General features: G+C 38.6%; 7 protein-coding genes across 8 annotated transcripts in view; 2 read left to right on the forward strand and 5 right to left on the reverse strand.

The window, feature by feature from the left end:
- Positions 1–354: 354 nt before the first annotated feature.
- On the reverse strand, positions 355–15755 carry LOC118211811 (myosin heavy chain, fast skeletal muscle-like). Its single transcript, XM_035389298.1, has 40 exons — positions 15708–15755; positions 15000–15218; positions 14335–14478; positions 14086–14242; positions 13973–14000; positions 13686–13791; positions 13506–13598; positions 13345–13408; positions 13165–13263; positions 12981–13084; positions 12204–12342; positions 11937–12055; positions 11612–11761; positions 11329–11499; positions 10933–11239; positions 10580–10653; positions 9827–9914; positions 9485–9602; positions 9034–9157; positions 8181–8317; positions 7665–7920; positions 7285–7527; positions 7027–7203; positions 6718–6863; positions 6520–6610; positions 6044–6433; positions 5825–5951; positions 5622–5740; positions 5255–5451; positions 4970–5153; positions 4696–4861; positions 4354–4478; positions 3825–4133; positions 3533–3736; positions 3314–3439; positions 2829–2999; positions 2472–2576; positions 2293–2388; positions 583–714; positions 355–483 (listed from the first exon to the last, which is right to left on the reverse strand). The coding sequence occupies exons 2-40, from the start codon at positions 15204–15206 to the stop codon at positions 466–468; spliced, it is 5811 nt and encodes a 1936-aa protein (XP_035245189.1). The 5' UTR covers positions 15207–15218; positions 15708–15755; the 3' UTR covers positions 355–465.
- Positions 15756–23907: 8152 nt separating this feature from the next.
- LOC118211812 (myosin heavy chain, fast skeletal muscle-like) lies at positions 23908–39727 on the reverse strand. Its single transcript, XM_035389299.1, has 41 exons — positions 39667–39727; positions 39252–39299; positions 38543–38761; positions 37878–38021; positions 37629–37785; positions 37516–37543; positions 37229–37334; positions 37049–37141; positions 36888–36951; positions 36708–36806; positions 36524–36627; positions 35738–35876; positions 35471–35589; positions 35146–35295; positions 34863–35033; positions 34467–34773; positions 34114–34187; positions 33362–33449; positions 33035–33152; positions 32584–32707; positions 31715–31851; positions 31197–31452; positions 30817–31059; positions 30544–30720; positions 30235–30380; positions 30038–30128; positions 29563–29952; positions 29348–29474; positions 29149–29267; positions 28797–28993; positions 28512–28695; positions 28227–28392; positions 27869–27993; positions 27238–27546; positions 26949–27152; positions 26730–26855; positions 26255–26425; positions 25912–26016; positions 25734–25829; positions 24138–24269; positions 23908–24028 (listed from the first exon to the last, which is right to left on the reverse strand). Exons 3-41 carry the CDS (start codon positions 38747–38749, stop codon positions 24011–24013), a joined length of 5811 nt encoding a protein of 1936 aa, XP_035245190.1. The 5' UTR covers positions 38750–38761; positions 39252–39299; positions 39667–39727; the 3' UTR covers positions 23908–24010.
- Positions 39728–43714: 3987 nt separating this feature from the next.
- On the reverse strand, positions 43715–46730 carry LOC118211399 (myosin-8; the record flags this gene model as incomplete). Its single annotated transcript, XM_035388577.1, has 3 exons — positions 43715–44798; positions 46379–46474; positions 46566–46730. Coding segments are annotated over 3 exons (423 nt in total), but the record flags the coding sequence as incomplete, so codon positions are not given.
- A 4288-nt stretch (positions 46731–51018) lies between these two features.
- On the reverse strand, positions 51019–69397 carry LOC118211807 (myosin heavy chain, fast skeletal muscle). Its single transcript, XM_035389294.1, has 41 exons — positions 69355–69397; positions 66838–66886; positions 65702–65920; positions 64413–64556; positions 64164–64320; positions 63935–63962; positions 63549–63660; positions 63369–63461; positions 63198–63261; positions 63012–63110; positions 62828–62931; positions 62034–62172; positions 60964–61082; positions 60645–60794; positions 60396–60566; positions 59998–60304; positions 59661–59737; positions 59446–59533; positions 59089–59206; positions 58636–58759; positions 57972–58108; positions 57443–57698; positions 57063–57305; positions 56790–56966; positions 56476–56621; positions 56295–56385; positions 55819–56208; positions 55613–55739; positions 55414–55532; positions 55047–55243; positions 54765–54948; positions 54510–54675; positions 54153–54277; positions 53505–53813; positions 53213–53416; positions 52994–53119; positions 52557–52727; positions 51915–52019; positions 51737–51832; positions 51271–51402; positions 51019–51143 (listed from the first exon to the last, which is right to left on the reverse strand). Exons 3-41 carry the CDS (start codon positions 65906–65908, stop codon positions 51123–51125), a joined length of 5823 nt encoding a protein of 1940 aa, XP_035245185.1. The 5' UTR covers positions 65909–65920; positions 66838–66886; positions 69355–69397; the 3' UTR covers positions 51019–51122.
- Positions 69398–86630: 17233 nt separating this feature from the next.
- On the forward strand, positions 86631–104425 carry LOC118211809 (myosin heavy chain, fast skeletal muscle-like). Its single transcript, XM_035389296.1, has 40 exons — positions 86631–86678; positions 87238–87456; positions 89875–90018; positions 90112–90268; positions 90893–90920; positions 91110–91215; positions 91303–91395; positions 91493–91556; positions 91638–91736; positions 91817–91920; positions 92579–92717; positions 92988–93106; positions 93292–93441; positions 93555–93725; positions 93817–94123; positions 94433–94509; positions 95007–95094; positions 95307–95424; positions 95811–95934; positions 96474–96610; positions 96884–97139; positions 97277–97519; positions 97606–97782; positions 97950–98095; positions 98177–98267; positions 98354–98743; positions 98836–98962; positions 99587–99705; positions 99865–100061; positions 100162–100345; positions 100465–100630; positions 100830–100954; positions 101080–101388; positions 101477–101680; positions 101778–101903; positions 102078–102248; positions 102450–102554; positions 102643–102738; positions 103947–104078; positions 104297–104425. Exons 2-40 carry the CDS (start codon positions 87250–87252, stop codon positions 104315–104317), a joined length of 5817 nt encoding a protein of 1938 aa, XP_035245187.1. The 5' UTR covers positions 86631–86678; positions 87238–87249; the 3' UTR covers positions 104318–104425.
- Positions 104426–111726: 7301 nt separating this feature from the next.
- LOC118211810 (myosin heavy chain, fast skeletal muscle-like) lies at positions 111727–128361 on the forward strand. The gene is made up of 41 exons (XM_035389297.1): positions 111727–111750; positions 111956–111997; positions 112601–112819; positions 113429–113572; positions 113666–113822; positions 114447–114474; positions 114664–114769; positions 114857–114949; positions 115057–115120; positions 115212–115310; positions 115393–115496; positions 115789–115927; positions 116214–116332; positions 116594–116743; positions 116855–117025; positions 117117–117423; positions 117664–117740; positions 118496–118583; positions 118754–118871; positions 119139–119262; positions 119506–119642; positions 119979–120234; positions 120339–120581; positions 120694–120870; positions 121013–121158; positions 121250–121340; positions 121432–121821; positions 122553–122679; positions 122761–122879; positions 123051–123247; positions 123328–123511; positions 123624–123789; positions 123969–124093; positions 124976–125284; positions 125372–125575; positions 126023–126148; positions 126421–126591; positions 126784–126888; positions 126971–127066; positions 127747–127878; positions 128231–128361. Exons 3-41 carry the CDS (start codon positions 112613–112615, stop codon positions 128249–128251), a joined length of 5817 nt encoding a protein of 1938 aa, XP_035245188.1. The 5' UTR covers positions 111727–111750; positions 111956–111997; positions 112601–112612; the 3' UTR covers positions 128252–128361.
- Positions 128362–128896: 535 nt separating this feature from the next.
- Positions 128897–142553, reverse strand: part of LOC118211814 (voltage-dependent calcium channel subunit alpha-2/delta-2-like) — a 36962-nt gene continuing 23305 nt past the window's right edge. Inside the window, exons 24-39 of one of the 2 annotated variants that reach the window (XR_004762091.1) lie at positions 142165–142262; positions 141909–141999; positions 141493–141555; positions 141223–141326; positions 141006–141104; positions 139918–140009; positions 139593–139640; positions 139092–139163; positions 138393–138545; positions 138116–138168; positions 136307–136362; positions 135836–135959; positions 135446–135555; positions 134883–134965; positions 130629–134139; positions 128897–130443 (exon numbers count right to left, since the gene is read on the reverse strand). Coding sequence is in view for 1 of the 2 variants with exons in the window: in XM_035389300.1 (XP_035245191.1) it covers positions 134008–134139; positions 134883–134965; positions 135446–135555; positions 135836–135959; positions 136307–136362; positions 138116–138168; positions 138393–138545; positions 139092–139163; positions 139593–139640; positions 139918–140009; positions 141006–141104; positions 141223–141326; positions 141493–141555; positions 141909–141999; positions 142165–142262 (1378 nt within the window). In the remaining variant the exon portion in view is untranslated. Of the gene's footprint in view, positions 134140–134882; positions 134966–135445; positions 135556–135835; positions 135960–136306; positions 136363–138115; positions 138169–138392; positions 138546–139091; positions 139164–139592; positions 139641–139917; positions 140010–141005; positions 141105–141222; positions 141327–141492; positions 141556–141908; positions 142000–142164; positions 142263–142553 lie in introns of both variants that reach the window. The other variant, XM_035389300.1, reaches the window with a different exon arrangement.

Here is a 142553-nt window from a genome sequence, read left to right on the forward strand (position 1 = left end):
TATTACGATTTGGTGTATCTGCTATTCCTGTAGCGTGATCATTTTCTTCCTTTCTGAGGTTTTTTCTCATATAGTCGAGTTGCAGTATCTTATAATATATAATGCTGTCAAGGTATTTAATCTCTTATTTAAATATTCAATTGATCACCTGACTGATTCAGTTGTTAATATCCCTTTAATATTTGGTTCGCTTATAGGATGAAAGGAGATGTCCCATGTGCCACCTATCATGTAAGCAGTAGAAATAATTTCTGCAATAGAGTCATTGTATGGAAAGTCAGAGCAGAAAAAGGAGTGTTTAAATGAGATCCCTAATACATTTTTGAGAAAAATAAAGAATACTAGAAACATTGAAAATATTTATGCTCAGTGAACTTTATTGACTTACAGTTTACATGAGAACATTTCACAAGAAGTCCATATTGTATGAGTGCTTGCTACTGCGTCTCATCTTGGTTTCATCCCTCATTCTGCTGCTTTCCCCTGAAATCCAGTAACAGTGCATTTAGAACCTCTTAGTAATTATTTTCATTGTGTACATTGACAATGGATTTCATATACAGTAACTCATTTGAAACCTACCTTTCCCATCTCACGGCTCTTGACTCTCAACTTGTTGACCTGGGACTCAGCGATGTCGGCACGCTCCTGAGCTTCCTCCATCTCATGCTGCACCTTCCTGTACCTGGACAGGTGAGTATTGGCTTGTTCCTCCTGTGAGTGAGAAAGACATTTTACCAATCAAAATATTTCACAGTGAATGTTTTCATACAGCAGCAATCATGTCAGCTAAATACTGAAACAGTAAATTTCTCACTGCAGTTTGTCAAGGATAGGAAAGAAAAGCTGTTACACATTTTCATTTAAACTGACTTCCTGAAAGTTTTCCTCAATGCCAAACAGTAGAAGAGAAATTTAATTAAGTCATTTATTTTATCATTCGGTCAACTTTGCTGGTGTCTTTAAATATTGAAGTCTAGTTCCTTTACTTAGCACTGTTCCTATGAATTGAATTGGCAATCAAACTAATATTACCTGTGTTTTATTTTTAAGTGTATTTTTTGAATAGTTGACATTAGCTTTCAGAAAGGAGCAAGGTTTAGACCCAATGAAACTCCCACCTAAACCATTAAAATCCAGTTGGTATTCTACTATGTTGTACCATTCCCAGTTCTTCAATTGGCAATGGAGATTTGTGGACTTTGATATGCTGTTGTGCGACATGGGCTTAGGGGCACAGCTCATGCTAATCACAGAACATGGCAAAAACTTTGTTGAAATGATACACTGGTTTGAGAGGAGAGAAATTACAACATTTGAAACTTACATTAAGATTGAACAACTGAGAATGAATACCAAATACTGGCTCAGCAGATGCACAGAGTAGACAAAACGATAAATAAAAAAATTCCAACAAGCTGTCAAGGAACTGACAACTATTCTAATCCTGATGCACTTAATCAGTGCACAAATTCTTTAAGGCTGTTAATGTTTAGGTCCCAAGCAAAATGTGTTTGCACACTTGAGTTGACCAAACTTCCACTAAGACTCAGTTCCAGAATTTGCCAACAACTTTCTTTCAAACTCTTCAGTAACAAATTATTTGCCCAAGAAAAAAAGCACTGCAGTGGCACTGGGGAACTTCTGGGACAATGGCAAGAAAATGTATCCAAATATTGCACTTATGGCAAAATGATACGTGTCCATTCCATCCAGCTCTCTCAATGCATCAAGTATCAACAAGCAATGACAGTGGATGCTGTAAAAAATTTACCTTGATTAAATTCCATCACAAAGTTAACATCTTACATTTTAAGAATTTAATTTGAGTTTGTTTTACTTTGTCATTTTTATGAACTAACTCATACTACAAATGTCATAATAATGAATAGCTTTTCATTTATTATTTTTTTGTGCAGGTGACATAACTATACTTTTTGCACATGTAGGCTATTTCACACAGAGAAAAAAAATGATATAGCACAACTTTGGAAAAATATGCTACTGCTACATGTCTGTGATTCCAGTAACCACACTAAATACAGCACAGTGACGGAGTGGGAATGGTCCTGTTAATCATCGCTAAACTAACAACAATCGACCTATCAACATGGATGACTGGTTGTAATATGATAGTTGTTCAACATCAGCAGTCAAAGAAGGCTTTACTGACATGATACTGAGGGATCACGAAAGTGCAGTTGAGAAAACTGCTTTAGAAGAACCTGCTTTCATATTTTCAGTATGTTTTTTTCACGTTTGCAGTCATGGAATATGGAGCATTTGACTTACAGATTCCTCGGCTTGTCTCTTGTAAGATTTCACTTTCAGCTGCAGCTTGTCCACCAGGTCCTGTAGTCTGAAGACATTCTTCTTGTCCTCCTCAGTCTGCAGAGAGTAAAGGAGATTCAGAAAAAGTAGCATGTGTGGCTGTTGTCCACTGTTATTGGTAAAGATGTATAAAACCTTACCTGGTAGGTGAGCTCCTTGACTCTCCTCTCATATTTACGGACACCTTTGATGGCATCGGCTGCATGTTTCTGTTCAGTCTCAACTTCAGATTCCAGTTCACGCACCTTGGATGTAAAATTTGCCAGGAGCATTAGACAAAAGATAATATAGTATATTATTACATGGTTAATATACTATGTAGCTGGGATCCTCTTATTTTTATTGATTAACATGCAACCTCACAACATATCTGGAAAATGAATTTGTTTAAAAAAAAAAAATTAAAAAAAAATACCAACTGGAATTAATGAAATCTAATATTTATAATTTCTAGTGGGCACTGATTTGGCTAAATGAAGTTGCTACAGGTGGATTACCCTTGCTTCCAGTTTCTGGAGCTGTTTCTTTCCGCCCTTCATAGCCAGACTCTCAGCCTCATCCAGACGGTGCTGCAGGTCCTTGACTGTAACCTCCAGGTTCTTCTTCATCCTCTCCAGATGAGCGCTGGTGTCCTGCTCCTTCTTCAGCTCTTCTGCCATCATGGCAGCCTGCAATTTTATACAGTTTTATGCAGCGCTTATTTAAATTAAAAATAATTTTTGAGGGCAAGGCTGTTGATATCATTCTATTTGTAAGCCAAAGCTCATAGAAAGGTAAATTTAGCTAATAGCACCGTGAGGTTTTACAGTACAGTCCCCACTGATATCTTGCCCTCATACAAGGGACATATCTCAGTGGTTGAGAGGAAAATCCAGCTGAATGATTCACAGAAGAGGCAAAACTAAGCTTTATAAATTTCTCTGTATAAGGTGGAAAAATGAAATAATGTAATACAAGTAAAATGTATATGAGTATAACTCACATCTGTGATGGCCTTCTTGGCTTTCTCCTCAGCATTTCTTGCTTCCTGGATGGTGTCATCCACTTCACCTTGAATCTGAACAAGGTCAGCTTCCAACTTCTTCTTGGTGTTGATAAGGCTGGTATTCTGAATGAAATTGGATATTTCTAGGTTGGCATGTGGATGTTATATAATTTAACCTTTATATTTGTACCATGTCTGATAAACTCACTGACTCACCTGGGTGTGCAGCAGTCCCACACGCTCGCTTGCATCGATCAGCTCCTGCTCAGCCACTTTGCGGCCTCTCTCTGTCTGCTCCAAGGCAACCCTCAGTTCTTCAATCTCAGCCAGCATCAGGTTGTTCCTGCGCTCCACCATAGCAACCTGTTCTTTCATGTCCTCCTGTCCTCTGATCGCATCATCAAGGTGCAGTTGGGCATCCTGACGCAGAGATTGATTAAATTAGTTATGTATAAAAGCCTGAACATGTTGGAGCTCAGCGCTGTCAACATATGTTCTAGAAATATACCTTGAGCTGTCCTTGGACATTCCTCAGTTGCTTCTGAGCTTCAGCTGCCTGGCGGTTTGAATGGCTCAGCTGAATCTCCATCTCATTCAGGTCTCCCTCCATCTTCTTCTTGACTCTCAGAGCGTCGTTCCTGCTTCTCACCTCAGCATCAAGAGTTGTCTGCATGGACTCAATCACCCTCTGGCTGTTCCTCTTGATCTGCTCCATTTCCTCATCTTTTTCTGCCAGCCTCCTCTCAATTTCACCCTTGACCTGATTGAGCTCAAGCTGGATCCGGAGAATCTTTGATTCTTCGTGCTCCAGTGCTCCCTGCAGAATTAATTTAGACAGTAATATGGCTTTCACTACATTCACTTTGAGATGAGGATTGAATGATTTAATTTTGTGTTAAAATGGACTAATTTCTCTTCAATTCAATTAAACAAACAAAATGTGATCTATGAATCACAAGTAGGTACAAGTAGCTAGCAGGAAATGTACATAATTATTTTTTTGTGTATATTGGGTTTGTATAATATTTGTACCGTACCTCTGCTTCTTCTAGGGCAGCCTGAATTTCTCCTTTCTCAGTTTCCACAGTCTTCTTTGCCTTCTCCAGCTCATGAATGGTCTTTCCAGTCTCACCGATCTGTTCAGTCAGGTCAGAAATCTCCTCTACAAGGACACAAATCGAAATCAGTTTTATTATTGTAGTAAGTATTCATATTGCATCAATTTTCGGTTATCTGTTTGCCTTATCCCACTCCAGGATTATGCATTGAGAGCCAGATCACCAAGGTTTTTGTTGTGTATACGATTTGCAAAGTATAATGTGACCCTGAAGATATCATGATAATTAATGAAGATGTTGTTCTATATCAAGTGTACATACGCTGCAGATTCTTGTTCTCTCTCTTCAGTGTCTCCAGTTGATCCAGAGCTTCTTCATAGGAGTTCTTCATCTTGAAGAGTTCAGTACTGAGTGAACGGGCCTCTTTCAGAGCCCCCTCCAGCTCTGCCTGGCCTTCCTCATACTTCTGCTTCCATTCTGCCAGAACCTGGTTACATGATAAAACTCAGCCATTACTACCACTTCAAGCTGGTTTTCATTTTAACACCTGATAGTGACAACATAGTTGTTAGTGACCCTAGCTTTGGTGATTTACCTTGTCAAAGTTCCTTTGTTTCTTGTCAAGGCTGGCAGCCTGGGCATTTGCCCTCTCCACATCAATCATGAGATCCTCCACTTCACCCTGCAGTCTCTGCTTGGTCTTCTCCAGAGAGGCACACTTGGAGTTCACAGCCTCAATGCACTCCTCTGCCTCCTGCAGACGCTGTGCAAGCTTTTTCCTGTAGGGAGTGGGGATTTCATTTGGTTTGCAATACTCTTTCTGATTGTGTGATAGGTAGTGGTGGTTCTATAGTTAAGTTGTTTGAAACGGTTTAGTTACTTGGCTTCCTCCAGTTCCTCAGTGCGCTGGATGGCATCAGTTTCATATTTGGCTCTCCACTGAGACACTTCACTGTTGGCCTTGGACATTCCACGCTGCAGCTCAGCCTTGGCCTCCTGCTCCTCCTCATACTGCTCCCTCAGCAGGTCACAGTCATGGCGGGCTGATTGTAAACCATGGGCCAGGGCATTCTTGGCCTTAAAGTCAATGTCAGAGGTAGAAAACAAATTAATGAAGGGATGTAATAGAGAATCCTGTTGAATGAATACTATAGTACAGTTAATTTATCAACCTTCCAGGTGCTCTATAATGCTTTGCATTTTTTAATAAAGCTATGAAATAGTGGCATGGTTTCTTAATCTTTTACCTTGACCTCTTCTTCAATGTGCCTTTTGAGCTCCTCAATCTGCTGTGTGAAGGCTTGTTTGCTTCTCGTCAGCTGTGAAACAAGAGCTTCTTTCTCCTCTAACTGGCGACTCAATTCACCTGAGGAAACCAAAGTATTGTGCATCTCCATCATAGTTTTTTGATTATATTATTTAATCAAAAATCTATATTTGATATACATACCATTTTCAGTATGAAGTCTTGCTTTATGTGCGCTAATGTCATTCAGCTGGCGTACATGCTCATCGCTCTTGGTTTTCAGTTCACTCAGTTGATCTTCAAGGGTACGGCACATTTTCTCAAGGTTGCCCTGTTGGAAAAAAGTTTGTTTAGAGCTTGTCATGTTCGGTGATAACAAAAACCATATGCTTTTAAAGTAATGTGAGTAAAACGTCTGTGTACCTTTGATTTGGCAACAGCCTCCATGTTACTGGAGAGGTCATCAATCTCCATTTTGTATTCACTCTTCTCCTTCTCCAGTTTCTGCTTGACGCGCTGAAGGTTGTCGATTTGTTCTCCCAGCTCTGCCACACTGTCGGCCTGCTTCTTGCGGAGAGCAGCAGCAGTGGCTTCATGCTGCAGGGTGGACTCTTCAAGATCACGGCGCATCTTCTGGAACTCAGCTTCACGCTTCTTGTTCATCTCAATCTGAGCAGCAGTTGCTCCACCTGCTTCTTCGAGCCTTTCACTGATTTCCTCAAGTTCCCTGGAGAGATCAGCCCTCTGCTTCTCAACCTTGGCTCGTGCAGCACGCTCAGCCTCGATTTCTTCCTCCAGCTCCTCAATACGAGCCTATGGTACACAACAGTGTTGGTTTAGGACATACATCCCACTTTTATCAGCTGTAGTTTGTGGAATTTTGAGGCTTTGACGTATACCTGGAGTTCTTTAATCTTTTTCTGAAGCTGAACACCCAAAGTTTGTTCATCCTCAATCTTGCTGAGAAGCTGGCTCATCTCAAAGTCCTTCCTGTGGAAAATATACAAAAACATTGAGAAGAACAATTTTTTTGGAGATTTCTTTTGCTTTTTATAATTATACTTGCTATCATTGCATTGATTTGAATAATCTCTTACTTCTTGATCTTTTCATCTGACTGCTGCTTGTCATTCTCCAGGTCCATTATGGTTTCCAGTGCCAGTTTCAGATCACCTTCAAGCTTTCTCTTGGCTCTCTCAAGGTCCATGCGAAGCTTCTTCTCCTGTTCCAGAGTGCCTTCCAACTATTGTAGGGAATAAAGATTACATATTGTTTTGTGAAAAAACTACATGCAACATAAATAAATAAATTCATTTTTGTTGGCACTATAGAACATTTTGGTTCTGGTTTTAGCTTCTTGCCTTGAGGTTTCATCTTTTAGTCAAAATGCGTCATGTTTTACTCACATCATCTACTTGTTGCTCAAGCTTGGTCTTTGCTTTGGTCAGAGTGTTGACTTTGTCCTCCTCTGCTTGGAGATCATCCAGGGTCTGCTGATGTGCCTCTTGGAGGGCTTTCTTCTCCTTGGACAACTTGGCAATGGTCTCGTCCTGAGAGGCCATCTCTTCAGTCAGGTTTTTCACCTAAATAAATTAAATTCCACCATGTTAGGGAGATGTCAGTTCCCTGGGAAAATGTGTATACTCTATTTATGAAATGTAAACCTTGTTTTCTGTGGCATGTTTCTCCTTCTCCACTTTTGCCAAGGTGAGCTCTAAGTCATCAATGTCTTTCTTCAGTTCAGAGCATTCATCCTCCAGTTTCCTCTTCTTGGCAGTGAGCTCACCGTTGACTTCCTCCTCATCCTCTAGTCTCTCATTTGTCTCTTTGAGTTTTGCTTCAAGCTGGATCTTTGCTTTGATGAGGCCCTCACATCTTTCCTCAGCATCAGAGAGGCTTTCAGCTTCCTTGTATGGTTGAATACAAAATTGAATTAAACATTTAATTAGGAAAAGATGAAACTATAATATTGATTTAATATTGTTAAGGCATGTTAAGTAGACTAATTTCTTATTCAATTATTTTGATCTCAAGGCAAACTTACAGATGCTACAGCCAACTGTAGGTCATTCTTTTCCTGCAGCAGAGAAACCATTTTCTCCTCAAGCTCCTTCTTCTTGGCTAACGCCTTTGCCAGATCCTCTTTACACTTGGTAAACTCTTCCTTCATGTTGGCCATTTCCTTCTCAGCTTCAGCACTCTGGAGAAGGGGCTTGATCTTGAAGTAGAGCTTCATCCATGGCCAGTGTTTCACATTCATGAATGAGCGGATGTTGTATTGGATGGAGTAAATGGACTCTCTGTATAAAACATGATCATAGTGAAGTATTTCTGCAAAATATTGTAGAATTACTACTGAGACAAAGTAAGTGGTTGATATTTTATGCATACAACAAATAGCTAATTCAGCGCTGATACTCTTAAATTACTATGTTAACAGAAAGTCATGTAATTTACACACAAACACTAGAACCATGTCTTTACATGATGATCCACTGCTCTTTCTCAGAACAGTATTAATACCTGTGTGTTAACATGTTTTCTGCATAGTAACACATACCTCCTTTCCATCATTTTGACAAACTCTCTTCTCATGAGGAATCCACGACTGAGGGCCTGAGTCATGGTCACCAGTGTTGCCAGTTTGTCATCTCGCATCTCCTCCAGGGTACCCAGCAGACCAGCTTTGAAGAACACCTGGAGGACATATTGCAAATATTCAGTGGATAATAAGACATAAAATCATCTTCATGGATCATACATCATATGATAATGGAACATGGTGCTCACAAATTAATTATGTAAATACATATATGTACATAAAGTTTAAGGCTAAATATTTTGTATTTGACAGTTATGTAAAAATAAAAAATAAAAAAATGAATTTGGCACCTAACACAGGACTGAACATATTGAATTCACTGCCAAATTTGAATGGGCAGTCGCCTGCTACAGCAGCTGAGTAAATGCATGAACCCCAATGCCAATTCAGGAGTATGTAGAGATCCACAGTTCTCCTCTGAAACTTGGAGCCACCAGATGCTTCTTTTCACACTGTAGACTACAGCTAAGTTTACATAGAGTGGAGTTGGATGAAGACCTTTCACATGCGGCTTTGACTGAAATCTATGGGTGCTAGTCTAAGAGTTGCTAAATTGTGCACCCTATCTGACTGAACCCTGCCATTCCCTGGGCGATGCAGTCGCCTGTTGCACACCACTCTATGGGGCTACTGGCCACAATTGTCACTGCCATGGCCGGGATTTCATCTGAGGCCTTGAGGCTCATCCATGCACCGCAATGTGGTGCCTTACCCAAATGAGCCGTCCAGTAGGCCATGTTAAATTACATGTTAAGTTTAAGAACCCATCACCATTTACAGAAATACTATTGGTGCCCGAGAAGTCTCTTACCTTAGTGTGGCCAAACTTGTACTGACTTTGGTCCACATCAATGGATCCCAAGAGCTTCTCAGAAGCTTTCTTGTTGTCAATGAATTGTCCCTCAGGAATGACACTGGCATTCAATACTTTGTATCTAAAATAATAGGCAATTATTTTTAATGGAAAACATTGCTATGAAGTGTCCTTGGCTGATTGCCAGTCATCCATTATTGTGGACAATTTCTGTTATGATCATTTATTTATCTTTCAGTTTTACTCATTGGGCTGATTACAAATGTTCACCTTCAACATTATGAATGTCTGTTATTTTCTGCCCCTTTGCTCCTTGGAATTGTTGAGGTGGCAGACAAAATTAAATGTACAGCAGTGACCCATGACATTAACTTACAATTTAAGCTACTCACAGGGCCAGTGACACTGTAGTTTACGTACCGGTCTATTAAAGAGAGGCATAAATTACCTCTGCTTGAAGTCACCATAAAGGATTCTACTGGGGAAACCCTTTCTGCAAATTCTGATACCTTCCAGCACACCATTACACCTCAGCTGGTGGATAACCAAGAAGTTCTCCATGAGACCTAAAAAATAAAGAAAATATTTTCAATGTTCTTCATATGATGTAGAAGAAACAACATAAATGCAGGATATTGTGTCTTAAAACACTGCAATTTATTTACTGTTACAGGAATTTTAAATATTCAGTTTCTTGAATATTTTTTTGACAAGTTCAGTTCATGTGTTTCATCTGATCCTGTCATTTCTACATTTACTGGACAGGAAAGTCCTTAAATGAAGTCCTTACCTGGTGTCTTTGATTCATTAGGAATCAAGCAACGCACAAAGTGAGGATGAGTGCTCCTCAGGTTGGTCATCAGCTTGCCCAAGTTCTCCTGTGGGATGTGAGGAGGCATTATAATGGAATTTAGAAGAAACTATATGGTGATATCTGTTAATTGTCTGGTATTTGTATTAATATTTAAAGTAGTGTTATGATTGAAAAGAGTGACACGGTTTAATTTAATGACAATAGCAGGGGTTGAGTAGAAAGGTATGTCTGGAAGAGGTAGCAGTAAGAAGGATGATCTCTAGGCAAAACAAACACATTTCACACACTGGAGGATTCCCTTTCAATAACTGATCATTGTGCTTGCAGATAAAATAGGGAATCAACAACCATATTATGTATAAGTTTAGTACTGTGCTAGGTCAGCAATGCTGTATGTTCCAATACTTGTCTTTTTTTAAATGCTTTTCCCTCCTTTTTCTGCTCAATTTAGAATGGCCTATCATATTTTATCATTGGTCTTTGCCACAACCTCTGCTTTTGATTTGGGAAAGCACAGACAAGTACATGCTCTCTTCTATTGTGTCATGTCAGTCACAGCTTCTTACACAAACACAAAAGGCAATTTGCGTAGACATGGGTCAGAGGAAAACAAAGTTGCCACTGGCATGGTCTGGATTCATCACTTAAAAGGATGAGCCACTGAGCAGCAACTGTCAGCGAATCTTGAATAGCAGCACAGTTTCATTTGTATTCGAGTTAATACATTACCCTGAACATAGCAGACACAGTCTGGAAGGAGCCACCCTTCTTCTTGCCTGCCTTTTTGCCACCACCTTTTGCATCTGTTTTTACATGAGAAATTACACACTGGCATCAGAGTCAAAGCAATTCATTTTAAATCTATTTTTAACGAAAAATTCATTTTCAGTTACCTGCTTGAAAACAAATTTTAATTAGGAACTATGAATTCTGTTTTTGCATGGTAATTTCTTTTCAAAACTACAAGTACAATACAAGTGACTTTCCAATCTTCCCAATAGGTCTACAATGATAAACTTCTGTTAAATTGTATCTGGGTACAAAGAAGACTATTACAGTAATATAAATCAGCACCGTCATACCATCTGCAGCACCGTGGGCTGCATACAGGTGGGCCAGCAGCTTCATTGAAGACTTCTGGTACAGCTGCACCACAGAGTCGTTCAGGGGGTCCTTGTTCTTGTCCAGCCAGCCAGCGATGTTGTAGTCGACAGTGCCAGCGTAGTGCACCAGGGCGAAGTGGGCCTCAGCCTTGCCTTTGGCAGGTTTGGGTTTTTGGAAAGCAGCGGTTTTACCCATATGTTGGTCATAGAGCTTGTTTTTGAAGGTTGTGTCTGAAGCCTTGGGGAACATACACTCCTCTTCAAGGATGGAGAAGATGCCCATTGGCTGGTGGAGGCAGAATATTTTCCATGAAAAGACATTAGGAGTAATTGGACATGTTATTGTCTATTGATAATAAAGGGCATCTCACTTACCTTCTCAATAAGCTCAATGCAGGCAGCCAAGTCCATACCGAAATCAATGAACTCCCATTCAATTCCCTCTTTCTTGTACTCCTCTTGTTCCAGCACAAACATGTGGTGGTTGAAAAACTGTTGCAGTTTCTCATTGGTGAAGTTGATACACAGCTGCTCCAAGGTGTTGAACTAAAATTTCAGGAAGATACAAACTGCTATAAAAATCTGATACCCTCACATAGTTAAAATGATCTTTCATGTAATTGGATTTGTGATTATATCACAGGACACCTCCACTCACATCAAAGATTTCAAATCCGGCAATATCCAAGACTCCAATGAAGTAATTTCTTTGTTGCTTTGTGTCCAACATCTCATTGATGCGAACAACCATCCATAAGAACATTTTCTCGTAGACAGATTTGCAGAGAGCCATAACATTGTTATGGACCTATTAATATAAAAAGAAAGGTCTTAACTGCCTTGTCAGAATATTTGTATTTGTTCTGTACATTTAAGCATTCCCTGAATGAAAACACAATTCTGGTTAACTTAATATACAATTAAAAATATAATTATATAGGGTATTATAATATTAGAGTATTACACAAATTTAGATCCCTTACCTGTGGTACAGTTTGTCCCTTGGTCACAAACTCATTTCCGACCTTCACTCTGGGGTAACACAGGGCTTTCAGAAGGTCAGCTGAGTTCAGGCCCATGAGGTAAGAAATTTTATCTGCCACTAAAATGAAGAGAATCAAGTTTTCATCAGATCTTAAAATTCATAGACCTTGATTTTATGCTCTCAAAATACATCAGTCAAACCACTGAAAAATCCTCAGAGCTACTTCTAAGTTGGTGCATAAACACAGTTAATGTGTTACACTTACCCTCGGTGCCATCAGGTTCAGCCTGCTCCTCGCGCTGCTTCTGCTTAAACTTCATGCCCCCATGATGCAAGCAAGCACCAGTCAGCTTGTAGATACCTATCTTCTCATCAGCACTGAAGCCCAAGATATCAATGGCAGTCTAGAATGAAATCAAAAATGTTCATCAGCATTTATTAGGGATTCATTCATTTTATGCATTAAGATAATGTGCACACTCTGTTTTGTAATCATAATTCCCGAGTTCTGAAACTAGATTCAATCAACACTGTTCTTTATGTTTTACTCTTCAATTACTCTTCATTGGCTTTTAAAAAAAATTAACACAGTTGGATTACATTCACAAAAATGTCTGAGAAATACAATATTTTTACATAAAATATTCAGGAAATTATTGTTGAATTAAGACCAATTTCCCTCTTTCTTTGTGCCAAATCTTTATTAGTGATGAGGAAACATTTTTTAGGAATCTTTAGCAGTATACTGCATGATAAATTATGTACACATGTATCCAGTTAGAGGGAAAGAAATCTAAAATCATCAGTTTAAATTCACAGCAACCAGCTTTCGTTACGCTTCCCTGGTATTAATGTTTCTACTCTTAAATTTTCAGTAAAATATGAAACTGGCTTAAGTTTTACTTTTGGCATAAGTTCAAGAAAGGGCAATGGCAAAAATGGCAAGAAGACTATAACCATCTGCTGACTAGTCAGGCTGCTGAGAAGTCAAGATGAATGAGTGATAACTTTTTATGATTGGTTAGTGAAGAAAAACACTTACATCTGTGGCTATGAACTCCTCCACATCATCAATACTTTTGACAGTGATTTCTCCTTGGCTGATCATAGGGTAGTCGTATGGATTGGTGGTAATGAGAAGAGCCTCTGTAAGACACAATAATCAGTTATACACTTTTATATGAATTGCAAATGGTATTCACAGAATGAATCTAGTGATTTCATACCCAGCAGTTCAGGCTTGTGGCCTGTCATAAGCTGGTAGAAGATGTGGTAGCTGCGTTCTGCTGACAGCTGGAATGTTACTCTTGACTTTTCCAGCAAATCTGATGGACAAAAATACATTTTGATCAACAAAGTTTTTAGAATCATTTGATAAACTGAGACAGAGTATCAGGTAGACTTACAGGTTTCAATATCAGCAGAAGCCAGTTTTCCTGTTGTACCAAAGTGGATTCTGATGAACTTTCCCTAAACAATTAACAAAATTAAATGAGATTAAATGTTGCCCTATTTTAGCACCGTTAATGTAGATAAGTTAGAATTTTAAGTAAAACTACAAACTTACAAAACGGGAGGAGTTGTCATTCCTCACAGTCTTGGCATTGCCATAAGCCTCCAGCAGGGGGTTCGCTGCAATGATTTGATCCTCCAGTGATCCCTACAGTAGACATCAGACACTTCAGAAATGTGCTACCGCAGATAAAGTTCCCAAGATATTTGCTGATTTTTAGAGACTCCCTCTGACCTGCATTTTTCCTGGTTCTACTTTCTTTTGTCCAGCCACAGCGATTGTCGCAAAGTACTGAATGACACGCTTTGTGTTCACAGTCTTCCCTGCACCAGATTCTCCACTGTGGATGAACACAGATAACACTTCATTTAATATTTAAAACCCGAATATTTGAAGTGGGGGAATTCAAATATTTGTACTTAAGGAAAAAGAGTTTGAATACTCCAACAATTATATTTTCAGTTGATTTCTTTTTAGTTTTCTATTAACTGTGTTAATGGAAATGTATGGGGGGTACATACGTAATCAGGATGGACTGGTTCTCACGATCTGCAACAGGAATGAGAGGAAATATGATATATTAAACACATTATATTTTAAAGCCCATGTAGAATTTGACTTTTGATGTTCTTACCAGTGAGCATGAACTGATAGGCATTGTCGGAGATGGAGAAGATGTGGGGTGGGGCCTCAATTCTCTTTTTGCCTCTGTATGCTGACACAACAACAGAATCGTACACTGGGAGCCACTTGTAGGGATTCACAGTGACGCAGAACAGCCCAGAGTAGGTCTGAAACAGTGAAGGTAGATACATTACATGCTTGGAGACATTCATTTATTCACATTTTCAAATGAATTGAAGAGATATAGAGGAAAACTCACGTAGATCATCCATGCTGCATAACGCTCTTTGAGGTTATACAGCACACAGGGCTCGTTGAGGTGGGTCATCATGGCCATGTCCTCAATTTTGTCATATTTGGGAGGATTCATTGGGTGGATGTCATCCTCTTTGACTGTTATTTTCTGTGAAACAGAAAATAAAAGTTGTGGGTTGATAGTGTTTTTCGCTGAGGGATGAGAGTTCCATAATTCTGTTATGTGGCTAAAAGCTACTTTTCATGCTAACAGAATGTTAATATTTAGGAAGGACAACTTTGCATAGGACCTGAACATGGAATATAAATCCCACATTTTGAATGATCATGGTCGTCCCACTGTGCATACAGCAAAGGATATTGCTGCTCTCTTAGTCTACCAGTGGTGATTCAAGAACGGAAATTAAATGATGGAATTTAGCTCTGAGGCTGCAAGGTTGATTTTTTCTGCCCTTAAAAATTAGTCATGATAGATCTGAACTACCAGTTGCTTGGCAAAATCTCTATTATTATAGTTCTTTTATTTATGGGGTGCACTGCCACAACATTTATTGTGCCCCAAGCTCAACTTAAATTTTCCATCTGGACATGCACTGGAGGAATTTTTTGCTCGCTCTCACACCATTTACACATCAGCTCCATAGGGCAGGGAGCTTTAGCTGTACTTACTTGCCCCCCTTCCAGAGTTTCAACGGTGGCTTTGCCCCCCTCTCTGCTAACGAGTTTCCCTTTGAGGTACATCTCCTTGGGCTCAGCCACAAAGTAGGCCGTTTTGGCATCAAAGGGTGTGTTCTGGGCCTCGATTCTCTCCCTCTCAGGCTTCCGGAGGTAAATGGCCGCCGGGCCATACACCGCCATCTCCGCATCGGTACTCATGATGGCGCTTTACTGAGGAGAAATAAAGTGAATATCAGTCACCTGAATACAACATTTCATCTCAATGAACTAGAAAGAAAAAAAAACCTTCCAAGAGTTCATTGTAAAAGAGTGCTAAGTTTTTCTCTAGTTTATTTTGTCACTTAGACCGTCAGCAGAAAAGCACCTTCTGTTACAATTGTTGGCATTTTAAATATGTACCTAGGGAATGTTCAAGTCTTTACATCACTGGTATAAAGTGGCTGCTGCATTTTAGAGTTGAAAAATATATAAATTACTCTTTTCATTTTCATTTTCAGATTCATTTTGATGTGAATTGATTGCCCAGATGAGCTCTGAGCTCTGAGGCACACTTTTGTCATTTTTGTTTTTATTTTGGATGAATATGGGAAGGAATGATCAATAATTCTGAAGATTTCTTGAAGATTGAGGGGTTCCTGAAAGGAGCTTGGAAGGCTTTATTCCTTCATGACTGTTGCAGCAAGTTATATTTAGGCATACCTCCTTTGTTGCCAAAAGAGAAAGATGGTAGCTGATGGTCTTTGAATGCTGAAAAAGAGAAGTTTTTAATTAAAAGAATATTAAATGTAAACTAAGCTATTTGCTGAGGTGGGAAATGTAGGGGAAAATGTAAGGCAAGCTTTTCTCAGTTTTTTTTTAACTTCTTGAGATATTCAGTGACAAGTTGATACCCTTAAGTCTTTTTGCTTAATTTTCAGTGTAAATTAGATGAAATAACCACATATTTCATACTTACATGAGTTGTGTTTATGATATTTCTATTTGACAAACATGGAATTCAATTATGTTGCAGCATCTTATTTTAATTTATTTTTGTATTACTATTAACGTAATTAAAATTTACACAAATAAATAATAATTTGGGCTTCAAGCGTTTCAACATTAGAGTAAATCTCACTCACCTTACTGGGTGCCAGGCTGTCCCTGGGGGCATGAGGGTGGCATCTTTTATAGAGAGAGATTTGTCCTCACTCAGCAGAACTGGTCTCTATTTGGTCATGTATTTCTACCATCTTATAAGCTACCAAGCGCCTGTAGCAGTAGCAGTGATATTATTTTTATCTTGTGATAAATCATTGGAATTTTTTAATTAAAATAATTTTATATGGGGCTTTGTAATGAGTTCCTGAGGAACTGGGATGGAAGGAAAACGGGATGCATAAAAAATAATCTGAATATAATTTTGAACTGTACAACATTTGATTCATGGAAATATGTTTATTTCCTCCTGAAGTACATTACTTTGTTCAGAAGTATCACTGTAAGCAAACGGCTCTTTTTTTTGTTTTTATGAGGTTGTATTCATAATGCATTTATTTTATTATAGTCATACAATACTATCATTTTTACGCATTAAAAATATTTTTCACGTGTAGGTTTATGGCATAACTCTGAACCTTTCAGATCGAACTGAATGTGTTTTTAGTGGCCCTGGCATAAATAAAGGGGGAGCCTAGTGTTGCTGCGCAGAGATGAAATGAAACTAAACTGATATAACCATTGCAGGGCTTTTGCAGTGATTACAAGTAATAATACTGGGAGTGACTGGTTATTCCCAGAACATTTACAAATAATGAAACCTCACAGCACTAAAGAGTGGATTTCAGTATCTTACTGAAAACAAATCCGAAAGTATTTACTTTAATAAGACTCATTAACAGTGAATTTATTTATATCTTATAGTAAGGGCACTATGTGTTCAGTAACAGGTTTTAATTCAGCTTTCTTGTGGGGCAATAATAAATATTCAATTATCAAAAAATCTACCTGACCACTTCCACTCAGCACTCATAGCCACTGCTGTTGGTTGTGGGTGCCTGATTGTCTAGTATGGCTGGTTGCAGGTGCAGGATGAGGCTTTGTCATGCCGGCTGACTCAAACCCTTCCATTCCAAGGGCAAGCAAGAGCCAATCGTGCCTTGCTCTGCAAGACTGCCAGCCACTATCTGTACTGGCAGCCTCGTACACCAGTGCTGACCAATTCAATACTGATTTTTAAAAAATCTACAGAGTATATTTTAATCAGTGCTCATCAAAGTCCTTAAGAAATATGGAATCTATACTGCACTGCATCAGGTAAATGCCTCAATTTAGCTTTTGGTGGCGCTGCGTGCATCAATCAATTATTGAAGAAATAATCTTGTTTTCACTTGCAGAAGTAGATGACCTTTCTTTTTTTCCATAAACTAGCAGATCTGCTTATTGCTGGAAATACTATTCTCAACAAAATTTTGTTCCTCATAGGGGTGTGTGTGCATTATTAACCCATTTAGTTTTATTGTTATAGTGCATAAGACTATATGAGCTTAGGAATATCACTTTTAAGTACTACATTATACGTTTAAGCAATCAATATACAATGCACACACTATTATTAAAAGACTTTGCAGATTTTATATCTAGGATTTTTTATCATGTTTGACAACCTCCAGATATTTCCTGACTCTTACATGCTTACAATAGATTCTGGCACTGCGGAAGAACCTAGTTTAGCCGAGGAGAAGCAGTGAAATGTCACTGGTGTACTATTGCAAGACTCTTGCATGTCTTAAATTTTTACCATGAAATTAAACTGATACATGTTCCTTCCAAAAATTTGAAAAGAACCTCACAGCAGTACTGAGATGAGCTGACTTCAGCATTACCTGAAACACAACCAAGATTTAAATCTTTAACCCTTCAAAATCCAACCCTTAAATAACCAAGGAAAAATTTATTATTATTATTTATGTCCTTAAATCCATTAACAAAGTTTTTTTTGGAATGAAACATTTAGCCACTTCCTAAAAATTGCTGAACGTGGTGAACCTCTGTGGTGCCGCTAACTGGAACTTTGTCAAAGTATCCTCGTGAAGGAGCAAATAATCAGGACTAACATTTTCAGCTATGTTACCCAGTTTCAAATCTCAGGCTATCTTTTGCCAGTAGGCTATGGGCATTTTAGGCTATAGGCCACCTAAAAAAATCTGTATTGCATATCGCCCCGCTCTCCCCTATTAACGTAGATGTTGTAAACATACTGACCCTGGTGTTGAAGCCAAGGCACGTACAGTCAAACTGCGCACTCTGGTATCAATTAACCAAAGGTGACACCTCAGATGACATAGGTTAAGATGACATACTTTGATTGACAGCCCCCGCATTATCATATGGACAAAGATATACAGAAATCAATAAGTAAACAAATATATACAAAAATAAATGAATCAAGAAATAACTAAATGGAAATAAATAATTGCGGATTTTATCTATCTATCTATTTATTTATTTATTTATTTCTGTGCACGTTAATTTATTTGTACAGTTTTCTTGCATTAATTAATTAATTAATTTTAAATTTTGACATTTTTGATCCTCCATAGTTGAATACCGATGGATTTGAATTCAACATACTATATGACCTTAATCTGGGGCTGTTTTTTATGGTTTGGACTTTACCGCTTTGTTCCAGTGATCATGGGGTCATGGGGGGTGTTGGAGCCCATGCCAGCATGCATTGGGTGAGAGGCAGGAATACACCCTGGACAGGTTGCCAGTCTATCGCAGGGCACATCTGAAGGCATCTAAATACTTAATTTCAATTTGTCATTATATGGAGGTACTTATATAGTAGAAAAATATTCCAACTTAAATATATTTTAATTTGATATTGCAGAATGAGTAATATGGTGAAAACCATCTGGAGCTTTCATTGAGTAGAAAAACTTTGTCATGAGAAAGATGATGTAGGTCTGCAAAAGTGAATTCATGTGGCAGTCTGACAGGCTCATAAATTCAATAAAAACGTGATACTTGATATCCTGACCTTAATAGTCTTTTAGTGAGAATTAAATACAAAAATAGCTGCTTGCTCGGACCATTGCTGTGCGTCAGTGAGAGCAGTCAGCTTAATTGTGTACCATCTTTTAATTTGCCTTCAGTATTCATCTGCTGGGCACTTCACTCTCATAATCCTTTTGTGTACTTTAGCACTTGAAGGATATCAGATTTTATAATAAGTGACTTTTAATACTGTATTACAATTTTGTAGAATTATCCAACGAAATGAAAAGTACTGGTTGACCTGAAGTCTTGGAGAGGCAAGTATTACATTCAGATTTGTTATCATTTGTCATTTTTTCATTGATAGTGCTTGTGTGATTTTATAATGTCATGTAACAAACGATTGCAATTGGGTGTGTATCTTTAAATTGAAAGATGATATATCTGGGCAGAGTTTAAAAAAAAAGTTGATTTCTTACCATCTTTCCCCACTGATAAGCTATGATAGTTTATCAAAAAATAATACTAAAATATGTAAAAAAAAATTAGTTTGTATTATTTTACTATAACCTGTGCACAGAACTATTCACAGCTAAAATGAGAAAGTGAATTGAAAGGCTTTATAATCCATTGTGATTTATTATCATTAAACATAAACAGGTGCATATAAAAGTCAACCAGGATTGTATGGAATATATTGTTCCCCAATGTTAGAGCAATTGAACATCCTACAGGTGAGAAGTATTACTTGAATGACTGAATTGCATTAGAAAGCCAGATGGATGTCTGTACAGCTGAAATGTAAGTGATGATGTGTAAAACTCACAGGGAATAAGGCTTTGAAACTCATTTAGTCTCTTTCGCGAAACATTTCTTAAATTCTTCTTACTTTTGCTGTTAATAAATGTTCCTTTGAAAAACCAATGTGGGATTCATGAAATATGCATAGACCTTTGATTTTGTGTGTTATATCAGAGGATGAATGCCAATTGTTTGTAAATTTAATTTTAATTTAATTTAGATTGTTTATGTTGATTTGCATGAGGAAACACCGCAGCAATCCCATAAAAAGCATGCCACCTACAGGGCTGTGTGCTAACATCAGCCATTCATTGCTCTCTGCAAATGTGTCTGCACCCCAAAAGATGTGCTCTCTCCCCAAGGCACGATAAGCCAAGTAATCTAAAAGCCTATCTATATGCCATTGCTAAATGTTGCTTTTGACTGTGCCCTTTCGATTCTTTATATACCATTGTCAGTCATCACAATAAATAATATTTATCAGTAAACAAAATTAATTAGATGCCCTCACAACAAGGTTATTATCATAACATTAAAACTATATGGAAATAAAAATTATCATATACTGAAATGAAAATTAAAATGAGTTTTTGATTAAAGGAAAACTAAGCTAAATCCAACAACCTGCTCTTAAAACTAAACTGAAATTTAAATTTGAGTTCATTTAGATAGTCCAGTTAATACAGGTAAATTAATGGCCTTATAATATTTGCATAATAATTGTATTGATAAACATTTTGTTGTTAGTACAAGGTCAGTAACGACTTAAATTACTTTTCATGAATAATAAAACGTTCTGAATAGAAACGTCTTATGCATATGCCTTTACGTGTGTTTCCAAAAGCATGCAGATTTTGATCTTACCAAAGAACAAATGATGATACAAACAAAATGGCAGATGTAAAAATGCTTGTGGTAGTAAAACTGAAAAAGAAAGGTTGCACACTCTTTTCTCCAATGCAGTATTTAATAGCAAATGTATCGACAGCAAGCTGCCTTTGTCAGGGCTTTAACACAACAATTTAACACAACAAAAATGTTTGTGGAAACATTAGTAAGCACAGCTAGCAATAAAATCTGATCGTACACATGTTTTGAGAATGTGGCTGATTCTGTTTAACAGCAGTGTTTGGGTTCTGTAACCATCCATTGATTTTGTTAAAGGCGAATCTAAGTGAACTCAACAGTATGACCCTACACTTTTCAGTCAGTTTTCCCAAGAATGTAGCTTGCAGGGATGCAGTTAATTATTTTTATACTAGATGATATTATTTGGCATCTCTATTCCCTAGGTAAGAAGATATAGCCAAAAATAGATTGGGAACTAACATACCTAAGTGCTTACACAGGTTTAATGAAAATGGTGAACTTGATCTGTCGGATGGGACTACGAAAATGAAATACTGATGCAGCTGCTCACTCAGCAATGCACTCAGAGTACTGCTATTTGTCATGATGTAATGTGACCTTTACTGTGGAGTTGGGTTTTATGTACCTTCAATATTGAACCCACTGATCCTCCGGCTCTTACCATTGCTGCACAGTTCACCTTTATTCTAAAGTAAGTCAATTTTTACTTGAAATTACCCATTTTTCCCCCCTGAGAGTAATTGTGTGGTCTGGTTATGTTTGAGCATGAAATGCAGTAGCTGATTTTAGATTAAAGCATAATTTTTGATCCCTTATGGAAACTGAATGTACTGCAATATATTATTAATGTGAACTTTTTTGGGATGCAAACATTTCACAGCTGTAAATGCATGCCCCTGTGTGTGTGTGTGTGTGTGTATTATAAAACATGATTAGCTCTGCAGTTCTCATGATATACACACACCTGGGGTGCTGTTCCCATGTCCATTTCTTGTAGAATTTATTATTGTGTTTTAACAAATTTGAAAGAGGAGAAATGTTGAACCTTGTTTTAACGGCTATTATGGTTTGGCATATTAAAACGGCCATTCTGTGAAAGTAAGAAGAGTTTTGGTTTCCATGATATAATAATGCTACACACGCACACTTATTATTTAATCACAATTGAGCATTCATTCAAACCATGATACTGTATGTGAGGTGAACAAGAGGGGTCTTCATCACCCTGAAGGGGCTTATTGAAGCAACTGACTCGCTTGCTATACTTGCTTGCTTATACCATGGCTATTTGCCGACAAAATTAATTATCTGCGACAAAAACATGTATGTATTCAAACTAGATATAATTTCCCTATGGAGACCCCAAAGAGCATTTTGGAACCCTTTCTTCTAGGAGTGCAGCAGAACTTGTTAGGAATCTAATTCTATTGAAAAAACATAGTGATTTAATGAAGTGTTAGCGTTTAATGAAGTATTAAATTAGTAGTCAGATTTGCAGAAGTCTGATTTTGAAATTAACAAAAAGTTTAAATAGCTATTCAAAATGTAATTGCTGGGGAGGGAGTGTAGTATAATGGATAAGGAACCGACTTTGTAACCAAGGAAGGTTTGATTCCAGGGTACGACATTGCTGTACTTAACCTACATTGCTTCAGTATATATCTGGCTGTGTAAATAGATGCAGTGTAAATGCTATGTAAAAGGTTGTGCAAGTCACTATAAGATAAGAGTGGATAAGAGTGTCTGCTAATGTAACAATGTTCATTTGGTGCTCTACGTCTGCCTGTCAGTAACTCTTTTATTGTACCATTCACAGTACTAGTGTTAAATAATACAAGCATAACACATATGGAAATAAACTTGCTGTGACATGTGAGCTGTTTAAACAAAGTTCTCCAAAGTATTTAGCTTTTTCCATTGGGTTGTTTGGACCACTGATTTTTTAAATACACTCTACTGTGGTTTTCTGGATTACTATATGATCATAATAAAATTAATGTATTGAATAAATCAATGTAAACATTGAATGCATTGCTCATGTTGAAACTGATTTTGTTTCTGGTTTAATTAATGGAAGCAACAGTATAAAAGAGATCCAAATAATTATGGACTGACAAATCAACCCGAATGGGGTATGATAGGTTGTAGACACAGTTACGCCTTACCAAGCTATCAGTGGTTCAAATAAGTGAGCAAAATTTTTTAATCAACTGACAATAGTCAAAATACACTCAGAATTAACAGGAGTTATGTCTTGGCACTACTGTAAACAGTGCATTGTGGGTAAGCCAGTAGTGTTTGATATAAATGCTGTGTAAGGGATAACTCATAGCATAGCCTAAGGGCTAGAACAAAATCAACAAGTTTGCAAAAGAGGCCAAGGTCCAAATCACTGAAAAGGACTTGTTTGGAGTGCAGACAGAATAAAAAAAGTAACTGTTCTAATTAGATCCCAACAAATTCTTATAAATTTAGGAAAGCCAAAGAATTTTCATGCGAGTGTGGCTTTTTACCAAAAAGCTAATAAATCCCGAACACTTTGACATTATGTAATTCAATTTCATCTGTCTATATGAGTCCATCCTGAGGCCAGTCCTAAAGTATTGGCTGGATTAAGCCATTGAGTGGCACTATAGAGCTCATTGCTAGAAGAATTCTCTATAAATGACATACACTTAAGAGAGTGCTTCAGGCTTGCAAAGCGCATCCTGTCCGACCACAAATGTTCAGATTACTGGACAGCAGAAAAAAAATGCAATTGAACATTAACACTGAATAATTAAACAAATAGCATCTCTGCTTCTTCTTGTCATATCCTCCCAATTAACATATATATTAATTTGAATGATGTAAAAAGATTTTTACATTTTTCGGGGATGCTGATATTACAGTTTGGTGTATCTGCTATTCCTGTAGCGTGATCATTTTCTTTCTTTCTGAAGTTTTTTCTCATATTGTCGAGTTGCAGTATCTTTAGGATAATGCTTTCAAGGTATTTAATGTATTATTTAAATAGTCAATTGATCACCTGACTGATTCAGTTGTTAATATCCCTATAATATTTGGTTCACTTATAGGATGAAAGGAGCTGTCCCATGTGCCACGTATCAGGTAAGCAGTAGAAATAATTTCTGCAATAGAGTCATTGTATGGAAAGTCAGAGCAGAAAAAAGAATGAGTGTTTAAATGAGATCCCTAATATTTTTTTTGAGAAAAATAAAGAGTACTAGAAATGTTGAGAATATAAATGCTCAGTGAACTTTATTGACTTACAGTTTACATGAGAACATTTCACAAGAAGTCCATATTGTATGAGTGCTTGCTACTGCGTCTCATCTTGGTTTCATCCCTCATTCAGCTTCTTTCACCTAAAATTAACAGTGCATTTAGAACATATTACTCATCATTTACACTTTGTAAATTGGCACTGGTTTACAGTAACTCAATTAAATAAACTCTTTTTAAATGGTAACCTACCTTGCCAATATCACGGCTCTTGGCTCTCAGCTTGTTGACCTGGGACTCAGCGATGTCGGCACGCTCCTGAGCTTCCTCCATCTCATGCTGCACCTTCCTGTACCTGGACAGGTGAGTGTTGGCTTGTTCCTCCTGTGAGAGAGAAAGATATTTCACCAATCAAGATATTTCATGGTAAATGCTTTCATACAGCAGCAATGTTTTGTCAGCTAAAGAATTCTGAACAGGAAATAGGTCACTGCTGCTTGTCAGGGAGAGGAAAAAGAAAACAGTAACACATTCCCATTTAACTGACTTCCCGAAAGTTTTCGTCAATGCCAAACAATCGGGCAGAAATTTAATGAGGTCATTCATGTATTTTTAGATTAGGTCAGTTCCTATACTTGTTCCTGTACTATTACCCATAACAGAATGGCCAATCATACTATTCTTTTCCTGTATTCTATTCTCAAGTGTACTTGTAGAATAGATCATGTTAGCTTTCATAAAGGAGCAAGGTTCAGACCTAGCAATAAAACTCCCACCTAAGCCATGTGAAACAAGATGGGGCAGTTACTATTCTATGTCATTACAGATATTTGTAGGGCACTATGCTTAAACAGCTTAGGAAGTTGTACGACCAGGGTTTAGGGGCACAGCTCATGCTAATCACAGAACATGGAAAACGTTTTTTTGAAGTGATTAATTGAGAGGAGATAAATCAGAACATGTGAAATGTACAGTAAGATTGAACAGCTTAAAATGAATACCAAACACTGGCTCAGTGCAGTGAAAACAATAAATAGCCAATGCATCAAAAAATTCAGAGATCACAGTTCAGTTTTGAAGGAACTGACAACATATACTTACCCCAATGTACTCAAAAAGAAACCATGATTCAACCAGTGCACTAATTCTTTAAGACTATAGAACCCAAAAAGCAAGCTTGCGCACTTGATTTGTCAAAATTCCCACTAGATTCAATTTCAGAATGTGACAAGTACTTTTCTTCCAAATTCTTAAATTATAAATTATTTGACAAAGAAATCACTGCCGAAAAGTCTGTCTAAATAAGTATTTTTGTCTTGTAATGAGACTAAAAATATTTGTTAAGATTGACTTAGTTTTTGTTTTTTCAGTGAAAGCACTGCAGTGGTACTGGGGAACTGGGACAGTGGCAAGAAAATATATCCAAATATTGTGCAGAAAGGAAAATATTACTTGTCATAGCAATCTGCTCAGTCAATGCATTGAGCATGATTAAATTCAGTCACAAAGTAAAATCTTACATTTTATTAAATTTCAGTTTGACTGTTTAACTCTACTTCATTTTTGTGTAGCCTTGTTGCAAATCATTTTAATATTTTAAATAGTGCAATCAAACAAAGCTCTATTGATCTCATATTGAGGGATGGCTGAAATACAGGTGAGAGCTGCTTTTAAAAAAATAAAATAATAATGACCTATACATTAATAATTCAAGATAACAATGCAAGAGTAGCATAATTGCTGAATAAATAGTAATAATAATAATAATAATAATAATAATAATAATAATAATAATATGGCTGAATATGGAGCTGATATGGAGCCACTGATATGAAGGATTTGACTTACAGATTCCTCAGACTGCCTCTTGTATGCCTTCACTTTCAGCTGCAACTTGTCCACCAGGTCCTGCAGTCTGAAGACATTCTTCTTGTCCTCCTCAGTCTGCAGAGGGTAAAGGAGATTCATAAAGGTAGCATGTGTGGCTGTTGTCCACTGTTTTTGGTAAAGATGTATAAAACCTTACCTGGTAGGTGAGCTCCTTGACTCTCCTCTCATATTTACGGACACCTTTGATGGCATCGGCTCCACGTTTCTGTTCAGCCTCAACTTCACCTTCCAGCTCACGCACCTTGGATATAAAAATTTCCAAGAACATTAGATACCAGATAATACAGTATATTGTTACATTGGTAGTATACTATATAGCTTGGATCTTCTTATTTCTACTGATTAATATGCTACCTCACAACCTATCTGCAAAATGAATTAGTTTCAAGACATACCAAATGGAATTAATAAATACTAATATTGATAATTTCTTAAGTGGGCACTGATCTGGCTAAATGAAGTTGCCACTGGTGGATTACCCTTGCTTCCAGTTTCTGGAGCTGTTTCTTTCCGCCCTTCATGGCCAGACTCTCAGCCTCATCCAGACGGTGCTGCAGGTCCTTGACTGTAACCTCCAGGTTCTTCTTCATCCTCTCCAGATGAGCGCTGGTGTCCTGCTCCTTCTTCAGCTCTTCTGCCATCATGGCAGCCTGCAATTTTATACAGTTTCTTGCAGCTCTTTATTAAATAAAAATTTTTTTTTTGCGGGCAAGACTGTTGATATCATTCTATTTGTAAGCCAAAGCTCATAGAAAGGCTAGTAGTACCGTGAGGTTTTACAGTACGGTCCCCACTGATATGTTGCCCTCATACAAGGGATATATCTCAGCGATTAAGAGGAAAATCCAGCTGAATGATTCACAGAAGAGGCAAAACTAAACTTTATAAATTTCCCTGTATAAGGTGGAAAAATGAAATAATGTAATACAAGTAAAACGTCTGAGTATTGCTCACATCTGTGATGGCCTTCTTGGCTTTCTCCTCAGCATTTCTTGCTTCCTGGATGGTGTCATCCACTTCACCTTGAATCTGAGCAAGGTCAGTTTCCAGCTTCTTCTTGGTGTTGATAAGGCTGGTATTCTGAACAAAATTGGATATTTCTAGGTTGGCATGTGGATGTTATATAATTTAGCCTTTATATTTGTACCATTTCTGATAAACTCACTGACTCACCTGGGAGTGCAGCAGTCCCACACGCTCGCTTGCATCAACCAGCTCCTGCTCGGCCACTTTGCGGCCTCTCTCTGTCTGCTCCAAGGCAACCCTCAGTTCTTCAATCTCAGCCAGCATCAGGTTGTTCCTGCGCTCCACCATAGCAACCTGTTCCTTCATGTCCTCCTGTCCTCTGATTGCATCATCAAGGTGCAGTTGGGCATCCTGACAAAGAGATTGATTAAATTGTGTATGAAAGCCTGAAAATGTTGGAGCTCAGTGCTGTCACTGCATATATTTTAAAAATTACCTTGAGCTGTCCTTGCACATTCCTCAGTTGCTTCTGAGCTTCAGCTGCCTGGCGGTTTGAATGGCTCAGCTGAATCTCCATCTCATTCAGGTCTCCCTCCATCTTCTTCTTGACTCTCAGAGCGTCGTTCCTGCTTCTCACCTCAGCATCAAGAGTTGTCTGCATGGACTCAATCACCCTCTGGCTGTTCCTCTTGATCTGCTCCATTTCCTCATCTTTCTCTGCCAGCTTCCTGTCAATTTCACCCTTGATCTGATTGAGCTCAAGCTGGATCCGGAGAATCTTTGACTCCTCATGCTCCAGAGTTCCCTGTAAAATGATTAGAAAAATGATAATTTGCATTCCAGCAAAAATGGAAAAAAGTCTTGGATTCTTTGTGAAACTGAAAAAATTGATCATATTCTCTTCTCTTCAAGTCCCAGATAAGTAAATTTACTTTCTTTATTTTATTTACATTTTTAAAAACATTTTCATTGCCCAATATTAAGCGAACAGTGCATTCATTCTTTATTATAAAGGACATAAAAAACTATATTTAAAAATATCTGAATTGTAGCTGACCAGAAAATATAATTTAAAAATGGTAGCTGAATTTTATGATGTGTATGAAATGTGTTTGGGGTGTTAGTACCTCTGCTTCCTCTAGGGCAGCCTGGATTTCTGATTTCTCAGTCTCCACAGTCTTCTTTGCCTTCTCCAGCTCATGAATGGTCTTTCCAGTCTCTCCAATTTGTTCCGTCAGGTCAGAAATCTCCTCTGCAAGGACATACATTGGAAAACAAATTTGTTATTGTTATAACTATGTCTATATATTTGCCATGGTTTTCTGTTCACTTTAGACCTATTCCATCCCCTGGATATTACACTAATATCTGATCACTGGAGAGTTTACCTTGTGGAGTATATGATTTGCAAAGTATAATGTGATTCTCTTAACTGAAGATATCATGATAATAATGAAGATGCTTGTCTGTATTAAGTGCACATACGCTGCAAGTTCTTGTTCTCTCTCTTCAATGTCTCCAATTGGTCCAGAGCTTCTTCATAGGAGTTCTTCATCTTGAAGAGCTCAGTGCTGAGAGAACGGGCCTCTTTCAGAGCCCCCTCCAGCTCAGCCTGGCCTTCCTCATACTTCTGCTTCCATTCTGCCAGAACCTGGATACATCATACAACTCAGCCATTAATACCACTTTCAGCTGGCCTTCATTTTAATATCTGATAGTGACCTAAAACACAGTTCTTTGTGACTCTAGCTTTGGTGATGTCAGATTTACCTTGTCAAAGTTCCTTTGTTTCTTGTCAAGGTTGGCAGCCTGGGCATTTGCCCTCTCCACGTCAATCATGAGATCCTCCACTTCACCTTGCAGTCTCTGCTTGGTCTTCTCCAGAGAGGCACACTTGGAGTTCACAGCCTCAATGGACTCCTCCGCATCCTGCAGACGCTGTGCAAGCTTTTTCCTGTAGGGAGTGGGGATTTCATTTATTTTGCAATACTCTTTCTGATTGTGTGATAGGTAGTGGTGGTTCTATAGTTAAGTTGTTTGAAACGGTTTAGTTACTTGGCTTCCTCCAGTTCCTCAGTGCGCTGGATGGCATCAGTTTCATATTTGGACCTCCACTGAGCTACTTCACTGTTGGCCTTGGACATTCCACGCTGCAGCTCAGCCTTGGCCTCCTGCTCCTCCTCATACTGCTCCCTCAGCAGGTCACAGTCATGGCGGGCTGATTGTAACCCATGGGCCAGGGCATTCTTGGCCTTAAAGTCAATGTCAGAGGTGGAAAACAAATTAATGAAGGGGTGTAATAGAGAATGCTGTTGAATGAATAGTTTAGAACCTTCCAGGTCCTCTATAATGCTTTGCATTTCTTAATAAAGTTATGAAATAGTGATATGCATTCTTAATCTTATACCTTGACTTCCTCTTCAATGTGCCTCTTGAGCTCCTCAATCTGCTGTGTGTAGGCTTGTTTGCCTCTTGTCAGCTGTGAAACAAGAGCTTCTTTCTCCTCTAACTGGCGACTCAATTCACCTGAGGAAACCAAAGTATTGAGTAACTCCATCATATTTTTCAACATGAAATTATTTAATCTGAAATGTCTGGTTATGTACCATTTTCAGTAGAAAGTCTTGCTTTATGTGCGCTAATGTCGTTCAACTGGCGTACATGCTCATCGCTCTTGGTTTTCAGTTCACTCAGTTGATCTTCAAGGGTACGACATATTTTCTCAAGGTTTCCCTGTTAGAAAATAGTTTGTTTAGCGCTTGTTATGTTTGGTTATTATAAAATCATATTCTTCCAAAGTAATGTGAGTAAACCCATATACCTTTGCTTTGGCAACAGCCTCCATGTTGCTGGAAAGGTCATCAATCTCCATTTTGTATTCACTCTTCTCCTTCTCCAGTTTCTGCTTGACGCGCTGAAGGTTGTCGATTTGTTCTCCTAGCTCTGCCACACTGTCGGCCTGCTTCTTGCGGAGAGCAGCAGCAGTGGCTTCATGCTGCAGGGTGGACTCTTCAAGATCACGGCGCAGCTTCTGGAACTCAGCTTCACGCTTCTTGTTCATCTCAATCTGAGCAGCAGTTGCCCCACCTGCTTCTTCGAGCCTTTCACTGATTTCCTCAAGTTCCCTGGAGAGATCAGCTCTCTGCTTCTCAACCTTGGCTCGTGCAGCACGCTCAGCCTCGATTTCTTCCTCCAGCTCCTCAATACGAGCCTGTGATTCACAATAGTGTAGTTTTAGGATATACATGACACTTTATTTATTTTACTCCTTGGAATTTGTAGGTTTTGACAGATACCTGGAGTTCTTTAATCTTTTTCTGAAGCTGAGCACCCAAAGTTTGTTCATCCTCAATCTTGCTGAGAAGCTGGCTCATTTCAAAGTCCTTCCTGTGAAAAATATACAAAAACATTGAGAAGAACAATTTTTTGGAGATTTCGTTTGCTTTTTATAATCATACTTGCTATCAGTGCATTTATCTGAATCATCTCTTACTTCTTGATCTTTTCGTCTGACTGCTGCTTGTCATTCTCCAGGTCCATTATGGATTCCTGTGCCATTTTCAGATCACCTTCAAGCTTTCTCTTGGCTCTCTCAAGGTCCATGCGAAGCTTCTTCTCCTGTTCCAGAGAGCCTTCCAACTATTGTAGAGAATAAAGATTAAATATTGTTTTGTTAAAAAACTACATGCAACATAAATAAATTAATTCATTTTTGTTGGCACTATAGAATGTTTATGTTCTGGTTTTAGCTTCTTGCCTTGAGGTTTCATCTTTTAGTCAAGATGCGTCATGTTTTACTCACATCATCTACTTGTTGCTCAAGCTTGGTCTTTGCTTTGGTCAGAGTGTTGACTTTGTCCTCCTCTGCTTGGAGATCATCCAGGGTCTGCTGGTGTGCCTCTTGGAGGGCTTTCTTCTCCTTGCTCAATTTGGCAATGCTTTCATCCTGAGAGGCCATCTCTTCCGTCAGGTTTTTCACCTAAGAGTATTAATTTCACACCATGTTAGGGAGATGCCATGACCCTGGAAAAACACACACACACACACACACACACTGTATTAATCAAGTGTAAACCTTGTTTTCTGTGGCATGTTTCTCCTTCTCCACTTTTGCCAAGGTGAGCTCTAAGTCATCAATGTCTTTCTTCAGCTCAGAGCATTCGTCTTCCAGTTTCCTCTTCTTGGCAGTGAGCTCACCGTTGATTTCCTCCTCATCCTCTAGTCTCTCATTTGTCTCTTTGAGTTTTGCTTCAAGTTGGATCTTTGCTTTGATGAGGCCCTCACATCTTTCCTCAGCATCAGAGAGGCCTTCAGCTTCCTTGAATGATTGAATACAAAATTGAATTAAACATTTCATTAGGAAGAGATGAAACTATGATATTGATTTTATATTGTTAAGGCATGTTAAGTAGACTAATTTCTTATTCAATTATTTTGATCTCAAGGCAAACTTACAGATGCTACAGCCAACTGTAGGTCATTCTTTTCCTGCAGCAGAGAGACCATTTTCTCCTCAAGCTCCTTCTTCTTGGCTAACGCCTTTGCCAGATCCTCTTTACACTTGGTAAACTCTTCCTTCATGTTGGCCATTTCCTTCTCAGCTTCAGCACTCTTGAGAAGGGGCTTGATCTTGAAGTAGACCTTCATCCATGGCCAGTGTTTCACATTCATGAATGAGCGGATGTTGTATTGGATGGAGTAAATGGACTCTCTGTGTAAAACATGATCATAGTGAAGTATTTCTGCAAAATATTGTAGAATTACTACTGAGACAAAGTAAGTGGTTGATATTTTATGCATACAACTAATAGCTAATTCAGCGCTGATACTCTTATATTTCAATGTTAACAGAAAATAATGTTATTTTACACACAAACACTAGAACCATGTCCTTTACATGTTGAGCCACTGCTCTTTCTCAGAACAGTATTAATACCTCTGTGTTTACATGTTTTCTGCATAGTAATATGTACCTCCTTTCCATCATTTTGACAAACTCTCTTCTCATGAGGTAGCCACGACAGAGGGCCTGAGTCATGGTCACCAGTGTTGCCAGTTTCTCATCTCGCATCTCCTCCAGGGTACCCAGCAGACCAGCTTTGAAGAACACCTGGAGGAAATATTGCAAATATTCAGTGGATAATAAGACATAAAATCATCTTCATGGATCATACATCATATGATAATGGAACATGATGTTCACAAATTAATTATGTGAATACATATATGTACATAAAATGTACAGTTTAAGGCTAAAATATTTTTTATATTACAGTTATGTTAAAATACTTAAAAAAAGAAAATGAATTTGGCACCTAACACAGGACTGAACATATCGAATTCACTGCCCAATTTGGAATGGGCAGTCGCCTGCTACAGCAGCTGAGTAAATGCATGAACCCCAATGCCAATTCAGTGTAAAGGAGTGTGTAAAGATCCACAGTTCTCCTCTGAGCCTTGGTGCCACCTGATGTTTCTTTTCACACTGTAGACTACAGCTAAGTTTACATAGAGCGGAGTTGGATGAAGACCTTTCACATGCAGCTTTGACTGAAATCTATGGGTGCCAACAGGGGTTGCTAAATTGTGCACCCTATCTGACTGAACCCTGCCATTCCCTGGGTGATGCAGTCGCCTGTTGCACACCACTCTATGGGGCTACTGGCCACAATTGTCACTGCCACGGCCGGGATTTCATCTGAGGCCTTGAGGCTGATCCATGCACCGCAATGTGGTGCCTTACCCGAATGAGCCATCCAGCTGGCCATGCTAAATTACATTTTAAGCTTAAGAACCCATCACCATTTACAGAAATACTATTGGTGCCCGAGAAGTCTCTTACCTTGGTGTGGCCAAACTTGTACTGACTTTGGTCCACATCAATGGACCCCAGGAGCTTCTCAGAAGCTTTCTTGTTGTCAATGAACTGTCCCTCAGGAATGACACTGGCATTCAATACTTTGTATCTAAAAGAATAGACAATAATTTTTAATGGAAAACATTGCTATGAAGTGGCCTTGGCTGATTGCCAGTCATCCATTATTGTGGACAATTTCTGTTATGATCATTTATTTATCTTTCAGTTTTACTCATTGGGCTGATTACAAATGTTCACCTTCAACATTATGAATGTCTGTTATTTTCTGCCCCTTTGCTCCTTGGAATTGTTGAGGTGGCAGACAAAATTAAATGTACAGCAGTGACCCATGACATTAACTTACAATTTAAACTACTCACAGGGCCAGTGACACTGTAGTCTACGTACCGGTCTATTAAAGAGAGGCATACATTACCTCTGCTTGAAGTCACCATAAAGGATTCTGCTGGGGAAACCCTTTCTGCAAATTCTGATACCTTCCAGCACACCATTACACCTCAGCTGGTGGATAACCAGGAAGTTCTCCATGAGACCTAAAAAATAAAGAAAATTAATTAGATTAGAAGAAACGACATAAATGCAGGATATTGTGTCTTAAAACACCGCAATTCATTCACTGTTACAGGAATTTTAAATATTCAGTTTCTTGAATATTTTTTTGACAAGTTCAGTTCATGTGCTTCGTCTGATCCTGTCATTTGTACATTTCGTGGACAGGAAAGTCCTTAAATGAAGTCCTTACCTGGTGTTTTTGATTCATTAGGAATTAAGCAACGCACAAAGTGAGGATGAGTGCTCCTCAGGTTGGTCATCAGCTTGCCCAAGTTCTCCTGTGGGATGTGAGGAGGCATAATAATGGAATTTATAATACACAACATGGTGATATCTGTTAATTGTCTGGTAGTTGTATTAATATCTAAAGTAGTGTTATGATTGAAAAGAGTGACATGGTTTAATTTAATGAAATGGCAGGGATTGAGTAGAAAGGTATGTCTGGAAGAGGTAGCAGTAAGAAGGATGATCTCTAGGCAAAACAAACACATTTCACACACTGGAGGATTCCCTTTCAATAATTGATTGTTGTGCTTGCAGATAAAATAGGGAATCAACAACCATATTATGTATAAGTTTAGTACTGTGCTAGGTCAGCAATGCTGTATGTTCCAATACTTGTCTTTTTTAGAATGCCTTTCCCGCCTTTTTCTGCTCAATTTAGAATGGCCTATCATATTTTATCATCGGTCACTGGCACAACCTCTGCTTTTGATTTGGGAGAGCACAGAAAAGTACATGCTCTCTTCTATTGTGTCATGTCAGTCACAGCTTCTTACACAAACACAAAAGGCAATTTGCGTAGACATGGGTCAGAGGAAAACAAAGTTGCCACTGGCATGGTCTGGATTCATCACTTAAAAGGATGAGCCACTGAGCAGCAACTGTCAGCGAATCTTGAATAGCAGCACAGTTTCATTTGTATTCGAGTTAATACATTACCCTGAACATAGCAGACACAGTCTGGAAGGAGCCACCCTTCTTCTTGCCTGCCTTTTTGCCACCACCTTTTGCATCTGTTTTTACATGAGAAATTACACACTGGCATCAGAGTCAAAGCAATTCATTTTAAATCTATTTTTAACGAAAAATTCATTTTCAGTTACCTGCTTGAAAACAAATTTTAATTAGGAACTATGAATTCTGTTTTTGCATGGTAATTTCTTTTCAAAACTACAAGTACAATACAAGTGACTTTCCAATCTTCCCAATAGGTCTATAATGATAAACTTCTGTTAAATTGTATCTGGGTACAAAGAAGACTATTACAGTAATATAAATCAGCACCGTCATACCATCTGCAGCACCGTGGGCTGCATACAGGTGGGCCAGCAGCTTCATTGAAGACTTCTGGTACAGCTGCACCACAGAGTCGTTCAGGGGGTCCTTGTTCTTGTCCAGCCAGCCAGTGATGTTGTAGTCGACAGTGCCAGCGTAGTGCACCAGGGCGAAGTGGGCCTCAGCCTTGCCTTTGGCAGGTTTGGGTTTTTGGAAAGCAGCGGTTTTACCCATATGTTGGTCATAGAGCTTGTTTTTGAAGGTTGTGTCTGAAGCCTTGGGGAACATACACTCCTCTTCAAGGATGGAGAAGATGCCCATTGGCTGGTGGAGGCAGAATATTTTCCATGAAAAGACATTAGGAGTAATTGGACATGTTATTGTCTATTGATAATAAAGGGCATCTCACTTACCTTCTCAATAAGCTCAATGCAGGCAGCCAAGTCCATACCGAAATCAATGAACTCCCATTCAATTCCCTCTTTCTTGTACTCCTCTTGTTCCAGCACAAACATGTGGTGGTTGAAAAACTGTTGCAGTTTCTCATTGGTGAAGTTGATACACAGCTGCTCCAAGGTGTTGAACTAAAATTTCAGGAAGATACAAACTGCTATAAAAATCTGATACCCTCACATAGTTAAAATGATCTTTCATGTAATTGGATTTGTGATTATATCACAGGACACCTCCACTCACATCAAAGATTTCAAATCCGGCAATATCCAAGACTCCAATGAAGTAATTTCTTTGTTGCTTTGTGTCCAACATCTCATTGATTCGGATGACCATCCACAAGAACATTTTCTCGTAGACAGATTTGCAGAGAGCCATAACATTGTTATGGACCTATTAGTATAAAAAGAAAGGTCATAACTGCCTTGTCAGAATATTTGTATTTGTTCTGTACATTTAAGCATTCCCTCAATGAAAACACAAGTCTGGTTAACTTAATATACAATTAAAGATATAATTATATAGGTTATTATAATATTAGAGTATTACACAAATTTAGATCCATTACCTGTGGTACAGTTTGTCCCTTGGTCACAAACTCATTTCCGACCTTCACTCTGGGGTAACACAGGGCTTTCAGAAGGTCAGCTGAGTTCAGGCCCATGAGGTAAGAAATTTTATCTGCCACTAAAATGAAGAGAATCAAGTTTTCATCAGATCTTAAAATTGATAGACCTTGATTTTATGCTCTCAAAATACATCAGTCAAACCACTGAATAATTATCAGAGCTACTTCTAAGCTGGTTCATAAACAGAGCTAATGTGTTACACTTACCCTCAGTGCCATCAGGTTCAGCCTGCTCCTCGCGCTGCTTTTGCTTAAACTTCATGCTCCCATGATGCAGGCAAGCACCAGTCAGCTTGTAGATACCTATCTTCTCATCAGCAGTGAAGCCCAAGATATCAATGGCAGTCTAGAATGAAATCAAAAATGTTCATCAGTATTTATCAGGGATTCATTAATTTTATGTATTAAGATAATGTGCACACTCTGTTTTGTAATCATAATTGCCAAAGAGTCCTGAGACTGGATTCAATCAGCATTGTTCTTTATGTTTTACTCTTCAATTACTCTTCATGGGCTTTTTTTTACTAACACAGCTGGGTTACCATTCACAAATTACTGAGAAATACACTATTTTTACATAAAATATTCAGGAAATTATTGTTGAATTAAGACCAATTTCCCTCTTTCTTTGTGCCAAATCTTTATTAGTGATGAGGAAACATTTTTTAGGAAACTTTAGCAGTACAATGCAGCATAAATTATGTTAATCAATTATGGTACACATGTATCCAGTTAGAGGGAAAGAAATCTAAAATTGTCAGTTTAAATTCACAGCAACCAGCTTTGGCTACGCTTCCCTGGTATTAATGTTTCTACTCTTCAATTTTCTGTAAAATATGAGACTTAAGTTTTACTTTTGGCATAAGTTCAAGAAAGGGCAATGGCAAAAATGGCAAGAAGACTATAACCATCTGCTGACTAGTCAGGCTGCTGAGAAGTCAAGATGAATGAGTGATAACTTTTTATGATTGGTTAGTGAAGAAAAACACTTACATCTGTGGCTATGAACTCCTCCACATCATCAATACTTTTGACAGTGATTTCTCCTTGGCTGATCATAGGGTAGTCGTATGGATTGGTGGTAATGAGAAGAGCCTCTGTAAGACACAATAATCAGTTATACACTTTTCTAAGAATTGCAAATGGTATTCACAGAATGAATCTAGTGATTTCATACCCAGCAGTTCAGGCTTGTGGCCTGTCATAAGCTGGTAGAAGATGTGGTAGCTGCGTTCAGCTGACAGCTGGAATGTTACTCTTGACTTTTCCAGCAAATCTGATGGACAAAAATACATTTTCATCAACAAAGTTTTTTGAATCATTTGATAAACTGAGACAGAGTATCAGGTATACTTACAGGTTTCAATATCAGCAGAAGCCAGTTTTCCTGTTGTACCAAAGTGGATTCTGATGAACTTTCCCTAAACAATTAACAAAATGAAATGAGATTAAATGTTGCCTTATTTTAGCACCGTTAATGTAGATAAGTTAGAATTTTAAGTAAAACTACAAACTTACAAAACGGGAGGAGTTGTCATTCCTCACAGTCTTGGCATTACCATAAGCCTCCAGCAGGGGGTTCGCTGCAATGATTTGATCCTCCAGTGATCCCTACAGTAGACATCAGACACTTCAGAAATGTGCTACCGCAGATAAAGTTCCCAAGATATTTGCTGATTTTTAGAGACTCCCTCTGACCTGCATTTTTCCTGGTTCTACTTTCTTTTGTCCAGCCACAGCGATTGTCGCAAAGTACTGAATGACACGCTTTGTGTTCACAGTCTTCCCTGCACCAGATTCTCCACTGTGGATGAACACAGATAACACTTCATTTAATATTTAAAACCCGAATATTTGAAGTGGGGGAATTCAAATATTTGTACTCAAGGAAAAAGAGTTTGAATACTACAACAATTATATTTTCAGTTGATTTCTTTTTAGTTTACTATTAACTGTGTTAATGGAAATGTATGGGGGGTACATACGTAATCAGGATGGACTGGTTTTCACGATCTGCAACAGGAATGAGAGGAAATATGATGTATTAAACACATTATATTTTAAAGCCCATGTAGAATTTGACTTTTGATGTTCTTACCAGTGAGCATGAACTGATAGGCATTGTCAGAGATGGAGAAGATGTGGGGTGGGGCCTCAATTCTCTTTTTGCCTCTGTATGCTGACACAACAACAGAATCGTACACTGGGAGCCACTTGTAGGGATTCACAGTGACGCAGAACAGCCCAGAGTAGGTCTGAAACAATGAAGGTAGATACATTACATGCTTGGAGACATTCATTTATTCACATTTTCAAATGAATTGAAGAGATATAGAGGAAAACTCACGTAGATCATCCATGCTGCATAACGCTCTTTGAGGTTATACAGCACACAGGGCTCGTTGAGGTGGGTCATCATGGCCATGTCCTCAATTTTGTCATATTTGGGAGGATTCATTGGGTGGATGTCATCCTCTTTGACTGTTATTTTCTGTGAAACAGAAAATAAAAGTTGTGGGTTGATAGTGTTTTTCGCTGAGGGATGAGAGTTCCATAATTCTGTTATGTGGCTAAAAGCTACTTTTCATGCTAACAGAATGTTAATATTTAGGAAGGACAACTTTGCATAGGACCTGAACATGGAATATAAATCCCACATTTTGAATGATCATGGTCGTCCCACTGTGCATACAGCAAAGGATATTGCTGCTCTCTTAGTCTACCAGTGGTGATTTAAGAACGGAAATTAAATGATGGAATTTAGCTCTGAGGCTGCAAGGTTGATTTTTTCTGCCCTTAAAAATGAGTCATGATAGATCTGAACTACCAGTTGCTTGGCAAAATCTCTATTATTATAGTTCTTTTATTTATGGGGTGCACTGCCACAACATTTATTGTGCCCCAAGCTCAACTTAAATTTTCCATCTGGACATGCACTGGAGGAATTTTTTGCTTGCTCTCACACCATTTACACATCAGCTCCATAGGGCAGGGAGCTTTAGCTGTACTTACTTGCTTCCCGTCCAGAGTTTCAACGGTGGCTTTGCCCCCCTCTCTGCTAACGAGTTTCCCTTTGAGGTACATCTCCTTGGGCTCAGCCACAAAGAAGGCCGTTTTGGCATCAAAGGGTGTGTTCTGGGCCTCGATTCTTTCCTTCTCAGGCTTCCGGAGGTAAATGGACGCCGGGCCATACACCGCCATCTCCGCATCGGTACTCATGATGGCGCTTTACTGAGGAGAAATAAAGTGAATATCAGTCACCTGAATACAACATTTCATCTCAATGAACTAGAAAGAAAAAAAAACCTTCCAAGAGTTCATTGTAAAAGAGTGCTAAGTTTTTCTCTAGTTTATTTTGTCACTTAGACCGTCAGCAGAAAAGCACCTTCTGTTACAATTGTTGGCATTTTAAATATGTACCTAGGGAATGCTCAACTCTTTACATCACTGGTATAAAGTGGGCTGATACATTTTAGAGTTGAAAAATATATAAATTACTCTTTTCATTTTCATTTTCAGATTCATTTTGATGTGAATTGATTTCCCAGATGAGCTCTGAGCTCTGAGGCACACTTTTGTCATTTTTGTTTTTATTTTGGATGAATATGGGAAGGAATGATCAATAATCCTGAAGATTTCTTGAAGAGTGAGGGGTTCCTGAAAGGAGCTTGGAAGGCTTTATTCCTTCATGACTGTTGCAGCAAGTTATATTAGGGCATACCTCCTTTGATGCCAAAAGAGAAAGATGGCAGCTAATGGTCTTTGAATGCTGAAAAAGAGAAGTTTTTCATTAAAAGAATATTAAATGTAAACTAAGCTATTTGCTGAAGTGCGAAATGTAGGGGAAAATGTAAGGCAAGCTTTTCTCAGTTTTTTTTTAACTTCTTGAGATATTCAGTGACAAGTTGATACCCTTAAGTCTTTTTGCTTAATTTTCAGTGTAAATTAGATGAAATAACCACATATTTCATACATGAGTTGTGTTTATGATATTTCTATTTGACAAACATGGAATTCAATTATGTTGCAGCATCTTATTTTCATTTATTTTTGTATTACTATTAACGTAATTAAAATTTACACAAATAATCCCTTTGGGCTTCAAGCGTTTCAACATTAGAGTAAATCTCACTCACCTTACTGGGTGCCAGGCTGTCCCTGGGGGCATGAGGGTGGCATCTTTTATAGAGAGAGATTTGACCTCACTCAGCAGAACTGGTCTCTATTTGGTCATGTATTTCTACCCTCTTACAAGCTATCAAGTGCCTGTAGCAGTAGCAGTGATATTATTTTTATCTTGTGATAAATCATTGGAAGTTTTAAATTAAAATATATATATTTTATATGGGCCTGAGGAACTGGGATGGAAGGAAAATGGGATGCATAAAAAATAATCTGAATACAATTTTGAACTGTACAACATTTGATTTATGGAAATATGTTTATTTCCTCCTGAAGTACATTGCTTTGTTCAGAAGTATCTCTGTAAGCAAACGGCTCTTTTGTAATACTTTTGAAATTCATAAACTTTTTTTGTTTTTTGAGGTTGTATTCATAATGCATTTATTTTATTATAGTCATACAATAATATAATTTTTACGCATTAAAAAAATATTTTTCACGTGTAGGTTTATGGCATAACTCTGAACCTTTCAGATCGAACTAATGTGTTTTTAGTGGCCCTGGCATAAATAAAGGGGGAGCCTAGTGTTGCTGCGCAGAGATGAAATGAAACTAAACTGATATAACCATTGCAGGGCTTTTGCAGTGATTACAAGTAATAATACTGGGAGTGACTGGTTATTCCCAGAACATTTACCAATAATGAAACCTCACAGCACAAAAGATTAACCAGATTGTAGTGTGTTACTGAACACACAAATCTAAATGCTTTTACTTTAACATACCTTTTTAACAGTTATTTATAGCTTCATATAAAATATATAAAAATATATTTATATACTGAAGGCACTGTGTTTTCAGCAACAGGATTTCATTCAAACTTCTTGCAGGGCAATAACATATTCAATGGCATATTGAATGGCCGGCTATCAAAATTATATCTGACACCCTCTGATTTTTCTGATAAAAAATGCTTTCCCTCTTTTCCCCAAATTTGGAATGGCCAGTTGTGTTTATCAGCACTCATAGCCACTGCTGTTGGTTGTGGGTGCCTGATTGTCTAGTATGGCTAGTTGCAGGTGCAGGATGAGGCTTTGTCATGCCGGCTGACTCAAACCCTTCCATTCCAAGGACAAGCAAGAGCCAATCGTGCCTTGCTCTGCAAGACTGCCAGTCACGATCTTTACTGGCACGCCAGTGCCGACCAATTCAAAACTGATTTAAAAAAAATAATAATAAAGTGCCATAGCCCGTTACAAAAATGCATTAATTATCTCATTAAAGACATATGGAATCTATGCTGCGCTGCATCAAGTAAATGCAGTTGAATTCTTGCTGGAGCTGTATGCATGAATTTAGTTTTATTGGTATAGTGCAAAAGGCTAAATGAGCTTGGGTATATTGCACAAATCACTATTATACATTATCAATAACAAGCAAATCATCAATATCGACTTATTTTTATAACCCAGAGGATTTCAAATGACAGATGGTAATCTGTGGCAAGTCAGTCCAGACTTTTCCTTATTCTTACATAGGCACAAGTCCATGTGTATGATGGAATCTGGCACTGCTGAGGAGCCTAGTTTAGCCTTGGAGAAGCAGTAAAATGTCACTGGTGTACTGTTGCAGGACTCTTGCATGCCTTAGATTTCTACCATGAAATAAAACTGGGTGCAGGCTCCATCATTGAATTTCAAGAGTGACAACACCTCACTGCAATACAGACTTCAGCATTACCAAAATGTACCTCATTAACCTTTCAAATTCTCAACCTTGAAAAACCAAGATAAAATAGCGGTTATTTTTATGGCTTTGAGCTCACCATCAAATATTTTTTGTCATACCCCAAATTTGAGATTTTTTTCCAATCATACAGTATATGATACATTGGATTTTTGGGGTAATATTAACCAGGACAATCATCTGCTCTGTCCTGCCCTTTTTCATCACCCTCTGAACTAACACCAGCTGTCGCACTTTCACTCACCTACCTCATCCTTGTCTTTGCCTGCCAACCCTAAGAGTCATCAAAATCTATTGGTCCTTATCTATCCAGCATCTATTCATTCATCCATCCATCCAACCAGTAGTATTTTGGTTGGATGGATGGATGAAAATCAAAGAATTGATTTTGTATATATAGTCTATACTGTCATTTTGGCTGTACTGTGCTGTTTAATTAAATTTGATTAATTACACATTGTAGAGAGAAATTCATCAATAATATCGACTTTAAAATGTATAAACATTTCCATTGCTTTTGAAATACTTCTATTGAATTAATTGCTAGAATTATTATGTATGTAAATAAATAATATGCACTGCCCAAAACAAATATCATCAGATTCATACCAGCATTGGCCTCAATATTATATTCTATTTAATAACTATTTAGAATACCGTAGCACAATCATCACTGTATCTCTTCACTCATACAAATTTGAACAAAGCAAGTGGGCACAATGTAAATGTGATTCAGCAGAAGGGTCAAACCAAGAAAACAATATATAATGCAGATTGTGTGGTGGTTGCCCACTATTATTTGCAAGGTGGTGTCACGAATGTTTTCCTACATTTATTATTATACATGTTTCCCTACCTTGGAAATGCATCCATGTTTAGTTTTGGCAATTTTTTTAACATGTTTTTTATAAGATACTTAAAACACTGCAGGTAGGTATCTGTGTCTATAGGATTTTCAGTGGGAAATGTTGGTTCCCTAATAAAACTAATAAAAAAGAAATGTAAAAGTATTTGAATTTAGCAGAAAGTAAACATAGTGATGTTTTACATTAGCATTACATTTTAGCTTTATCATGCAGTGTTTTGATGTAATTGCATTCAAGACAAGAGGATGTGCTACATGCCACTGAGGCTGTACTACTCGATAATAATCAGATCTCCAGAAATCTTTCCTAACACTGTCATGTCTTAAATCACAAACCTAAAAGTGGAAGTGAAATGTCACTGTGATGAAGGCATCATCCTGGAGCTCAATGATATATTTATTGCAAAAAAGAGAAAACCACAATTATGTCTTCCGAGTCAGAAGTATTACTTGGATTACTGCATTGCATTTAATAAGGAAGTCAGATGGATGTCTTCATAGCTGATATTTAAATGATGTGCATGAAACTATCATGGTGAAAGCTGTTGAAACTAATTTAACAGCTCAGCTTCAGTTCCATGACCCTACACTGACTTTGTTAAGGTAAATCTATGTTAAGTCAACAGTATAACCTTACACTTCACAGTTTTACCTAGAATTTAGCCAGCAGACATCTTATGAACTATATTTATACAGGATTTGTGATATTATAGGGGACCTCTGCCAAAGAACATAGCCAAACATGGACTGGGAACTAACATTCAGAAGTGGTTACATGTGTTTAATAAAAATGGTGCACTTGATCCATAGGGTGGGTCTATGAAGATGAAATACTGATGCAGCTGCTCACTCAGCGGTGCACTGAGAGCAATGCTATTTGTCGGGATGTGCTGTGACATTTACTGTAGAGTTGAGTTTAATATGCCTTCAGTATTCAACCCCAGAGCTCTTCTAGCTCTTACCATTGCTGCACTGTTCATTTTAGAAGATTTATTGAAAAGTAAGTGAATTTTAACTTGAAATTACCAAGTTTGTGTGGGTATAATTGTATGATCTTGTATAAATTTATATACTGTAAAATAGGCTAAAGACTGTGTGCGTGTGTGTGTGTGTGTGTGCGTGTGTGTGTTGTAATATTTGAAAGCTGCAATTATGTGTATATTTCTCGCATGTTGTGAACTGTTGCAATATCTTTTATGATCTTCAGATTATATATTTATTTCAATATGTTGGTTGTATATTCCACTTTTGGAAGGGATAATGCTGTGAATATATCCTTCTGTATTTATTTTTGCTGCTTCAAACAAGTGGTACTCAAGCATGAAATCAGATTATCTATTATTTTATAATGCAATTGATCACTTAATTCTTTTGATAATTTCCCTTTAACTCTGTGTTCACTTGTAGGATGAAAGGAGTTGTGCCATTCATCATCAATCAGGTAAGCAACTTGTTTCTTCAATAGAAAGTCAATGAAGAACTTTGAAGCAGAACCTGAGTTTTCTACAGAGCGGTACAACAATTTAGGAATCTGAGTGCACTGAAAAATCGTAGCTATTTGAGTTTTCCAGAAGTTTTTTATTTGAATGTTTGTTTGATTTGCATTATTCTGATTTTGACATTAACAAACAACAAATAACATGTCAATAAACATGGTGTGACATCTGAACTGATTAAAGTCTTCCAAAGTATTTTATTTTTCCCATTAGACTGTTTGGATCGCTGACTTTAATACACTATCCTCTGACTGTCTGGTCTCCTATAGGTCATGATAAAATTTATAACAGTATAACAGAGATTCAGTCCTCATAATTACAGACTGATAAGTCAACTTGAATGGGATTTAAAACCATAGGCAGCATACACAATTGCACCTTAACTTCATTATCATTGATACAAATAGAAGAGAATTAAAAAGAAATGAGTGCATTAATAAAAATAAAAGTATTTTGCACTATTGCAGAATACTAAGAATACAACTTAGGAAAGTGTGATGTAAAGAGCTAGAATAAAGTCAAATAGTTTGCAAAAGATCAAGCCACCTAAAAGGAGATGTACAGTATTGTTTGGAACATTGATATAGGGAAAAAACTGTGAATGTTCTAATAAGATCCCTAACAAATTTGTTGAGAGAAAAATAAGAATACCAGAAATGTTGAGGATCTTCTGAGTTAAGTTTGTGCGCTTACAGCTAACAAAAGAAAATTTCACAAGAAGTTCATATTGTTATTGTTTGAGTGCTTGTTCCTGTCTCTTTTGGGTTTCCTCCACTTTCTGCAGCTTCTTTCCCCTAAATTAACAATACATTTAGAACCTCTTAGTAATCATTTTCATTGTGTAAAATGACAATGGATTTCACATACAGTGACTCATTTAAATGAATCCTTTCGAATGGTAACCTACCTTGCCCATCTCATGGCTCTTGGCTCTCAGCTTGTTGACCTGGGACTCAGCGATGTCGGCACGCTCCTGAGCTTCCTCCATCTCATGCTGCACCTTCCTGTACCTGAACAGGTGAGTGTTGGCTTGTTCCTCCTGTGAGTGAGAAAGACATTTCACCACTCAAAACCACTTATAGTAAATGTTTTCATATAGCAGCATTTAAAAGTTGGAAACATTTTTGTAGATACTGAATTATTCTGATACTGGGTGGCATGGTGGTAGGACTGTTGCCTCACGGCAAGAAGGTTCTGGGTTTGAATCTGGCCTGGACTTTTCAGTGTGGAGTTTGCATGTTCTCCCCTGTGTCTGCATGGGTTTCCTCCAGGTACTCTTCCTCCAACAGTCCAAAGACATGCCTATAGGCTAATTGTAGACTCTGTGCAGTTAAATAAAGCTTTTAATATGCATTTTCAATAATTACAATACACAACAATACATAAACAACCTGGCCAGGGAGTTGTTTGGAGTGATATCTTCACAGGTCCTATGTATTTGTAAAGCTCTGAAGCCTCAACATGAGTCAAACATCAAACTGTGATGAAATTAAATGTTAAACAAACAATGCTGATGTGGCAAAGAAACTCTAGTGGCAGACTACTAATAAGTGGTGTTTCTGCACAATATGGATTTAATGCCATTGTTTCTTAACCATAGTAAAAATGGAAAACATGTAATGTTGGCTCGCGAACTAACAAGTTCATTGCATCTTTTAAATGCTAGTTCTAATTTGCATTTTCACCGTTCAGTAATTCTTTATTCAGTAATATTAGAATAACCATTTACCAAACTGCTAGCTTGCTAGCTTTAAATGTGAGTTTATGAACTCACTAGCTGTAGCGACTTTGACGAAAGTTTGCTGTCATATCTTGGTAAACTTAGCTAGACAATGTATGGGTCTGGTGACAGTAGCACCCATACAGTTGTTCATGCATTTGTAATACAGGGTAACAATGCAAGATTAATACAATGGCAGCGATACTGGAGCCTGAATTTTGGGTAGGCCAAGTCAAGTTATCGGGTTGGTTAGCTTGCCAAGTATTCTGTTATGAGGTAGATAAATAATTAACTTTTGTACGTATGTGGCCTGCATCAGGTCACAAAATCTGCCATTGCCCACAGGCTCACCTTTCATCTAATAGATGTGTTTGTTTACATGCCCGCAGACAAACTCGAAAAACATGCAACTTAAAATCAACTCATTGATCAGCACTGTTGCTGTTATTGTGTGTAGCTGGAGATTCATGCATTTTGCTGTTTAGGCTAGAGATATTATGCATTGTATTTCAGTTAATGTGAGCTGTGAAATATCACTGTATATATTTCCCAGTTGAGTAGCTGAAAATGTTTTTTGTTAGAGCATGATACATTTGGTTTAATACTTTTCTTTTTTTTTTTTGGTTTAATCTTTTAACACCATTTTTTAGTTTTGTCTTTTCATGTATAGTCAATATCCATGGGTAGTAATAGTTGTTGTAATAATAATAATAATAATAATAATAATAATAATAATAATAATAATAATAATAGTTGTTGTTGTTGTTGTTGTTGTTGTTGTTGTTGTTGTTGTTGTTGTTGATTATTATTATCATCATCATTACTATTATTATTATTATTATTATTATATTCTTAGCTGTGCCAGTATTAGCCACTGGAATATGGAGCATTTGACTTACAGCTTCCTCAGCCTGCCTCTTGTAGGATTTCACTTTCAGCTTCAGCTTGTTCACCAGGTCCTGCAGTCTGTGGACATTCTTCTTGTCCTCCTCAGTCTGCAGAGGAGGACAAGAAGTGTAAAGGAGGTTCAGAAGAGGTACAGCATGTATAGTGGTGCTCTTATCCCCTTTTTATGTAAACCCTTACCTGGTAGGTGAGCTCCTTGACTCTCCTGTCATATTTACGGACACCTTTGACTGCATAGGCTCCACGTTTCTGTTCAGCCACAACTTCAATTAACTCAGGCCATGTACATGGTACAGTACCATGAAAATGCAGGTGTTTTAATGGTACCTCCCCTGTGGAATTACATTATAATTTTGAATACCTTTTTATTGGCATGACAACATGTGTGGCTGTTTGGTTAGAAAGGATACGATAAAGTAATGAAATTAAAAACATTACTTTTCATGTTAAGAATAGCAAACATAAGCAAACAACGGAGTTTGCAGATGTTGGTTGAGGTTTTGTCTATGCACAATGAGCTTTTGCCTTTCATTAGAATTGTTTTGTGTGGGAGACGGGTAGCTTACCGGGAGAGTAGTGGGAAGCATTTTGGGGTGTGCCTTCAGCATTTTTTAGAGTATTAACCCCTGTGGGATCTTGATACGTCTTGATATGACCACCACTGCACTCTACTGTATGACAAAATTTATTTTATGTATTCTACTATAAGTCTATGTTTATGTGTTCTTAAATACATGCTGTAATGTAAGTGAAGACCAGAAATGTCATTGAGGCTGCAGTGTTTTCAGTAATCACAAACCACTTGACAAATACTGTATGTGCCAGCACCAATGTATTACCTACATTATTGGATTAAATGTCGTCTAGAGGTAGTTATTCAGAAAAACGTAGTACTTGAAAAAGTGAAATCATGTGAAAGCCTGACAGGCTCATAAATTCAATAAAAATGTGATACTTAATAACCTGTCCGTAAAAGAATATTCTTGTGAGAGATACTTGCGAGTAAACACACATAAAGATGCTTGCTCAGCTTGCAGAACATTCCTGCTCATCTGGCAGTTTAATTGTGGACCAGCTTTTAATCTCAATCTCAATCTCCTTTTGTGTAGTAGTGCTAGAAAAACATCCAGTTTAATAATATGGCTTGTGTTTTGTAGTGCATTTATATTGCAAAGTCAGAATTGATAATCTATTATCTATTGACTATGCTGCAGGCAATTCTCAACTAAGCATACAACATTACCTTCCATCTGGCACCATCCACAAGGCATTTAGCCAACAAGTGATCAAATAAACTATTTTGGTACAAGAGTTATGGTATAATAGGACACTTCTACCCCATGGGAAAGGTGATATATGACCAAAAATGGATTGAGGTAACATGTTCCGTGAAAAAGGTGCATTTGATATCCATAGTGTTTTATTACCAAGATGGAACTAATATAACTGATTGCTAGGTAATGTCATCAGGACATTTGAGCACTGTGATGTGTATTGGGGAGCTGGTTTTAAACTACCTTCAATAATCAACTGCACTGTACTTACCCCTGTTGTTCAGTTTGATTTAGGAAATCATCAGAGTCAATATTAAATGACTTTCCATTATTGGATGGGTGGGGTGAGTCTGTTTTTTAATTGTTTTTGATGCTGGTATGTAAGAATTGATCACTCATGCATATTCCGCAGTATTGGATTTTAGAATCAAATATAATAGGGTATCTTGATATGGCTGTGCTTATTTTTATTTTGAAACATGAATTGTGTAGCCTCTTTTTAAATCAACAATACATGATAAACAAATGTTGATAATGGATTATATGTTATGGGAAATGTTGAGTTCTAACACTTGATATGTGTGTAAATTAATAATATTGAAGTGGTTGGTTTGTTGATTAATTATTGATCATGGAAAATGTTAATAATTATTCTTATTATCATTAACAATTATAAATAGGTTTCCCAAAGTAAAGGCTATTTCAACTGCTTAAAATGGAATTTACCTCTTAAAATATTATGAGTATTCTCAAATAATTAATTGATATTTCTAATATTCAGTGGCAGATTGGAGGCTGCTGTGTTTAATTAATGATTAAGGAGTTAAATACAGTGGTTCCCAGACTTTTTTTTGGTAAGGCTTCCCTTTGGTATTCTAATTTTTTTGAAGCCCCCACACACAAGCTTGGATTCAGTCAACAGTTATTCTTAACTTTGATTTACAAGTAAATGCAAGTGTTATACTTTTTCTTCACATACTCAGGTAAGTTTCAGTATTTGTTGAACTTGCCAAACAGTGTCTTTGAATAAAAAACATAACTAGTTTTTAACTGTTAGTCAAAGCTAGGGACAAATGTTGATTGATTTTAGGACACACACTCCCACATATCCTGTGCTGTGACTTCTTCCTTCAACCCCCTCCTCCCCTTGCAGCCCCCTAGCTAAATTTTACCTGCTAAAATGCTTTAAAGGTCTTGTAGCTTGCATCGTTAATATGACAGCACCTACAGTATGTGACAAAGGTGTTGAAATGAAATGCACAATCAAACACTTTGATATCTTTTTGATATTTGATAATCCTCTGCTATACAGATGCAAATATTGAGCTGGATTTGGCATGCTAAATGTTTCTGACTCAAACACTTCTCCAACTTTTTCTCCTAATTTGTAATGCCCTGCCATGCTTATGCTGCAATGCTCATCACAAACTCTGTTGGCAATTCAGAGTGGAGACATGCCCTTAGATCTTTGTTTTCATTGCAGACGGGTGCTAAATCACTGTAACTAAAACCTTTCTGTAAATTTTTGGATCAGATGTGGAAATCTGTTGCCCACCACAGCTTATATTGGAAACCAGACTTATTTCGTAAATAGTAATAATTTTTAGGGTTTTTTTTGTTGTTTTATTCTTAGGATGAGTAATCCCTATGGTTGGGGTACTGAATATGGTCAGAAATGAGTGCAGAAGGATACCCATGCGCAGTGACTGTGGACTTCTATTTCAAGTTTATTGTCCCTGTTTTTGCCAGGCCCCATGGGCACCAGCCTTGAACAGTCAATGGGCCTCATTCACGAAACATGTGTAGGCTACGACCACATTTGATTAGAAACTGCGTGTAAGAACATTTCAGCATTCACCATTTTTTTCTTGTCTCTTCATTCATGGCTGTTTCCTTATGCAAATCACATGAACAGGATTGCACATAAAATTTACAAATAGCCGGTAAATCAGCTGTAAACGTAACATTCAAATCCACAGCCTATAAATTCATATGTTCTTAAATCTGTTTTTAGCTAGCTAGCTAACATTAGCAACAATACAGGGGGTCCTCAGCATACACTGACCTATTATTTATTGTTTCGCACTTACATGTGGAATTATTTAGAAACATTTTAAGCTTACGCCGAATCAATCCCCGCACTTAGGCCTATGTCATTATTAGTGGTAATAATAATAATTTATGGGCTGTCAAGACAGTGTTTAAAATAATTATGGTTAGTCATTTAATGTGTCATGGTGTGACCATGTAGGTATTTTTTATGTTTAAGAATATAGTAATTATCGTTTAAAGCACCTAGGCAAAACTGTAAAAATACACAGGGACAGAAAGAATTTACAAATAATTATGTACAAATAATTGTTTAATGTGTCAAGGTACAACCATAAAAAGTAAAAGGCGTTTACAAATACAGTAATTGTTGTTTAATGTGTCATGGTAAGACTGAAAATACGTTGAGAAAAGTGTTTAAGAATAATTACGTATTTTCGTTTAATGTACAAAAACCTAGACTAGGCTATGAAAAAGTAATTAAAAGTGTTTGTGATGAAGAATACAGTAAGAAAACATGCAGTGAAACAGCTGTATGTGCTGGTATATGTGTTGGGAATAGTTTATAATGTCATGGCCTTAGGCTAGGCTTGTGTACACTGTTTTGCTTAAAGGACAATACAGAACCTCTCTCTCTTTTTTCCCCATTTTTACGTTTTACAATTTGCCATTTAGGAGACGCTCTTATCCAGAGCAACTTACACAGTTTACATTTCTACACACTATACATTTATACCACTGGGTATTTACTTAAACAGTTCGGGTTAAAGTGATACTTCACTTTGGTATAAAACAAGTAGACCTAATTTTATGGAGCTTACCACATTTTACTTGCATCGCGTGAATACTAGCAACATCATTTGTCCCTGTTGACCGTCAACAGCCGTGCCTTTCCTCCCGGTTTTCCGGTTCCAAATTCAGTCCCACTCATTTTTGCGACCTCGCTGAAATTTATCGCTTTAAAACAAAACCTCCGGAGAATAGTAGGTGGATAAAGGACAGTACTAACGTCAAACCAGCATGCTGTGAGGTGACTTAGCTAACCTTCATATATTTAATTATACTTCAAGTATACTTGCATATACTTTTATGCTAAAGTATGAAATGATCGAGCTGATTATGTTGCCCTGAATTTCCAACCAGGCAATCATCTACAGCTGATTCTTACACTGACTGCTGCATGATGGCAGAAGTTAAAATCATGTCTGTGAAGAAACTGCTTATTCAACATTTCCAAGAGTTAAAAATAATTCATTTTTTCAGATAATTAGTTTAGTAGAAAAGGTGAAAATAAGAACACCACACAAGTATATGCTGAACTAACTTTATTGACTGACGGCTTACATGAGTACATTTCACAAGAAATTCATATTGTATGAGTGCTTGTTACTGCGTCTCATCTAGGTTGCATCCCTCATTCTGCGACTTCTTTCCCCTAAAATGAAATAAAATGCAAAAATATGAAAAACCTACTATCCTCTCATCATTTATACTGTGTAAATTGAGAGTGCTTTTTATATGCACCAACTAATTTAAACGAACCCTTTTGAATGGTAACCTACCTTGCCTGCATCACGGCTCTTGGCTCTTAACTTGTTGACCTGGGACTCAGCGATGTCGGCACGCTCCTGAGCTTCCTCCATCTCATTCTGCACCTTCCTGTACCTGGACAGGTGAGTGTTGGCTTGTTCCTCCTGTGAGGGAGCGAGACAAAATATTTTAGAGTAAATGATTACATAAAGTAGCATTTAAAGGTTTTCTCATCTAAAGTGAATTAATCAATTATTAGACTGCTTATCATAATTACTTATGCAGTTTTCAGAGCTATACTCCTGAGAATTAAGACAACAGAAGTTCTACTATGACTGTTAAAAATTACAGCGCAATTGTCATATTAAAATGAAGTTAGCTGAGAAAAATTTAGTTTTTCTTTCCATTCATGTTATATTTATGATACCTATTAATTATTTAACAGTGCATTATATAGTGTTTTACACATTAGCCTTTGATATGGAGAATTTGACTTACAGATTCCTCAGCCTGCCTCTTGTAGGATTTCACTTTCAGCTGCAGCTTGTCCACCAGGTCCTGCAGTCTGAGGACATTCTTCTTGTCCTCCTCAGTCTGCAGAGAGTAAAAGAGATTCAGAAAGGTAGCATGTGTGGCTGTTGTCCACTGTTTTTGGTAAAGATGTATGAAACCTTACCTGGTAGGTGAGCTCTTTGACTCTCCTCTCATATTTACGGACACCTTTGACCGCATCAGCTCCACGTTTTTGTTCAGCCTCAACTTCACCTTCCAGCTCACGCACCTTGAATAGAAAATTTGTTCAAATTCAAACCTTGGGTTATATATACAGTACCCTGAAAATACTGGTGCTTTTTGTGATAACTGCCTGACCCAATTGCACAGTTATTTTCTGTTATCAGTATTGCAACATGTACTGAACTGAGAATATCATACAGTGTACAATGTTTTAAAGTTGTCGTAGACAGAAAGAACTTCTTATCTTAGTGCTCAAACTTATAGGGCTGACGCTTTAGACATCAGAGTGTATATTATGACATTTGACCATGGCTATTTGGCTTGCTATTAAACTCAGGTTCATTCTGCACAATCCTTTAATTTTTAGACATCAGATAATATTTTATTACATACAAACTACATAGCTTGGGGTCCAATGAGATCCTCTTATTTTTTATGATTAACATGCCATTTCACCAACTATTCGTAAAATAACCCAGTTGCCATTTTTAGCTTTGCAAAATATTATTTTAAACACAAATATTCCAAATTTTACAAATGATCACTTTGATTTGGCTAAATGAATTTGCCACTGGTGGATTACCCTTGCTTCCAGTTTCTGGAGCTGTTTCTTTCCGCCCTTCATGGCCAGACTCTCAGCCTCATCCAGACGGTGCTGCAGGTCCTTGACTGTAACCTCCAGGTTCTTCTTCATCCTCTCCAGATGAGCGCTGGTGTCCTGCTCCTTCTTCAGCTCTTCTGCCATCATGGCAGCCTGCAATTTTATACAGTTTTTTGTCATGCAAATTCTTTTCTATTAAAAATCATTTTCTGAGGGCAGTATTGATGTCTTTACAGTACAGGCCCCACATGGAACACTGTTATTGTCCCCTCATGCAGGGGCTGTGCTTCACCTATTCAGATTGAAATCTAGCTGTATGATTTACAGAAGAGGCAAAACAAAGCTTTCTAAATTTCTCTGTATAAGGTGGAAAAATGAAATAATGTAATACAAGTAAAACGTCTATAAGTATTGCTCACATCTGTGATGGCCTTCTTGGCTTTCTCCTCAGCATTTCTTGCTTCCTGGATGGTGTCATCCACTTCACCTTGAATCTGAGCAAAGTCAGCTTCCAGCTTCTTCTTGGTGTTGATAAGGCTGGTATTCTGAACAAAAGTGGATATTTCTAGGTTGGCATTTGGATGTTATATTATTTAGCCTTTATGTGTGTACCATGTCTGATAAACTCACTGACTCACCTGGGAGTGCAGCAGTCCCACACGCTCGCTTGCATCGACCAGCTCCTGCTCGGCCACTTTGCGGCCTCTCTCTGTCTGCTCCAAGGCAGACCTCAGTTCTTCAATCTCAGCCAGCATCAGGTTGTTCCTGCGCTCCACCATGGCAACCTGTTCCTTCATGTCCTCCTGTCCTCTGATCGCATCATCAAGGTGCAGTTGGGCATCCTGACACAGAGATTGATTAAATTAGTTATGTATAGAAGCCTGAACATGTTGGAGCTCAGCGCTGTCAACATATATTCTAGAAACATACCTTGAGCTGTCCTTGGACATTCCTCAGTTGCTTCTGAGCTTCAGCTGCCTGGCGGTTGGCATGGCTCAGCTGAATCTCCATCTCATTCAGGTCTCCCTCCATCTTCTTCTTGACTCTCAGAGCGTCGTTCCTGCTTCTCACCTCAGCATCAAGAGTTGTCTGCATGGACTCAATCACCCTCTGGCTGTTCCTCTTGATCTGCTCCATTTCCTCATCTTTTTCTGCCAGCTTCCTGTCAACTTCACCCTTGATCTGATTGAGCTCAAGCTGGACCCGGAGAATCTTGGACTCTTCATGCTCCAGAGTTCCCTATAAAATGGTTGGATAAACAGTAACATGTATTGCTGCAAAGATGTAAAAAAGCTTTGGATTCTTGGAGCAATTGAGAAAATTGATCATATTTGTTGGGTTTGGCAACCCACAGATAAGCAAATGACCCCCATTAATTCTTTTTTCAATTTTATAAAACATTTTCTAATATGAAATGAGAAGTGTAATGTAATTATTGTTTATTACATAGGACTTCAAAAATATACATTAATTCAGAAATAAATAACAAAATATTGTGAATTGTACCTGACCAGAAAATATCATTTTAAATTTGAGCCACATTCTATGATGTGAATGAAATATGTTTGGGGTGTGTACCTCTGCTTCCTCTAGGGCAGCCTGGATTTCTGCTTTCTCAGTCTCCACAGTCTTCTTTGCCTTCTCCAGCTCATGAACTGTCTTTCCAGTCTCTCCAATTTGTTCCGTCAGGTCAGAAATTTCCTCTACAAGACCGTACATTGGAAAACAAATTCATTATTGTAATAACTATTCCTATATATTTGCCAAGATTCTGTTCACTTTAGATCTCATCCATTGCCTGGGTATTGCATTGATAGCCAGATCACTGAAGAGTTTACTTCATTGAGTATATGCTTTGCCAAGTATAATGTGACTCTCTTAACTGAAGATATCATGATAATAATGAAGATGCTTGTCTGTATTAAGTGCACATACGCTGCAAGTTCTTGTTCTCTCTCTTCAGTGTCTCCAGGTGGTCCAGAGCTTCTTCATAGGAGTTCTTCATCTTGAAGAGCTCAGTGCTGAGAGAGCGGGCCTCTTTCTGAGCCCCCTCCAGCTCTGCCTGGCCTTCCTCATACTTCTGCTTCCATTCTGCCAGAACCTGGTTACATGATAAAACTCAGCTGGTTTACATTTTAACACCTGATAGTGACAACACAGTTGTTAGTGACCCTAGCTTTGGTGATTTACCTTGTCAAAGTTCCTTTGTTTCTTGTCAAGGTTAGCAGCCTGGGCATTTGCCCTCTCCACATCAATCATGAGATCCTCCACTTCACCCTGCAGTCTCTGCTTGGTCTTCTCCAGAGAGGCACACTTGGAGTTCACAGCCTCAATGGACTCCTCCGCCTCCTGCAGACGCTGTGCAAGCTTTTTCCTGTAGGGAGTGGGGATTTCATTTGGTTTGCAAGACTCTTTCTGATTGTGTGATATGCAGCATTTTTAGAATGAAATAGTACAAAAGTGTTTAGCTACTTGGCTTCCTCCAGCTCCTCAGTGCGCTGGATGGCATCAGTTTCATATTTGGATCTCCACTGAGCCACCTCACTGTTGGCCTTGGACATTCCACGCTGCAGCTCAGCCTTGGCCTCCTGCTCCTCCTCATACTGCTCCCTCAGCAGGTCACAGTCATGGCGGGCTGATTGTAAACCATGGGCCAGGGCATTTTTGGCCTTAAAGTCAATTTTAGAGGTAGAAAACAAATTAATGAACGGATGTAATAGAGAATGCTGTTGAATGAATAGCATAGTGCAGTTAATTTATCAACCTTCCAGGTACCCCATAATGCTTTGCATTGTTTAGTAAAGCTATGAAATAGTGATATGCTTTCTTAATCTTATACCTTGACTTCCTCTTCAATGTGCCTCTTGAGCTCCTCAATCTGCTGTGTGTAGGCTTGTTTGCCTCTTGTCAGCTGTGAAACAAGAGCTTCTTTCTCCTCCAACTGGCGACTCAATTCACCTGAGGAAACCAAAGTATTGAGTAACTCCATCATATTTTTCAACATGAAATTATTTAATCTGAAATGTCTGGTTATGTACCATTTTCAGTAGAAAGTCTTGCTTTATGTGCACTTATGTCGTTCAGCTGGCGTACATGCTCATCGCTCTTGGTTTTCAGTTCACTCAGTTGATCTTCAAGGGTACGACATATTTTCTCAAGGTTTCCCTGTTAGAAAATAGTTTGTTTAGCGCTTGTTATGTTTGGTTATTATAAAATCATCTGCAATGTGAATAAACCCATATACCTTTGCTTTGGCAACAGCCTCCATGTTACTGGATAGGTCATCAATCTCCATTTTGTATTCACTCTTCTCCTTCTCCAGTTTCTGCTTGACGCGCTGAAGGTTGTCGATTTGTTCTCCCAGCTCTGCCACACTGTCGGCCTGCTTCTTGCGGAGAGCAGCAGCAGTGGCTTCATGCTGCAGGGTGGACTCTTCAAGATCACGGCGCAGCTTCTGGAATTCAGCTTCACGCTTCTTGTTCATCTCAATCTGAGCAGCAGTTGCCCCACCTGCTTCTTCTAGCCTCTCGCTGATCTCCTCAAGTTCTCTGGAGAGATCAGCCCTCTGCTTCTCAACCTTGGCTCGAGCAGCACGCTCAGCCTCGATTTCTTCCTCCAGCTCCTCAATACGAGCCTGTGATTCACAATAGTGTAGTTTTAGGGTATACATGACACTTTATTTATCTGTACTCTTTTGAATTTGTAGGCTTTGACAGATACCTGGAGTTCTTTAATCTTTTTCTGAAGCTGAGCACCCAAAGTTTGTTCATCCTCAATCTTGCTGAGAAGCTGGCTCGTCTCAAAGTCCTTCCTATGGAAAGCACACCATAAAATAACTTTTTTTTGTTTCATCATCATAATTACATTTGCGACCATTGTATTTATTTGAATCCTCTCTTACTTCTTGATCTTTTCATCTGCCTGCTGCTTGTCATTCTCCAGGTCCATTATGGATTCCTGTGCCAGTTTCATATCACCTTCAAGCTTTCTCTTGGCTCTCTCAAGGTCCATGCGAAGCTTCTTCTCCTGTTCCAGAGAGCCTTCCAACTATTGTAGGGAATACAAGGTAAATTAGGTTTTGTCAAAAGGGCATGCAACATAAATTACATTAATGGACATTGTTTTTTCCCATTGGTGTTACAGAATATTGTAGTTCTGGTTTTTGATTTTGCTCCATTTGGTTTTATCGTTTGGTCTGGAGGCTTTTTTACTCACATCATCTACTTGCTGCTCAAGCTTGGTCTTTGCTTTGGTCAGAGTGTTGACTTTGTCCTCCTCTGCTTGGAGATCATCAAGGGTCTGCTGATGTGCCTCTTGGAGGGCTTTCTTTTCCTTGGACAACTTGCCAATGCTCTCATCCTGAGAGGCCATCTCTTCAGTCAGGTTTTTCACCTAAAATAATTAATTTCACACCATGTTAGGCAGATGCCATGACCCTGGAGACACACACACACACACACACACACACTGTATTAATCAAGTGTAAACCTTGTTTTCTGTGGCATGTTTCTCCTTCTCCACTTTGGCCAAGGTGAGCTCTAAGTCATCAATGTCTTTCTTCAGCTCAGAGCATTCATCCTCCAGTTTCCTCTTCTTGGCAGTGAGCTCACCGTTGATTTCCTCCTCATCCTCTAGTCTCTCAGATGTCTCTTTGAGTTTTGCTTCAAGCTGGATCTTTGCTTTGATGAGGCCCTCACATCTTTCCTCAGCATCAGAGAGGCCTTCAGCTTCCTTGAATGATTGAATACAAAATTGAATTAAACATTTCATTAGGAAGAGATGAAACTATGATATTGATTTAATATTGTTAAGGCATGTTAAGTAGACTAATTTCTTATTCAATTCTTTTGATCTCAAGGCAAACTTACAGATGCTACAGCCAACTGTAGGTCATTCTTTTCCTGCAGCAGAGAGACCATTTTCTCCTCAAGCTCCTTCTTCTTGGCTAACGCCTTTGCCAGATCCTCTTTACACTTGGTAAACTCTTCCTTCATGTTGGCCATTTCCTTCTCAGCTTCAGCACTCTTGAGAAGTGGCTTGATCTTGAAGTAGACCTTCATCCATGGCCAGTGTTTCACATTCATGAATGAGCGGATGTTGTATTGGATGGAGTAAATGGACTCTCTGTGTAAAACATGATCACAGTGAAGTATTTCTGCAAAATATTGTAGAATTACTATTGAGACAAAGTAATTGGATGGTATTTTATGCATACAACAAATATCTAATTCAGCGCTAATACGCTTATATTTCAATGTTAACAGAAAGTCATGTAATTTTACACACAAACACTAGATCCATGTCCTTACATGATGAGCCACCCTAATATGTGTTGCTCTTTCTAAGAACAGTATTAATACCTCTGTGTTTACATGTTTTCTGCATAGTAATATGTACCTCCTTTCCATCATTTTGACAAACTCTCTTCTCATGAGGTAGCCACGGCAGAGGGCCTGAGTCATGGTCACCAGTGTTGCCAGTTTCTCATCTCGCATCTCCTCCAGGGTACCCAGCAGACCAGCTTTGAAGAACACCTGGAGGAAATATTGTAAATATTCAGGGGATAATAAGGCTGGGTGTTTGTCACAGACAATATTGGCTGAAGTCATGGAGGGAGGAGTGTTGGGCATCACCAGTGTGGACATGAGCTGTCAAACATCTGTTGACAAAAACTGACATGGTCCATCTTGAGCGCATTCTAGAATCTGTATACATGGTTGCACTTTGTTTATCCCAGCATTTGGCAATATTGTTAATGCAATAGGTTTATAAAAATAACACTGCTACAAAGAACATATGTCACAAACATATGTTACAAATACATCTGATAAAGAAAAACTGCTTTTCATTCTCCAGTTACTAATTAAAATGTAGTGGAACAAGAACTTGAGTTATATCAGGAGCTTTGGCATGGCTTGAGAATGTGGTCGGGTATTAAAATTTGCACAATTACTTATGCTCCAAAACAGTGAAAATTTTTCTTTCCACCATGCCAGTTAACTTTCAACCCATCAGAATAAATTACACTGTTTATACATCATCAGAAGCAGCAGACCTTTACCTTGGTGTGGCCAAACTTGTACTGAGTGTGGTCCACATCAATGGACCCCAGGAGCTTCTCAGAAGCTTTCTTGTTATCAATGAACTGTCCCTCAGGAATTACACTGGCATTCAATACTTTGTATCTAAAAGAAAAATGATGATAATGATCAATCAGTGAATTATCTGGGGAATATTTTTATAGTGACTTTAATCAGCCAGTCATGGATTGCCATGAACAGTGATGAAAATGAGCATTGATTCATTTTTTAGATGCAATTATTAATGTGAATGAAAACATTAGCGTTTGATGGTATGGAAGTCCATTCCTACTGCCCCTTTGATTCATGGCATGGTTCAACTGAGCTACATGTTAAAAGTTACAGCAGTGACCTGCCATTGATTTTAACTTAAAACTTCCGCTTCCAATGATGTTGTAATCTATATACAAGTACAGATTATTACTGTGAATTACCTCTGCTTGAAGTCACCATAGAGGATTCTGCTGGGGAAACCCTTTCTGCAGATTCTGATGCCTTCCAGCACACCATTACACCTCAGCTGGTGGATAACCAAGAAGTTCTCCATGAGACCTAGAAAACAAGAAAATATTCATTTATCAGATTTAGAAATCTTTATCAGATATACAAAAACAATGCAATGCAGGATATTGTGCCTGAAAACACTGCAGTTTATTTACTGCTACATACATTTTAACTATTCAGTTTTTTTTAATTCTTTTTTGAGAAGTTGAGTTCATGTGTTTCATTTGATTCAGTTCCTGTCATTTCTACATTTACTGGACAGCAAAGTCCTTAAATGAAGTCCTTACCTGGTGTCTTTGATTCATTAGGAATCAAGCAGCGCACAAAGTGAGGATGAGTGCTCCTCAGGTTGGTCATCAGCTTGCCCAAGTTCTCCTGAGAGAGGGGAAATGGCATTAATAATACCAATTATATAATTTACCTTGACGTCACGCAGACACACAGATATCACTGCTAACAGATCTTGAATAGCAATATAAGTTTACTTGTATTCCTTCCTTACCCTGAACAGAGCAGACACAGTCTGGAAGGAGCCACCCTTCTTCTTGCCTGCCTTTTTGCCACCACCACCTTTTGCATCTGTTTTTACATGAGAAATTACACACTGGCATCACAGTCAGGCTATGTGTTTTTTTTTTAATATCGTCTTAGATGACTGCATATATGAAGTTTGTTGCATGAAAATACAATAGGAATGCAATGAATGCTATGTTTGCTATGTTATTTGCTTTTAAAATGTAATGTGGATTTTATCTTGACAATGTGAACTTCTACCAAAGTGTGCATACATGCAATGAAGATAGAAGTATTGTTTAAGTAATGAATCAGTACAGCCATACCATCTGAACCAGCATGGGAGGCATACAGGAAAGCCAGCAGTTTGACTGAGGACTTCTGGTACAGTTGGACCACAGAGTCGTTCAGGGGGTCCTTGTTCTTGTCCAGCCAGCCATTGATGTTGTAGTCAACAGTGCCAGCGTAGTGCACCAGGGAGAAGTGGGCCTCAGCCTTGCCTTTGGCAGGTTTGGGCTTTTGGAAAGCATTGTTTTTACCCAGATGTTGGTCATAGAGCTTGTTTTTGAAGGTTGTGTCTGAAGCCTTAGGGAACATACACTCCTCTTCAAGGATGGAGAAGATGCCCATTGGCTGGTGAAGGCAGAATGTTTTCCATGAGGAGACATCAGGAGGACAAAAGGACATGTTTGTGTCTGTTGATAATAAAGGGCATCTCACTTACCTTCTCAATAAGCTCAATGCAGGCAGCCAAGTCCATACCGAAATCAATGAACTCCCAATCAATTCCCTCTTTCTTGTACTCCTCTTGTTCCAGCACAAACATGTGGTGGTTGAAAAACTGTTGCAGTTTCTCATTGGTGAAGTTGATACACAACTGCTCCAAGCTGTTGAACTGAAATAAAAATAAAATGTCAACTATTTCATTTTTTAATAATCAGATTCCAGTAAAATATATTTTTTTCCCACTCACATCAAAGATTTCAAATCCTGCAATATCCAGGACACCAATGAAGAACTGTCTTGGCTGCTTTGTGTCCAACATCTCATTGATTCGGATGACCATCCACAAGAACATTTTCTCATAGACAGATTTGCACAGAGCACTAACGGAATTGTTGACCTAAAGACAAACAGAGAAAATATGTATAAAAGAAAAATATTTGAAAAATATAAGTACATTTATATACATTTCTTTTGAACAACTGGAAGGTTCATATTATTGTAGATTAGTCATTGCTATATTAACCATTTACATATGATGAACAGCATTTTAAATTTAGATACATTACCTGTGGTACAGTCTGCCCCTTGGTCACAAACTCATTTCCGACCTTCACTCTGGGGTAACACAGACATTTCAGCAGGTCAGCTGAGTTCAGGCCCATGAGGTAAGAAATTTTGTCTGCAACTGAAATTAAAAGAGAATTTTGCCCACATTCCATTTTTATGCATTTTTTATTCTTGTATTACAAATGCGGCAGTATGTACATTCTATTTAGACGTAATATGACGATTACTGGGAGCAACCAACAATTTCAAGCATCTGGACTTTGCTGCCAGTTGTCTTGTTTGGATTCATGGCATAATGAACTCTACCGAGTACCAGGATATTTTAACCACGAACCTGATTGCCTCTGCCAGAGGCTGAGACTTTGCCATAGTTGGACCTTCCAACAAGACAATGACCCTAAATGTCTCTTAAAAGTACCACAGAAATTATTCTGTGAAAACAAAATAAATATTTTGCCATGTAAATCTTCTTCACTGGACTTAAAACCTGTGGCCTTAATTGAGGAGAGCAGTCCATAAGTGTACTGAAAGGTTCTGCATGGAATAGTGGTACAAGGCTCTTCCAAAAGCGTCCCTTTACCTTATCAAGCATTAAGGCCAGGAGAGGCTGTATCAAGTACTATGCCTATGACAATCTTCTTTGAATTCCGATTGTATTTGTGCTATAAGTTTGTTGGAATGTAGTAATGTAGGACACAAGAAACCATTTGGATTTGTCGATGCATGCAACATGGAGTGCAAACAATGGTTTCATTTTAATGAGAATTGAAACTTTGCTAATTTTGAATTAGCAAAGATATAAATATGATTTATTTTATTTTATGATTAGCCAGCTAATTTAGTTCAGAAAATATCACTACTGGGATAAAAATAGATTGCATCCAAAATGCCTAAAGCTAGCTGATGTGCCACATTATATTAAACTGATGATTGAAGCTAGGAAGCCACACTCATTTTAAATAATAGTTGCCTCTGTGTCATTGAATTATTAAAAAAAAAAAAAAAAAAAACCTTTTATGACTGAAGGCTTATGACATTAAAACATCTGCTATTTCAGACTGAAATTTACCCTCAGTGCCATCAGGCTCAGCCTGCTCCTCACGCTGCTTTTGCTTAAACTTCATGCCCCCATGATGCAAGCAAGCACCAGTCAGCTTGTAGATACCCATCTTCTCATCAGCAGTGAAGCCCAAGATATCAATGGCAGTCTAGAATGAAATCAAAAATGTTCATCAGTATTCATCAGAGATTCATTAATTTTATTTTTTAAAATTGTGCACACACTGTTTTGTAATCATAATTGCCTTCTAATTGAGTTCTGAGATTGGATTCAATCAACATTGTTCTTTATGTTTCACTCTTCAATGCAAGTGTCATGGGGTTTTATTTTACTGACACAGTTTGGTTACATACACAAAAATTGCTGGGTTTATAAAGAAATGTACTGTATCATTTTCATAGATTTTACAGGCACTATTGTGGAAAAATATTTATTGAATTCAGACCAATTCCTCTCTTCCTCTGTGCCAAATCTTCATTAGTGATGAGGAAACATTTTAATTTTTTTGCTGCAGAATGCAGCATCAGTTATGTTAATCAGTGATGTGATGTGACGATCTTTAATCGTCAGTTTAAATTCACAGCAACCTGTTTTCACTACGCTTCCATGGTATTAATGTTTCTACTCATACATTTTTTGTAAAATATGAAACTTAAGTTTTACTTTTGGCATAAGTTAAAAAAAAGGGCAATGGCAAAAATGGCAAGAAGACTATAACCATCTGCTGACTAGTCAGGCTGCTGAGAAGTCAAGATGAATGAGTGATAACTTTTTATGATTGGTTAGTGAAGAAAAACACTTACATCTGTGGCTATGAACTCCTCCACATCATCAATACTTTTGACAGTGATTTCTCCTTGGCTGATCATAGGGTAGTCGTATGGATTGGTGGTAATGAGAAGAGCCTCTGTAAGACACAATAATCAGTTATACACTTTTCTAAGAATTGCAAATGGTATTCACAGAATGAATCTAGTGATTTCATACCCAGCAGTTCAGGCTTGTGGCCTGTCATAAGCTGGTAGAAGATGTGGTAGCTGCGTTCTGCTGACAGCTGGAATGTTACTCTTGACTTTTCCAGCAAATCTGAGGGAAGAAAATTGTACCTTCACAAATATATTTTTCATAATCGCTGGCTGAATTATGAACACTGTACCAGGTGCAGAGACTTACAGGTTTCGATATCAGCAGAAGCCAGTTTTCCTGATGTTCCAAAATGAATTCTGATGAATTTTCCCTAAATATTTAATGTAAGGAAGGAGTTGAAATATTGCTTAATTTGAGAGATGGTCTCTTTAAACTGATAAGTATGTAATTATCAATTTTATATATTTTAAAACTTACAAAACGGGAGGAGTTGTCATTCCTCACAGTCTTGGCATTACCATAAGCCTCCAGCAGGGGGTTCGCTGCAATGATTTGATCCTCCAGTGATCCCTACAGTAGACATCAGACACTTCAGAAATGTGCTACCGCAGATAAAGTTCCCAAGATATTTGCTCATTTTTAGAGACTCTTGCTGACCTGAATTTTTCCAGCTGCTGCTTCTGCTTTCTTTGGTCCAGCCACTGCGACTGTCGCAAAGTACTGAATGACACGCTTTGTGTTCACAGTCTTCCCTGCACCAGATTCTCCACTGTGGGTCAAGACACAATTTAAAATTCATAATAAATAGATTATACACAAAACTTTAAATACATGGAGGCTATACTCTGTGCTGTACATGATATTAGCCTAGTCCAGCAGTAACAGGAAAATTATAATGAAATGGGTTAATCATCTAGAATTTTAATTTTATTTAAAAACTTGCTTTTGAAATGTTGTATTTACATTACAGATTGAGCAATTGAATTAGGTATTTTTCATTTTTTAATCATGTTATTGTGTTGACTGAAAAGTTTGATACATACGTAATCAGGACTGACTGGTTCTCACGATCTGCAAGAAAAATGAAAAGTATCTTTACCTGAGGGCAGGAAAGGAAGGTTGCATACAGATTAAATTTTCACATTTTTTTTATTTTCATAAAAAGTCTGGTGTTAATTTACTGGCCTGAAGCAGATATCTAACTGTATCCTGTTAAATTAATCATTGTATTACCATATGTTGCTCAAACAACCCTCCTACATAAGTACTTGCCAGTGAGCATGAACTGATAGGCATTGTCGGAGATGGAGAAGATGTGGGGTGGGGCCTCAATTCTCTTTTTGCCCCTGTATGCTCCCACAACAACAGAATCGTACACTGGGAGCCACTTGTAGGGATTCACAGTGACGCAGAACAGCCCAGAGTAGGTCTGAAACAGTGAAGGTAGATACATTACATGCTTGGAGACATTCATTTATTAGTATTTTCAAATGAATTGAAGAGATATAGAGGAAAACTCACGTAGATCATCCATGCTGCATAACGCTCTTTGAGGTTATACAGCACACAGGGCTCGTTGAGGTGGGTCATCATGGCCATGTCCTCAATTTTGTCATATTTGGGAGGATTCCTTGGGAAGATCTCATCCTCCTTCACTGTCATTTTCTGTCAAACAAAGCAACCCAATCAATGTTCCGGTTCCTGGTACAAAGTGGCTTCCATCTACTGAAGGATGGGCAGCTCTGTATAAGTGCATGTATTCTTATTCTTAGTAATGCTATTGTAGCAGTACATCAAAATTGCAGACTAATCTGTCAACCAAGTGGCTCTGAATCTAGAAGTAGCATTCAAAAATTACAAAAAAGCCTATTTATTTTCACTGATTCAAATGTTCAGTTAATCAATCAATAAAAACTTGATCACTATCAAGATTTAATCAAAACTAGGCAAAGGAGTATGCCTTCTCACTATTGCTAAATATAGTAAAGTATTGCTAAAATTAGAGTCAACAGTTACATGGGGAGAATGTGCTGCTCAAAATCAGTTTGCTTTCAAAGTTGAAGAAAAAATTCATATTGCGAAATTACTGAGATCTGAGGTTGACCGGAAAATGGATTACTGACCATTAATGTTTTACAGTGGCTATTTCAGTCTCCCAAACTGAAACTTTGATTGAGGGTGTACTACAAAGTACTGAAAACAGGTACCAATCATTTCGAAACTATGAGACTTTCTTTTTGCGAAAGAAAGCGTACAATGTAGATTATCAGCTGTGTTATTTATTTATTGACCTTTTTGGTCACTTTTATGAAGGTGTCAGTAATTCTGGACCTGGCTGCAGATTCAAATCAATTAAGGATTTAGATGCTTGAAAGTGGTGCATCTGCACATTGCTTTGCAGTCACTGAGCAGACACTCTTATCCAGAGTGACTTGCAAAAGGGAAAAGCATCTGTGCTAGTCTCAGGAATACAAAAGTGCAATATCACCAACAGGGCAGAGAAGGTTCATTTATAATCAGTAGGCTATCAATACACAGCTATACATATATCATTACTATCCCAAAAGGGAAAAAAAAGATGATGGATAAAGATGGCCAGAGGAGTGAGTCTCTGCTGTCCAGACTGTTGTAGGCAGTCACTTCCACCACAGGGGGCCAGAGCAGACAGTAGATGTGACCAAGAATAGTAGGCAGACAGGGGAAAAGGGGCCAGATGCCCACTTTCCCACTTTAACTTTTAGGTTTTAAAATGAACAATAATTATTATAATATAACAGATAATAATAATTAGTATTATGAGGTGTGCTTACCTGCCCCCCTTCCAGAGTTTCAATGGTGACTTTGCCCCCCTCTCTGCTAATGAGTTTCCCTTTGAGGTACATCTCCTTGGGCTCAGCCACAAAGAAGGCCGTTTTGGCATCAAAGGGTGTGGTCTGGGCCTCGATTCTCTCCTTTTCAGGCTTCCGGAGGTAAATGGCCGCCGGGCCAAAGACCTCCATCTCCGCATCGGTACTCATGATGGCACTTTACTGAAGAAAGAAAAGGAAAGCAATCATAAAAAAACAAAATTGTTTTTAATGTACATTTGCTGAATGTACTGATTGTTTCTTGCAAGTTCTTGTATCTATTATGGAGTTGAGGTAATATGATCAGCTAAAAATACATTTGTTCCAGGATAAATATGAAAAGGTCAATACCAGTTGACAGTATCAAAAATCAGTGGTGAGCTTTCCGAGTATCGTAATGTGCATCTAACGGTTGATTGGATTGCATGGGTAGAGAATGGCCCTCGGTCATTTTCCCCCCGTTTGTTAAATTTGTATTCTGCTCTGATAACAGTCTCTGCTATATAAATAAAGAAGCAGGGGTGTTATCCCAGATCCGCATCATCCTCCAATCAGTCGTAGCAGTATTTAAGAGCATGCTGCCATCATCATATTGTGGTATATGGTAAATGGACTGCTTTTATATAGCGCTTTTATCCAAAGCGCTTTACAATTGATGCCTCACATTCACCAGAGCAATTAGGGTTTAGGTGTCTTGCTCAGGGACACTTTGACATGCCCAGGGCGGGGGATCGAACCGGCAACCCTCCGACTGCCAGACAACCGCTCTTACCTCCTGAGCTATGTCGCCCCCCATATGTTGCATAATCTTCCTCTGTGAATGTCACTAGTATCGGTTTCAGTTTGTAAGGCAGTTATGCTGACACAGCAAAAAAACCTAAGTGATTGGAAAAGTTGAGGTAAAAGCACTCAGGAAAATTGCAGAGGAAATAGGTGTCAGTAGTGCACAAATGCAATGAAACCTGCCTAGGTGGTCCCTAGGTGGCAGTCACCTGTACACGATGCCCATTTTTCATTTCTCCCATGGGTGGCCGCTTTTGACTGGTTTCATTGTATATAGTTTCTGAAAATGTATTGTATGTGCTGAAATTTGTATTTACCTATTTGATGCCAAGAAAGATGGAGGATTGTTGCCAGTGATCTTCAATGCTGAAAAAGAAAAAGAAGAAATAAATAAATGTGTGTATATACTGATCATTCCAACCTATATGTTTTTGTTGTGTCTAAGTTTTGACTCACATCCTCCACCCTACTCCAAATAAACATGTGCACATGCTAAACCACTGTCTTCATTGTTTGGCTTCTGCTATCCTTTTTGCATTGCACATGATGCTCAAATTGCTGCTCAATTGCAGATTACTAACAGTGCAAAAAACACTAAAGTATGCCTTTCTGGTCTTTTGATGAAACAACTTCAGCCTCAATCCCACATAAGCATCATTTCAGTATATATAGTATAGACAGCTCATTATATGGATGCTTGAAGGTATAGGGAACTCCATAGTATCCCTTCATCAGTTTGCAGATAGGAAGTTCCAGACACCCCAGGTATTACGCCTCACTGACACAGGGACACCCTGACCCTGCTCAAAAGCTTTCTTAAACCTACCCTCCATTTATCTACACACTCCCCTCTTCATTCTCACTGCACCAACACAGACACACACGCTTTTATACGTATGCGTATATGTGCAAATGATTTTTTAAATTATTTATATAATTGTAAGTAGAAGAAGTAGCCATATTAGTATTTAGGCCTTGGTTTTTGGGGAATGATCTTCAATGATATCCAACATAGCCACAGACACAGATAAGCCCCATTATGGCTATTTGTGCACTAACCTATCAAACAGAGAACATGATAAATCTCCCTAAACGGGAGAAATATCAAAACCCCCAAACAGCAGGCCATCCAAGTGCCTAACCCTAAACTATGTGTATAGGAGAGCACCTGCTATTTCTTGAAAGTTTGGGACCACAGTGATATCCCTCTTGACCACACTGGGGTCGGAAAAGAACATGCCACCTTTAAATAGAGGCAGTGCCCAGCTACTACCTGAAATGGGCATGGGAACCTTAGGAGCTGCTGCAGTAGCTGCACGAATCCTGAAGGAGTGGGCAGTTGTAACAGCTATGAGGCAGCCCTTAGCTTTGGCAGAGAAGACGGGGTTTAGCACAGAACCGGGGACTGAACGTGGTGTTGCTGGCATCAAACATGGACAGAAGCTCATGAGGAGCTGCATACTGAAGATGGAACTGAATGCCTGCTATAATGCCATTGATAGAGAAGAGCTGAATTTTACAAGAATGTAAGCAGTCTAGTCTACTAGGTATGAAAGTGCATACTATGGGAGTGCTCCCGAGAGAGGTGAAACAGAAAAGGCGGCACAGAAATGGGAGAAGGACTATGCAGGGTCAAAAGGCATTAATGATGACTTCACTATCCCTGACCTCATGTAGTTAGCTCCCGGAGACAAATAAGTTAACAGAGAAAGTTTTTGACACAGAATAATCTGGCTGAAGGCTGGGAAGTCCAGATCTGTAGGCCTGGCGCCTGTGCACAGAGCATGGATATCCTGAAAGACTTAGTTAGTGAAATGCAAAATCGCATGCAAAGATACAAATTAGCAAAAATAATTTAGCCTGCAATATTTAAATATTTGTGAAATGTAAATATGGCCAGTCAACATTAGTCTGTTTTTAGTGGTACTTTTCCCAAAAGGAATCAGCAGTGCAAATGGTATGTAATACACCCAATTAATGTTCTAAAGCAGAATGCGCATCGATTAAGTTAGGCTTCCTCAGGGATCACATGAACATTAGCAACATTAATAGTGATCTAAAAAACCAAGATTGTCATTGGGTGCTAACAATGTTAGCTAACAACAACTGGTTGGAAAGATTACGAATAAAAACCATTTTATGACAACCAATGACAACCAAGCACTGAGGATAAATAAATGTCTGAGTTACACAGCCAGTTCTTTTATTTTAAATAACCAAGCACATTTTTTTGAGCAGCGATTGTTAGCGCAATACTTCTCTGAGCAGCAATCCCAGGAGCTGCAATGGCGGGGTCAGACTGTCAGTCAAAAAAGGCACTCCATTAGTAATGTGTATATGTGATTGGTTCAGTATTAGAACATGCGGTGATGCATGTGTGAGCAGTTCAATATGAGAACATATGGTCGGCTGCAACAAGAGTTTCCTGACTGATCTCGTGCTGTGCATTTCATGTGCATTGCTCATTTAGAGCCATCTATTGCTCACATTGTTGTTCAGTTGCAAGACAAACCCAAAGAGATTATGGTGACCCTTTGCCACTTTTTTGGATACGGAATTAAATTTTGTCTTTCCAACAACATCGGAACCGTCATTTTGTACAATAGAGAAGTGCATGAGTGATAATATGGAATGGAAATTAAGAAAAAGTCTGACACTAAGCAATTGAGTTTACAGAATTCTCTATTGTAGTAGTTACTAGTTATATGACATTACACATTTAATATTACAAAAGAATGTTGCATTCACATATCTTCAGGGGTTAGTAACTTTATGTGTGATTAAGTAAATCATCCAACAAACACCTCTTTGGCTATACAATAAATGTCACTCACCTGTACTGGGTGGGTGCCAGTCAGTCCCTTGGGGAGTCAGGGCTGCATCTTTTATAGAGAGACTTGTCTTCATTCAGCAGAACTAGGCAACTCAATATGGTCATGCATAGTGCCTCCAGCAGCATCATATGCCTCTAGCATCAGCAATGACATTTTTATAGTTAAGTCACAGGTAATTAGCTCTTTAGTTAAGCTGGAAATGATACGTGCTGTTGATAGGATTGAAAAAACTATTGTATAAATGCTGATGTACCTCATTCCAACCCCCTAATGAAGAACACCTGGTTTTTCTTATGGTGGGAAAATGATGATGGAAAGTTATAGATAAAATATTTATTTATGGGCAGTTGTATGTTCTATGATTTAATGTTCTAATGTTTGGTTGTCTGGAGCAACACATTTTCAGGCAATCTTTTATGGTCCTAAATTTAGATCTGTGTTTTTAATGAGTTCTGATAATGAACATGAGCCTAGCTTAGTTGTGAGAGAGATGCCCAAATGTCACTGGTATACTATTTCAGATCTTCTGCAAGTCTTACATATTTACAAGTCCTTGGAATGACTGAGTGTAATTACATCTCACAAGTGTGCAGCTGAGCTGATTTCAGGATGTTAAACATACACAGCCAAAAGTTATTTTCCACAAACAAATTAATATTTATAGAGCAAATAAAGTTTTATTACTGTTTGTTTAAGGGTGAAATATAGTACACGCACAATTAAATACATGACACACGCTTTTCCTTACCCTTTTTCCTTTGTCTGTTTTATGCATATTACAAAAAAAAATCATTGTCTGAGAATTCTGACTACTTACTGCTTGAGTATATATGGCTGAATAGGATTATTTAATCCTTAACAGAAAAATGATGTAAATAAAACAGATTGAGAACAGATTTTCTTTAGCTTCAGATCTGGATAATATTGGTGTGTAGAATATAAAGGGGAATGAATACTAAAAAAAAAAAAACATTTAAAATTTTAAAATGTTTGGAATACTGGCCATTAGTTGGTCAGCTAGACATAGTAATGGTCTAATTAAGGAACAGAGTCTTTCTAAAAAATGTTTTACTTTTGTCTTAAAAAAGAATGTGTAATTGTTATTACATTTATATTGCAGCCTTCAATTCATAACCTCTTTTTTTATTTTACTTCTGAAGGTAAACTCACCAGTTTTTTTCCCTTTTGTGTTATAAAGTCGCTCTATAAATAAGTAAGACTACGAGCTATGGTACTAGAGTACTACAGTAACTCCATAATTGTTTAAGAATAGCTAAATTCATTAACACCCCAAAGCTCTATCGATATTCATGATATGATACAGGTTTGAACTCCATATTACTTTCATTAAGTGAAGCCATCCATAGACTCAGAAATGTACAAGACTGTTTAAATAGAAAACTTAAACAATGTATATGTGTATTTTCCAGCAAGATGAAGTTAGTTGGTCACAAAGCAATAAGAGTCCCATTTGTGAACTTAGCTAAGATTCACACAGAATCTTGATGATTTAGCCTTCTTTTGTTTTTTTAACGGTTCTTTCCTTTGCACCTATACATGAAATACTGGACAGCCCACTTTAAAGATCTGGACATTGAGCCAAGGAGGTTTAATGAGATGTTAAATGTCTCACTTTTTTATCATGGGTCATTGCTTATAAAGTTTCTGTATATGTAGATGCTTGTAATAGTTTAACTCACAATGATTCACGGTATCTTGATCCGATCATTTGTAACATATTTCTCAAAAAATTATCAACTGGAAGTTAAGAAATTTAGTTAAAAGACCAAACTGTGTTGGTGTGAAAGGTGCTCATTATGTTTGTGTTGTTTTATTGCCCCCATTTCCTTATGAAAAGTTTTATAAATGGCCTCCATTATGCTAACAGAAGCTCTTTTTTATTTTATTGATACAGGTGGCTGAAAGACCACTTGGGATGAATCTGACGTGTTTGAAATTTAGTGTAAGTACTGAAATAGTGTATACTTAAATTTTTTGTATTTGAACTCTATGACATTCTACACTGCTTTGTTGTATTACTAATCATATTAATAACTTCACTTGTGCAATCCATATACATTTATGTAAATGAAACACAAATGTTTTTGCACTTATACCTGCCAAATACACCACAGTCTTACATACAATCATACATTCAACACTAGGTAGATCAGGCTAGTAGAAGCAAGAACAATCGCCATGGGACAACCCAAAAGAGTCAAGTACTGCTTCGGAGCTCCCAGCATTCTGCATTTATGAAGAAATGAGCAGGGCATCCGATTCCCCAGGTTAACATGGGTTGTTCTTTCAGCCAGGTTGCATTTTTAGTTGACTTGTTTAAGTTTGAATTTTAGAGAGGGCACTGGAGACTTCTATGGGTCAAAGGATTAATTGTGACTTCATGTTCCTGTCGACATACTCCAAGTTTACAAAACATTCTTTCTTCATAGCTCCAGTTCTCTGTGCTCTCTGGATGTGCACAAGTACATATACTCAATGAAATTAAAATGCAGCAAATTTTGCTTAAACAAAATAACATTGTTTAATTCTTAGGCACACATTATAAGCCTATTAATGTTCAAAGTAGAATGCCAAGGGAGTCCACACACACTAGAAATGCCCACTGACAGCAATTATTTACTGGCAGTGTTTTAACACACTCTAAGATACATGTGCTGTTACTGTACATTGGCAGTAGTGGATAGGGCATTTAAATTCCGACATGTAAGAATGTGGGCTCATATATTTAGTATATACGACAGTTGATACTATATCCGCAGCAGTTGTTTCAGCAAACACAATTATAGCTTGCTCAGCCACACTCTCAGTACATTGCTATTTATCACTGGGTCTACAGTGTAGTGCATGTATAAAAGCAATATTATGTTAAAATGATATTGAGGCCATTTTTATATTGCTCTGTACTGTTGATGACATTGTGATAATGCATTGTTCAGATTCCATTTACCATAAGCACACATTTGATTCGAAATTCAAATTGAATATCGAAATAAATTGCTACAATTATATAGACTGAGCTCCATAATATTAGGGACAAAGACATATTTTTCATTGATTTGGCTCTGTACTCCATAATTTTATATTTGTAATCAAACAATTCACATGTGGTTAAAGTACAGATTTGTAGCTTTTATTAAAGTGTATTGTTATACAATTAGGTTTTACCATGCAGAAATTACAGCACTTTTTATACATAACCCGCCTCCCCCCCATTTCAGGGTGCCATAATGTTTGGGACAGATGGTTTAATCATTGTTTTTAATTAGTTAGGTGTGTTCAATTGGCATAGAATTAACATTTTAACATTCTTGATTTCTTTTATCTAGATTTAAGGATAGGTTTTTCAAGGAGCAGGGGAATCCTGATATATGTTTACACTTACATGATCAAGCTTGCAAGTGTGGTTTGTATAGGCTAATATCAGTATGGTAATGTGTTTAAATTTCTTTGTTCTTAGCTTCCAAAGCTGTTAGAGAATCATTCATTCTCTGTAGCAAACACACATATTACTGACTACTAAAAGAGTAGGATTAGTACTTTTCATACTGGGTGCTCAAAGCACTTTCCAAATAAGACAAAAGGAAAACAGCTGGGATGTCCCCACCACCAGAATGCATCTGTGCTCTGTGCCCTGTTTACTGCATTCATTCCACCACATTATCTTCCTGCCTGGCTCAAATTACAGTTTTGTGGTCAAGTTGTCCTACCCTTCTGGCTCCAATGACCCAAAGGGTGATTTCTACAGACCTTCAAGGCCCAGATTCAGGATACCAGCAGGAGCAGGGTCAAGTACGTAATTTACGACGGGGACGGGGGGTATAGAGGGGTTACAACCCCTTCAATATTACAAAATAGGCCAAAATAACCCTGCAACAACGTAGCATGATGATTAGAAAAATAAATTCATAGAATAAAGGTGGGTATTTGATGACGTGATTGAGGTATACTGGTAAGGCTGGGTGTTTATCATGGAAATCGCACGTGCCATGGATTCCGTTCCGACACATTTTTTTCACTTCTAGTATTTCCTCTGTTTTTTGTGCTTTCCATGAGTTTGTCACCCTTAACATGGCTTATAGTGTTATTTGTGTAGGCTAGGTCTATGCATTTTAATAATAGCCTTTTGCCAAATGCTGGGAAAACAAATAGCAACAATGTATACAGATTCTGAAATGTGAGATCAAGATTCTCGTCCTTGTCAGTTGTTCCAATCAGATGTTTGGCCTGTAAACAGTGATAATGCCCAGCGCTCCTTCCCCATCATGTTAATATCTGTGACAACAGGCTCTCATCAAAAACCCAAACCTTGCAATGTACAACATATTGTACCAAGAGAACTTTAAAGAAATTAAAACGGACACACAGTAACCTAACCCTATTTTATTAGCAATGTAATTTGAGCATGCTCTATTTCTAACTACGTTCTGTTCATTTAAAGGCAAAAAAACATTCTGTCTGCTGTTGTTGCTGTTGCTACAATTGCACGTTATTCTAGTTGTTTCCCACAGTTGTGCCTGAGATGTGTTAATCAATTTAATAAATGAACATTTTTTAAACTCAGTGATTTCTTCCGTTTTTTTCAGTTTTTTGTGATTTTCAACAACTTTTCCACGACTGCTCTGTGACTTCAGTCAGTATTTTTCGTGACAAAAACCCAGCCTTACTGAACAGTAATCTGGAGCATTTCCCCTATAGAATTGACCAAAAAGAATCATTTCACAGCTGTTCTTTTAAAAAATTTCTTCTGGGGGAGCATGCCCCTGGGCCCCCCTACAGGGTTGCAGCCTTTGCATTTCAACCCCCCAATATTCAAAATAAAGTTATGCTTCTGAGCAGGGTAAATGATGCTATGGCTGTGGGTATTCATTAATATTTGAATGAAATGAACAGCAAGCAAAACAATGACCCCAATGCCCAGCAGATTTTAATAATGATGTGCAGGAATTTTAAAATATCATTTTCACTGAGGATGATAGTCGAATGGAGGAAGGAAAATGTTTTGTGACATCAGACCTACTTAATTTTTAGTGTGAGCATTTTTATAAATATTTAATTCCTATTTTCTACTCATTTGGAATGAAATCCAAGTTGGAAATCACCCCTTTCAATTCAGGAGTGGACAGGTAAGCAAACGCTCCTCCATAACTTCATGTCAACACGTTGCTTTTTTATCCGCATTTTGTCACCTAAGCTCACAATGATAAAGGGCTTCACACTTAATTTTTACTTGACAGCAATTATGTATTGTTTTCCTGTAACATATCTCAAAATGATTGTATTAATAGAAAACATAAAAACATGTGCTTTGAGTTTCGTGGGATAATTGGATTGACTACTCAAATGCCAAAATGGCGCCAGTCAGCTCAACTTCCAGGGCCTGGCATCTGCAGTCTGTGTAGATGCCAGAAGTTTTCCACTCCTTCTGTCTGCCAGCGAAAATAGTTGCAACATGACTGTCAAATTAATTCATGATACTTGCTTTACAGCTGAGATTTGGGAAGTGGAATACTGTATGCTGATTTATATAACAAGTGCTTTAGGTTCTTTTTTAGCACAGCTGAAATGACCCACGCAGAGGAGGGTAACCCAGTGCACAGCTCTCTCCAGCTCTGGTGCCAACAGCCCATGTCTGTAACTTTACAGTTAAGGCAGCATTTGGGCTAACTGTTCCAGAAAATAAATTCAAATTGATTCCATTTTCATCTGTAAGTACTATGATTATATATATATATATATATATATATATATACTGTTCACACATACACACACCACACACACATTATATCTTGAATGCTCTGATTTCACCATGGGAACAGTAATAGGATACTGGTTGAATAGATCGTAAACTGAGAAACTGAGAGCTTGTATATTCAATGAAAATGTCATACTTGAAATTTTATCCAAGTATGTCCCTTACTGTATAAGGAGTAAATACAAATATAGCTTTCCTATTTGGCTCTAAGCACTGAAGCATTCTGTATCATATTAAGGTTTCAAAGTTATTAGCACCAAGTTATCATTAGTATTAAACTTAAATCAGACTATTGCCATATAAGGTTATTTGATAATCGAAAAATTGTTAGTGTGTATTTTATGAATATATGCGGGCAAAATCTATTTTGAATACAGATATTTTCAAAAGATTTACGGGCCTATGTGTTTTGCTTTTGCCAAATGCAGTCATCTGTATGGAATATGTGTACAATATACACTTAAATGAACTCCATACCTTAAAGCTTTAAATAAAAAGCTACAAAAGCATGTACTTTGTCCTGTTTTGTGTTTTTTGTCTGAGTCAAAAAGTCCTGCTGTTGGGACAGCTTCAGTGGCTAAATGTTTCTTTATTAAATCAAAGTACAGTTGATCCCTCATATAAATTCTTCTTTATTAAATCAAAGTACAGTTGATCCCTCATATAAATTCTTCAAGAGCTCAACAGTCTTTTGGGGACTGGGGGGTTTGTGGTGGCAGAGTGTGCCAGACTTTAAAGTGTGTCTTAATTTAACCCTCTCAAATGTGCAGATACTTTTTTTGTATTTCATCAACATAAAACAGGCGATTGCATACAGAGAAGAAACAGCAGACAAGGACATATACATACTGTAGCATGTGGGTAATAAAGATTATTTTTTGATTCACTTGATCTACGAAGTATAAGAAGTGTGTGTGTGTGTTTGGGGGCGGAGGGGTGCTCAAGGTAACTACAGTAATGTTGTCTTAGGCTGGCATGATTAATGATTAATTTTCAAGCATCTGTTCCTACTAAATTGAAATATTTTATGAATAGGTCCCAGGTTTTCATAAATATAGTAAATTGTAGTTTGATTTCGAATGGTTATTTCATAATATATTTTTCATCATACATTAGAGATATCCACTGTGAGAGAATAATTTTGCTTTTTTCTTTCCGGTTTAGTAATATAATTTTCTTTGCTATGATAAGACAGAATGCATTAAATGCAGGCATGTTTGGAGGTTTTGAGCTTGCCATGGTCTCCACTGAGGCATAATGCAAGGTTGAGAGAAACACTCTGGCCAAGTATGACAGATGATATTACTTGTGTCCAGAATTTGGAAACAGGAGGCACTTTCGGAAGGCGTGTACTGTGTGTACGTGATGGTCAGGTCCTTGTGCAGTGCAGTGTAGGCAGGGTTCAGTGTCAAACAGTCCTGTGAGGAATAATCGTCTTAGGGTATAAAGAGTTTTGTGCAATATTTTTGAACTGTACTGAAGTGCTGTTTTGGGGTTTGAAGAGCATTTAAAAGTGTTGAGGCATATTGAGTTTGAAGAGCATTTAAAAGTGTGGAGGCATATTTGAAGAGCATTTAAAGGTGTTGAGGCATATTGAGTTTGAAGAGCATTTAAAAGTGTTGAGGCATATTGAGTTTGAAGAGCATTTAAAAGTGTTGAGGCATATTGAGTTTGAAGAGCATTTAAAAGTGTTGAGGCATATTGAGTTTGAAGAGCATTTAAAAGTGTTGAGGCATATTGAGTTTGAAGAGCATTTAAAAGTGTGGAGGCATATTTGAAGAGCATTTAAAGGTGTTGAGGCATATTGAGTTTGAAGAGCATTTAAAAGTGTTGAGGCATATTGAGTTTGAAGAGCATTTAAAAGTGTTGAGGCATATTGAGTTTGAAGAGCATTTAAAGGTGTTGAGGCATATTGAGTTTGAAGAGCATTTAAAAGTGTTGAGGCATATTGAGTTTGAAGAGCATTTAAAGGTGTTGAGGCATATTGAGTTTGAAGAGCATTTAAAAGTGTTGAGGCATATTGAGTTTGAAGAGCATTTAAAGGTGTTGACGCATATTGAGTTTGAAGAGCATTTAAAAGTGTGGAGGCATATTTGAAGAGCATTTAAAGGTGTTGACGCATATTGAGTTTGAAGAGCATTTAAAAGTGTGGAGGCATATTGAGGTCTTCAGAATTCTGGAGAGGAGCCAGCGGGGATGTGAGCTGCCCAGTTGTCACGCGGGATGCCTGCGGCCGAGTTTGCTGTCGGGAGAGTTCCATGTATTTTTGATCCAAGTTTCTTTTTACCTGTCGAATTCAGCAATGTTTCGAGCAATGAGGTAAATCAAAGGGGGATGGAATTTTAATAGTTTTAATAATGTTAATGGATTAACATAGCTGCATGTTCTGTAATGATTGATTTTAGTAAGATAGTATTCCAAAGCTAGCCAAAAAAATAGGAATAAACTGATTGTTATTAATAATTTGATTAGTTATGTATTGATTTCTCAGGCATTTAGCAGACACTCTTATCCAGAGCGACTTACACAACTTTTTTATTGATCAACATTTATGTTAAAAAGACTCAAACTTTTTGATTGCTGGCTTTGTCCAATGATGCTTTTGTCAATCTTATGTGAAAATATTTAATAGTCTGTTGTGTTCACTGCGTCTGTTGTGTTCATTGTGTGTCTGGGAATGTTTACTAAAATATTATTCTTCTTATAATCCCATTCAATACCATGCTCAATTACCTTTAGTCTGGTGAACAATGGAAACGCATTCATTTACCAAAAGGCAAAAACAAGTTCCTCTTTTAATTATGTGAGAGTTAAATGTAACAATGTAACTTTCTGAGTTATACATTTTTAATTTACTATAATACCCTATTTACATTAACTAAGAACCATATTTACATTCAGTACAGTAAAGTATGGCGGGTATGGCTTATTTTCCACCACACTGTCCTTTTTTTTTGCTAGTTTTCTGTGAATTAAGATGACACTCATAATGACTGCAGTTGTAGAATTATCTGGGTTTACACACTAAACCAAAATTGGTTGAATGCTCAGCAAAAATAGCAATATTTTGATTTTGGATGGTTTCAGGGCCATTGCGTAAACCTCCATCATGAATTTTTGAGAGCTTTCTAACCAAAACACCTGGTGATCACATATTCAAGATTGTATCCATTTGAATGTATATGTCTTCTTCAAGCATCAATTACAGCACCCCCCACCCCCCCACCCCAGCTCTTTCGTAGCACACAGAAATCCTTTGAAATTATGTTGACATGAGAATTATGAGGACATTTAAAAAATAGTTAATTTTACCAAGTTAGATTTATATTCCTTTTTTTAGCATTCTTGATTATTCTTGCTTCTGTATAGCCTTTACTTTAATTTAAACTAAGTACTACAGAACCCCTGAGATACAAACAGGTCACAAATGGAGGTCATTCAGAACTACTATTGACAGTGACATGCATTTTAAGAATCTTATTAAAATCTTATTATTGAATATTAATTTATTTATTGGAATTGTACAGCAATCATCCTTACTTTAAATTAATTAGGACCTCATTAGAACATTAACTTTTTTCTACATTTAAAAGCAAATACTATCAAGGACCTGCTATCTGGCCTCTTATGTGATTTGTTTTAATTTATTCTTAGTTTTCCTTCTTTATATCAAACACTACTGACACTAGAGCTGTCACAATTACAGTATAACTTATAACAGTCATATCAGTGCTAATGAATCCACACAGTTAAATTGACATCACAATGGTGATGGGGTTTTTCTTACATGGTCATACCATTTTTCAATTTTTTAAAATCAAATGGTGCCTCCTAAAATGTAGACACTTAATTCCAAAAATTTTGAAGGGATGCACAGGGACCATTAAAAAAGTTCATGGTGCGATAATTTCTAATGTATACATTGTATCACATAAAATATTTTCCAACAACATCCCATTCCTACAATATCAAACACTTTATTATAAAAGGCAGGCCTCCTAGATCATGGTCTTGCAAGGTTTTTGGAAAAAAAAATTTGTTGGTTTTTAGTAACTTTTTATGTAAAATATTTTTAATAGCTTTAATGACAGGCAGATCTAAACCAAATACATCATGAAAGGCATGCCTCATTGCCTAGGTCATACTACCATCAGTTATGGTAAATTTGTTTTTACAGAAAACATTTACATGATCATCATCATTTTCATGGCTACTGATGCATTTTTAGAAAAGGATTTCTTTGAAGAAATGGCTAATTCTTGTTCAATATGGAGGGCAGCTGACTTGAGAATTAAACATATGTGAGTAGCTCTGTGCAGGCAGGTGCTCAGTCCCAGTCATAGAAACTTGTCAGCTGTAATCCTTTCTGTATCTGCTATGCCCTCTGCTGTCAACTGACTGAATAAAGCAGAAAATACAGAAAGGAGGGCTGACTCACATCTCCTTCACTTAAAGAAAAGTAATATAGATTGCTTTTAAGTAACAATGATTAATGCATATTACAGCAAATCACTTGCATACATTTTTATCACTTTGATCTTTAAAAATGAGTGAATTTTAGGTATGTATGTTTCATTTTTTTAATAGTTGCCTTTATAATTTATCTCCCTTTTCATACACTATCACAAAGTAGGGCTACAGTATACAGTATATGCAACTTGCATATCTGTAGGCACAATGGACTGTGGACATTGAAGTTATGGCAATGTTATTATTCAGTTAATCTCTCAGCACTAGTCCCACCATACTTCAAAAACAATCTAATTAAGTGATTTTATTGTGGTTGTCAAATAACCACAAAAATAATAAATTAATGTAGGACCATAACCGTAGGTATTTCAATCATTTCCCATCGAAACTCATGTCCATCCATTTATTGTCTATACACACTTGTCCAATTCAGGAAGACAGAGAGGCTGGAGCCTATCCCAAAATGCACTGGGCATAGGAACAAACCCTGGAAAGTGTGCCAGTCCATCGCAGGGTGAACATGCACACTCATACTCAAACTCACACACTCACCCCTTCGGCCAATGTAGCCAAACTTCAATCTCCAATCACCTGCATATCTTTGGACTCTGGGGGTAAACCGGAAAACCTGAAGGAAATTAAAAGTATATATTTCACTGTTTTTTTCTGGCGAATAACATTTTTCATAATAAAAGTCTTCAAATGTATTTTAAATGGTTTATTTGAACCTGTTTGTTGAATAAAGATTATTCCTCATTCACATAAATGGAAAGACCACAAATTTAGGATTTGTTAATTTTTCCACTTCTTGAACATACACATTAGATGTATATATACATTGTCTTTATTTTGGTATTTCCACAGTGAAATTGATTTCTCATTATAATTGTATTCAAAAACATTGTCATTCATTTATTTCACCATGATTGTCAAATAATCATAATTTCTCATCCATCTTAATAAAATAACCACAAATTTAGGATTTGTGCATTTTTTCTTTTTTTTTACATTTGTTGGACATGACAGTCTTATGTAATTTTTAATACACATGTGTATACATTATGAATGGTAAATAAAGATTATTTCTCATTCATCTGAATAAAAACAAATCCTGAATTATTTTCATTCTTTGCATGCTTTCAACATATTTGATGTAAGACCACAGTCTTATATATTCTGATGTTTTCTTAGTGAAACTGATTTTTCATTACAATTACCTTCAACACCTATCATACATTTCTTTCATTGTGGTTGTTGAATGAAGATAATTTCTAAACTAATTGAATCTTGGTGCATTCCAATTCCATACAGTGTCCCAGCGGGGGGTGGGGGGGGGGGTTGGGGGGTTAATTTTATTAACTGGCTATCAACCCAACACAGCAGCTATATAATTACAAACAAAAAAATCATAAACACCTGTGTATGAGAATCGACAATATTATTCACGGTCCACATGGAAAGCATATGTGCAGCAGGTTTAATGTCAATTAAAAATGGATTGGAAAGTGTCCAAATAGCAGATGACTGGACACAGCTCCCCTAAAACTCTTGGAAATCAGCCTAGACTAAAAATGACTGAATTAAATTTTTTTAAATGCTATCGACAGATAAAGGGCATAGCCATGGGTAAGAAATTTGAACCAACCTATGCAAAATCTACATGGTGGACTGGGAAGAGACTTCCCTACAAAAATGTCCCAAACACTAGGTAACTGCAAACTGTTCATACACATTCTAAACATGCACTATAGCTATCATAATTAAATACAACACCGTGACTTCTTTGACACTACTACCTACAAAGATCCTATTTTTGCCTAGACACACACTTTTCACACCAAGGCCTTCCTTAAAAGACACAGACATGCATGCACTTCAGAACAGTCCACACCCAAAGCAAGCATTCAGGGGCCTAAGCAAGTATCAGTTGCGCAGTTTCAAAAGGATCTGCATGCAGCAAACAGATTTTGAAGAGGCCATTAAAATCCTCTTTTGGGAACTAAAAACAATCGGGTTTTCCTGACCTTTACTCAGAAAATTCTAAAAAACCTACCTGACTACAGGACAATAGGACACTGAGAATACTCCCGTAAATTTCAACATACTCTAGGTTTTTACACTGGAACTGACTTTTCGTAATAACTTCAAATACATTTCCTTGATTTATTTTCCCATATATCTAAGTCAAAATGATATACTTAAAATTTTTTGGATTATTTCTTTCTTTTTTGCGGGGGCATAATACTCTTTTGTAGTTTGAGGTTGAGGTTTTTCATAATAAACATCTTCAAACACATTTATACTCATATATTAATATAATCATGGCTGATAATAAAATAGTTTTCTAATACATCTTAATATAAAATATCTACAGATGTATGAGTTTTGTATTTTTTAACTTTTTGGACAAAAGACAATTTTAATACATAGTGTTTATTCTGTAGAAAAAATTCCCACAGACATTTCAGCATAATTTTCTTTAAACACATTTTCAAGCATTTATTACACCATGGTTGTTCAATAATTTTTACATGGTGAAACCAAAGTGTACAACAATACCTTTAAATAAAAGCTGAGAATGTGCACCTTGACCACAAGTAATTTGGAATGTAAAGTATTCAAAGTGACCACCACATTGCAATGAGATATAGGCAATATAAAAATTAAATGCGTGACAAACAAATTGGAACAATTTAAATACTTATTGAAGGGTTACATTTTGTAAGTGCCAGAATTTGGGGATAAATATAGCCTATAGCTACTGTAGGATGAACAAATAGTAAGGGGCTGTGCTCATCGCCTGTCTTCATATTACTCTGGTGTTCACTGGTCTTGTGTGGAGAGCTCTGGACATCTTATCCACATATGCCAAGCTATATGGGCAATGAATAAAGTAGATCATGTGTGGTATTACAAGTGATTTCCTTCTTAATAGGGATATTGCATTCTGAATGAGGCTGGTTAATGGGCTTACACCTGTATGTAAAGGCACACTACGAGCAGTTACCACATTTTTTATTTGCCAGATGGGAGGGTAGGGAGGATAATTCATTTTGGGGGCATTTGTCAGATTTAATGTTCTCTGCCAGGGGACTGGTTCACGCTTGTAAATCTAAAAGACGCTTATTTTAATGTGAACATTGTAAAGTGCCATTGGCAGTATCTTCATTTTGCTTTTCTGGGAAAGTGTACAAATTTACCAAGTTCTTATCCGGGCTGTCCCTGGCAACCCTCACCCTTGCAATGGTTGTGCGTGCTGCCATCGCCCCGTTACGGGTGCTACCGTATCTGGACAACTGGCTTGTTTTAGCACCTTCCCGGGAGTTAGCTGTCAAACACACGCAGATGTTGACATCCCACATCAACAGTGTTTTTACCATGAGCCAGTGTGTTAAAACAGACCCAAGCTGAATTCACTGTCAATGACGGTGCGCCTCTCCCCGGGGAGAATTGCTTCCCTGAGAGACTACGGTCGCCGGTTCCTCTCAGGTCTCTATACCAGTGAATGACAATTATGCGCCTGTTGGGACAGCAGCAATTGCTACGCTTGAGACCGGTAACGACCAAACTCTGGCGAATGCAGTTTGACCCCATGAGAGACCGGGTGAAGCTGTTTCGCATTTCACAGGCAATTAGAAGCGCTCCCTCGCACGGGCGAAATGTCCAGATGCTGAGTGCCGATCGGCGGCATCTCATCTCTTCTCATGTTCCTCTGTATACAGACACCTGCTACAAGGGGTTGTGTGTGGTCTGCAGTGTCATGGCGGCGAGCGGGGTGTCTCATATCAACGCACTGGAGATCACAACGGGTGTGGTTTGCGTTACAACGTTTTGCAGCCTATCTTTGGGGTAAACACATAATCAGGCGCAACAGTATAGCAATAGTTGCTAATATAACCGACATGGCGGCACCAAATGTCTACACCGGCGGGCGGTAAGGATCTGGACTTGGGCGTACCTGCGAGTTTGCTCTCTCCCCTGCACTGTACATCCCGAGGTTGCTGAACCACAGGACATATCTTGTTCCGAGGTGGCTCCTGCCCTGTGGATTGGTGTCTTCACCCACTCTTTTTTAAGGTGTGGTCATGCCTTAAAAAACCTGCTGTCGCAGGGGGCAGGGGCAATTAAAATAATTTTTTTTCCCCCACCCAATGAGGTTACGCCTCATGGCCTTCCCCCTGTTAGGTGCTGTCATGAAGAAGGAGTTAAGGGAGGCAGCTATAAACATTATCTAGCATTCTTGCACTACCTTGGTATACGGGTGGTATAAGGGTAGATGGGAGGTGTTCAAAGCTTGGTGTCTAGAATGCTCTAAGGACCCCCAATCTTGTATCTATAGTGATTCATTTTGTGCAGAGCCTACTAGATAAGGGTTTGTGTCTGTCTTCCTTAAGAATATTCATAATCGCTGCATGCTGCTCAGATTCCATTAAATGTCGCTTGTGGTTATATTTTATTTTTGCTTTTCTCCCAGTTAAATAGCTTTTTCATCATAATTGTCTTCAAACACATTTCCATGCATACATTTCACTCTCATTATTGAGTAAGGATCATTTCTCATCCATCTGAATGTAACAATCACAAATTCAGGATTGTTGCTTTTTTTTGTACAATGACTCAGAGGTGCAATCCACATTTCTAAAGATAAATCCTTAATCCAAAAGAGAAATTCTTGTTTTTAAAAACTGAACCTCTTCCACAAAACCTGTCTCAATTTCTGTAAATGGTACAAGAGTCTTTTTTTTTTAAGCCAGGGGTGTCAAACTGAATCCCAAGGGGATGCAGGTTTTTGTGCTTTTCAATTAGTTAAATCAGCTGCCAATTAAGGCCTTCGAGAACAAGGTGTTATTAACTGATAATTATTTAAATATGTTCGTCAGCCAAAATGGGAACAACATTGAAATTCCATTTACAATTCCAACTACAGTTGGGGCCACACATATACTATTTCTAAAGCCTGTTACCTGTCAATTTGATGTCAGTCTAAAGATGATGACTGACACTGTGCATGCACGCACTGAATATTGGTATTTTTGTGACCACAGGCGAGGAGCGCCCAGTTCACAGCACACGGGGCAGGTGGAAAAAGGGCTGGATTATTGTGACCTCACAGCTTCTTTTCATTTAAAAGCCGTGCTCATTGTGCTCCAGCTTACTGCCAATTTCCTGATAACTGCAATAGAAGATGAGAATATACTCATCAGAAGTTTTTCCAAAGGGAAAACTGATGGTTTTGTGTGGAAAGTGCATAGTAGAGCTATCACTTTTTCTGCTTCTTTCTCCATGCTGGCTCTGTATCCTCACTTTGTGTCATAGGAAAGGCACATTTCTGTTTTTTAAAAGAAAATTATTTATATTGCACCTGACAATTCAACAAATCTAATTGATTACTATTTCCTCATTAAAGATAATGATGAAATTCTGGGCATCTTCCTGTTTGTTGTCATTGTGATGGGTCTTGGAGAAAAGTTACCTGATGTCCAACATCTTCCATAGCAAGATAACCCTGTCAACTATTATCCTTATGAGGTCATATTTAAATATGAACTTTCATGTTTGTTTGTTTTTTTAACATATATCAGTTATGCTTGCATGAGATAAAAATGCAATATTTTACTCAAGGGGGCATGTTACCCCACTTTACCCTTATGTGTAGTCTAACTGTGAATCTGATTGTTTTATCAGATATTATCATTATTTTTTTTAAATTCCAGACTTCTTGATTTGGACTTGAACGTGGACTTTCTGTGATTACTAGTGACCTGTACTGTCTTGGACTTGAGGATAAGTGTAGTGGATTTATGTTCATTTATGCACATAAATACATCATGTACATCTTCTGGATGTAAAGATAAAGTTACAAAGCTTTACAAATGCAGTTGAGTGAGTGGAAACAGATGTGAATGTTTGTGAGAGACACTGAAATCAGCTCAGCTGTCCACACTGTTGTGAAATGCTTCTGCTCTTCACACAATGACCTTTCCCATTTATTTTTCTTTTGAAAAATGTAAGACGTGCAAAAGACCTGAAACATTATACCAGTGACATTTAGCTGCTTCCCCACAGCTAAACTTGGCTCTTGCCCAAAGATGGATCAGTTCCAACTTGAGACCTTTACATATTATTTTCAAGTTGAGTGATATCTATAAACAATAGTCATACATAGCTACAACATATCAACACTATCAACTCTATTTAAAAACTATTCAAAAAATGCACACTAGAGCGCTTCATTCTTATCACCATCCCATAAACATTTAATCCAATATTCCAGTGTTTTTTTGATAAAATGTTTTTATTTTTTTTATTTTGTTTTGGTTTTTTCTTTTTGCTAACTTCATTTGTATTACTTATTCTATTATAAATGTAATTTCAATCAAAAAATAATAATTTAGTGGATTGAGGCATTATGGAATCTAAATAGTTTTTAATTGCTTTTTAATTACAATGTTACACAAAGCAAACCCTAAGCTGGCATTCTGACTGATAATAATGCATACATTTTGGGATTCAATCAGTGGACATTTTGGGATTCAATCAGTGGAATGAAATTTGTAAATGGATTTAATGTGTCTGTATGCCCATTATAGAATGCCAAATGTGATTTGAACCAAAGGAAGAAAATAAGATTCTTGTCTTGCTTAAAGTCCAAATTCATGCTGTAAATGTTTATGATTTACTATGGGCTGAAATGTCACTGGTACACATACAAGAGAAACATAACTGGTTAGAGGATACAAACACATGACCAAATAGAGCAGGCAGTTTTTTGCAGAGCGGACACAAATATCTCTATAAAAGGCAGACTCTGACTCCCCTAGGAACTGACTGGTAATAGCAAAGGTAAGTGGCATTTATTGTAATATTACATGCTATTTATCATTCAGATTTACTAGAACAATAAACAACAAACTATAGTTTTATATTTATAAACATCACAAAAATTATTGATATTATGTGAAGTCAATTTTAATGTTAGGCATCACAACTAAAAACTAAAACCAATATTAACTAAATTCTCTTTCTTTTTCAGTTTCAAAAAACCACCGGTGACCACCTCTCTCTGTTGGCATCAAAGGAGGTAAATATAGATACTTGTGTGTACAAGTTATGATGCCAAAAAAGCAGACAGAACATTTTAGGAAATATTTTGTTTTACACATGAAAACTGGAATAATTGCTCTGTATGAATCCCTTTCCCCCCATTTTCACCTGCCTGACACCTTGCATTCTTTATTTTTTTTTAAATAAAGGCTTCAAATGAAAACTCTTAAGAAACATTGCATGAACTTTTTACTTTTTCATATATATGCGCCACTAACAAATGAATTAGCTGTATTTTAATTGGACTCATTCCATAATACTTGTCCAATGAAAATGTCCAGACACATTCCCGGAGTCACAGATTCGAGCTTTGGGTATGTGGCTCTAGTTATTTTTTTTATATGCTCCACTAATGTGATTATTGTGTTGCTGTGCAACTGTAATATAGGGTTCCTTTTATATTTTGCAACCATTGGCATATTTGGCCATTTCTGTCTTCTACATAGATCAACTCTTCTACAGAGGTCTTATGATCAAATTCTGTCATCTATTTATTCTTATTTAATATTACTGCTCGTTCCTTTATTTCTCCTCAGTAAAGCGCCATCATGAGTACCGATGCGGAGATGGAGGTCTTTGGCCCGGCGGCCATTTACCTCCGGAAGCCTGAGAGGGAGAGAATCGAGGCCCAGAACACACCCTTTGATGCCAAAACAGCCTTCTTTGTGGCTGAGCCCAAGGAGATGTACCTCAAAGGGAAACTCATTAGCAGAGAGGGGGGCAAAGCCACCGTTGAAACTCTGGAAGGGGGGCAAGTAAGTACAGCTAAAGCTCCCTGCCCTATGGAGCTGATGTGTAAATGGTGTGAGAGCGAGCAAAAAATTCCTCCAGTGCATGTACAGTTTGAAAATTGAAGTTGAGCTTGGGGCACAATAAATGTTTTGCCAGTGTGCCTCTATAGTAGAGATTTGGAGAGGTTCAGTCCTATTGGCTGGCATGAATCTTATTTTCTCCCTTTGGTTTGGAAAAAATCAACCTTGTTGTCTCTTAGATTGTTTTAGATAGCTTAGCAAGCTAGCTATGAAAAAAATTACATCAAAAGAATTCTTACTGGCAAGTTTTATATACTGGAGGAAAAAGTCAAAACTTTGCATGTTTGACATGGGTATAGTTTGGTTCTTAAAGTGACAATCTCGAAGATTTCAGTTTCGTTCTCTATGGCGGTGCCAATGGCGAGAAGCGGTAATTGCAGGTGTGTTTTTGGACCTCACTTCCCATAGATCCAACCGGATCCAACCAGTGTCGCCTGCGTGACTAACATTAGGCTAACTCAAGATGTCTTTACACTGCCGAGCTGGGTTAAAATGCCGTAGCAAACCTGGGGTAGAATTAGTGATGATCAATTTCTGCAAACGTTCTTTATCCACCTATTGCCCGGTATGAACATCTTTACACTGCAGAGAAGAATATGCGGGATTCGCTGTGGCTCATGCAATTATGTATCTCGTGCACAATAAGCAGTCTTTTTCGTGAATGATTGTTGTGTGGTATTTTTGAAACTGCCTTGCAAAATGTTACCCCTGGTGTTTCTGGTTTTGCTAGCTAAACTGTTCGAGAATAAAGCTGAGCTGGGTGTTAAATTAGCAATCAGAACGAGAAGAATAAAACAAAAACAAAGGAGATTTCATCAAAAAGGGCATAAAGGCTGAAGGAACATATGAGGAAGCATAATAAAATAATAACAATGGTAATCCATACTGCCGTATTCTTTTATTTTGTTTTCTCCTGCATGACGTCTTCAGAAATCAGACTCTGCTCCACATACCCCGGCTTTATTCCGATCATTATAATATATTGATGAACTCGATGGCAATGTAAATAACGGTAACGTTAAGGCCAGTTCAGATCAATGATTCGCAACGAGGCAAAACGGTTTTAGAATGTTGCAGAGAAAATTGCAGCGGTGTGAACTGGCTAGTAGCAGAGCCGTTGCCTGCCCTCAGGTTTTAAAAGACCGTCCTTGTCAAATCGCCAAGTGCAGTTTTAGAACGTTTACAATCAGACGTCTTGGAATTTTGCAAGTTGCAACCAGTCTCATTGCGAATCATTGATCTGAACTGGCCTTAAGTTAGCTACACTGCAACGTTGCAACAAGGTAGCATTGCGTTCGAGAGACGGTTTGCGAGGTCGGCACCGGTCGGTAGTGTTAGCTAGCGTTTTTTTCTAATTGTTAGCCGACATTAGATTGTGTTAATTACATTAGCTAGCTAGCTAACGCAACGTTACCTGATATGAGAGATGGATACTGTGCACAACGTTGTCTAAACTAATGTTGTCTTTCTTGACATGGTCCGGTAGCTAGCGTTAGCTGTGCAAATAGCTATGTAATTTAGTAAAGTTACATTGTCATTAAATGTAATACGAAATCTACATTAACAAATAATATGATCTCTCATGTTACACAAAAACTTTTTAGGGTTCCATAACTCCCCTAACCCCCCCTTTCTCTGTTATTGTAACGCATGCAGACACCGGAAAAAACAGTATGCCGCTCACACACAAGTGAGTTGAAGAGCGAGCCTGTTGCGTTAGTTCCGCCTACCCTCTCTGGCGGACCAACCACCGATGGGTGATGAAAAACGTGTCACTAGCTGTACGCCGCTTGTGATTTTTTCCCGGGAATGTCGCCACAGACACCAAGTTTTTTAATCATGAATTATGATGATAATAATAGAATAAATTAATAGAAAAATAGGCTCAATCACCATTGTGTTACCCAATGTAGTGATAGATAGTGACTTAAAAGACATTTATTTTAATGAAAATCTTATTACTTTAATTTCTTTAGCGCTGCATTGTCAGCATTCATGACTCTGTGTGTTTGCACATGTGTGTGAGTATGTGTGTGTGTGTGTGCTAACAGTAAATCTCTCTGGATAAGAGTTCCAGTGTATGCTTAAAATATAAAAATAATGTCTGCCCCACAATAATTTCCATGCTTAAATCACCACTGGTAGTCTAAGAGAGCAGCAATATCCTTTGTTGTATGCACAGTGGGACGACCATGATCATTCAGAATGTGGGATTTATCTTCCATGTTCAGGTCCTATGAAGTTTTGTCCTTCCTGAATACAAATCTGTTACTGAAAAGCAGCTTTTAGCCACATAACAGAATTATGGAACTCTCATCCCTCAGCGAAAAACACTATCAACACAAAACTTCTGTTTCACAGAAAATAACAGTCAAAGAGGATGACATCCACCCAATGAATCCTCCCAAGTTTGACAAAATTGAGGACATGGCCATGATGACCCACCTCAACGAGCCCTGTGTGCTGTATAACCTCAAAGAGCGTTATGCAGCATGGATGATCTACGTGAGTTTTCCTCTATATCTCTTCAATTCATTTGAAAATGTGAATAAATGAATGTCTCCAAGCACATAACTGTATCTTCCTTCACTGTTTCAGACCTACTCTGGGCTGTTCTGTGTCACTGTGAATCCCTACAAGTGGCTCCCAGTGTACGATTCTGTTGTTGTGGGAGCATACAGGGGCAAAAAGAGAATTGAGGCCCCACCCCACATCTTCTCCATCTCCGACAATGCCTATCAGTTCATGCTCACAGGTGAGAATATCTTCATGTACAAGTTGTTCAAGTCAGTCCAAAATACTGTATGTATGGTTTTAAGGCAGCACAATTACCAAAGCAATAGACTTTGTCAGAATTCTGTTCCAGCAAAGATTTCATGGAGAACAGTCATTCACATTATCCCCTGTGAGGAATAGTGTTATCCCTGCCTCAAGGTTCTTGGTTGAAGAAATTATACAATCAACACAATACAATTAGAAAGGAATAAAGAAGGAGGCTTAGAAACAAAGCTTGTTATAGAAACACACAATGTGTGTGCTGCAAGACTCATTAATTGAATATGCGAAGGGAGACAGACAGGGAATAGCAAGCATTTATTGGCACCTAAAGCAAACGATTCCACATATACAGAATGATAACAATGAGTCCTGTTGAGGAAGGTCTCAATCTCACCAGCATAAAATTCAGGATACTAGCCATTAGAATTTGAATAGCTTCAATCATTCGTGCTCACCGGAGGCAGACAAGAAGGGACTATTTAAGTTTAAAAAGCAAGAAAGATAGACTGTTTTATTAATATGATTGTCAAAAGTCATATTCTACAAGGTCTTTGAAATATGATAACGTAATATACTATATTTACACTCATTCCTGTTGCAGATCGTGAGAACCAGTCCATCCTGATTACGTATGTAACCCATAAATTTCCATAAACACAGTTAAAAGAAAACATCAACTGAAATATAATTTTTGTAATGCACATTTTCAAGTAGTCAAACTTAATTTTCTTAGGTGCAACCACTTCAATTCCCTCACGTAAACACAATGAAATGGGTTTTTAAATATTAAATAAAATGTTCTCTGTGTTCATCCACAGTGGAGAATCTGGTGCAGGGAAGACTGTGAACACAAAGCGTGTCATTCAGTACTTTGCGACAATTGCAGTGGCTGGACAAAAGAAAGCAGAACCAGGAAAAATTCAGGTCAGAGGGAGTCTCTAAAAATCAGCAAATATCTTGGGAACTTCATCTGCGGTAGCACATTTCTGAAGTGTCTGATGTCTACTGTAGGGATCACTGGAGGATCAAATCATTGCAGCGAACCCCCTGCTGGAGGCTTATGGTAATGCCAAGACTGTGAGGAATGACAACTCCTCCCGTTTTGTAAGTTTGTAGTTTTACTTAAAATTCTAACTTATCTACATTAACGGTGCTAAAATAAGGCAACATTTAATCTCATTTCATTTTGTTAATTGTTTAGGGAAAGTTCATCAGAATCCACTTTGGTACAACAGGAAAACTGGCTTCTGCTGATATTGAGACCTGTAAGTATACCTGATACTCTGTCTCAGTTTATCAAATGATTCTAAAAACTTTGTTGATGAAAATGTATTTTTGTCCATCAGATTTGCTGGAAAAGTCAAGAGTAACATTCCAGCTGTCAGCTGAACGCAGCTACCACATCTTCTACCAGCTTATGACAGGCCACAAGCCTGAACTGCTGGGTATGAAATCACTAGATTCATTCTGTGAATACCATTTGCAATTCTTAGAAAAGTGTATAACTGATTATTGTGTCTTACAGAGGCTCTTCTCATTACCACCAATCCATACGACTACCCTATGATCAGCCAAGGAGAAATCACTGTCAAAAGTATTGATGATGTGGAGGAGTTCATAGCCACAGATGTAAGTGTTTTTCTTCACTAAACAATCATAAAAAGTTATCACTCATTCATCTTGACTTCTCAGCAGCCTGACTAGTCAGCAGATGGTTATAGTCTTCTTGCCATTTTTGCCATTGCCCTTTCTTGAACTTATGCCAAAAGTAAAACTTAAGCCAGTTTCATATTTTACAGAAAATTTAAGAGTAGAAACATTAATACCAGGGAAGCGTAGCGAAAGCTGGTTGCTGTGAATTTAAACTGACGATTAAAGATCGTCACATCACATCACTGATTAACATAACTGATGCTGCATTCTGCAGCAAAAAAATTAAAATGTTTCCTCATCACTAATGAAGATTTGGCACAGAGGAAGAGAGGAATTGGTCTGAATTCAGTAAATATTTTTCCACAATAGTGCCTGTAAAATCTATGAAAATGAAACAGTACATTTCTTTATAAACCCAGCAATTTTTGTGTATGGTAACCAAACTGTGTCAGTAAAAAAAAACCCATGACACTTGCATTGAAGAGTGAAACATAAAGAGCAATGTTGATTGAATCCAATCTCAGAACTCAATTAGAAGGCAATTATGATTACAAAACAGAGTGTGCACAATTTTAATACATAAAATTAATGAATCCCTGATAAATACTGATGAACATTTTTGATTTCATTCTAGACTGCCATTGATATCTTGGGCTTCACTGCTGATGAGAAGATGGGTATCTACAAGCTGACTGGTGCTTGCTTGCATCATGGGAGCATGAAGTTTAAGCAAAAGCAGCGCGAGGAGCAGGCTGAACCTGATGGCACTGAGGGTACCTCTTAATACATCTTTGCTTCTTACTGACACATTTTAAGAACACATTTGTCAGTCAACATCACAAGGGTTCATCGTATTGATACATGAAAGCAAATGCTGTTTTTGAGTCAAATGAACCTTTTTCAGCCAAACTTTGAAAAACATTAATTCCTAAAATAGAAATATATATTTAAAGGAAAGTAAAAGTGATCTGAAACTGAAATATGCATATAAAAAGAATATAAATAAATGCAAGAGTAACAAATAAAAATTGTACTTCCAACAGTGGCAGATAAAATTTCTTACCTCATGGGCCTGAACTCAGCTGACCTGCTGAAAGCCCTGTGTTACCCCAGAGTGAAGGTCGGAAATGAGTTTGTGACCAAGGGACAAACTGTGCCACAGGTAATGTATCTCAATTTCAAATATTATTATATAATACTTTAATATCATAATTACCTATATAATTATATATTTTATTGTATATTAAGTTCAGCAGAATTGTGCTTTTATTCAGGGAAGGCTTAAATGTGTATGACAAATACAAATATTCTGACAAGACATTTATTTATTTCTCTTTATACGAATAGGTCCACAACTCTGTTATGGCTCTGTGCAAATCTGTCTATGAGAAAATGTTCTTATGGATGGTCATCCGAATCAATGAGATGTTGGACACAAAGCAACCAAGAAATTTCTTCATTGGTGTCCTGGATATTGCTGGATTTGAAATCTTTGATGTGAGTGGAGGCACCCTGTGATGTTATCACAAATCCTGGTACATGAAAGATAATTTTAACTATTGGAAGGGGAACCACATTTCATAAAAGTTTGTACCTTCTCAAAATTTCAGTTCAACAGCTTGGAGCAGTTGTGTATCAACTTCACCAATGAGAAACTGCAACAGTTTTTCAACCACCACATGTTCGTGCTGGAACAAGAGGAGTACAAGAAAGAGGGAATTGATTGGGAGTTCATTGATTTTGGTATGGACTTGGCTGCCTGCATTGAGCTTATTGAGAAGGTAAGTGAGATGCCCTTTATTATCAACAGACACAAACATGTCCTTTGGTCCTCCTGACATCTCCTCATGGAAAACATTCTGCCTTCACCAGCCAATGGGCATCTTCTCCATCCTTGAAGAGGAGTGTATGTTCCCCAAGGCTTCAGACACAACCTTCAAAAACAAACTCCATGACCAGCATCTGGGCAAAACCAATGCTTTCCAAAAGCCCAAACCTGCCAAAGGAAAGGCTGAGGCCCACTTTTCCCTGGTGCACTATGCTGGCACTGTTGACTACAACATCAATGGCTGGCTGGACAAGAACAAGGACCCCCTGAACGACTCTGTGGTGCAACTGTACCAGAAGTCCTCAGTCAAACTGCTGGCTCACCTGTATGCATCCCATGCTGGTGCAGATGGTATGGCTATGCTCATTTATATGTCTGTAATTTTTCATGCATAGTCACAATTTAGTAGAAGTTTATCATTATATTGTCAGCTCCTATATATGAAGCAAGGGCAATTTTTTCATTTAAATTGTTGGAACCACTTGGAAAGTCAATTGTCCAGCATTTGTAGTTTTGAAAAGAAAGTGCCTTGCAAAAACAGAGTTTCTATTGAAATTTTGTTTTCAGGCAGATACCTGACAATGCATTTTCATTCAAAATATTATTAAAATCAACTGCTTTGACTCTGATGCCAGTGTGTAATTTCTCATGTAAAAACAGATGCAAAAGGTGGTGGTGGCAAAAAGGCAGGCAAGAAGAAGGGTGGCTCCTTCCAGACTGTGTCTGCTCTGTTCAGGGTAATGTATTAACTTGAATACAAATGAAACAGTGTTGCTATTCAAAATTAGTTGACAGTGGCTGCTGGCTTTTAAGTCATGAATTCAGACCATGCCAGTCCCACTTTGTTTTCCTCCGACTCATGCAAATTGCAGCTAGTGAACAATGGCATGATAAGAAGCAGTGGCTCACATGATACTGTATGGAACAGAGCACTTACTTGTCTGTGCTTTTATAAATAAAAAGCGGCAAGGCGACAATGACTGATGATAAAATATGATTAGCCATTCCAAATTTGTAGAAAAAGGGGGGAAACAGATTTAGGAAAAGAAGATACATTAAATTATTTTCATCATATAAGACTGTGTCCTGATGCTGAAGCCATGTCACAATTTAATAATATAAGACATCAATAATAATATAACTTTAGGTTTAAATACTACTAGCTGACAATTAACAGATATCACCATATTGTTTTTTTCTAAATTCCATTATAATGCCTCCTCACATCTTACAGGAGAACTTGGGCAAGCTGATGACCAACCTGAGGAGCACTCATCCTCACTTCGTGCGTTGCTTGATTCCTAATGAATCAAAGACACCAGGTAAAAAACTGTATTTAAAGACATTCCCATCATTTAAATGTACAAACAACCGGAACTGAATCAGATGAAACACATCAGCTCAACTTGTGAACTAGTTAAAATTCCTGGGGCAGAAAATAAACTGTATTCAGGTACACTATCCAGCATTTACGTTGTTTTTTGTACATCTTATGAAGATTTAAGAATATTTTTAATGTTTTCTTGTTGTCTAGGTCTCATGGAGAACTTCTTGGTTATCCACCAGCTGAGGTGTAATGGTGTGCTGGAAGGTATCAGAATCTGCAGAAAGGGTTTCCCCAGCAGAATCCTTTATGGTGACTTCAAGCAGAGGTAATTTATACATCCCATTAATAAACGTGCATACATACTACAGTGTCACAGGCCCTGTGAGCAGTTTAAATAGTATGTTCAAGTCATGCTGTATGTCGCTTTGGATAAAAGCATCTGTAATGTAATAAATGTAATATAATGTCATGTAATGGGTCACACCTGTACATTTAATTTGGTATGCCACTTCAACAATTCCATGAAACAAAGGGCCAGTAAATACAAACATTCATAATGTTAAAGGTGAACATTTGAAATCAACTCAATGAGTACATCTGAAACGTGAATAAATTCTCATAATCGTAATTATCTGCAATAATCCATGACAGGCTATCAAGCAAGGACGCTTCATAGAAATTTTTACCATCAAAAAATGACTTTTCTTTTAGATACAAAGTATTGAACGCCAGTGTCATCCCTGAGGGACAGTTCATTGATAACAAGAAAGCTTCTGAGAAGCTCCTGGGGTCCATTGATGTGGACCACACTCAGTACAAGTTTGGTCACACCAAGGTAAAAGTCTGCTGCTTCTGATGATGTATAAACGTGTAATGTATTCTGATGGGCTAAAAGTTAACTGGCATGGTGGAAAGAAACATTTTCACTGTTTTGGAGCATAAGTAATTGTGCAAATTTTAATATCCGACCACATTCCCAAGCCATGCCAAAGCTCCTGATATAACTCCTGTTCTTGTTCCACTACATTTTAATTAGTAACTGGAGAATGAAAAGCAGTTTTTCTTTATCAGATGTATTTGTGACATATGTTTGTGACATATGTTCTTTGTAGCAGTGTTATTTTTATAAACCTATTGCATTAACAATATTGCCAAATGCTGGGATAAACAAAGTGCAACCATGTATACAGATTCTAGAATGCGCTCAAGATGGATCAATATTCCCGTCCATGTCAGTTTTTATAAACAGATGTTTGACAGCTCATGTCCACACAGGTGATGCCCAACACTCCTCCCTCCATGACTTCAGCCAATATTGTCTGTGACAAACACCCAGCCTTATTATCCCCTGAATATTTACAATATTTCCTCCAGGTGTTCTTCAAAGCTGGTCTGCTGGGTACCCTGGAGGAGATGCGAGATGAGAAACTGGCAACACTGGTGACCATGACTCAGGCCCTCTGCCGTGGCTACCTCATGAGAAGAGAGTTTGTCAAAATGATGGAAAGGAGGTACATATTACTATGCAGAAAACATGTAAACACAGAGGTATTAATACTGTTCTTAGAAAGAGCAACAAATATTAGGGTGGCTCATCATGTAAGGACATGGATCTAGTGTTTGTGTGTAAAATTACATGACTTTCTGTTAACATTGAAATATAAGAGTATCAGCGCTGAATTAGATATTTTTTGTATGCATAAAATACCATCCAATTACTTTGTCTCAATAGTAATTCCACAATATTTTGCAGAAATACTTCACTGTGATCATGTTTTACACAGAGAGTCCATTTACTCCATCCAATACAACATCCGCTCATTCATGAATGTGAAACACTGGCCATGGATGAAGGTCTACTTCAAGATCAAGCCACTTCTCAAGAGTGCTGAAGCTGAGAAGGAAATGGCCAACATGAAGGAAGAGTTTACCAAGTGTAAAGAGGATCTGGCAAAGGCGTTAGCCAAGAAGAAGGAGCTTGAGGAGAAAATGGTCTCTCTGCTGCAGGAAAAGAATGACCTACAGTTGGCTGTAGCATCTGTAAGTTTGCCTTGAGATCGAAAAAACAGAATAAGAAATTAGTCTACTTAACATGCCTTAACAATATTAAATCAATATTATATTTTCATCTCTTCCTAATGAAATGTTTAATTCAATTTTGTATTCAATCATTCAAGGAATCTGAAAGCCTCTCTGATGCTGAGGAAAGATGTGAGGGCCTCATCAAAGCAAAGATCCAGCTTGAAGCAAAACTCAAAGAGACATCTGAGAGACTAGAGGATGAGGAGGAAATCAACGGTGAGCTCACTGCCAAGAAGAGGAAACTGGAGGATGAATGCTCTGAGCTGAAGAAAGACATTGATGACTTAGAGCTCACCTTGGCCAAAGTGGAGAAGGAGAAACATGCCACAGAAAACAAGGTTTACACTTGATTAATACAGCATGTGTGTGTGTTTCTCCAGGGACATGGCATCTCCCTAACATGGTATGAAATTAATTATTTTAGGTGAAAAACCTGACTGAAGAGATGGCCTCCCAGGATGAGAGCATTGGCAAGTTGTCCAAGGAGAAGAAAGCCCTCCAAGAGGCACATCAGCAGACCCTTGATGATCTCCAAGCAGAGGAGGACAAAGTCAACACTCTGACCAAAGCAAAGACTAAGCTTGAGCAGCAAGTAGATGATGTGAGTAAAATAGCCTCCTGACCAAACAATAAAACCTCTGAAGCAGAAGCGAAAACCAAAACCAAAATATTCTGAATCACCAAGGGGAAAAAACAATACCTATGAATGTCATTTATGTTGCATGAAGTTTTGACAAAAACTAATTTACCTTGTATTCCCTACAATAGTTGGAAGGCTCTCTGGAACAGGAGAAGAAGCTTCGCATGGACCTTGAGAGAGCCAAGAGAAAGCTTGAAGGTGATCTGAAACTGGCACAGGAATCCATAATGGACCTGGAGAATGACAAGCAGCAGTCAGAGGAAAAGATCAAGAAGTAAGAGATTATTCAAATAAATACAATGGTCGCAAATTTAGTAATAAAGAATTCTTATTTATTATGGTGCGTTCTCCACAGGAAGGACTTTGAGATGAGCCAGCTTCTCAGCAAGATTGAGGATGAACAAACTTTGGGTGCTCAGCTTCAGAAAAAGATTAAAGAACTCCAGGTATCTGTCAAGGCCTACAAATTCAAAGGAGTACAACTAAATAAAGTGGCATATATATCCTAAAACTACACTATTGTGAATCACAGGCTCGTATTGAGGAGCTAGAGGAAGAAATCGAGGCTGAGCGTGCTGCTCGGGCCAAGGTTGAGAAGCAGAGGGCTGATCTCTCCAGGGAACTTGAGGAGATCAGCGAGAGGCTAGAAGAAGCAGGTGGGGCAACTGCTGCTCAGATTGAGATGAACAAGAAGCGTGAAGCTGAGTTCCAGAAGCTGCGCCGTGATCTTGAAGAGTCCACCCTGCAGCATGAAGCCACTGCTGCTGCTCTCCGCAAGAAGCAGGCCGACAGTGTGGCAGAGCTGGGCGAACAAATCGACAACCTTCAGCGCGTCAAGCAGAAACTGGAGAAGGAGAAGAGTGAATACAAAATGGAGATTGATGACCTATCCAGTAACATGGAGGCTGTTGCCAAATCAAAGGTACACAGAGTGTTTTTTGCATTACTTTAAAAGCATAATAATCTTGCAATCAGTGAGCCTGAAGAACTTCAAATAAACATTTTGTCCAACAGGGAAACCTTGAGAAAATGTGCCGTACCCTTGAAGATCAACTGAGTGAACTCAAGTCAAAGTATGATGAGAATGCACGACAGCTTAATGATATGAGTGCACAAAAAGCAAGACTTCAAACTGAACATGGTAAATATATAAAATCAATAATTTCAGATTACATTAATTTATGTAATAAATACACTATGTGACCAAAATAATCTGGACACCCTGTGATCTGGGGGGCTGTTTTTCATGGTTTATGCTAGACCTCTTAGATCCAGTGAAGCAAACCTATTTCAATGATATTTTAGACGATTCTGTGCTTGCAACTTTGTGGCAACAGTTTTGGGAAGGTCTTTTCCTGTTTCAGCATGACAATGCCCCTGAGCACACAGCAAGGTCCATATAGAAATGGTTTTGTTGAGATCGGTGTGGAAGAAATTGACTGGCTTGCACAGAGACCTGACCTCAATTCCATCCAATTCCTTTGGGATCAATTGGAAACCTAATTGCGTGCCAGGCCTAATCACCCAATCAGTGTCCGACCTCACTAATGGTCTTCTGGCTGAATGGAAGCAAATTGTGGCAGCAATCCTCCAAAATCTAGTACAAAGCCTTACCAGAAAAGGAGAGGTTGTTATAGCATAGAAGGGTGGACCAACTCCATATTAATGCCCATAATTCTGAATGAGATCATAGATGTCAGGTATCCACATACTTTTGGCTATGTAGTGTATATGATGCAGTGCCACAATACCATGCTTTTCTCAGGTGAATTGGGACGCCAGGTGGAGGAGAAAGAAGCTCTTGTTTCCCAACTGACAAGAGGCAAACAAGCCTACACACAGCAGATTGAGGAGCTCAAGAGACACGTTGAAGAGGAGGGCAAGGTAATAGATTAAAAAAGCAATATAATATCAAAGCATTAAAGAGAACTCGGAAGGTATATTAATAAACTATACTATACTCATGTACTATACTCACTATATTCATACAACAGCTTTCTCTATCACATCCACCATTAATGTTCCATTTACCTTGACTTTAAGGCCAAGAATGCCCTGGCCCACGCTTTGCAGTCAGCCCGCCATGACTGTGACCTGCTGAGGGAGCAGTATGAGGAGGAGCAGGAAGCCAAGGCTGAGCTGCAGCGTGGAATGTCCAAGGCCAACAGTGAGGTGGCTCAGTGGAGATCCAAATATGAAACTGATGCCATCCAGCGTACTGAGGAGCTGGAGGAGGCCAAGTAACTAAATGGTTTTTTACAACTTCATTCTAGAACCACTGCATGCCGCATAATCAGATTTCATGTCTTCCAAAACAAATTAAATCACCACTCTCTATAGGAAAAAGCTTGCACAGCGTCTACAGGAGGCAGAGGAGTCCATTGAGGCTGTGAACTCCAAGTGTGCCTCTTTGGAGAAGACCAAGCAGAGACTGCAGGGTGAAGTGGAGGATCTCATGATTGATGTGGAGAGGGCAAATGCCCAGGCTGCCAACCTTGACAAGAAACAAAGGAACTTTGACAAGGTAAATCTAACATCATCAAAGCTAGGGTCACTACTAACTATGTTGTAGGTCACTATTAGTTTTTAAAATGAAGGCCAGCTGGAAGTGGTATTAATGGCTGAGTTTCATCATGTATCGAGGTTTTGGCAGAAGCGAAGCAGAAGTATGAAGAAAGCCAGGCTGAGCTGGAGGGGGCTCAGAAAGAGGCCCGTTCTCTCAGCACTGAGCTCTTCAAGATGAAGAACTCATATGAAGAAGCTCTGGACCAACTGGAGACATTGAAGAGAGAGAACAAGAACCTGCAGCGTATGTACACTTAATATAGACAAAAACATTTACAAGGTATATTGCTCTCCTGACCTGCCTATCAAAGCAATAAGTCAAAAAGGCAATATGCAGGGAATGGATACAGAATAGGAGTTCTAGCACAATCATATATCCTGGAGAGCAAGTAAGCTATATGAATAGTAATAATGAAATCATTTCCAAATGTATGTCCTTGTAGAGGAGATTTCTGACCTAACCGAACAGATCGGAGAGACTGGAAAGACCGTTCATGAGCTGGAGAAGGCAAAGAAGACTGTGGAGACTGAGAAAGCAGAAATCCAGGCTGCCCTTGAAGAAGCAGAGGTAATCGCACGTATATGAATTGATAATATAATTGATGATATAATCTATATATATATATATACTGATAAGCAATGATATTATTTCACTTTTTGGAATAAACAGTATAACTGATCTATTTTCTACAGGGAACTCTGGAGCATGAAGAGTCCAAGATCCTCCGGGTCCAGCTTGAGCTCAGTCAGGTCAAGGGTGAAATTGAGAGGAAGCTGGCAGAGAAAGATGAGGAGACAGAGCAGATCAAGAGAAACAGCCAGAGGGTGGTCGAGTCCATGCAGTCCACACTTGATGCTGAGGTGAGAAGCAGGAACGATGCTCTGAGAGTCAAGAAGAAGATGGAGGGAGACCTCAATGAGATGGAGATTCAGCTAAGCCATGCCAACCGCCAGGCAGCTGAAGCTCAGAAGCAACTAAGGAATGTCCAAGGACAGCTCAAGGTATGTTTCTAGAATATATGTTGACAGTGCTGGGCCCCAACCTGTTGAGGCATTCATACACAATTAATTTAATCAATCTCTGTGTCAGGATGCCCAACTGCACCTTGATGATGCGATAAGAGGACAGGAGGACATGAAGGAACAGGTTGCCATGGTGGAGCGCAGGAACAACCTGATGCTGGCTGAGATTGAAGAACTGAGGGCTGCCCTGGAGCAGACAGAGAGAGGCCGCAAAGTGGCCGAGCAGGAGCTGGTCGATGCAAGCGAGCGTGTGGGACTGCTGCACTCCCAGGTGAGTCAAAAAGGCAATCATTTCTCATTTTATCAGACATAGTACAAATCTGCAGGGTGGATTAGATCACAACCTAAAATTATTCCATTTTGTTCAGAATACCAGCCTTTTGAACACCAAGAAGAAACTGGAAGCTGATTTTCTTCAGATTCAAAGTGAAGTGGATGACACTGTCCAGGAAGCAAGAAATGCTGAGGAGAAAGCCAAGAAGGCCATCACAGATGTGAGTGATAATTGTTTTTCCTGTATTCATTCATTCACTTCAATTTTCAACTTTATCCAGTGTGATCTAGATAAGCTTTGTTTGAATAAGGTACTACCCTCGGAATTAGTTATTAAGATTATGCAAAATGATTAATTCCAAGACATAGTTTTTGTTTGTGTATTAACACTGCAGGCTGCCATGATGGCAGAAGAGCTGAAGAAGGAGCAGGACACCAGCGCTCATCTGGAGAGGATGAAGAAGAACCTGGAGGTTACAGTCAAGGACCTGCAGCACCGTCTGGATGAGGCTGAGAGTCTGGCCATGAAGGGCGGAAAGAAACAGCTCCAGAAACTGGAAGCAAGGGTAATCCATTGGTTCCATTAAGGGGCATTTTGATAAAAATCCCCCTAGAACATTGTTCCAGGCACATGCAAATGACACATTGGCATAAAGTGATGACACAGATTAAAGTAATGGGAAGCACTAAAACCTGATACTACATGAGGCCTGTACATTTTCAGCTGTATATTTCAGTATTACCTTAAAATGTATTTTACATCCAAGGTACGTGAGCTGGAAGGTGAAGTTGAGGCTGAACAGAAACGTGGAGCCGATTCGGTCAAAGGTGTCCGTAAATATGAGAGGAAAGTCAAGGAGCTCACCTACCAGGTAAGGTTTTATACATCTTTATTAAACATGGTGTACCGGACAAAGACCATGCATGGCACCTCTTCTAAAACATATTTACCCTCTGCAGACTGAAGAGGACAAGAAGAATGTCCACAGACTGCAGGACCTGGTGGACAAGCTGCAGCTGAAAGTAAAGGCCTACAAGAGGCAGTCTGAGGAAGCTGTAAGTACAATATTCACTACAAAATTCACATGGGCAGGGTGTGAATCTGTTAATAATTTAGTTCCACCACATTTAATTAGCATACATTCAGGTGTGCTTTATAACAAATTTCCTGTGGAAAATTAAAATATGATACATATACTATTTTTTGTAAATAATTATACATGAGATCAACGTTTTTTCATTAGTTTGACTTAAAAAAAAAAAGTCATCAGCAGTTACGACATGCAAAATCACATGAGAAGGTTTCCTACTCCTATCTTTGCATAAAGCCACAAAATATGTAGCTATAAAATGAACAGGGATAGGTTAAATAAAAGCCACAAAATATGTAGCTATAAAATGAACAGGGATAGGTTAAATAAATAGAGGTCAATGAATAAAGCAGTGTATCAGAGGTTGAATTAAGCTGTCTTAGGCTATGCTTCTGGCACATCGTCTTGATTATTAGATGAATTAATAATGATAATCAAAGCCTTAAACTGGGTCTCATTAAAGCATTTTTCTAGATCAGCTTTGGAGAAGATGCAGCATAATACGACCAAACAATATTGTTGAAAACTGTCTTTCAGGAAAATGAATGAAAACATTATAAAGCAAGTTAATACCATAAAGAGTGTGTATGTTGATTATAGTCAAACTGAAAGATATCAATCATGAAAAGCACTAGTGTATACATGGTGTGGCAGCTGTGAGTTCAAAGCAAGCTATGGATGGTTGTTGCCATAAAGAGACACATCAGTGATGTTGAAAGGGGAGCATCTGTCTGTGGATGCATAGGCTTCGGACTGCCCGCCTTAACTGAAGCCATTTCTAGCACTATGCATAAATAAATGTTTCTGTCAATATGTCAAGAAACCCATGTTTTATTGTATGAGAAAAGGTATTTTGGTCTTCATTTCATTATGCTGGCCCTTTGCTGATTTTAGATGGCCCCAACATGCATTTGTAAAGAGAGACATGGTGTTCCGATTTTTTATCAGGGCGAAGTATGATTGTTTCTGTTTAATTTTTTCGATAATAAAAATTTCTGCATTGCAAAATGAGGAGCTAAGGAGCTTTAAAATGCAGAATTGAGTTTGCTACCATGTTGGAATGATCAGCCAGTATGTAACTCTGATGTTCATATCTCGGAAGTTCTAAAGTAAATGATAACTGTTGCTTAAGTTTAATATCATAACTGTTGATTATGTCTATGTTATTCACAGGAGGAACAAGCCAACACTCACCTGTCCAGGTTCAGAAAGGTGCAGCATGAGCTGGAGGAAGCTCAGGAGCGTGCCGACATCGCTGAGTCCCAGGTCAACAAGCTGAGAGCCAAGAGCCGTGATGCTGGCAAGGTACTTTCTACTGCAAGCTGTTAATAATATTTTATGCACTTTAAATACTTCTGTTATGTGTCTTTCCTACCATTTTACTGTATGTGGAATTGTTGTGTTTATAAAATAGAAATTAAAATAAGAATGCCTTATTGATTTGAGTAGAGGCAACAAATGTGCACAATGTTTCTTTTCCAAATATGATTATTATTCTAAATGCTTGTTTTTATTTTTTTAAGGGGAATGAAGTCGCAGAATGAGAGATGTAACACAGATGAAACGCAGTAGCAAGCATTCATATAATATGGACTACTTGTGAAATGTTCTCATGTACGCCATCAGTCAATAAAGCCAGTTCAGTCTGTCTTTGTCTGGGGTTCTGGTAGTATTTTTCATAACACAAAATGCATCTAACATAATAGAAAATAATTTCAATAATAATGCAGTTTTAAATAAAATTTCAAGTATGTTCTAATTTATTTCCTTTAATAAACAAATATACAAACATAGATATTAATCAATCACATTACTTCTGTCTTAAGATAAGCACAGTTTTAAAATATTTTATATGATTGTAACTCATTTCAGGCATAGGTATGTCTACTTTTTTAAATTCCCTTCCCCCTGCTACCCACTTACATTAAGCACCTTGTTCCAACTGTGAATACCCAGAGTAGTGTAGTCCTGATACTGCTGAACATTGGACAGTTAGTTGATAATTGGAAACTAAAAGCCAGAATAACGTAGCCCCTGTGGAGTGTTAAATCTCCACCCAGAGTAGCTTCAGAAATAATTAAGGGAAAAACATAAAAAAATAAAAAATAAAAAACACCTAACCTGAGCACTGTACAGTACAGCGAGCAGAGTGCAAAACGTGAGCCGAGGACAAGAACGAGTGTACGGTCAAACATGAAATCCAATCAGCAAACAAAGCAGAGGGGCTCGGCGAGAATTGGAATCAAATACGACGGCGAATGGTCAGAAACACAAAAACACGGGGCAAACAAACTAGAAGGGCTAAGGCAAGAATCGGAGTCAAAGGGAACGAGTCAGTGGTCATAAACGAATAAGCAATCACTAAACATAACACACCAACCACAAGTTCAAAAAGCTAGTCTCCCATGGTAGGTTGCAAACTGCAGCAGTAACCAGAGATGGAAACGGCCAATCAGATGACAACCGGAAAGAAAAAACACGCAGCAGTGACAAATTTAAACACAAACTTATGACTGGGGTCATAACAACACGTGGAATCAGTCCTGAACACATGGTCTAGAAACAAACCATCACAGCAAAGAGAGCCACAGCAGTATAACTACAAACTGCAAAAATGGTGACACAGGTTTTCAAGGACAAAGCTGACTAAGTTGGCTACCACACCAATACCCATCTGGATTCACACCATTTCTGGACCATAGAGCTCCTAAGAAATTTCCAGGTGTGTTCTTGGTGGAATTACCTCCATGCACCTTAAACTCAACAGACTGAGAAATTTTTGCTTTGCCTTCACTTGGATTGTTCCCCAAGAGACTCCTCACCTGGCTAATTCAGGATTCCTGGGCTTCCCCCTGAGTCCAACAAGTAAATAATCAAAAACTTTAATTATCCTTGGGCTGGTATCATTAAAAAACAGTGTATGATAATTTGAACATTTGGACAATCATTATTTATCTTTCATTAGAATGGAATATAAATTGAGCTGTCTGGCTAGCCCCAGCCAGCTAGCTAGACAGCAGAACAGTTGTACTGTAGATAGCTAACTTGCCCGAACAATACAAAAATTCTGTGGCACTCGACTAACATAAGCAATTATGGCTGGCTGCAACTTCTGACTGATTGAAATCCTACAGTCAAGAACTGTGCACTGTCAGCCATTCTGTGTTATGGTACTAGTAGCCAGCTGCTGTTTCAAGGATATAGACAAGTGACTTCCAAAATAAACATAAACATGGTCGGTGACTCACAAATTCGATTGTAGTCTAACAGATGCATTCTAAACCCGTAAATGACTTCCCTATGGTACCTAGCTATCCCTAACCAACATTACCCGGATCTCAAACAAAATGCATTGTTGTGAAAAGCAATTGCAGACAGGAACAGCTAGCTACAGTAATATAATCCACTTGATTTATCTACTTGCTTTGTCTTGAATGCCTGTGTGTTGCAAGAGAGAAAGCAAAAGTCAGAAGAATTCAACGTTCAAATTCTATGCAAGCCCACAACGCTGTCATTGAGATGAATGCCCTGCCATACATGAAATTTATTAGCTCAAAGCCCCCTCTAGCACTCAGTGCCTTCAGTAGATTCTTCTGAAGCTAACAGACCCATTTGTGTTGGCTACCCCTGTAGCTGTGTCTGTATTTGCGATGCAGCGTGGCCTGTTTCATAGGTTTTGACACTTTGATACTATTGAGACTTGATGGTACACTTGTGCCCTTTAAATACTGCCATTGTCCATGTTTCTGGCATCTGTTGCCACAAAGTTATAAGGCTTTATTTAAGAGCAGCTGCAAACCAAGAAAATTGCCATTTTATATAAATTGGATCTAAAGGGTTAAAGCTGACAGCCTGCACCCCATATTCATTGTTTTAATACAAAAATTGTATTACTGTCCAAGTACTTTTATATTTAACTGTATATACAGTACCAGTGTAGGAGAACAAGCTTGGTTCTTGGGAAAAATGTTGAGACACATTTCTTGCATTTTTTGGTGCCATAAACTAAATTTTTCAATAATAAATAATTCAACAAATTGTCATAAGCAATAACTCAATTTTTTTTGCACTTTTGCCAGTTGTTTTCAATCACCTGGTGTGAATATTATCAGATTTTTATCAGAAAAAAAGTGTCAAATATATTTTTTATTATTTTAAATTATTATTTTTTACACATTAACATACTGGAATTTTGTCAAAGTGACACTGCATTTATCTCATTATGCAAAATTCCTTTTCATAAAACTCACTTACTTTTTCAGAGCACTAGTAGTCCAGTTGTTTCCCTCCTTTCCAGAGGTACGAACCTCAGGTCCACTACATTTCAAAATGAAACTTTCAGAACGTACTCTACAATAAAGTTCAGAGCAATCACTGACAAATGGCACAGAGTGGTGTAAGTAGCTATATTTGTATTTACTCCACATAAGAATATACTTTTAAGGATAAGATATCAAGTAACACATTTTATTGAACATGTGTAACCTCTTCAGAATTTCCCTGGCATACCCACTTTAGACTATGTCATATCACCTTTCCCATAGTAAAGCCCTGTCCTATTATATCATAAATCTTGTATTCAAATTGCTCATTTGATCCCCCATTGACTAAATACTTGAGAAAGCTACTTGGAGGAAGGTCATGCTGAAAAATTAGCCCAGAACTAAATTTCTCAAAACACATCAGTAGGAGTTGCACGACTGAATCTCATGTGGATACATTTCATGATTATGTGCATAGCAATGATAATGTAGTGGATATTCTTTGCATATATTTTTATCACATCGTTCAGACTCATACATACAGTTCACAGAAGAGGAAGCTGTTGGTGAAATTCAAGATTCAGAGCTGGCAAGCAGCCTTACAAATGTCATTTAGCCTACAGGTGTGCATATCTGCACTTGATTGTGGCTCCTCTCCTGGCAGTTCTGATTAATTTGGGTCCAGACAACATTGTGAGTTAGACGTCTTCAACAATTTGAAGGAAATTTGAAGGAAATAAACAAAAACATTAAAATAAATATTCCTTTTTCGTATCCAAGTCCAGAGAGGTGTAGCCAGAGACAGAAGGGGCAAAGATGCTTACCTGCTCCAGTCCATTTTTGGGACATGGTGCGGCACCCATGGGGTGTGTCCAGCAGGTCCTAAGGAGGGAAAGGTGAGTTCGATCTCTAGGAGGTTGTCTCAGCACTCCCTGTGAAGAGGAAATTGGTGGCAAAATCTCAGGCTTAGAACACGCAAGCAGCATTCAGAGATTTATTTCGCCTACAAGTGTGGTTGGTTGCAACTTCAACCTGGGCAGGTTGTGTGCACATTGCAACTCACATAAGTGGGATGTGTGTGTGTGTGTGTGTGTGTGGGTGGGGGGGGATGTAGTACCAAGACATGCCATTTTTAAATTTTGATAGTATTTCAAGTTTGTAATATTTTTTAAAATCAAAGAAATGCATTACATCATTATAATTCCAAACTGTTTGAAAAATAGGTCGGAGCTGAATAGAAAGTAAATAATGTGAATTGTTTATACAATACAGGATAATTTGGCACATGCTGTATCAGCATATAAAGGACATTGGGACTTACTCCATTTTACGAACAGCAATTATAATTACATGAGTCAATCTAGCATGGAATCATCTTTGATAACTGTACACACCTGCTTTGCTATAAAGGGGAGATGAATCATGCCAAAACAGGATCACACTGATTACATAGACACAAAGCAAGGAGAGGCTGAGGTGTACTGATGAAGACTCTAATGCAGGCTCGGGGGCGTGGGGGGGTCATTCGCTCGCCCTTTAACCTCTGCCAGAGAGTTAGCCTGGATATCACTCAAACTGTGAGACCCTCTCCACTGGCACTCATTTGGATGAAGTAAGTACTTATCAAAAAAACATATTAACAATCCTGAATACATAACAATTTGACATGTCAGTTAATTTTATAGGACTTGGACCCGAGGAGCTCCCAGGAGTGGTGCAATTCAGCTGATAGGGCGACTGGAGGGAGGACATTTGGAAACGCTGTAGAAACATTAATTACTGATTATCTAAATATTACCATTGTGAAACCTACTTGGAAATGACATAAAACGTCTTTGCAAATGCATAGAAATCTTTTGTAATACTGCTCACCCTTGCATGGCCAGGAAATCTGATGAACACACTAATATGCCTTTTGAATGCAAGGTACACTTTGCATACTGTGGCCGATTCAAAGCCCTGACCCTTGCCTACACTGCCGCCAACAGGACAGCCCCCATCTACTTGCAGGACATGACTCAATTCTATGTGCCTGCTCGACCACTCCGCTCTGCAGCAGCAGGGCGTCTTGTAACCCCTCCCACCCGCCCAAAGGGATCACAGAGCTTCTCCACCCTAGCTCCCCAGTGGTGGAACGAACTCCCCGTCCCTCTCCGAACCTCCCCCTCACTATCCATCTTCCGCCGTGGCCTGAAGACTCATCTCTTCAGACTATACCTAGAATAACCACCACCATGCTGTGTATATATTTAAAAAAAAAAAAAAAAAAAAAAAATACCCTTTTTTCCTTGTCACTTGTTACATGTTGCCCCATCCCTGCACTTCTTGGTAAATTGTATTTGTCCTAATACTCTAGCTTAATGTTCTGCCTAGTTTGGCTTTGCAGATGTTAGACCAGGATAGTGTTCATTGTTCTCAGCTAGAAATAGCTGTACAAAATAAGTAATTGTACCTTACTGAACCCGTGTTCAGCAGTTGTCTACGATCATGAAAATGCACTTCTTGTACGTCGCTTTGGATAAAAGCGTCTGCCAAATGAATGTAATGTAATGTAATGCTTTGATGATGTCTGTCATTTTATTTCTTCTTAGTTTCTTTTGTCTCTGCCCTGTTTTAATGTTCTCACTTTTACTACTTTATTTATTGCTTAATTGAGTATCCCATTTTTGGGTTGCTTTTATTTTTGTTTGTTTTAATTCTTGTCCTCAAATGTGAAACACCTTGCAATTGTGTGAAAGGTATTATACAATTAAAGTTTATTATTATTATATTATTTAAGCATTGCAACACTACATGCAAGGAAGCACACTGTTAGTGTCAGTGTCACTGTTAGGGCTCACTCTGCTCCAAGTTGACAATGTGCCCTCCTGTTAATTACTGGTGGTAAAGAATTCCCTCACAACTAAATTGGTAGCTCTCATAAAGATAATTATCTAAGTGCCTTAAAGGATTATGTCAGCCTCTAAAAACACGCACCCTTCTAAAAGCTCTTCTTACAATGATGGCCCCTTCATCGACAAGAACTGTTTACAAGCGATCCATTCATTTCTGCTGTTGGTGGGTGAGTGTGTAATTTCACTTGGTGGCTTACATACTATGTTCATGTTATCCAGCTAACTTCAGCTTAAAGCTGAGTGTTTGCAGATTTCAGCTTAAGACACTGTAGCCCTAGTATCAAGTCTAGCTAAATTATGAACTCGCTTTGCGAAAGCAAAAATCCTGGGTTTATCCCAAATTGTCAACAAAGTAATCGGGTTAATGCAGTTAGCCATGTATATGAAACTGGGCCCTCGTCAAGTCAATGAATTCCCCTTCTTTCCATTGGGGAGTCTCTCTCACCACTGCCTGGGTGTTTTTTCTTTGCACTAGGGTAGTGATCTTTATTTCTGGTCCTGGCGGGCTGCAGGGTCTGCTGGTTTTTTGTTGTTATTCGGCACCTGATTGATCAATTAAAGCAGTCGATCACACAGTTAACTCTAACTTTCTTTCTTGGGGATGAATTGGGTGCTGATATTAGGGAGAAAACAATAACCAGCAGACTCTGTGGCATGCCAGGACCAGGAATAAAGATCACTGCACTAGGGAGTTTTTCCCCACTTTAAAAATTTATCATAAACATTTATGTATAAATACAACTGAATTGAATTTTACGCAATTCATCGAAATGCTGAAGAATAAGCCAATTTGCTATTGGCTATTAAAATTATCTCAGGAAATGTAATTCATTTAATGCAAAGTAGTACATTAATATCTGGCACAATGATGTTAAAACTACCATTGATCTAATGTTAATGTTTCTGCACGTGGACACTGTGGATAATCACATTCTGCCAACATTCAGTTTTCTTTACCATGGTGACTTATCTGTATTGTGTGGGTTGTTTCTAATTTTTGAGACCTGGTTCAGTAGAATAAATCAACCTCTAAAACACATATTTTATCATTTCAGCACAACATGGCTCATTTTGGCTTTGTGTGTGACAGAACTCATACAAAATATGTGCACGGTCCTATGCTGTTAACATCAAGTTCACAGAATGACCCCTCCAAACAGTTTTTTTCCTGAATAAATATGCAAGACATTCACATGTCCTGCAACATTATACCAGTGACATTTTACTGCTTCTCCACAACTAAACTAGGCTCTTTTATTGTCAGTGAACATAAAAAAGATGGATTAGACGCAGCTTGGAACCATAAAATAGTGAGGCTATGAGTGTCATTCCAAATCAACTGTACTTCTATACAATAATCATTTAAATGTATACAACAATATTTTGCAATACAAAACAAACCTCCTGCCCCCCACACCCACTCCCCACCGACCCTTCAAAATATTGAAAAACCTCTGTACTCCGCCATCATTCCTTAGCATATTTCTAACATTAAATAAAATGTTGCAACATAGTACCAGTGATTTTCACATTTCTTTTCTTGTTCTTCAGTAGCATATGGTTGCTAGTCTAGAATTAATGCCCATTCAATAATTAATCAATTCTTCAAAGTAAGAATGAAATAGGTTTTTTTCACAAAGCATTACAACAAATCAAAATGTGGTTAAAATGTCACTGTCAGTTTTACAGGAGAAACTAACTGGTTAGAGGGTACAAATACATGACCAAATAGAGAAGAGGGTTTTTGCAGAGTGGACACAAACATCCCTATAAAAGAGGCTTCCCCTAACTCTCCCTGGGACTGACCAGCACCCAGCAAAGGTAAGTGAGATGGAACAGCTTTCAGATTTGCAAAAAGAAGAATAAATGTATGCAGTTTGGTACATTTCTGTACAATATTGAACTTTATTTTTGTTTCAGAAAGTTCTGCCAAATGCAGATTTTTAAGCATTATATATGAAATCAGGAATGTAATTTCTGTCAGCAAACTCTTTTGTAGCAAAATTAATTTCTGTTCCTTTTTTAGTATCCAAGTATCCACCATCTTTCTCTCCTGGCATCAAAGGAGGTAGGCTAAGTATAATTTGTTGTATAGTGTATAGTCATGATGTCATAAAGGCAAATAGCACTCTTGAGGAATTAACTTTTTTAGAAACCTTCAAACTGGTTTAAGTGTTAATTGTTTACTGTACACAAAGCATCTACAGAGCAAAGGAAACTGAGGAAAAATCTGGTCTACTCTTTACAAAATATTCTCCAAGATTTAAAGAAAATACAATGGTTAATATAGTTTGATACAGTAGTTACAGTAGTTTGTACAGGACAGTTTGTCAGTTTTTTATTTTCTGCATGTTTTAAATAAGATGTTTTGGTTCAAACAAATGCTTGCCTTGAGAAAAGAAAAAAAAACACATACTAATGATGCATTAAACATCCTATGAAACAAGATAGTATGACCCTGTCTAATTCCAGTCATCCCACTGTCCAATTTTTATAAATATTTATAGCTGAAGGTAGAGACATTTCAAACACACACCTTAGCTTATACACATTTTAAAATGTAATACATTACAGAGGACACAAAAAGCAACTCAGTATTTTAATGGAAATGGTCTACCAATGATGTAATTGCATATTTCAGATTATTGATATTTCCTTTATTTCTCCTCAGTAAAGCGCCATCATGAGTACCGATGCGGAGATGGAGGTCTTTGGCCCGGCGGCCATTTACCTCCGGAAGCCTGAGAGGGAGAGAATCGAGGCCCAGAACACACCCTTTGATGCCAAAACAGCCTTCTTTGTGGCTGAGCCCAAGGAGATGTACCTCAAAGGGAAACTCATTAGCAGAGAGGGGGGCAAAGCTACCGTTCAAACTCTGGAAGGGGGGCAAGTAAGCACACCTAACAGTACTAATTATTATTAGCTGTATTATAATAATAATTGTTCACTTTTTTGAAGTTGAAGTGGGAAAGTGGGCATCATGCCCCAGAGGATAGCAAGCTAACACAATTACATTACAAGAATGAGTCATGTGGACTGTTTGTTGGCGATGAGTTTTAGCAATTTACCATTGGAGGAAAAATTTAAAATTAAATTTTGTACACTTGACAAGAATATAGTTCATTTATTTTTTATTTTTTGTGCTGCCTTGCCAGTGTCACTGACTGTGTCTTTATGTGCATTTGTATGTTTGCTTCTTTTAAGTTGCTCTGGATAAGAAAAAATATTGTGTGCCCCACTATAATTTTCATGCTAAAATCATCACTGGTAGACTCCGACAGCTACAACTGTATCCTGGTCATATCTACAGTGGGATGACCATGATGAGTCGGAATGTAGGATTTATCGTCCATGTTCAGGTCCTTTGAAGAGTTGTCCTTCCTGAGTACAAACCTTCTGTTACTCAAAAATAGCTTATAGCCACATAACACAATTCTGGAACTCTCATCCCTCAGGTAAAAACACAACCAATCCTCCACCTTCATTTTCTGTTTCACAGAAATTAACAGTGAAGGAGGATGACATCCATCCAATGAATCCTCCCAAGTTTGACAAAATTGAGGACATGGCCATGATGACCCACCTCAACGAGCCCTGTGTGCTGTATAACCTCAAAGAGCGTTATGCAGCATGGATGATCTACGTGAGTTTTCCTCTATATCTCTTCAATTCATTTGAAAATGTGAATAAATGAATGTCTCCAAGCACATAACTGTATCTTCCTTCACTGTTTCAGACCTACTCTGGGCTGTTCTGTGTCACTGTGAATCCCTACAAGTGGCTCCCAGTGTACGATTCTGTTGTTGTGGGAGCATACAGGGGCAAAAAGAGAATTGAGGCCCCACCCCACATCTTCTCCATCTCCGACAATGCCTATCAGTTCATGCTCACAGGTGAGAATATCTTCATGTACAAGTTGATCAAGTCAGTCCAAAATACTGTATGTATGGTTTTAAGGCAGCACAATTACCAAAGCAATAGACTTTGTCAGAATTCTGTTCCAGCAAAGATTTCATGGAGAACAGTCATTCACATTATCCCCTGTGAGGAATAGTGTTATCCCTGCCTCAGGGTTCTTGGTTGAAGAAATTATACAATCAACACAATACAATTAGAAAGGAATAAAGAAGGAGGCTTAGAAACAAAGCTTGTTATAGAAACACACAATGTGTGTGCTGCAAGACTCATTAATTGAATATGCGAAGGGAGACAGACAGGGAATAGCAAGCATTTATTGGCACCTAAAGCAAACAATTCCACATATACAGAATGATAACAATGAGTCCTGTTGAGGAAGGTCTCAATCTCACCAGCATAAAATTCAGGATACTAGCCATTAGAATTTGAATAGCTTCAATCATTCGTGCTCACCGGAGGCAGACAAGAAGGGACTATTTAAGTTTAAAAAGCAAGAAAGATAGACTGTTTTATTAATATGATTGTCAAAAGTCATATTCTACAAGGTCTTTGAAATATGATAACGTAATATACTATATTTACACTCATTCCTGTTGCAGATCGTGAGAACCAGTCCATCCTGATTACGTATGTAACCCATAAATTTCCATAAACACAGTTAAAAGAAAACATCAACTGAAATATAATTTTTGTAATGCACATTTTCAAGTAGTCAAACTTAATTTTCTTAGGTGCAACCACTTCAATTCCCTCACGTAAACACAATGAAATGGGTTTTTAAATATTAAATAAAATGTTCTCTGTGTTCATCCACAGTGGAGAATCTGGTGCAGGGAAGACTGTGAACACAAAGCGTGTCATTCAGTACTTTGCAACAATTGCAGTGGCTGGACAAAAGAAAGCAGAACCAGGAAAAATTCAGGTCAGAGGGAGTCTCTAAAAATCAGCAAATATCTTGGGAACTTCATCTGCGGTAGCACATTTCTGAAGTGTCTGATGTCTACTGTAGGGATCACTGGAGGATCAAATCATTGCAGCGAACCCCCTGCTGGAGGCTTATGGTAATGCCAAGACTGTGAGGAATGACAACTCCTCCCGTTTTGTAAGTTTTAAAATATATAAAATTGATAATTACATACTTATCAGTTTAAAGAGACCATCTCTCAAATTAAGCAATATTTCAACTCCTTCCTTTCATTAAATATTTAGGGAAAATTCATCAGAATTCATTTTGGAACATCAGGAAAACTGGCTTCTGCTGATATCGAAACCTGTAAGTCTCTGCACCTGGTACAGTGTTCATAATTCAGCCAGCGATTATGAAATTAGCGATTATTTGTGAAGGTACAATTTTCTTCCCTCAGATTTGCTGGAAAAGTCAAGAGTAACATTCCAGCTGTCAGCAGAACGCAGCTACCACATCTTCTACCAGCTCATGACAGGCCACAAGCCCGAACTGATAGGTATGGAATCACTAGATTCATTCTGTGAATACCATTTGAAGTTTTCAGAAAAGTCTGTATAACTGATTATTGTTTCTTACAGAGGCTCTTCTCATTACCACCAATCCATATGACTACCATATGGTCAGCCAAGGAGAAATCACTGTCAAAAGTATCAATGATGTGGAGGAGTTCATAGCCACAGATGTAAGTTGGATAAGGAGACCCATTTAATTGTCTTTCAGGAAATCACAAGCTACTAAACAATAAAACTTCTGACATTAATAGAAACCACAGAAGAAGCCTTGAGATTCTACAGAAGGTTACTGAGAACACTGATCGCCTATATATGTTATAGATGAATTTACTAATCTCTACATTAAAAAGCAAAAATGTTTATACTTCAGATATAAGTATATAATGGACACTGCAGTATTTCACCTATAAAACATAGCTGGGTATCTTATATTAGTTCATAAAACACTGTTTTTATTCACAGACAGCCATTGATATCTTGGGCTTCACTGCTGATGAGAAGATGGGCATCTACAAGCTGACTGGTGCTTGTATGCATCATGGGAACATGAAGTTTAAGCAAAAGCAGCGCGAGGAGCAGGCTGAGCCTGATGGCACTGAGGGTACCTCTTAATACATCTTTGCTTCTTACTGACACATTTTAAGAACACATTTGTCAATCAACATCACAAGGGTTCATCGTATTGATACATGAAAGCAAATGCTGTTTTTGAGTCAAATGAACCTTTTTCAGCCAAACTTTGAAAAACATTAATTCCTAAAACAGAAATATATATCTAAAGGAAAGTAAAACATTTTTTTTGCAAAAATGGTTTTGAACTGAATTATGCATATGAAAACAATATAAATAAATTCAAGAGTAACAAATACAAATTGTACTTTCAACAGTGGCAGACAAAATTGCTTATCTCATGGGCCTGAACTCAGCTGACCTGCTGAAAGCTCTGTGTTACCCCAGAGTGAAGGTCGGAAATGAGTTTGTGACCAAGGGACAAACTGTGCCACAGGTAATGTACCTCAATGTAAAATATTGTTGCTCTAAATTAATACACTGTCCTATCATAAATTATTGCAATACCGTGATCTGTCAAACTCTGCAAAAGTAGTTAAAATACTTTCATATTTTGTATAATACATTTATATATGATTTAAATTGCATGTACAAGTTACATTAAGTAAAATGTTATGATTCAGGAAATATTAAGGTAATAATAGTACATAAAAATACTCATAATAAGCACTTATTTTTGTTGTCTTTGTACTATTAGGTCAACAATTCCGTTATGGCACTGTGCAAATCTGTCTATGAGAAAATGTTCTTATGGATGGTCATTCGCATCAATGAGATGTTGGACACAAAGCAGCCAAGACAGTTCTTCATTGGTGTCCTGGATATTGCTGGATTTGAAATCTTTGATGTGAGTGGGAGCTTCCAATACAGTTTACTGGAATCTGGCTATTAAAAAATGTTTGAGTACCTCAAATAATTGAGTACCTATTATGAGATTTTATTTTTATTTTTATTTCAGTTTAACAGCTTGGAGCAGTTGTGTATCAATTTCACCAATGAGAAACTGCAACAGTTTTTCAACCACCACATGTTCGTGCTGGAACAAGAAGAATACACAAAAGAGGGAATTGAATGGGAGTTCATTGATTTTGGTATGGACTTGGCTGCCTGCATTGAGCTTATTGAGAAGGTAAGTGAGATGCCCTTTATTATCAACAGAGAGAAACATGCCCTGTTGTCCTCCTGACGTGTCCTCATGGAAATCATTCTGCCTTCACCAGCCAATGGGCATCTTCTCCATCCTTGAAGAGGAGTGTATGTTCCCCAAGGCTTCAGACACAACCTTCAAAAACAAGCTCTATGACCAACATATGGGTAAAACCGCTGCTTTCCAAAAACCCAAACCTGCCAAAGGCAAGGCTGAGGCCCACTTCGCCCTGGTGCACTACGCTGGCACTGTCGACTACAACATCGCTGGCTGGCTGGACAAGAACAAGGACCCCCTGAACGACTCTGTGGTGCAGCTGTACCAGAAGTCTTCAATGAAGCTGCTGGCTCACCTGTATGCATCCCATTCTTCTTCTGAAGGTAGAGATGAAATCATCAATTTTATACAAAGTGTTTCCATTGGACACATTTACTGTTGGAAGCACTTAAAATACCCAACCTATTGCAAATCATTTATACATTTCTACTGCTTTACAAATGAAATCATATTGCAAACATAACATTCATTGCATGCATTTTCATGTAACAAACTATGAAAATATATGCAGTGACATTAAAATTACATAATCTGAGAGTGTGTAATTTCTCGTGTAAAAACAGATGCAAAAGGTGGCGGTGGAAAAAAGGCAGGCAAGAAGAAGGGTGGCTCCTTTCAGACTGTGTCTGCTCTGTTCAGGGTAATGTATTATAACTTAGTTTGAAAAGTACACTCAACTTTATCTTGAACCTAGTGGTATGAGCTGATGCTCAGAGTTGTACAACATTTTCTCCCCAGTTTGGAATGGCCAAACGTAAACAGCTGTGTGCATGCTGCAACTGCTGCAGCCAATGAGAGAGAGAATAGACAAGCACACACTCTCTTCTGAAGTACATAATGTTGCCAGCCACTTCATAATGCAGCCCACAAGAAAACTTGCATGAGTCAGAGAAAGACACTGAATTTCCAGCATTTAGCAGGCAGACCACGGGTGTCCAACTGACCAATGAGGTTCACTCAAGAGTGATGAGATGCAGATCCAAGCTGGCTGAACCGGGCAATGCTACAGCCAATTAAGCATCACTCTGTGGGGATTCCAGCCACAGGTGGCCCTGGCACAGACAGGATTTGATCCTAGACCATGGGGCTCAACCATGGACCAGAACAGTGCCAAAACAGCACGAGTCACCCAGAAGCCCCTCAGTGTTGAATATTCTAATGAGAAATAAAAGGCACCACTCACATTTACCAATTAAATGTTTTAGTGCATTGCCAACTGACAATACCAGCTTTTCGTATAATGCATGAGTTGTGCAACTATTCAAGTTTAGTTGGCAGGAATCAAATTACATAGACAAACATTTGAATTAACCTGGGAGATAAATGTGTGTATTAACAAACTTGATCAGTCCTACTGTTTCCTTTCAGTTATAATATTATCCTCAAATTCTACAGGAGAACTTGGGGAAGCTGATGACCAATTTGAGGAGCACTCATCCTCACTTTGTGCGTTGCTTGATTCCTAATGAATCAAAGACACCAGGTATGAATTGTACTTGTGGTTATTGTTGACATCTGGGAACATAAAAAACCCATGCCACATTAACCACCTGTGTATTATTGATATATGGCCTTATGGTCCTTTAATAATTCTGGTAAAACCATGTGACCTAAATAAAACATGGATGTGTAACACATGCTTGCATTTTTTAGGCCTCATGGAGAACTTCTTAGTTATCCACCAACTGAGGTGTAATGGTGTTCTGGAAGGTATCAGAATTTGCAGAAAAGGTTTCCCCAGCAGAATCATCTATGGCGACTTTAAGCAGAGGTAATTTAGATAAATAAATAAATAAATAAATAAATAATCTTAATTTTAAAAGATTATCATATTTGAAAATGAGAGCTGTAATTCTGAATAATGAGTTAGATCCTTAAGGTATTTACTGTACCTCAACTCTTCAAAAAATACACTTTTACAATCAACAGTACAGCTCTAAAACTAAATTTAATTGATAACCATGTCCAGTTGTAAAATATAACACTCACTATTAATGACTGAACATTGATATTCCACCATTGTCATCATAACGTTCAGATACAAAGTATTGAATGCCAGTGTCATCCCAGAGGGACAGTTCATTGATAACAAGAAAGCTTCTGAGAAGCTCCTGGGGTCCATTGATGTGGACCACACTCAGTACAAGTTTGGCCACACCAAGGTAAGAGACTTCACACACAGTAAAATGCCCAGTGTTAATTAAACTCTAAACGAGTACACTAAGAGTCCAGTAGTGTAAGTGTAACAGAGTCCAGTAGTGTAAGCGTACACTGAACATGATACTGTGAAGACACCAATAATGATAATGTGGTTCTTAAACCTAAAATGTAATTTACTATAACAGCAAAACAAGAAAACTAGAGCCTGAAACTGGAAATTGTAAATGTCTAACTTGGTTCTTCAGGTGTTCTTCAAAGCTGGTCTGCTGGGTACCCTGGAGGAGATGCGAGATGAGAAACTGGCAACACTGGTGACCATGACTCAGGCCCTCTGCCGCGGCTACCTCATGAGAAGAGAGTTTGTCAAAATGATGGAAAGGAGGTATATGTTACTATGCAGAAAACAAGAAACTTTTAATCCTGCCCATAGAAAGAACAAACGTTTCACCCTAGTTTATCATGTAAAGACACTGTTCTAATGTTTGTGTGTACTATTACATTACATTACATTACAGGCATTTGGCAGACGCTCTTATCCAGAGCGACGTACAACAAAGACTATTACATGACTTTATGTTAACACTTAAATATAACAGTATCTGCATTAAATGTGCTATTTTTATTTGCATAAAATATCAACCAATTTATTTGTCAAGACATGCATGATTCAGAAATATTTTGCAGAAAATCTTTTTCACTATGATCATGTTTTACACAGAGAGTCCATTTACTCCATCCAATACAACATCCGCTCATTCATGAATGTGCAACACTGGCCATGGATGAAGCTCTACTTCAAGATCAAGCCACTTCTCAAGAGTGCTGAAGCTGAGAAGGAAATGGCCAACATGAAGGAAGAGTTTGCCAAGTGCAAAGAGGATCTGGCAAAGGCTTTAGCCAAGAAGAAGGAGCTTGAGGAGAAAATGGTCTCTCTGCTGCAGGAAAAGAATGACCTACAGTTGGCTGTAGCATCTGTAAGTTCAGCTTATGATTGACATATTATAATTACCGTGTTATCACAAGTGAAAGTCAAATTTCTTCCTGCTTAAACATTTGTTTCAATTTTGCCTTATGCAAGGAAACTGAAAGCCTCGCTGATGCTGAGGAACGATGTGAGGGACTCATCAAGGCAAAGATCCAACTTGAAGCAAAACTCAAAGAGACATCTGAGAGGCTGGAGGATGAAGAGGAAATCAATGCTGAGCTCACTGCCAAGAAGAGGAAACTGGAGGATGAATGCTCTGAGCTGAAGAAAGACATTGATGACTTGGAGCTCACCTTGGCCAAAGTGGAGAAAGAGAAACATGCCACAGAAAACAAGGTTTACACTTGATTAATACTGTGTGTGTGTGTGTGTGTGTGTGTGTATGTGTGTGTGTGTTTCTCCAGCGTCATGGCATCTCCCTAACATGGTGTGAAATTAATACTTTCAGGTGAAAAACCTGACTGAAGAGATGGTCGCTCAGGATGAGAGCATTGCCAAGTTGTCCAAGGAAAAGAAAGCCCTCCAAGAGGCACATCAGCAGACCCTGGATGATCTCCAAGCAGAGGAGGACAAAGTCAACACTCTGACCAAAGCAAAGACCAAGCTTGAGCAGCAAGTAGATGATGTGAGTAAAAAAACCTCTTGAGCAAAAGGTAAAACCTCTGAAGCAGAAGCTGAACCAAAACAGTCTGTGATGCCAGGACAAAAGACCTAAGTTATAGGTAGTGTTAAACAGAACCTTTTTTAACCTGTATTTCCTACAATAGTTGGAAGGCTCTCTGGAACAAGAGAAGAAGCTTCGCATGGACCTTGAGAGAGCCAAGAGAAAGCTTGAAGGTGATCTGAAACTGGCACAGGAAACCATAATGGACCTGGAGAATGATAAGCAGCAGTCAGAGGAAAAGCTCAAGAAGTGAGTATTCAAATCAATGCAATGACAGCAAATGTAATTATAAAAATGTGACAAATCTAAAATCTGAATTTTTATGGGGTGTTCTCCACAGGAAGGACTTTGAGACAAGCCAGCTTCTCAGTAAGATTGAGGATGAACAATCTTTGGGTGCTCAGCTCCAGAAAAAGATTAAAGAACTCCAGGTATCTGTCAAAGCCTTAATTTCCCATGTAGTAGGCTACAACTGATAAAACAGCCAAGTATGACCTAAACCTACCCTATTGTGTACCATAGGCTCGTATTGAGGAGCTGGAGGAAGAAATCGAGGCTGAGCGTGCTGCTCGAGCCAAAGTTGAGAAGCAGAGGGCTGATCTCTCCAGGGAACTTGAGGAGATCAGTGAAAGGCTCGAAGAAGCAGGTGGGGCAACTGCTGCTCAGATTGAGATGAACAAGAAGCGTGAAGCTGAGTTCCAGAAGCTGCGCCGTGATCTTGAAGAGTCCACCCTGCAGCATGAAGCCACTGCTGCTGCTCTCCGCAAGAAGCAGGCCGACAGTGTGGCAGAGCTGGGAGAACAAATCGACAACCTTCAGCGCGTCAAGCAGAAACTGGAGAAGGAGAAGAGTGAATACAAAATGGAGATTGATGACCTATCCAGTAACATGGAGGCTGTTGCCAAGTCAAAGGTATGCAGACAGTTTATCTGTTTTACTTCAAAAGCACACCAACCTTGTCAACATTGCATATCAATCTTGCTTCCTCTACTACTTTACATGCATTGGATTTACCATAGTGCTTTGCGCTTCACTACAGGTGTTAAATCCTTAAACCATCACTGTCTCTTATATGAATGGTTTGGCTTGACTTCTTCACGCTAGCACGGATCAGTCCACTGCCATAGATTGATTGATGAAATAATAATTGGTCTACTTCCTTCCTACCTCATCTGTCTGCTAATTTGAAATTGATATAATTATCACCTATAGGAATGTGATACTTTTTAAAGTCTCTCTTCCCTCTATTGAATTTGGAAAGCCGTAGGTTTAAGCTTCATTTATCTGGATAATATGAATATAGCCTATAAGCCATATGGTGAAATTATACATACCTCATCAGCAGAAATCAACACATTGGTTCTAAGAAGTTCTTGTAGACGAACAAGCCATTATTGACAGAAGAGCATTTAGAAAGGACGGTGTTTTTAGAGACCAACAAGACCCTTTAAATAACTTGGACAATTATCTTTATAAGCACTACCAATTTAGCATGAGGGAATTATTTAACTCCAGCAATTAACAGAAGTGCACATTTCCATCTTGGAGTGAAGTAGAGCCATAATAGCAACACAGACACTGTAGTAAGGTTAATATATATTTTAAAAATGATAGTAAATTTTAATAAACATTTTGTCCAACAGGGCAATCTTGAGAAAATGTGCCGTACCCTTGAAGATCAACTGAGTGAACTCAAGTCAAAGTATGATGAGAATGCACGACAGCTGAATGATATGAGTGCACAAAAAGCAAGACTTCAAACTGAACATGGTACAGGAATCAGAAATACATTTTAAATTAAATCATTTAATGTCAAAAATATGGAATTACAGAATACTTTGCCTTCCTCAGGTGAATTGGGTCGCCAGGTGGAGGAGAAAGATGCTCTTGTTTCCCAGCTGACAAGAGGCAAACAAGCCTACACACAGCAGATTGAGGAGCTCAAGAGGCACGTTGAAGAGGAGGGCAAGGTAATAGATTTAAAAAAGCAATACACAATTTTACAGCTTTATTAAAGCATTAAAGAGAACTTCGAACTTCGAAGAGAACTATACTATACTCATGTACTATACTCACTATATTCATTCAACAGCTTTCTCTATCACATCCACCATTAATGTTCCATTTACATTGACTTTAAGGCCAAGAATGCCCTGGCCCATGCTTTGCAGTCAGCTCGCCATGACTGTGACCTGCTGAGGGAGCAGTATGAGGAGGAGCAGGAGGCCAAGGCTGAGCTGCAGCGTGGAATGTCCAAGGCCAACAGTGAGGTGGCTCAGTGGAGATCCAAATATGAAACTGATGCCATCCAGCGCACTGAGGAGCTGGAGGAGGCCAAGTAATTAGAATGGAACCACTGCATGCCACACAATCAGATTTCATGTCTTGCAAAACAAATTAAATCACCACTCTCTACAGGAAAAAGCTTGCACAGCGTCTACAGGAGGCAGAGGAGTCCATTGAGGCTGTGAACTCCAAGTGTGCTTCTCTGGAGAAGACCAAGCAGAGACTGCAGGGTGAAGTGGAGGATCTCATGATTGATGTGGAGAGGGCAAATGCCCAGGCTGCCAACCTTGACAAGAAACAAAGGAACTTTGACAAGGTAAATTACCAAAGCTAGAGTCACAAAGAACTGTGTTGTATGTCACTATCAGTTGTTAAAATGAAGGCCAGCTGGAAGTGGTATTAATGGCTGAGTTTTATCGTGTAACCAGGTTTTGGCGGAAGCGAAGCAGAAGTATGAAGAAGGCCAGGCAGAGCTGGAGGGGGCTCAGAAAGAGGCCCGTTCTCTCAGCACTGAGCTCTTCAAGATGAAGAACTCATATGAAGAAGCTCTGGACCAACTGGAGACATTGAAGAGAGAGAACAAGAACCTGCAGCGTATGCACACGTAATATAGTAATATATAGCAAATAAATGCTCTTTCTTACCTGGCTGTCAAATCAATATCCAGGAAATTGGCATAGAAATTGAGGTCTAACATGATCGTATGTGCCTGAGAGCAAATATGCAACATAAATTGTAATAATTAAATAATTTCCCAACGTATGTCCTTGTAGAGGAGATTTCTGACCTAACCGAACAGATCGGAGAGACTGGAAAGACCGTTCATGAACTGGAGAAGGCAAAGAAGACTGTGGAGACTGAGAAAGCAGAAATCCAGACAGCCTTAGAAGAAGCAGAGGTAACCACACCTCGATGAATGGATAAAACAATAGTGATAAAGGATATATGCAGATAACATCAGTTGAATATGTTCATTATTTCTTTTATGCATAGCCTAAGTGGATATTTCACCCTTTAATAACATAAGTAATTTTGTGGAGCTCTGTCGTATTTGCATAGCGTGAATACTGGTAATATTAGCTGTCCCTACTTACCGTTTACAGCATCACCGTTCTTCCTGGTTGTCATGCACCTAATTCATGCCCATTCGTTTTCAGAACTTTGCCAAAATTAATAGTTTTACATCAACAATAAACTAACTATGGAGGACATCTATCTACAGAGATCAATGCAATATTTTCTTTTTAAGCAAAGGTATCTGTTTTTTAAACAGGTAAGCTGTTTTCAGGTTTAGGCTAGCTATACAAGGAGGAACGATTTTTAGATTGGCTACTACATAGAAATACAGCAAGCCATACTTTTATAATAACAATGCACGGAACATACAAATACCTATGTGAATCTGTTATTGTGTACAAGGATACAGTACATGACTTTATTAAAACAACAGAACCTTTTTGCTGGATCTGAAGGCAAAACAAACAGATACTTTTTGACCTTAGCACTCTCTTTATGCATCTATTATCCTCTGTAATCAGTCTGTGCTTTAAAACTATTCATTTCAGCGGGGTCCCAAAATGAATAGAGTACACTGGGAGCCTGACAGCTGGGTGGAACAGTGATGCTGACGATGGTCAACAGGAGCATCTGATGTTGCTAGTATTACATGCTATGCAAATACAATGGGGAAGGCTCCAAATCATCAAATAAATCTGAATTGTATTTTTCTTCAATATATGATTTTTCATGATAAAGGGTAAAATTGATCTGTATTCCACAGGGAACTCTGGAGCATGAGGAGTCCAAGATTCTGAGAGTCCAGCTTGAGCTCAGTCAGGTCAAGGGTGAAGTTGACAGGAAGCTGGCAGAGAAAGATGAGGAGACGGAGCAAATCAAAAGGAACAGCCAGAGGGTGATTGAGTCCATGCAGACCACTCTTGATGCTGAGGTGAGAAGCAGGAACGACGCTCTGAGAGTCAAGAAGAAGATGGAGGGAGACCTGAATGAGATGGAGATTCAGCTGAGCCATGCCAACCGCCAAGCAGCTGAAGCCCAGAAGCAATTGAAAAATGTCCAAGGGCAGCTCAAGGTATGTTTCTAAAATATATGCAGTGACATTGCTGGGTCCAACATGTTCAGGCTTTTATACATAACTAATTTAATCAATCTGCGTCAGGATGCCCAACTGCACCTTGATGATGCGATCAGAGGACAGGAGGACATGAAGGAACAGGTTGCCATGGTGGAGCGCAGGAACAACCTGATGCTGGCTGAGATTGAAGAACTGAGGGCTGCCCTGGAGCAGACAGAGAGAGGGCGCAAAGTGGCCGAGCAGGAGCTGGTCGATGCAAGCGAGCGTGTGGGACTGCTGCACTCCCAGGTCAGTCAGCGAGTTTATCGGACATGAATGAATGAATGAATCATTGCATTTATATAGCACTTTTCCGAACGCTCAAAGTGCTTTACAGTGATGAGTGGGAACTCCTCTCACCCGCGACCAATGTGTAGCCCCCACCTGGGTGATGCACCGCAGCCATTTCGCGCCAGAACGCTCACCACACATTAGCTAAGGTGGAGAGGGAGAGAACATTTTTTAGCCAATTAAATCAGGGGATGTTTAGGTGGCAAGTTGGAAAGAGCCAGATTGGGAATTTAGCCAGGACACCGGGGAACCCCCTACTCTTTGCGACAAGTGTCATGGGATCTTTAATGACCACAGTGAGTCAGGACCTCGGTTTAACATCTCATATGAAAGACATGGTACAAATATACTGGGTGAATTACATCACATCCACATGCCAACCTCAAAATATCCAATTTTGTTCAGAATACCAACCTTATCAACACCAAGAAGAAGCTGGAAACTGACCTTGTTCAGATTCAAGGTGAAGTGGACGACACCATCCAGGAAGCAAGAAATGCTGAGGAGAAAGCCAAGAAAGCCATCACAGATGTGAGTTATACTCATATCAGTTTACATGCATTATATTCATCTATTCACAATTTTTAGCAACAACCAAGACATATTCGAAAAGTCTCATTTAAATTACTTAGCATTCCAGCAATTAAACAAGCCTACTCCCTGAGACTTGTGTTTCACCTTTTGTATTTCTTACAAAGCTACTAAGCTGCAAATCAGTTAAAAGTTCACTCAAGTCGATGAGTGAAATGATTCTTTTCATTAGTTTTTGTTTGATTTTTAACCTGGCTGTATGAAAACTGCAGGCTGCCTTGATGGCAGAAGAGCTGAAGAAGGAGCAGGATACCAGCGCTCATCTGGAGAGGATGAAGAAGAACTTGGAGGTTACAGTCAAGGACCTGCAGCACCGTCTGGATGAGGCTGAGAGTCTGGCCATGAAGGGCGGAAAGAAACAGCTCCAGAAACTGGAAGCAAGGGTAATTCATTGGTTGGGAACATACTCTATTGCATTAAGGAACATTTTGATAAACACACCCTAGAACACTGCAACAGGCACTTGCAGATATCAAATGAAACATTGGCATAAAAAGGATGCCAGTTAAAAGTAACAGGAAGCACTAGAATCTTATGTCTTCCAGCATTAATTTAAAATGTATTTTATATTCAAGGTGCGTGAGCTGGAAGGTGAAGTTGAAGCTGAACAAAAACGTGGAGCCGATGCGGTCAAAGGTGTCCGTAAATATGAGAGGAAAGTCAAGGAGCTCACCTACCAGGTAAGGTTTTATACATCTTTACCAAAACAGTGGACAACAGGCATGCATGCTACCTTTTCTGAATCTCCTTTACCCTCTGCAGACTGAGGAGGACAAGAAGAATGTCACCAGACTGCAGGACCTGGTGGACAAGCTGCAGCTGAAAGTGAAGGCCTACAAGAGGCAGGCTGAGGAAGCTGTAAGTATAATATTCACTAAAAAGATTCACATGGGCAAAGTGGATAACTTAAATCAAAGAGAAAACAACAATACCATCAATTTTGAGGATGGGTGATTGGAGCCAGTTATTAATTTCATTTCATCTCATGAAATGCACATTAAGTTTTTCATGTGCATTTCATGGGATGAAATTAATTTATTTATTGCCCCATGGGGTAATTTGTCCCTTCGGAGCAGTGGGCAGCCACTGCGCAGTGCCCGGGGACCAGCACCAGTTCTGAAGCCAGTGCCTTAGAAAAGGGCAATGGCAGGCATATACCTAACCTGGCATGCATGTCTTTTGGTGAAATGCACCATCAACTTCAACATTGATGGTGCTCTTGAAAAAACTGCTATGAATAAAATCCATTATGTCTTTCCTACTCAAAGAATACTTAATAATATGCGGTTTCTACTAGAATACATATTTTTTTGAGTCGGAAAAAAGTAATGGACTGTATGTATTGTTTAACTTAAAGTGATAATTCACTTACTGTCATTTTTAAATATATAAAATTGCCTTCACAATTCCTTTAAATATCACAAGTGTGCTGTTCATTAATTATAATAGTAATAGTTGCTTAATTCGAGGACCTTAATATTTGTTAACTACTGTTTAGCATAGTAGCATAACTGCTCACATGTCTGCTTTACTCACAGGAGGAACAAGCCAACACTCACCTGTCCAGGTACAGGAAGGTGCAGCATGAGATGGAGGAAGCTCAGGAGCGTGCCGACATCGCTGAGTCCCAGGTCAACAAGCTGAGAGCCAAGACCCGTGATGCTAAAAAGGTACTTTCCACTGAAAACTATTAATATCATTTTCAGAAATTCAATGGAATTAATTTCTAAGAGCATCTTGAGAAACTGAATTAAAAATGGTTGCGTGTACATTACTAACTAACTAACTCATGAGAAACAATTCATTTCAAACACAAAAGCAGTTGTAGCAATTTACAATGCACATTATGGAGGATAATACATTTTACAGTAAATACTTTACAGTGTATTTTAGGTAGGGAAGTAGGGAAATTCAAAATAACCAGTTAAATAGGCATTCAAAATTCAGGGATAAAAGATGTGAAACAAAAAGCACACTGCAGAAAATGAATGTTTTCTAAATTTACTTTTCATTTATTTGAAGGGAACGGAAGTTGCAGAATAAAGGATGAAACCCAGATGAGACGCAGTAGCAAGCACTCATACAATATGAACTTCTTGTGAAATGTTCTCACGTAAGCTATCAGTCAATAAATGTTGCTCAACAAATCATGACCTTGACTTTTTTCATTTATTTTTCTTTGTGATAATGTAACAAAAGTATATCATAATGTGCACCATACAGCTTAAGGGACTGTTAACTTTCTGGGGCTTTTTGATATTACTCCAGTTTAAGTGCATATATTCAATTGGCCCAGACAATTTGTAAAAATACTCCGGTGCATTGCAGCTACATTGCCTTGATCGGGGAGTAAACCAGCTCCAGAGCTCCAGAAGAATGGTTTTAAGTGTGTAGATGCCACACTTGAACTGTTGTCACTTGATCATAGTACACATTAAAGCCAGAGAAACCACACAAATAAATTCCTGCTTCTCTGGATGATGCCACAACCAATTATGCCATACCTTGTGAGGGTGTCAGCCACTGTCAAGACAGTTAAGATTCAGTTCTCAACAACAGGGTACAACACCACTGGAAACTAGTGTATTTATAGGACAGACCACACCACAGACCTATATTCTGCAAATCAGTGAGAAAGAACATCAATGTAATCAGGTGTTTTATACAATAATGCACAATACGCCCCACAAAATATGAATACTGTTTAATAATACATTCTCAATAATAAACTGTTTGAAAAGTGACAAACACAAAATTTACAAAGTGACTTTCCTTTTTGTGCCATCTGCAAAGAAAGGAGCTGGAACAATATAAACAATCTACCGCTGAAAAACAACTCATTCAAATGTTTACTGGTAGCATTTTTTAGAAATGTTTAGGACCCAAAAGTTTATCATTTCAATCTTGCTTTTCGTTATCTTATTCTTTCACACACGTTTTATACAAACATGGAATTTCCACAGAAGCTTAAGCCATTGCACAGCTGGCTAAAATGTTCTTTTTCACTTTCAGACAAAATGTTGCACACAGAATCTACCATTAAGGGCCAATCCCTGCAGTAGGAGCTAGTGATTGCTGATTTCTTGTATATTCTTGTCTGATGTATTCAATGATGGAACACTGCCTTCACACACTTGCCTCTAAGAACACAGCTTGGCACAAGCAGCACAGAGTGCAGAAGCATGATGGGTAATTTAAGAAACTTCCATAGAGACATTTGCTGTTTGCAGCAGAGACTAGACTGACTGCCTCACAGATATCCTGAGGGGATATCTCTACCACAGGACCCCACCAGTTTGATTTTTTTTCTTCTTTCTTTATTTATTTAATTGGTTAACATACACACTACACAGGAAATCCCACAGTGCACTACAACCAGATGGTTTCAGTGGGATGGAGTGTCTACATGGCTCTACTGGAATACCCATAAGTCCATGCATACCAAAAGCAAAAGTTGATCTTTTTCTTTCTGTAAGAGAACCTAAATGTCATCCTGGGCCTTGGATTGCAGCCCAGTAAAAGCTGTATGGGCCATAACCATAAATTTATTTAGAATTTCAACTATAATCTGCCTACATATAATGACACATTTCACTTAAAAAAATATTTATATTAAATGAATAAAGTTATATTAAAGAATAAAGCAAGCTATGGTGGGGTCTGAAAATGAAATTTGCTGTGTGAGATATGAGTCCAATGTACACATTACCACCTCATTACAATAATGAAATCATCTTTACGCCTCCATCACTTGAGTCTTTGCATGCTCATATCTCAATCTCATATCTGCAAATATCTTTGCACTACCAGTGCACAGATATTTGCAGGGCTGATGCTACATGATGCTGCAGCATTAAAATGCAGCTTGTGGATTTATAAATTCATACAGTACTATTATAATTAATTGCTAACAAAAAATGCAGCTTAGCTGAACTTGTTTATGGACTGAGCCACAATTGGCCCGTGGAACCTCAGATTTAAACAGTGAGAAAATGGACCATGAAATTCTTTGGAACAATGACAAGCTCAAACTAGCTGCTGAAGGATTAATGTATGTCCAACCAAACAGGTTCCTTTGGAATTAACCCTTTATCTCATTGAAGCCATGGCCAAAAATGTCCATCTTTCTGGGTCCATCAATTACTACAATTACATTACAAACTTCAGTATAAATGTCCCACAATGTCAAAATGAGTGTTGCCTTCCTAGCAACAGGTCCACAGATGACATTTGTGCTGTCGACGAAAAAAAAAAAAAATTAAATGTCTTCTAACACGGCTGCCATTCCCAGCAATGCAGTTCTTTCACAAACAGCTGGTTTTCTGCTCAAACATATAAGTTGGGAGGGCAAGTGGTGGGAGGGCAGGGGGTGTTCTGTGATGTGTGGGATGGAAGTTAGCCACAGAGGTCAGACTCTCACCACATAGGCTTGGGGGCATGTTGTGTACACGGTGTCAGTTCATCATTCCTTTTTCAGGCACACGCAAGCACTTGGCTCTTTTCAAAGGGTCCTGTCGGAAACTGAGAAGAAGGAATGAGCAGCAGTTAACTCTTTGCTTGGCTAAGCCTTTCACTGGGGCTATTCATGACTTTACATCATTTTGGCATTATTAAAATTCTGCAACCCCACCCAAGCCCTTCCTCTGCCTTCCTGGAGGGCCACAGTCCAACAGCCCATCAACGTGTGCATCTATGTTTACAACATTTTTAGGAGCAGAGAGAAGGGTTGAGCTGAAGCTTAATTATATAACAGATTTTATGCGGTGATAAAATCTGATACCTCGTGGCCTTCTGGGGTCAGAGCTGAGGGGACCAGCTGAAGTCCATACATAGACCGGCGGTTTTACTGGAGCGCTCAGTGATAAGAGCCAAACTCGCAGATGCAAATCCACAATGCAGAGGTGAGAAGCCCAGTCTATGCAGCCAGTACTCACAAAGCCAGCATCCCTCAACAACACTAGTGAACTACAGTAGGCCTATTTGAGGGAGCTAAATTAGGTAGACAGTTGAGTTGTTCCAAATACAGTAGAACCTCAGAGTCAGACCAACCAGCCAACCGAACAGGGTATGAACCCAGGTGTAGCATAAGAAATGACACCTTTTCAAGCTCCTTATTGTACGCAGATACTCTTTGCTTTTATCACTGATGTTATGAAATCAGAAAGTTTCACACTCAATTTCCTCCTTGCTGTGTTTCATTGACCAATGTTTCAGCAAAAGATGCCTTTGTCAGGATGATTACCAGTGAGCAAGCACAGCCCTTATATAGGACTAATTGGAGACAGGTGAGACAAAACCATGTGACACGACAACACACACAGATATATATATATTCTTCACTGATACATAATCATACTTGTAAAATATGTTCTTTGTTGATACGCTTCAATATCTAGGCCTATTTATAGTTAATTGTACACAATGCATAATTATTTTTATTTTACATGTACAATGTTTATTAAGAGATTATATTATCTTGTTTTGTACATACGAGAGATCTGTTGTATACAGGTATATTTCTTTAAATGTTGAATTGTTTTCGTGTCACAAGACATTCAACACCTTTGCCAAAATGTTGGTCAGTAAAACACAGCAAGGAGGAACTTGAGTGCACAACTTTAATTTCTTAATATTAATGATAGTCTGTTAGTCTGTCCCTCTCTAACTTTTGAGTTTTGTGTATCTATCTATCACTGATGCAAAAGTGAGCATTGAACAGAAGTCATTAAATGCAGTCACCTTCCTCTCATTAAAAAAATGGAAATACACCACTCCCTCCTTAAGTGCATGTTCAATTAATATAAAATTAATGAATTGGAAGAAAACTTCTGAGGGAGTGGCATTGTGAAACTAATACCATGTGTTTTTCATATACAACAAAACATGTTAAACCTGTTTTGCAAAATACAGATAAAATTTATAGTAATAAAAGTAGAGTATGTTTAAAAATTAAGCTAAGAGGTGTGCAAGCAACCATTCCAATAAACAAGTAATAACATTTCAAAGTTCTGAACAACCCCCATTCCCGGAGGGTTCTAATCTCTGTGGTTCTACAGTATACATCTGTGTGTATGTTGTATGACACACACACATACACGCACACACTCGCATGCACGCACACACAAACACACTTAAAACAATATTTTACAACCATTCCATTTAAAATATGAAGTACAATAAAAACATTTTCCATGTAACCATTCATTTAACCGTAAGCCATATTTTTGTAACGTGCCAAAGTTTGCACAAGCTGCATTCCCTCCTGAGCAAACAAAAACAACGCTGACCAATTTGAAATTAACCAGCAGCCCCCATTCATATTTTCATAAAAACAAAAGATAATTACATGGTTGGAACATGTGATCTTCAGCAAAGGCAAAAGTGGGTTCTCCAACAACAATTTCCATACAACAGGCATATTTGCAATTAACATTATTTTTCATAAGGCCAATTATAGGTTGGAAAGCACTGGGATATTAATTCATAGACAGTAGTACCTCAGAACCTCTCTGAACAGCTCTTCAGGAGCCATAGGTCAGAACTACAGATAACTCACATAAAAGAATCCAGAACACCAGGATGGTGTTTGGCGTGTGTTAAAGAGACAAAACAGCTGCACTGTGGAGATGGATCTCTGCTGAGCGTTGTGTGCATTTGCACTGGAATGCAAAAGGCTCAGAAGTATATGACCCAGATTACATTAAATGACATATAACCCATTATATATTTCTGCTATTATATGCAATGTCATTTATGTCTCAGCTGTCTGTGTGCTTGTCTGTTGTGTGCTATAGCTATGATTGTGCTGTTATGTGCAACTGCATTTTACCTAGCAGAGACTACAGATTAAAACTACCTGGCACTCGTATACAGACACAACTGTGGCAAGCTTGATTAATGTGTCTGAAATTAATGTAATATATTAACAAAAATGTTTTGTTGCCAGCCACTGTAGCTATGCCAGCTGGTTATTCAAATTCAAATTATGTATATCGGAACATGTTTGTTAAAAATATATATATTCTTGAATTTATAACAATGCATCGTAACTGCAAATGGCTGCATGTCAATTCTAACATCCAGAAACATCCGGCCAGTTAAAACAGGTTAAAACACAGTCATGCCACAGTAACACAACGATGACTGCCAGTTGAACTATCTCTGTTGACAGTTGTACAAAGTGAACAATTTTAAGCAAACGGTCCCCTGAACGCGGAAATGGCAGTTACCAAGTATTGCACCTTTTGAACGCACCCCTGGGTGCGATGCTACCGTATTTTGTTAGATATTTTAATTTGAGACTGAACTCATCTGAACACATTTAACTTCTCTCTTCCCCAAATTAAGTCTAGCAATGAAATTAAATTAAATGTCTCTCAAGTTGGCAGGAAGTATTCCTTAGCAAGTAAATGAATGTTTGTAGTCTGTACAATTTTACAATTTCCCTTTTGAAAATGACAGCCTAACAAAGGACAGTAGATTGTGTCTGCTCTGTCTGTCTGAGGCCCTGTCTCATGTGTCAGCAGGTGTTCCGGATTAGTACGGAAAAAGCGAATGCCAGGCCTCTGAGGCCAGCTGTCCCTGGATCCTTCAGCACGGAGGCCCAGGGTGAGGCCCAGACAGGGAGAGAGAAAATGAAGGAGGGGGGGAGGGAAGGAGGGAGAGAAAGATACTGCGGGTCCCTCATAAAAGCAGAAAGGCAGAGAAATTTGAAAAAGAACGGGAAGACTGTATTGCGGAAAGGCCAAGAGAGAAAAGGAGAGAGGAGGGAAGGGAGGGAGAAAGAAGGACTGCTAGTATTAGTGTGTGCCAGATAGGGACAGAGCCAGCGGACAATCATCTGTCATGTGCAGGAGGAGCAGTTGGAGACAGAACAGGAGCCCAAACATTGGGCGGAAAGAGTGGCCCCGCCCACACTCAGACGTGTTCTCCTACAGAGGAGAGAGAGGGAGGAGAAGAACAGTGAGAAACAAGAGAGTGTAGTACTTTGCAGCAGTAGCACAGATAGAGATGGCTTGGGGCCACCCAGTGGCCAAAAGTTGTAAGTGTCACACTGCCAGTCATGAGGTAAATTCACTTATTCATGACCTTACAGTACTGACCAGGCTGACACTAATAAACCAACAGTCAGGAACTTCTGATGCATCATGAGCTCACGTAAGTAGGGCAAGACAACATAACTTGTGCAGTACACTTTAAAGGAGTCCATTTGTACTTCTGAAAACATACCTGGCAACACTGGCAACTGGTAGCTAGCTACAGTAGGTATAACAGCAATTGCTGGTTAATTATCTTACTAATGCTTGAATATACAAAGGAGTATTCTTCCTTTCAATGGGATCATATCAGGTGGTGAGTTCATCTGTGACTGATATGCTTCAGGCATTTCAATACAAAACCAAAAACAATTTACATTAAATTTTCCACCTTTTAAAGCGGATTATATTATCCCCGAGTCAGTGTAGAGAAAATAAGCATGGGTGTTTTACTGTATTCTGTGGTTTCATAACTCACTGTTTAAAAGCTATATCTCTTGTGATGACACTAGAGTTCTGCCTCTGTAATAAATGAAACACATCCTCTTCCTAATAATTGCAAATAACAGAACCTTCCTGGAAACACTGGCCCTACATTTCTATACTCGCTCCAGTCTGTGTGCACTGCTGTTTCTTACCCTGATGTTGTAGTCGAAGCAGGTAGATGGGCCTTTGCGGTATCGTGCAGAGTTCAGCAGCTCGCAGGGGTTTTCTTCCTGGACTGGAAGGCCAGGTTAAGGCTTCACATACAGACTTCTCTTTCACAGCTGGTAGCATAGGGAGGACGTTGCCTTAGCGGGAGTCCCATAGGGATTTTGGCGCTTACTCTAACCACACATTCTACAGATTTTCTAAAAATGTTCTCTGTAGAGAGTGCGCACTCACTGATCTGACCGTTTACCCCAATCAGGTTCAAGAGACAAAGACACAGCAACTGTGAATATGACTGTAACCACTTCTATCTCTATATATGCACCAATAAGCTCTAACCAATCCAGATTCCAAAGGCCTAACTAAGCAGCGAGTGAGGCTGATGGTTTGCCTGAAAGGACAGCGCACTGGCTCTGGGGGAATGATGCTTAGGGGGAAGTCAGTGGTGGAGGGCTCAGGGCAGCTTGTGGCTTGAGTTTCATTCAGTGATGGAGGGCATTTTCAAAGGAAACTCATATGTCCTCTTCATACATGAGTTACTGAAGGATACACTCTGTCTTCACTGGTGTCAGTTTCTCCATCTCACAGGAGTTGCAGGGCACCTTCTCTGCCACCACGAACAGTAGGTTTGTGTTCTCAATGCGCTTGGCGTGGAATAGCCTGGGGTGGAGAGATACAGGATTGACTATTCCACACGGATCTCACTCTCCACACTGGATGCACATTCCACAGGGACTTCACTCTCCACACTGCCTGCACATTCCACAGAGACCTCACTCTCCACGCTGGCTGCACATTCCACAGGGACCTCACTCCCCATACTGGCTGCACATTCCACAGGGACCTCACTCTCCACACTGGCTGCACATTCCACACGGACCTCACTCTCCACACTGAACACAAACTCCCCACAGAATGTACCTGACTGCAATGGAAGTACCTGGAGCAGTTTCCACAGTCCTGCAGCACATTGTAGAAATTGGTGGTGTTGGTGAAGTAGAACTGTGACTGCACGGTTACACAGCTAGAAGCTCTGGAGTCCACCCCTTCACCCTCCACATCACCTGGGAGAACATCATGCAGGTGGGAGAGACACAAATTCAGGAGATGACTAAACATTAAATTTTGACATTTTTAACAATATGCTGAAATTAGGCTCCACTGTTACTGCCAGAGCCAGCCTACAGCTAATTTATCTTACATGAAATTAAGACATTGTGGATCATAATGCTTATACTTCGCATTTTCAACTCACTTGTAATTACCCAAGTGTGCTTATACCACCTGTAGTGAATGAGGTGTGCTTGGCCAGCCTGATTATACCACCTGTAGTGAACCAGATGTGATAGGCCAGTCTCTTTTTATCACCTGAAGTAAACCAGATGCAGTAGGTCAGTCCGTTAAAACCTACCTGTAGTGAACCAGGCATGGTAGGCCAGTCCATACAGTAACTGTTGAATCAGCGACCTATGAAAAGGAGGGAGAATTGGGTGGAGGTTGCATATGATGTATCTAAACATACAGTCCCCTCCAAAAGTATTGGAACAGCAAGGCCAATTCCTTTGTTTTTGCAATACACTGAATACATTTGGGGTTGAGATAAAAAGATGAACATGAGACAAGAGTTCAGAATTTCAGCTTTTATTTCCTGGTATTTACACCTAGATGTGTTAAACTACTTAGAACATAGCACCTTTGGTATCAGACCACCCAATCTTTAGGTGAGCAAAAGTATTGGAGCGGAGAGTATTTAAGTAAATGAAAGCAAATAACACTTAATATTTGGTAGCATATCTCTTGCTTGCAATAACTGCATCAAGCCTGCGACCCATTGACATCACCAAACTGTTGCATTCTTCTTTTGTGATGCTTTTCCAGGCTTTTACTGCAGCCTCTTTCAGTTGTTGTTTGTTTCGGGGGGGTTTTCCCTTCAATCTCCTCTTCAGGAGGTGAAATGCATGCTCAATTGGGTTAAGGTCTGGTGATTGACTTGGCCAGTCTAAAACCTTCCACTTTTTCTCCCTAATTAAGTCCTTTGTTGTGTTGGCAGTGTGTTTTGGGTCATTGTCTTGCTGCGTGATGAAGTTCCTCCCAATTAGTTTGGACGCATTTCTCCGTAAGTTGGCAGACAGAATGTTTTTGTAGACTTCTGAATTCATCCTGCTGCTACCATCATGAGTTACATCATCAATAAAGATTAGTGAGTCCACTCCAGAAGCAGCCATGCCAGCCCAAGCCATGACACTTCCTCCACCGTGCTTCACAGATGAGCTCATATGTTTTGGATCATGAGCAGATCCCTTCTTTCTCCACACTTTGGCCTTTCCATCACTTTGGTAGAGGTTAATCTTGGTCTCATCAGTCCATAAAACTTTGTTCCAGAACTTTTGTGGCTCATCTCTGTACTTCTTTGCAAATTGTAATCTTGTCTTCCGATTCTTACTACTACTTGCATCTTGTGGTATAGCCTCTATATTGCTGCTCTCTAAGTCTTCTTCGAACAGTTGATTGAGATACCTTCACCCCTGTCCTGTGGAGATTGTTTGTGATGTCACTGACTGATGTTTTGAGGTTTTTCTTCACAGCTTTCACAATGTTTCTGTCATCAACTGCTGTTGTTTTCCTTGGTCGACCTGTTCAATATCTGTTGTTCAGTACGCCAGCGGTTTCTTTCTTTTTCAGGAGATTCCAAGTTGTCGTACAAGCTATCCCCAATGCTTGTGCAATGGCTCTGATCGATTTCCTCTCTTTTCTAAGCTTGCTTTTCTCCCAAAGACAGCTCTCTGGTCTTCATGTTAGTTTATCTTTTATAACACAAATGCAGTCTTCACAGGCAAAACCCAAGGCTAAAACCAAGAGTAGACATTCAGAACTATTTACATTACATTACATTACAGGCATTTGGCAGACGCTCTTATCCAGAGCGACGTACAACAAAGTGTATAACCATAACATATTTATTGTTTAACCAATCAATCTAACAGGACACATGGGCAACAAGAAACACCTGTCAGTCACATGTTCCAATACTTTTGCTCACCTAAAAATTGGGTTGTCTGATACAAAAGGTGATATGTTCTAAGTTGTTTAACAAATCTAGATAAAAATACCAGGAAATAAAAGCTGAAATTCGGATCTGTCATCTCATGTACATCTTTTGACCTCAAACTCAATTGTCTTCAGTGTATAGCAAAAACAAAGGTCTTGAGGTCTCCCCTACCAGGCTGCTGCAGATGTCCACCAGGCTAGACTGAGCACGTCTGTGAGGGTGGGCTGCACGTGAGAAACACAGGGAGAGGTTAAATGTGGTTATGAATACTGAACGTGCGTATAGTGACTCATGACTTCATACAAATAATTCAGCTGGAAATGAGAGGGATGTGAGAGCATCAATTTTCATTCATGTCATTCAAAAATTCAGTAATAAAAAATTATAATCCCCCTGACTGGTGACACCGATGCCACTGCTCTGGCACAACAAGTGCACTGCGACTTACCACAAACACACCCCTGGGTGCCCTGCCCGTGTGGCTGCTGGGGGCAGGGTCGCAGACCGAATGGTACTGGAAGGACTGCTGGCGGGCGTAGATGGAGTTATTGAAGAGCGCATGCATCAAAGAAGGGTCCACCTCCCCGAGAAACAGGCCAACCTGGCACAATGAGACAGACAGTGAATCTGAGAGATGCACACCAATGGTGAGACAGGCAGAGAGACAGATGAGAATGAGACAGATACAGATGGAAGCAGTAGAGATGGACAGAAGGAAATGTGAGAAAGTGACACTGACAGACAGACAGACAGACAGACAGAAAGGCAGGTAAAGATAGAGTGGGGATGAGATTAAAGATTCATGCTAGTTTAAAACAGGGAAATAAGGTTTTATTGGACCATAAAAACCAAAGGGTTTCTCCATTAAACCTTCATCAAAACATCTTGGTAGTAAAGTAGTGTCCAAGCACCGCTTCACTTAGACAGAGTGAGAGACACAGTTACAGGGAGCAGAGATGTATCAACACCGAGCCAGAAGGTCCCATGCCCTTATTCAAGAATGAGTAACACCAAAAAATCATTACCTCTTCAGTTCTAACATTCTGGTGCTAGATAGATCATGTCTTTCAACAGGTTTGTATACACATTGCTCTTGTGTCAGGCTATAAGCACAGTACACTGTAGAAAAGTGCCCACTGATTGTCACCTGTTTCCAATGCTCCTTCTGGTTGGACATCACCAGGAACCCTCCATCATCAATCAGATAACATAGCAGGTCCTGCAGATAAAGGAAGACACTGATTAAATTGGCTCAAATGCAACCACTTACCACACACACCCACTCCCATTTATTATAACCACCACCATACAGCAAATACCCACAAATACACCCCTACAACGTATGCCAAACCATTTATTAAATACGTACCATCCATTGCAAACACACCCGTGTGTACCATATGCACCGCCAATTCACCAAAAGCACCCCCAGACTTATCAAACACACTGCCCATCCCCTCCCCCTCCCCCCACGCTCCCATTGACTGTGAACACTTACATTTGTGCCAATGCAAACAGGATGTTTTGTCTCTGTTAGTATTTACAGATGATCATGAAGGATGGAAGCACTAAATGGACAACCAGAGATATCGCACAGCCAGGAGCACTATGAGGTCTGATGAAACAAAGAGGTGACAGTGAGTCTTACATCACTGTTAACTTCACAGTCCATCTCACAGCTACTGGATGGCCCACACTGTTGGAAACAATGTCACAAACCAGAGTCACTCTAAATTACTGTATATATTGCGCTGTTTAAACAACCCAGTGTCACTCTGAATTACTGTATACACAGCTCTTTTAATAAAGTAGTACCACTCTACATCACGGTTCATGCAGCTTTGTTTAAATTACTCAGTTAACTATGTTTACTCAATTAACTAAGTGTTTAGCCGTATTTTATGTGTATAGTGTGTGTGTGTGTCTGTAAGTGCAGGTAGGCTAAATATAGTTTTCCAGCTTGTGTTGGTTACCTTGTGTGAACCCTGTCGACTGTCGGACTGGTTACTGGCCAGGATCTTGAATTTTTCCACCCAGGCCTCCAAGTCCAGTTTCACCCCCACCACTGACAGTCACCATGGAAACACAGAAAAAGCGTGCCCAGGGACAGGAAGCACAGGCGAAGGCAAGACATGGGATTTAGACAGGAAGCAGAGGAAAAGGTATGTAGTTTAGATTCCAGAGATGTCCCATGAGCCCTTAGTAAGTGACCATCCATGCAATATAGCATATCATCAGATATGAATGGATATTAGATGTGAGGGCTCTTGGGGGACCACTGACGCCACGCCACAGACTTGTGGGAGCAGGCATTTTATTTGCATGAAATTACAATCCCATTTAGTGGGTCTTTAAATGGCCCAGTTATTTACATAATATGACATAAGCAAAATTTCTTGATCATGAAAGTCAGATTGAGACCTTATATTTGCAGGGTTTTTATTGGCCATTTCTACAGCTTTGAGATCTTGAGTAATGATATTTTTACATATTACACAGCAGAACTGTTTCATATAGAAGCCTAATTGGATACTGACTATGTAGGTTGTTTGTGATTGGATTCTGGTTTTAATGCAGACAACAACCTGCAATCCAAAAACAATCCAAAAACGATTTTAGGCACTGAGGTGGCCCTTGTGCTCCATCTCTGGTCTTTTTTCATCTTTTTTGCTTTATTTTAGAGACCAGCTGACAGACTTTGGGGTCATCAGTGCAATGATAAGCATCTGTGCTAGTGTGCAGCGTGCGAACAACTCCGGCTATGTGTAGCGCCCTTTTTTCTCTCTCCTTCCTTCTACATAGAAGGAAGGAGAGAAGGAAGTACCTTTCGTTTTTCATTAACCTGATGTTATGTGTTTCTGTGTTTTTTTTCTGTGCATTCATACATTTACATTCTGTCATACAATTTGTAATACATTTCTAGCTTTAATAAATCCTTTTTTTGTTATTCTTTAAACTGGTGTGTCTCCTCTGTTGTTATTTACAACCCATCATAACAGAACTTAGAACTTACATATCTGGGATCTCACACTTATTTTAACCTTTTTGTTTTTAACCATACCTGCAGGTTTGATGGTCTTGCCGCCTATATTGATTTCCACTGCGGTGCTGACCAAGATGCCAATGGTGCCATTCTCCGAGTGCAGCCCATCATCCACAGCTGTAGGCGGCAAGAGGTCAGAGGTCGGTCAGAGGTGTGTGCGTACTTTATTCACGCTCTGCCCTTCCCAAGCTAGTCTAGCAGGGTTGCTGAAATACAACCCCAAGGTTCTACTCACAGTATCTAGGGGGCGCTCTGAAAATGTAGCCCTTGTTGTCCATACTGCGTCGATAGTAATTGGCATTGAAGGGCTCTGGGTCCTCCTTCCATGTTTCAGCAGCACTAACAAACACAATGAGTCACACACACACACAGTTAGAAACAGTACATGCACAAAGGGTACAGAAACATTAACACCATCATGTCTGTAACAATTCCATCTACTTTATTGAAAGCAGAGATTAGAGAGCATCTATATCAAGCGATAATCAAGCACAGATAGACACACCTGTTGGGGTAGACCCGTGTGACACCCCCATCTGTGGCTGCGAACAGCGCCAGGAACCCATACCTGCAGCACAGGTATTATAAGTGTGAGAGGTGTGTCTGCTTTTATGCTAGTGTATTTGTCTATGCGTGTATGCAGGCATGCAAGAGTACATATGAGTATGCATGTTTATGAGTATGTGTGTGTATTTGCATAACCAATGCCTCACATTTATTTCAGTGATTAGCTCTACCTGCAGTTTGATTGGCAAAAAAACTTCAGCCAGCACAGAATAATTTGGGATAAGAGAACTCTATTCACTTTTGGAAATGCAGGTTCCTATGGGGAATTTCTTGGGAAGTGTGTTTCCAGATTCCATGTGTATGTCTGTGTGTATGGTGTGTGTGTGTGTCTGTGTTTGTATGTGTTGCACGTACGTATTGAGATCCTTGTTCGTCCACACCCTTGTTGCCAGTTGCCAAATGATATCTGATTCAAGGATAAGACTGTGAAGGAGCCCTTGATTACCTGGAGAAAACACACACACAAACAAATACTGTATATACACAGACAAATTTCACAAAAACTGAAAAATAGACAAGAAGACAATGGCATTGTGGGCTTCAGGCTGTGTTAGTGGGTTGCGTTAGTGGCCTGTGATAGGAAGTTATTCTATCGGGTAAAGCTACTCACAATGCTTGGAGTCTAGTGTGATATCCACCATGAGTGAAAGGAAGTTCTCCAGGAACCGAGTGTTGTTATCAGAAAGTTGCAGCTGGGTGCAGTATTCCCTATGAGGAAACAGATCACATCTTTCCTCCACAACTCCAGCACAGAGTCCACAAACACTGATTCAGGACATGCTGACCAGAATTGAAAATTAGCACCGCCACTGGGAATTCCAATCTCCAGGTAGGTCCCCTTTGGAGTGTCTACCTGATTAACTCATATGAGATGCAGTGATATCCTCCAGCCTGTGTCAGTCATACAGAGTGTCTCACATGGTTAACTCCATGGATCTTAAAAGAACGTGCACGCCAGTTCATATCCACTTGAACTGAGCGAAGCCACAGCACTGGGAC

The sequence above is a fragment of the Anguilla anguilla genome, chromosome 13 (assembly GCF_013347855.1).
Source record: "Anguilla anguilla isolate fAngAng1 chromosome 13, fAngAng1.pri, whole genome shotgun sequence".
Classification (NCBI taxonomy): Eukaryota; Metazoa; Chordata; class Actinopteri; order Anguilliformes; family Anguillidae; genus Anguilla; species Anguilla anguilla.

Bases quoted from the DNA above. Each gene is read 5' to 3' on its own strand.
- LOC118211811 (XM_035389298.1), bottom strand. From the start codon at position 15,206: ATGAGTACCGATGCGGAGATGGCGGTGTATGGCCCGGCGGCCATTTAC. The intron at 8,318-9,033 runs GTAAGAGACTTC...TATGTCCTCCAG, and splicing joins ACAAGTTTGGCCACACTAAG to GTGTTCTTCAAAGCTGGTCT. The intron at 4,134-4,353 runs GTACGGTACAAA...TTAATTCTGCAG, and splicing joins CTGCCCTAGAAGAAGCAGAG to GGAGCACTGGAGCACGAAGA.
- LOC118211812 (XM_035389299.1), bottom strand. From the start codon at position 38,749: ATGAGTACCGATGCGGAGATGGCGGTGTATGGCCCGGCGTCCATTTAC. The intron at 33,450-34,113 runs GTAATGTATTAA...CACATCCCACAG, and splicing joins CTGTGTCTGCTATGTTCAGG to GAGAACTTGGGCAAGCTGAT. The intron at 27,153-27,237 runs GTAATTTTTAAA...TCTCTTTGTCAG, and splicing joins ATGTGCAAGGACAGCTCAAG to GATGCCCAACTGCACCTTGA.
- LOC118211807 (XM_035389294.1), bottom strand. From the start codon at position 65,908: ATGAGTACCGATGCGGAGATGGAGGTCTTTGGCCCGGCGGCCATTTAC. The intron at 60,567-60,644 runs GTGAGTGGGAAA...TTTTTATTTCAG, and splicing joins CAGGATTTGAAATCTTTGAT to TTCAACAGCTTGGAGCAGTT. The intron at 53,814-54,152 runs GTACACACCCCA...ACCATTTTATAG, and splicing joins CTGCCCTAGAGGAAGCAGAG to GGAACTCTGGAGCATGAAGA.
- LOC118211809 (XM_035389296.1), top strand. From the start codon at position 87,250: ATGAGTACCGATGCGGAGATGGAGGTCTTTGGCCCGGCGGCCATTTAC. The intron at 91,921-92,578 runs GTAAGTGTTTTT...ATTTCATTCTAG, and splicing joins AGGAGTTCATAGCCACAGAT to ACTGCCATTGATATCTTGGG. The intron at 95,095-95,306 runs GTAAAAAACTGT...CTTGTTGTCTAG, and splicing joins TAATGAATCAAAGACACCAG to GTCTCATGGAGAACTTCTTG.
- LOC118211810 (XM_035389297.1), top strand. From the start codon at position 112,613: ATGAGTACCGATGCGGAGATGGAGGTCTTTGGCCCGGCGGCCATTTAC. The intron at 114,475-114,663 runs GTATGTAACCCA...GTTCATCCACAG, and splicing joins AACCAGTCCATCCTGATTAC to TGGAGAATCTGGTGCAGGGA. The intron at 115,121-115,211 runs GTAAGTCTCTGC...TTCTTCCCTCAG, and splicing joins TTCTGCTGATATCGAAACCT to ATTTGCTGGAAAAGTCAAGA.